Raw genomic sequence first — 144,179 nt, forward strand, 5'->3', positions numbered from 1 at the left:
GTGGAGGAACTCTGTTCCCCTTTAAATCTGATTATCTTATTCACAAGGGCCCAGAGACTGGGCTGGAATAGCCTGGAGAACAAGGAAGATTGCTCCCTACGAGAGTCCTGGGATAGAACATTTCACCCAATCTTCTACTCATCATCTCAGCCACCAGCATCAGCAGGCAGCTTTCAGCCAGAGTCACAGCTTAAGGGGCCACACTCCTGAGTGAAGCTGGCAGGATCTGAGCTTTTAGCCTGTCAAGATCCATATTGGCTGGCACAAGAACAGAGATCCCTTATAAAATTGAACATGTCAGCCAATTTAATCCTATTAAACTCTAAATGACCCTCCACTGAGGGATGCACATTAAGAAGATTGTTGCCATATTACAATCCCTTCTCTATCATAGAAATCTTCTTAGGAAAACAGAATTTTCAAAAATGTCATAGAATGTCAGAGGTAGAGGTCATATTAAAAGACTATAGACTGTCTTAGTAATTATCCCATCCTACCATTTTATTTCACAAATGCTTGGCACAAGGAGAAAGAAAATTCATCAAAATACGTGAATCACCTTTTTTCCCTTAATTGAAACATAAAATTCATATAATATATAATATCTATAATTGGGTTTATGAAATAGAATAAATTCTGAGTATTTTTAGTTCCTTAAAATAAATCTCAATATAGTCTAATCTAAAGCCTCTTTAAGCATAAACTTGAAATAGATCTTTAGGCAATGTGCTCATCTATATCACTCCTGCTGCTGCTGCTGCTAAGTCGCTTCAGTCGTGTCCAACTCTGTGCGACCCCATAGATGGCAGCCCACTAGTCTCCTCTGTCCCTGGGATTCTCCGGATACCACTCCTATGTTGATGCAAATGTCTTCTCTGACCGGATTGATCTTTTCCCTACCATTAGAATAAGCCTTATCTCTCTGAGTGCTAACCCATTCTAGATATTTTTTCACTGCTTGAGTCTACTGCCTTCTTTTCTATGCCACTATACATATCTTGACTTCTTTCTTCCTGTTGACTTTATTCTAGGTTGAGCTTTTAACATGGTAGAAAGTTCTTCTATGGCAGCTTTCAGGCTTCAATCAGACTTTAGGAAAAACAAGCAAAGTCCAGCATGAAATATGTGCGTGCACAGTCATTCAGTCAGGTCCAGCTCTTGCAATCCATGGGTTGTAGCCTGCCGGGATCCTCTATCCATGGGATGTTCCAGGCAAGAAGACCAGAGTGAGTTGCCATTTCTTCCTCCAGGGGATCTTCCCGACCCATGATTGAACCAGAGTCTCTTGCCTATCTTGGATTGGCAGGTAGATTCTTTCCTACTGAGCCACCAGGGAAGCCTCTAGCATGGTAATAACATTACACCTAATACGTACAGCATGCCTAATTGGTGTGAGACAACTTACTAAGCAAATTACTTCATTATCATGATACCTGATTTTATCTAGAGTTGAGTGATATTAAAATCTCCATGTTGCTTACAAAGGAAGAGACTCAGAGTTAGGAAATTGCCCAAGGTTGCATAATTACAAATAGTAGAACCAGAATTTTAATGCTAACAATTTATATCAGAGCCCTCTCTCTTATTCACTGTGCAAACCTACCTATAAATGTAGGACGGACCATAGTGAGAGACAAAGCTGGAAAGTAATTTGTGATTTAGATTAATTATGCATGTGCTCTGTTGCTTCAGTCATGTTCGGCCCTTGTGTCCCCATGGACTGTAGCCTGCCAGGCTCCTCTATCCATGGGATTCTCCAGGCAACAATCCTGGAGCGGGTTGTCATACCCTCCTCCAGGGGATCTTCCCAACCTAGGGATTGAACTCGAGTCTCCTGTGTCTCCTGCATTGGCAGGCATATTCTTTACCCACTGAGCCACCTGAAAGGCTTCAAATGTGCTACAGGACTGAGTATAACAGGGGCATGCAACCCAGTCTGGGGAGCTCCAGGAAAAATTCATAAATGAGTTGCCTTCAGAGCTGAATTTTGATTCATATACTATGGCCGATGTATTCTCCAACCAGTGGGAAGATCATAGAGGGAAAAACAGAGGTATAAAAGGGCGTGGGGCAATTTTCTAATTTAACAATTACGATTTGTGTCATCTTAAAAAAATCAGTCCACTGAATTACATAGAAATAAATATGCAACAAGTTGGAAAAACAAAGTATACTTTAAATATGTTTCAGTAGATAGCTCATCTGAAGTTCTGGATTTTTCAGTCACTTTATTCTGATGCTATGGCAGCCAACTAATTCTTAACTTTAGGGGGTGTAAGACTCGGAAGCCTGGCTTCACTGCAGATTCCTGCTGCTACATAATCTTCTCTCCTCTGCCCTTCCAAGCTTTCCTTTAGGGTTAATTTGGCTGTATGGGTGGCTTCTTCAAGTTCCAGATCCTGGTTACATCTTTTCTTAAGGAGAAGTTTTCCCAGTCACATAGTTCTTTCCCATTGATGTGACTTTCCAGGCAAAGTAAGGCCTAGATGGATGTGACTGAAATAAATATGATTGTCCCTCATCATTCCAACCAAAAAAAAAAAGAAAACCCTCCGAGTGAAGGAACGCCACCTGACTAAGTGTATCCTTGAATCACAGAAGTTATGCTCTGTACCAGCACAGTTGTGACAGTGGGTTCTCGGGAAACAAGATAGTGCTGCTGAGCTGGTTTCCCAGCTCTGCACCAGCACTCTGAGATGTGAGCTCATGTCACCGCACGTCAAACCTCAGTGTTTGGTCATTGTTTCCACACTGTGCTCTCGTCACTCATCCTACAGAATGGATTTCTGTTTCTTCTCAGTTGCTGATACTACACCATTTGCAGCTATAGTTTTCACTGAAGGGATTTCTCCAGCTACAGCAGCCAAAGCATATTCAGTCTGGACAAGTTTAGCAGAAAGGCTGGATGTGGTCAGTGAAAAGTGATAACTGCTCTGCCATCTTTACTTGGACAGCACTTTTTTGTTGTTTATAGTAGCTTTAGTCATAACTGCCAAGAAACTGAAATAACTCACATGACCACTAATCAGTAAGGAAGGCAGAGTGAGTTCAGTGGTGAAAATGGGCATCAAATCAATGCATGTCAAAGTGAAAACAAAAGTGTTATTCACTCAGTCATGTCCAACTCTTTGCAGCCCATGGACTGTAGCCTGCAAGCCTCCTCCATCCATGGAATTCTCCATGCAAGGATACTGGAGTGGGTTGCCATTCCCTTTTCCAGGGGATCTTCCTGACCCAGGGATCAAACCGGAGTCTCCTAAACTGCAAGCAGATTCTTTATCATCTAAACCACCAGGGAAACTCCTGGATGTCAAAGTGAAAGTCATTCAGTCATGCCCAACTTTTTGCTACCCCGTGAACTAACTATACAGTACAGGGAATTCTCCAGGCTAGAATACTGGAGTGGGTAGCCTTTCCCTTCTCCAGGGGATCTTGTCAACTCAGAGGTCAAACCCAGGTCTCCAGCATTACAAGGAGATTCTTTACCAGCTGAGCCACAAGGGAAGCCTGGATGTCAAAGGATACCATTAAAAACTCCCAAACCAGGGGACTTCCATAGTGGTTGAGTAGTTAAGACCTCTCCTTTCAATGCAGGGGTTGTGGGGTCAGTCCCTGGTTGGAGAACTAAGATCCTACAGGCCTCAAATGCCCCTCCCCAAAGAATAACATAAAACAGAAACAATATTGTAACAAATTCAAGAAAGGCTTTTTTAAAAATGGCACATATCAAAATAAAATCTTAAAAAAATAAAACCTCCCAAACCAGAGAGTGAAGATTAAATAATAAAACATAAAAATCTAGGTCTTTCCAAAAGATAACTACAAAAGTATTAGAAAAATCAAATGATAAATTTTAAAAAACACATCACATAAATAAACACAGAAAACAATATAAAATAATTGGAAAAGTTAAAACAAAACACAAAAACTCTATCAATAAATGTGAATGATCTTAACACCTATTAAAAGAAATAAATCTCTACTATACTCACAGAGCAAGACCTAACTTCACGATGCATTCAAGAGACACACCTAAAATAAAGTAACTCAGAGGTTTAAAATGAAATGGGCAAAAACATCCTAGGAATATGGAAATAGTAAGAAAGCAAGTCTTCAGATTTTGATGTTTCAAACAGAATTCAAGCCAAAATTCATTAAAGACAAAAGGTCCGTATGAATACCAAGTTTTAAAATCCACAAAAAATATCAGACTGCTGAGTATCAATACGTTGAGGTACGAACTACATTTATTAATCTTTATTAAGCAGAACCATAGGGAATGCAAAGAGAAATAGAAACATACTAATAATAGGAGACTTCCACTCTCAGTAGAAGATAAATCATGATGACAATAAATATATAGAAGACCTAAATAACATATTTAATAAGATAGCTTTTATGGACCCATACTGAACATTAACCCTGACAATAGAAAACACGTTTTCTTCCCAGGGACACATAGTGTATTTACAAAAGTGATCAAGTATTAGGTCACAAGGAAAATAATAATAAATTGCTTAAGACAAAAAAATAACTCAGATGACAATGCAATAAAACAAAAGATATTAATAATGTATTTCTTAAAAAGCTAAAAGGCCCTTCCTCCTGGAAATTTGAAAGCTACAATTTAACTGTTGCAGATCTGAGGAGACTAAGCAGATATGACCTCTAAATGCAGTGTGATACCCTGGATTGGATCTTGGAACAGAAAGAGAACATTAATGGGAAAACTGAAAAATCCAGATAAAGTCTGGAGTATAGTTCACAGCATAATATACCAATATTGTTTCTCAGTCTTCAGTCAAGTTCAAATTTTCGTGACGCCAAAGACTGTAGCCCAACAGGTTCCTCTGTCCATGGAATTCTGTAGGCAAGAATACTAGAGTGGGTAGCCATTCACTTCTCCAAGGATCTTCCCAACCCAGGGATTAAACCCAGGTCTCCTGAATTGCAGGCAGATTCTTTACTATCTGAGTCATAAGGAAGCCCCTCAGAGTTCACAGCATAGTGTACCAATGTTGGTTCTTAGTTTTGACAGATGTACCACAATAATATAAGATATTAACAACAGGCAAACTGGTTGAAGACTATATGGGAACTCTGTATTATATTTGCAATGGTTCTATAAATGTAAAATCATTTCAAAATAAAAATGTAGTTTTAAAAGCTTTCAACTGAAAAATACTCTTCTATCAAATAGCTATTAAATACAAGGAGCCACACAATCAAAATAACAGAACTTCTAAAAGTTATTGCATTATTTTTGACTCAGGTATTTATTACTCTCTAAGAGATAATCAAATAGGCCTACTTATCATTCATAAAATCTCTAAAAATCTATTAAGCTCTTTATATCTGTATAATGAAATCAATACTATAACCCATATAATTAAAGAATTACAATAGTAAAATTGAGTGCTTAAGAGATTTTGATATAGAGCCAAAAATATAGGCAAGCAAAGCCAAAAGAAGACTCATTGTCTAAATCAATCTTTATAATTGGTTGAAACAATACAATTCAGAATCTGTGGTATATATTTAAAGCTGTTAATTGAGGAAAATTTGAAACCTTAAATATTTTATCAATACAAAAAAAAATTTAAGCTAAATTCCCAACTCATAAAAGTAAAAAAAAAAAAAAAAAAACCACCATCACAGCAACAAAATAAACCAAAATATAACACAAAGAAAGAAATAATAAATATAAAAATAGAAATTAATGAAGGAGGTAACAGAAAAACAGCATATGTAATTAGTAAAACAAGATATCAGTTTCTTTAAACATTAACAAATTAAGTAAAGCACTAACTTAATTGGGAGGAAAATACAAATATACAAAATTAATGCATTGGGGGAAATAATCATTGAAATATAAGAACTTTTAAAATAAGATTAATTTGCAGACCTCTATACAAATACATTTGGAAAACTAGGTGAAATGGATAATTATGCAGGAAAATAGCTTTCCAAAACTGACTCATTAATACAGAGTTCAGAAGGATACATTTCTAAATTGCTTGCATAAATTAAAATAAATAAAAAGAACAAAAAAACTTTTGAATAACTAAAGGGTGAATTCTAATTGTTATTGCTGTTCAGTCGCTGTGTCTGACTGCGGGCAACCCCACAGACTGCAGCACTCCAGGCTCCTCTGTCCTCCACTAGCTCCTGGAGTTTGCTCAAATTCATGATGTTCATTGAGTTGGTGATGCTATCTAACCATCTCATCCTCTGCCACCATCTTCTCCTTTTGCCTTCAATCTTTCCCAGCATTGCGGTCTTTTCCAATGACTTAGCTCTTTGTCAGGTAGCCAAAGTATTGGAGCTTCAGCTTCATTATCAGTCCTTCCAATGAATATTCAGGGTTGATTTCCTTTAGTTTGATCTCCTTGCAGTACAAGGGGTTCGCAAGATTCTTCTCCAGCAGCATAATTTAAAAACATCAATTTTTTGGAACTCAACCTTTTTCATGGCCCAACCCTCACATCAATAATGTAATTTCAGTTTATTGTTCTTACATATAATCCCAATGACAAATATAATTTTCATATGCCCTTCTGAAAGTCTTACTGCTGCTTAAAATATTAATTTGTTAAAGGTGAGTAAAAATTCAAATTCCAAACAAGAGATTTGGCTTTATGTTTGAAATATATCTGTTCATGATCAGACTTGATCCATGTCTTACTACGAACTGTATTTGAATCCAAACATGTCATGTTTTCTTTTGAACTTCTGCTAGAGGTACCACATGATCTCTTCAATCAGAAGTATTTCTCCTTATAAACCGTCACTTACTTAGGTGAGTAAACAAGCTTCTTTCGCTCATTTCCCTATTTTTGCCATATTTGACAATACTATCATCCAGTGATACTGGGTTTTTTCTCTGAATTTCATCAACCCTAGTGAAAATCACTGGCATGAATGATTAAAATCATTTTTATGATTCTTAATGAATTAGAGTTATCCTTATTTTAATGGAAATAAGAGAATACTAAGTGACCTTTGTCATCAAGTGATAATAAAAAAAAACATTGCTATTTGATGATTCTTTTCTTTTGAATTTCCTTTTGTTGTGGTTGTTGGTGTTGAGCCAAACTCTTCAGAAATACTGTTAATGGGACTGGTGATCTTTTTTTCATTCATACATGTCATGCTGTCCCCACGATCTCTCATTGTATCTGTGTGCTCTGTCACTCAGCCATGTCTGACTCTTTGACCTCTCTTACTGCCATTTAAAATTTTAAAGAAAATCAAGTATTTCTTCTAGAGAAAATATAATGAATGTACAGATAACTGTATGAGTCAGATTGTGACTTTTTAGTTGCAAAGAGGAAGATATAATTATTTCTCTTTTTTTTCTTAAATATTCTCAATAGAATAAAAGCTTAAAGATGCTACAAAGTGCCCTGGTTTGATCTTTCACTTCCCACTGCTATCTCTCTTAAATTTCTTTCTTTCTGTGACTTCTCTTTTCCCTTAGAGCTGAAGACAAATTTTGTTTTTCATCATTATCTCAGCTTAAATTCAGTTGGGAAGGAAATGAGAAGCGTGGGAGCTGATAAGCACAAAAATGCAATTTAAATAAAACTGGCTTTTGCATTTTTCAGTCTTCAAAGAAGAATCACAGTCAGTTTTAAGGATGAGGTTCATTCTGCTGTGGTATGGATACCCTCTCACTTATTCAGTATTTCCTGCACGCCAAGCATGGGGAGGAGGTGAGGATACACCTCTGGGTATCACACTCTGGAGATAAAGTGGTGAGAAAAACAAGACAGAGACCTCACCCCACAAAGCAGAGAATAGAGTCAGGAAGATTAATTAAACAATCATGTAAATTAATGTTAGCTATACAAGATGGTTGGATGGCATCATTCAATGGACATGAGTTTGAGCAAGCTCTGGGAGACAGTGAAGGACAGGGAAGCCTGGCGTGCTGCAGTCCGTGGGGTCACAAACAGTAGGACACAAATGAATGACTGAACAGCAGCAAGGAAGAATATAAGAAAGGAAAGGTAGGTGGCATGGTGGGTACATATTACAGGGAGATCGGGGGCATTCCATCTGGGTCCGATGAGGCCCTGGGGTTGAGAGTTCAAGATGGATAAAACCAAGGCATGGGGTAGAGAATAAGAGGAGTATTCAGGCAGAAAAATGGACGGTCCACAGCTTCTGTCATCTGAGGAAGTTTGGTTTGAGCCACTAAAAGTGCCTCTCATGACTTCCCTGGTGGGCCAATGATTAAGAATCCATGCTTCCAATGCAGGGCGTGTGGGTTCAATTCCTGATTGGGTAACTAAGGTCTCACATTGTCTGTGGCATAGCCAAAAAATAGAAATTAAAAAGAAGTGCTTCATAATGTAACTTCACAGTAATTCATCAGTCATTTTTAGGGAAAAAAAATAGAAAATGAGTGACAGTACTTAGCACAGAGTAAGTGCTAAATAAACTTGAGCTTCTATTATCATCCTATTCCATTTCAACACACCACCTCCCACCTCTCTCCACAGCTACAGCTCTCCCAGCCAGCTTCTCAACACCTTCCGAGGATGACATACTGTACTCTCAGTCCCCAGACAGAAACCCCTTTTGAAATGTATTCTCAGTTCTGTTCTAGGAACTTCCCTGGTGGTCCAGTGGCTAAGACTCCACACTCCCAATGCAAGGGGCCTGGATTCTATCCCTGGTTAGGCAGCTAGATCCCACATGCTGCAACTAAGACATGGCACAGCCAAATAAATAAGTAAATATTTTTTTAAATAAATTATGTTCTGTAACATAGCAGAAGTCTTCCCTGAATGCATAAAATTAATGTATTGGTCATTTAGCAAATACATGTTAAGTAAGTATGAGATTGATAATAATGACAGCTAAAACTTGCTGAGGACATACCCTTGGGAAAGGCTGTCTTAAGAACAGTGAGTTCTTCAGAAAAATTTTTGAGGCAAGTATTAGTACTTTTGCAGCCATAATTTTAGTAACAGAGGACAAAGAGTTTAAACATTTTCTCCTAGCAAGTGGCAAAGCTAGACTTAGGAATGCAAGAAATCTATCTCTAAGATGTGAGGGCTCCATTTGTCTCCTTGAAGACAGACAAGGCACTTGCTTACCTAGAGTTTACAACTTACTTAGAAAGAAGCAGGGAGACCATGGAAATTCAATAAACAAGTAAATAAATAAGCTTGATAATTGCCATTTGTGGTTAGTCTTGCAAAGGGATTAAACCAAATAATGTGGTGAATAAGGATTAAGGGTGGACAGGGGAACCCTGCTTTAGAAAGAGTATTCAGAGATAACTTCCCGAGGGAGGGGCCTTAGAACTGATACTTAAAAGATGGAAAAGAGATAGCTCTGTGAAAAAGTAGAGAAAAGAATTCCAGTGCAGAAAATAGCAAACACAACTGTCTTAAGGTAGGGCAAGACTGGTATATGGGAGGAGCTAAAGGAGGCCAGAATCTACTTCTGCTTCATTGACTATGCTAAATAAACCCTTTAACTGTGCGGTCCACAGCAAACTGTGGAAAATTCTTAAAGAGATGGGAATACCAGACCACTCTACCTGCCCCCTGAGAAATCTGTAGGCAGGTCAAGAAGCAACAGTTAGAACTGGACATGGATCAGTGGACTGATTCCAAATTGGGAAAGGAGTATGCCAAGGCTATATATTGTCACCCTGCTTATTTAACTTACATGCAGAGAACCTCATATGAAATGCCAGCCTGGATGACTCACAAGGTGGAATCAAGATTGCCAGGAGAATTACCAATAACCTCAGATATGCAGATGACATCACCCTAATGGCAGAAAGTGAAGAGGAACTAAAGAGACTCTTAATGAAGGTGAAAAAGGAGAGTGAAAAAGCTGGTTTAAAGCTCAACATTCAAAAAACTCAGATTATGCATCTGATGCCATCACTTCATAGCAAACATGGGGAAAAAGTGGAAACAGTGACAGATTTTATTTTCTTGGGCTCCCAAATCACTGCAGATGGTGACTGCAGCCATGAAATTAAAAGTCACTTGCTCCTTGGAAGAAAAGCTATGACAATCCTAGACAGGATATTAAAAAGGACAGATATCACTTTGCTGAGAAAGGTCTATCTAGTCAAAGCTATGATTTTTCCAGTAGTCATATACATATGTGAGAGTTGGACAATAAAGAAGGCTGAACACCTAAGAATTGATGCTTTCAAACTGTGGTGCTACAGAATCCCCTCGACAGCAAGGAGATCAAGCCAATCAATCCTAAAGGAAATCCACCCTAAATATTCTTTGAAAGGACTGATACTGAAGCCAAAGCTCCAGTTCTTGGCCACCTGATGTAAAGAAGTGACTCATTGGAAAAAACCCTGATGCTAGGAAAGATTGGAAGCAGGAGGAGAAAGGGGTGATAGAGGATGAGATGGTTGGATGGTATCAGGTATCATGGACTCAAAGGACATGAATTTGAGCAAATTCCAGGAGAAAGTCTGACACTGTATAAACAGTGTCAGACTTTATTTTTGGGGGGGCTCCAAAATCACTGCACATGGTGACTGCAGCCATGAAATTAAAAGATGCTTACTCCTTGGAAGAAAAGTTATGACCAACCTAGATAGCATATTCAAAAGCAGAGACATTACTTTGCCAACAAAGGTCCATCTAGTCAAGGCTATGGTTTTTCCAGTGGTCATGTATGGATGTGAGAGTTGGACTGTGAAGAAAGCTGAGCACCAAAGAATTGATGCTTTTGAACTGTGGTGTTGGAGAAGACTCTTGAGAGTCCCTTGGACTGCAAGGAGATCCAACCAGTCCATTCTGAAGGAGATCAGTCCTGGGTGTTCATTGAAAGGACTGATGCTGAAACTCCAATACTTTGGCCACCTCATGCAAAGAGTTGACTCATTGGAAAAGACTCTGATGCTGGGAAGGATTGGGGGCAGGAGGAGAAGGGGACAACATAGGATGAGATGGCTGAATGGCATCACGGACTCGATGGAAGTGAGTCTGAGTGAACTCTGGGAGCTGGTGATGGACAGGGAGGCCTGGCATGGTAATCACATAATGGTAATGGACATAAATTTGAGCAAACTTCAGAAGATAGTGGGGGACAAAGAAGCCTGGCATGCTGTAGTCCATTAATTCACAGAGTTGGACATGACTTAGCTACTCAATGCCACAACAAAGGAGGCCAGAGCAAGAGGAGAAAGAGAAGTGAGATAAACCAGATTATGTAAGACCCTCCCACCATGATGGGAGGGTGTCACCTGAAATACGTCACCTGAAAATTAATGCAGAACCAGTAGACATTTTAAAATGAGAATCAGAATGAGCTCTCATTAATACTTTCAGAGTTTCACAATAGCTTTCATACTGGAGAACAGATTATAGAAGTCAAGAGACAAAGAAGAGAAACCAGTTCAGAGCTAATGCTGCCAACCCAGTAAGGAGAGATCAGAATTTAAACTAGAATGCTGACACTGGACATGGAGGGATAGGGACAGAGGTAGAAATTTAAAGTCTTACTTATGATGAGGTGGTTGGATGGCATCACCGACTCGATGGACGTGAGTTTGAGTAAACTCCTGGAGTTGGTGATGGACAGGGAGGCCTGGCATGCTGCAGTCCATGGAGTCGCAAAGAGTCAGACACGACTGAGAGACTGAACTGAACTGAACCTATGAATTGGATGTAGAGAATGAGGACTGGGGAATCAAAGGTGATTCCTAGAATTTTGGGCTTAAATAACTACAAATGGTGGTTCCTCAAAGGGAGACAAGAAAAGATCAAGTCTCAGGGGAAAGCCATGAGTTTAATTTTGAATATGAAGTCTGAAATACCTATGAGGTCTTTGTGGAAAGATGTAAAGCACAAAGTTGTATATGCAGTTTGACCCTAGGGCTAGAGAAAGAAATGTGATCATCATTGACATGTAAGGTATTTAAAGCCATGGAGGGACTTCCCTGGTGGTCTGATGGTTAAGAATTCACCTTGCAATGCAGAGAATGTGTGCTCAATCCCTGGTCAGGGTTCTAAGATCCCCTTGTGCCAAAACTACTGAGCCCAAGCCACAACAAAAGATCCCTCATGCTATAACTAAGACCCATGCATCCCAATAAATAAATACATATTTTTTAAAAAAGTAAAAGCATGGAGATCTCCCAAGAGAATAAAGAAGAGAAGAAGTCTTAGACCGCAGTTCCTAGGCATCATTGGCTAATTCATCATCCCTTTCTGGGTCTCAGATTACCTACCAGTTAAATGGGAGCAAAGTAATATGATACATCCTATCTCAGGCTGGAGGAATCTAGGAATAACACTCTTTCCTTTTGTTCATTCTTTTTTTTTTTTAATTTTTATTTTTACTTTATTTTGCTTTACAATACTGTATTGGTTTTGCCATACATTGACATGAATCAACCATGGGTGTACATGAGTTCCCAATCCTGAACCCCCCTCCCACCTCCCACCCTATATCATCTCTCTGGATCATCCCTGTGCACCAGCCCCAAGCCTCCTGTATCCTGTATCGAACATCGCCCTCTACAGTGCTGGCAAGTAAGAAGATATTTTTATTCTATGCCCTAACATGTTCTCAAATAGGTTGAAAGACTGATGACGGCTTTGGAGCAAAACAAAGAATAATTCTTAGAACACAGTTCATTTTTCCTCTCATTGAATGTGGCCTGAAGATAAAGCTCCTGAAAAGTCCTTATTCCTTTTCCTTTCAGAATGCTCATGATAGAAGAGCCAGGGATGTTACTAACTTCCTGATGTAAACCCTCTGAAGCTGAGTGACATTCCATGGCTCTAAGGAGTAAATAAGCACAAAGCTCTGTACTCCAACCACATAATCATATCTGAAAATTCAGTTTCAACACCAGGATTTACAAGAACCCAGCAGATGCTTTTGTCAGTCAATCGACAAGTATTTACTGTGCCCTTAGGGCACGTGGTAGTGGATGAGACTGCTTTCGTGAGCAAGCAAGTGTGCTCTTTGCTTTGAAAATAGAAATTTAATCACTTGTTCGTCCAAGCATTTCCCTTCAGCTTTTCCAGCATGCTTTTTTGTGAATGACTAAGAGAACAGCTCCTGCAAAGGCCGCCTGTGAATCTCAGCCAGAGTCCCTAAGAGGAAGGATGACTCATGCGCCCCTGACGTCAAAGCCTCTGTTCCTTTCAGAGGAGTCGGAAGAAAGTGGTAATGGCCTGGGTGGAATGACCCAGATGCCCCCCTGAGTCTGTGCGGGTCATGACGGCTTCCTCCTTCCCTGCCTGACGGTGATAATTTCAAACCAAAGTGGAAGCTGTGAAAACTCCAATTTCATTGTCAAGGTGACTGGAAAACCAAAAGCAGGAGTTTTTCCTCCTGTCAAGTGATAGCCAAGCTTTGTTGTGAGTTTTGTTTTGTTTTGTTTTCCTCTTTGGGAAATGCTAAAAGAATGCAATCCCTTTTGTACCATGTTTTGTATTGATTTGAGTCTTAGCTCAGGCTGCTATATCAAATACTACCAACCTGGTGGCTTAAACAACAGGCATTTATTTCTCACAGTTCTGGAAGCTGGAAAATCCAAGATCAAAGTGCTGGCAGATTTGGGATCTGACCATGACCCTCTTCCTGGTTTGCAGATGGCTGCCTCTTGCTATACCCTCCCATGATAGAAAGAGAGAGAAAGAGGGAGCTCTGGTCTCTTCCTCTTTTTATAAGGACACCAGTCCCATCACAGGGGGTTCACCATCATGACCTCATCTAAGCCTAATGGACCTTTTAAAGGCCCCTCTCCAAACACCATTACATTAAGGGTTAGGGCATCAACATATAAATGTGGGAGGGACACACACATGCAGTAAATAATCATTTACTTACATGTTAAAGGGCTTCCCTGATAGCTCAGTTGGTAAAGAATCTGCCTGCAATGCAGGAGACACTGGTTCGATTTCTGTGTTGGGAAGATCTGCTGGAGAAGGGGTAGGCTTCTCACTCCAGTATTCTTGGGCTTCCCTTGTGGCTCAGTTAGTAAAGAATCTGCCTGCAATGTGAGAGACCTGGGTTCATTCCCTGGGTTGGGAAGATCCCCTGAAGAAGGGAAAGGCTACTCACTCCAGTATTCTGGCCTGGAGGTTAGCAAAAGAGTCGGACACGACTGAGCAAATTTCTCTTACATGTTAAAAGTGATCAGTTCCAGGGTACCTTTTTCTTTATGATTGCCAAGGACTTTACCAGGTTATGCATAGGGCCATTCCACTACTTACTCATTCAGAGGTTCAAGTGCACTGAGTAACCTCTGGGTCAGAGTTCAACAAAGCTCTGACAAGAGTCAGAAAAGTTAAACAAATGTGACCTTGGAAATTTTGGGCCATGTCACAGTTCAGCCCCCTTTGGCATCAGTCCTGGGGCCTTCCGCCCAGGTTTGCTTTACTGTTTAATCTCCTGGGTCATCTGATCTATTTCATCTAATCTATTCTAAATCTTTTCCTTCTTTCCAGGGAAACTGGATGTCTAATTAAACTGGGTATCAGTTAAACCTAAATTGTTGATGACATCTAGTGGGTAACTTAGCCTTCCTCTGAAGTCTCAATTCAAGTCATATGTCTGTTTGTTCCAGCACCCCCTGATCACTTAATTCTCTGAATTTTTATTTCATAAAGGTCCTTATCACACCTTTAAGCATTTTTTATATAATGTTAACTTTTCATTGTATCTTACAGTTTTCTTTGTGGATCTTGAGAGAGATAAGTTTACTTTATCACCATCTTAGTTTTTCTTTTGTTCTTTTACTCAGAGCATCCATCACCACAATGCTTTGCACTAAAGATTCACCCAATAAGAACTTCTGAGATTGTGCAATATTTACCTGATGGTAACCTCTGAAACGAAAGTGAAATGGCATAAACCTAATAGCATTTCAGGTATTATAGTAGGTGGGTAATAAAGATAATTCAGGGTAAGAAGGACTCTGGGGACCCCTTAACATATCCGCATATATGCTATTGATATGAGAGACTAGTCCTAATTAATTTGATGCTAAATCCTGTCCCAGCTTAGGCCTCAGTGTGACATCATCATCCAAATGTCCACAGGACCGATGAGTAACAGAAAACCAATTGTTGACATCATGAGAGAAGGACCTAGCCTATGAACCATGACACTAGTAGCAGGCACTTCCTAGAGTATAAGTCTGCTAAGGAAAGCCAGTTAGAACAAAAAGTAGATGCCTGATGAATGTTGGATAAGAGTTAAACAGAGAATTCTTAACAGGCTTCAGAAAGCTCATAAATTGCCTTTTCCTTCTAGAAGGATAACATTTTGTCTCTTGAAATTGGAACCCTGATCTTTGGGAAATGCCTAGAGCCACCATTGTTGTTGTTCAGTCACTAAGTCATGCCCACCTCTTGGCAATCCCATGGACTGCATCATGCCAGGCTCCTTTGTCCTTCACTGTCTCCCAGAGTTTGGTCAGATTCATGTCCACTGAGTTGGTAATGCTATCCAAAAATCTCTTCCTCTGCTGTCCCCTTCTCCTTTTACCTTTAACCTTTCCCAGCATCAGAATCTTTTCCAGTGAGTCAGCTGTTCCCATTAGGTGGCCAAACTATTGGAGCTTTAGCTTAAGCATCAGTCTTTCCAATTAATATATTCCACGACCAAGTCTTATCCTCTGACTCCTTTGTCTAAACTTTACATAAGTCTGTATCTTCTGAATTCTACAACTTCATGTTATCTCAAAACTCTCTGCCTTTCCCTTGCCTCTCTTTCAGTTCAGTTCAGTTCAGTCGCTCAGTCATGTCCGACTCTTTACAACCCCATAAATCACAGCACGCCAGGCCTCCCTGTCCATCACCATCTCCCGGAGTTCACTCAGACTCACATCCATCGAGTCAGTGATGCCATCCAGCCATCTCATCCTCTGACCTCCCCTTCTCCTCCTGCCCCCAATCCCTCCCAGCATCAAAGTCTTTTCCAATGAGTCAACTCTTCGCATGAGGTGGCCAAGGTACTGGAGCTTCAGCTTTAGCATCATTCCTTCCAAAGATATCCCAGGGCTGATCTCCTTCAGAATGGACTGGTTGGATTTCCTTGCAGTTCAAGGGACTCTAAAGAGTCTTCTCCAACACCACACTTCAAAAGCATCAATTCTTCGGCACTCAGCCTTCTTCACAGTCCGACTCTCACATCCATACATGACCACAGGGAAAACCATAGCCTTGACTAGACAGACCTTAGTCAGCAAAGTAATGTCTCTGCTTTTGAATATACTATCAAGGTTGGTCATAACTTTTCTTCCAAGGAGTAAGTGTCTTTTAATTTCATGGCTGCAGTCACCATCTGCAGTGATTTTGGAGCCCAAAAATATAAAGTCTGACAATGTTTCTACTGTTTCCCCATCTATTTCCCATGAAGTGATGGGACCAGATGCCATGATCTTCGTTTTCTGAATGTTGAGTTTTCAGCCAACATTTTTGCTCTCCTCTTTCACTTTCATCAGGAGGCGTTTTAGCTCCTCATCACTTTCTGCCATAAGGGTGGTGTCATCTGCATATCTGAGGTGATTGATATTTCTCCTGGCAATCTTGATTCCAGCTTGTGTTTATTCCAGTCCAGCATTTCTCATGATGTACTACGCATATAAGTTAAATAAGCAGGGTGACAATATACAACCTTGATGTACTCCTTCGCCTATTTGGAACCAGTCTGTTGTTCTATGTCCAGTTCTAACTGTTGCTTCCTGACCTGCATACAGATTTCTCAAGAGGCAGGTTAGGTGGTCTGGTATTCCCTTCTCTTTCAGAATTTTACACAGTTTCTTGTGATCCACACAGTCAAAGGCTTTGGCATAGTCAATAAAGCAGAAATAGATGTTTTTCTGGAACTCTCTTGCTTTTTCCATGATCCAGTGGATGTTGGCAATTTGATCTCTGGTTCCTCTGCCTTTCCTAAAACCAGCTTGAACATCAGGAAGTTCACGGTTCACATATTGCTAAGCCTGGCTTGGAGAATTTTGAGCATTACTTTACTAGCATGTGAGATGAGTGCAATTGTGCAGTAGTTTGAGCATTCTTTGGCATTTCCTTTCTTTGGAATTGGAAAGAAAACTGACCTTTTCCAGTCCTGTGGCCACTGCTGAGTTTTCCAAATTTGCTGGCATATTGAGTGCAGCACTTTCACTGCATCATCTTTCAGGATTTGAAACAGCTCAACTGGAATTCCATCACCTCCACTAGCTTTGTTTGCAGTGATGCTTTCCAAGGCCCACTTGACTTCACATTCCAAGATGTCTGGCTCTAGATTAGTGATCACATCATCATGATTATCTGGGTCGTGAAGATCTTTTTTGTACAGTTCTTCCATGTATTCTTGCCACTTCTTCTTAATATCTTCTGCTTCTGTTGGGTCCATACCATTTCTGTCCTTTATCGAGCCCATCTTTGCATGAAATGTTCCCTTGGTATCTCTAATTTTCTTGAAGAGATCTCTAGTCTTTCCCATTCTGTTGTTTTCCTCTATTTCTTTGCATTGAGAGGGGTCATTTCTGTGCTGGGTATTGTTATTTTCTCTCTCATTGATATTCTGCCTTCTGGACTCCTGAGGAACATCCACGTGTTAGCCTCTAACCCTTTGTATTCCATATTCAGTCTGTAATGCCCCAAGTTTGGGTTTGTATCAAGAAACTGAAGCAGCTCCAGAAGCTCACCCTAAAGAGATCCAAACATTTGGCATCTACTAGAGAAGAATTGACCCACTCCAGTATTCTTGCTTGGAGGATCCGAGGGACAGGGGAGCCTATTGGGCTGCCATCTATGGGGTCGCACAGAGTCTGACACGACTGAAGTGACTTAGCAGCAGCAGCAGCAGAAAAGAATTGATGCTTTTGAACTGTGGTGTTGGAGAAGACTCTTGAGAGTCCCTTGGACTGCAAGGAGATCCAACCAGTCCATTCTAAAGGAGATCAGTCCTGGGTGTTCTTTGGAAAGAATGATGCTAAAGCTGAAACTCCAGTACCTTGGCCATCTCATGTGAAGAGTTGACTCATTGGAAAAGACCCTGATGCTGGGAGGGATTGGAGGCAGGAGAAGAAGGGGATGACAGAGGATGAGATGGCTGGATGGCATCACGGACTCGATGGAAGTGGGTTTGAGTGAACTCAGGGAGTTGGTGATAGACAGGGAGGCCTGACGTGCTGCAATTCATGGGGTCACAGAGAGTTGCACATGACTGAGCATCTGAACTGAACTGAACTGAGAGAAAAAAAGAAGCATCATACATGATTATTAGAGATCAGATAAAGGCAGGTGGTTCATGGTTATTATACTGGAGAGTTTTAGGGGAGAAGTGTTAGTTGCTCAGTCCTTGTCTGACTCTGCGAAACCAGGCTCCTCTGTCCATGCAATTCTCCAGGCAACAATACTAGAGTGGGTTGCCATATCCTCCTCCAGGGGATCTCGAGGGGAGAAGCAGGCTCAAAATGAAGTATGGGTAAGTGTAGGCGTCATATGGCACTTTGGTTTTAACTCTGTAGAACTCAGTATGTGATAGTGTAATAAAAATCTCAAGGTTTAGGACTTGCCTTGTAGTTCAGTGGTTAAGAATTTACCTTGCAATGCAGGGGAGTTGGTTTTAATCCCTGGTCAGGGAACTAAGATCCTACATGCCTCAGGGCAACTAAGCCTTCATGCCACATCTACTGAACCCACACTCACACCACAACTTGCGAGAAACCTGAGTGCCACAACAAAGATCCCACATCTGGAACTAAAACCTGATACAGTCAAATATAGATATATCTAAAATCTCAAGATTTAAGCTGAAACTCCAGTACTTTGGCCACCTCATGCAAAGAGTTGACTCATTGGAAAAGACTTTGATGCTGGAAGTGGGGGCAGGAGGAGAAGGGGACGACAGAGGATGAGATGCCTGGATGGCATCACTGACTCAATGGACGTGAGTCTGAGTGAACTCCGGGAGTTGGTAATGGACAGGGAGGCCTGGTGTGCTGCAATTCATGGGGTCGCAAAGAGTCGGACACGACTGAGCGACTGAACTGAACTGAACTGAACTGAATGTCACATTTCTCTTTACTTCTTGAGAACTGCTGCCTCTCAGCTCCAGGAACCAGTGACTGTATTTCTATTGACTTTCTGCTTGTTTTCTGTAGGCATTGCATCTCTGCCGACATTGATTCTAACGTGGAATAAAAGTGAGCTATATCTGCTTGAAATATATCCTACATCTTCTTGAATGTTATCTCATCTCATACATTTACTTCTTCATCCCATTCCTAAAATATAGTAAGCTGAATAAATTTCTCAACATGGTAAGTATGAACTGGTGTTCCAACACCCTTGTATGAAACCTCATTTTCTGTACAACAATGCTTCCTATTGTTATTTCTCTCAGTCTTTCTTTCAGAGGAAGGTCTGAATGTCAGTAACTCTGCAGGGCCCCTGTCCAAGTCCTAAAACTTGTCAGAGACTCAGGCCAGGCTCTGGATTATTCATTTCTCCTTCAAGATTTTAGGTTCCAATAACTCCAGCATCTTTCCTCTGTTTGCTAAGAGTGCCAACTTCCTCTGGAACACTTCAGGATTCAGTTTTAGCCTTTTCAACCTTCCGTCCTGTTTGAACAATTCTTCATATTGCATTTTCTCTGCTAAAATGACTGATATCTGTTTTAATGGCTGAATCCCAACTGTTATTATTATTATTGATACCAGAAATTAGAGTTCTTTCCCACTCACTGGCTCACATGTATCTTAGTAAGGTGGCTGATAACAGACCACCTGACCTGCCTTCTGAGAAATCTGTATGCAGGTCAAGAAGCAACAGTTAGATCCGGACATGGAACAAGGGACTGTTTCTAAATTGGAAAAGGAGTACGTCAAGGCTGTATATCGTCACCTTGCTTATTTAACTTATATGCAGAGAATATCATGAGAAACGCTGGGCTGGAGGAAGCACAAGCTGGAATCAAGATTTCTGGGAGAAATATCAGTGACCTCAGATATGCAGATGACACCACCCTTGTGGCAGAAAGTGAAGAAGAGCTAAAGAGCCTCTTGATGAAAGTGAAAGAGGAGCACAAAAAACCTGGCTTAAAACTCAACATTCAGAAAACTAAGATTATGGCATCCAGTCCCATCATTTCATGGCAAATAGATGGGGAAACAGTGGAAACAGTGACTGACTTTATTTTCTTGGGTTCCAAAGCCACTGCAAGTGGTGACTGCAGCCATGAAATTAAAAGATGCTTGGTCCTTGGAAGAAAAGCTATGACCAACCTAGACAGCATATAAAAAGCAGAGACATTACTTTGCCAACAAAGTTCTGTCTAGTCAAAGCTATGGTTTTTCCAGTAGTCATATGTGGGTGTGAGAGTTGGACTATAAAGAAAGCTGAGTGCCAAAGAATTGATGCTTTTGAACTGTGGTGTTGGAGAAGACTCTTGAGAGTCCCTTGGACTGCAAGGAGATCCAACCAGTCCATCCTAAAGGAGGTCAGTTCTGGGTGTTCTTTGGAAGGACTGATGCTGAAGCTAAAGCTCCAATACTTTGGCCACTTGATGCAAAGAACTGACTCACTGGAAAAGACCCTGTTGCTGGGAAAGATTGAAGGCAGGAGGAGAAGGGGATGACAGAGGATGAGATGGTTGGAAGACATCACCAACTGGGTGGACATGAGTTTAAGAAAGCTCCAGGAGTTGGTAATGGACAGGGAAGCCTGGTGTGCTGGAGTCCATGAGATCACAAACAGTTAGACACAACTGAGCAACTGAACTGAACTGAAGGTGGCTAAGCTAGTTGGTAATTCCAGCTTATCTAGGTCCAGTGGGCGCAGTGTCATCAATGTTGTAGACTAGTGTGTTCTTCTTTGGAATAGCAGGATGATCAACATCTCTGCATTTTATAAGTCTTTGAGGTTTTTTTGTGAAAGGCTTAAAGGACAAATTAGAGTATATCCTTGTGATTCTGTGTGTGTGTGTGTGTGTTTAAATCACTCAGTAATAATATTTGCTGAGTACCTACTATGTATCAGACACTGAACAAAGGATGAAAAGATGATGAGACAAGAGGGCTGCCCTCAAGGAATGTTGTTTTGTTTTTTTTCTGGAAGAGGCAGTCTAGTAGAAATAAATGTACACAGATAAACTGTAACGCAATCATTAAGTGGTATGATGTTGTAAAATAATAAGTGATGTGGGAGTACTTTATATAAGAAGAAAGCTACCATTTATAGAAAAGATCCTTGAGAATGGTATAAATAAGTTATTTTGGAATTGGCTTGAAGCCAGAAATAGGAGTATAATCCAGGTCTTCTTGTTAGAATAGGATAACAAGCAGGATTCATTTTCTTTTTTTAAAATTATTTTTTTCTTTTCCAAGGTCTCTGTAATAAATTTATACTTGCTTTATAGTTTGAATAAATCTTGTGTTAAAATCCTCTCAAATAAAAGGCCTATCTTGTGTAATAGCTATGCAAGAATCCTCTTTCATATATAGTACCCAAAGCCAGGTATAAGTAACAAAGGTTGTGATGATATTTGTGATGATGATAGTCTGGCTTCACCACTTACCTACCAGTGTGATCTTTTGCGCTCTCTCCATTTCCTTAAATGGAAAATGGAAATGATAAGAATATATACTTAGTAAGATTGTTGTAAGAATTAAGTGCATGAATACAAAGCTTCTAGAATAGTATCTAGCGTATCCCAAGAACTCAGTAAATAGTAGCAATAACAACAACAACAAAATAATTGCAGCTAGCATCCACTGAGCACTCCCTGGGTAGTAGGCACTATGCTAACCATCTCGATGGATTCTGTCATCTGCTCTCCCAGCCAGATGTAACTAAGAAGGATGAGAGTTTCATTTCAACTCCTTTAGTTACCCATATTCTCAGTCTGGCCTAAAAAATCCTGTGGACAGAGGATCCTGGTGGGGGCCACAGTCTGAAGTATTCCAAACAGTCGGACACAACTGAGCAACTAAGCACACACATTCTCAGTCTTGCGTTAAAAAAGTGGTAATTGTGCACAAGTATGAATAATTCATGACTCTATTAGCTACTCATGTCTATAATTCATTGTGGTCTTTCTCCTTAGAAAACAACAGGATAGATCACATTTTCACACCATGACCTTGGACGTTTTCCCCAAACTAAATAAAAGCTTTGGACTCTTCCAAGGCAGCACGGACTTGCTTTTACAAGTTGTCCTTTGGAATAGGGACTGACTTCAGCATGGACCTCAGTGAGTTAGCAATCTCCCTGTCAAGTGATCTAATTACCATTGTGGATATATTTCTACTCTTTTAGTGAGGCTTCAGTATTCCATGAAGGAGGAAGAGGAAGGGAGGTAAGAAAAAGAGAAGGAGGAAAAGGAAGAAAGAGAGAAAAAGAGAGAGGAAGGGAGGGAAGAGAAAGAAGGTGGGAAGAAGAGAGGGAGGGAGGGAAGGATGGAGGGAAAGGACAGAGGGAGGGAGGAAGAAAAGAGAGGGGAAGAGGAAGAATGAAAGAAGAGAGAGAAAGAGAGGGAGAGAAAGAACGGGAAAAGGAAGAAAGGGCAGGAGAAGGGTGACAAAAACAAACAAAACCAGCTTTGAGTATGTTCTGCACTGTGAGTCACAGGCAGAGGTACTTTTTAACCTTAAATAAGTTTATCTGTAACAAAACATTTCTTGTTCCTGGTTTATCCAGTTAAACCAGATTAAAAGGGACAGGCTCAAATGGGAGCTAGATGGAAAGAAACCATGAGATAAACTCTTGGCAATGTCTCCTATGAAGTGCCCGGGGCTCCTGAAGCTATATTTAGTCTTCTGAATCCAAGTTCACGTCATAAATACAATAAGGAAGAGGAGCCTGGTGTAACTGATAACGCAGGCTGCTAAGTGTCTTTGAAGGGTATAATTCACACATCAACACCAGTTATTCTTGTTTTTCTGCGTCATTCCCTCTTCAGGGACAATTTTAAATCATCTGTGGGTAGACAGTTCAGTCAACTAAAAGTAAATTTTTCAATTTTCATAAAATAAATCCTATACAAAGAAAACAGTGAGCATAAGAAAATGTTATTCTCCTCTTTGGGGTATTTTTCTTTCTATTTGCTTCTTCCCTTAGCACAATAGATAAATTTATTCATCCCAGCACAGGCTGTGTGCTGAGACTCATAACTTCAGAAAATATTTAGCACCCAGTACAATATTCAAAGACTTTGTGCTAAAGCCTAGGGATGAAAGGACAAGCAGCACTGAGCCCCTGGTCTCCAGAAACTTATTTTCTAGAGATGAATATGGATAAAGAGACAAGCAGCATGAAGTGCTAAGCCAGGGAAATTCTGGAGACAGAAGAAATACCAGGTCTGAGTACATATCACCATTGAGTAGGCGGAATCAGAGAAGGCCCCCTGAAAGTTGAGAGGGAAACAATTTAATATCAGTCCTTTATTCAACAAATATTTACCAAGCGCTTCCGTGGTGATCCAGTGGTTAAGAATCCACCTTGCAATGCAGGGGACACCTGTTTGATCCCTAGTCCACAAAGATCCCATATTCCATAGAGCAACTAAGCCCGTGAACCATAACTATTGAGCCCACACTCTAGAGCTGATGCTCTGCAACAGAAGAAGCCGCTGCAATGAGAAGCCAATGCACCTCAACTAGAAAAGTAGCCCCTGCCTGCCACAAGAGAGAGCCTGCACACCACAACAAAGATTGTCAAAAGTGAAATAAATAAACCTTTAAAAATTAAAAGCTAAGTTTATTGAGCCTCTTATCTATACAAGCACTATTATAGACCTTGGGGATACAGTAATGAATAAGACAAAAGCCCTGCTCTCAGGTAGTTTATTGAGAGAGACTGACAGTAAATAAGTAGATAATGAATATATGCTATCACTTTAGATACCGATAACTACTAGAAGAAACCAAAGCAAAGGAAGGAAATAGAATTTCTGAAGAAATAGAAAATAACAAGACAAATAAAACAAAATCTATTTTGTTTAAAAACTGCGGTAAAAAAGAAAGAAATGGAAAGTCAGGAACAGCCACTATAGGAAACATTCAAGTACAAATCAGTAAAGTGAGGAAGTCAGACAATGGACTCATTTTTTTTACATTCTCTTTTTTAAATTGAAGTATAATTGATTACAATATTATGTAAGTTACAGGTACATAGTACAGTGATTCACACTATTTAAAGGTTATACTCTATTTATAGTTTTTATAAAATATTGGCTCTAATCCCTGTGTTGTAATACAGTAACAGATAATTGGCTCTTTATAGCCAAATGGTGCCTATAAAAAGCAAGTGTGAAACCTCTGTGGAGTGCAGCACTCAACTTGTGCTTCCCACATGTCCAGGGGCTTAGCTGGATGACTCTGCTGATCTTGGCTGGGCTCCATCACAAATCGGGAGTGGAACCTGCATGGCCCCCAGAAACCGAAGGGGAGCGTGGCCGGAAAGCAGAGGTGCAGGCAGGAGCCAGGTTCCTGCAGACGAAGAAAAGTATCTGAACTTGACTTAACATGTGACGGGAAGCTCTTGGGGGCTTTTGAGAACAGAAATGCCATGATGTGTCTATTATTTCTGAAACATCACTCTTATTGTTACAGGATGAACTGTAGTAAAGAAAGAATGTAAGTGACCAGCTAAAGGACCTTTATGATAACCTGGCAATAAATTTTGGTGGCTGGACAGACTCACAGCTACAGAGAATAAACTAGTGGTTATCAGGGGGGCAGGGAAGGAAGGTGTTGGGGAGGCGGGGGTACAGACTGTTGGGTGTAAGATAGGCCCAAGGATGTGTTGTACAACATGGGGACTACAGTCAACATTTTGTATTAACTGTACATGGAAAGTAACCTTTAAAAATTATATAATTTGTTTTTTAAATCTCTGGTGGCTTGAACTATGGTAATAAGGGCAGAGGTGACAAAAATAGTCTGAATTTTTTTAAATCTTTGGAAGAGACACCTGACAGATCTTAGAGGTGGGCTGGAATTGAGGGAGAGGGACGAGCAAAGTAGAGGGGTAGATTATGAAGGCTAGACTCCCCAGTCAGCCCCACAGCAACAGAGAGGGGGTTTCTTTCTTAGCCCTTCTGGACAGTCGTCCTGAGAGGTGACATTGCTCTTCACAAGGGGTGTGCTCCTCACCCCAGACTGCCAGTAGGCACACTTGAGTCCACACCGAGCAGACTCTGGGTCAGGGATTAAACCCTGTCTCTATAGTCTCTGTGGAACTACTTCGCCTGAGTCTCAACTTCCTCTTTACAATGGAGTCAATCACTGACAGTCCAAACTGCTGGCAAAGGTGTGGAGCAACAGAAACTCTCATTCACTGCTGGTAGGAATGCAGTGAAGTCTAGAAGACAATCTTGCGGTTTCTTTAGAAGCTAAGCATGCTCTTGGACTTCCCTTGTGGTCCAGTGGTTAAGAATCTGCCTGCCTTCCCTCTGGGGCTTCCCTGGTGGCTCCAACGGTAAAGAATCCACCTGCAATGAGGGAGATCTGGGTTTGATCCCTGGGTTGGGAAGATTCCCCCGGAGAAGGGAATGGCTATCCACTCCAGTAGAGCATTCTCTTGAACTTCGCTGGTGGTCCAGTGGTTAAGAATCTGCCTGCCTTCCCTGGAAAACTGTAAAAATCACCTAGAAGACTTCTTTGTTTGAGAAGATAGAAAGTTTTGGGAAGACAGAATTATGAAGTTGCCTGGAAAAATGGCAGAAGGTAGTGGAACAAAACTTCAATGAAGTTCTCAGTGAAAATGAAAAAAAAAAAAAAAAAAACCAACAATAACGAATCCCCCTGCCTTGCAGGCCAGTGCATCCCTGGTCCAGGAAAATCCCACATGTGGCAGAAGAATTAAGCCCAGGAAGTGGCTGTGGCGAAGTCCAATCTGAGCCTCAGGCTGTCAGAGGAATTATTCAGAGGACTCTGAGGTCAAGTCCAGGAGGTCAACTACCAGGATGGCTCTGGAGCCACACATGACTGAGAGGAGAATGCAAACACAAAGCCCGAGATCAGAGGTGGACATCCCACCTCCAAGAGCCCCAAAGCTAGGGGACAGCAAGGACTTCCCTGGTGGTTCATAGGTTAAGAATCTGCCTGCCAGTGCAAGGGATAGATTTAATCCCTGCTTTGGGAAGATTCCACATATCATGGGGCAACTAAAACCATATACCACAACTCCTGAGCCTGCGTGCTGCAGCTACTGAAGCCCATACATCTAGAGCCTGTGCTTTGCAACAGACAAGCCCCCACAATGAGAAGCCTGCACACTGCAACTAAACAGCAGCCCCTGATCATTGCAACTAGAGAAAACCTGTGCACAGCAACGAAGACCCAGGGCAGTCAAAAATAAATATATATATATATATATATATATATATATTTAAAGCTAGGGCACAATGGAGAAGAGAGAATATAGAGTAAAGGTTGAGCACAGGTCAACAGAGAGGGAGAAAAGCTCAGGCTTGGCTCAAGGCAAACTTCTTGACTGTGGGGTTGTGGCTCTGTGTCCCTCACCAGATCTTCAGCTGGGCACATCCTATCTGGGCTGAGGCAGATGACTGGGATGTTTGCATGGATTTGCCAACGGAACAGAAATGGGTCACTCAACACCATGGCGGGGTACCTCTGCTAGAGCAGGGAATGTGGAGAGGCCCCTTGGAGAAAGCAGGAGCCAAGGAGCCCCAAGCAGGACTGTGTAGAGAGGAGCTGGAGATGAGCCCCTCGGTGAATGGTATGTTTCTCAGGGCTGCCAGGTTTCGCTTGAACCCACCATGATTCTCTCCCCTCGGTCACAGGTCCACAGAGGGCCCTGTGCAGGCTTGGAAGCACGTGAGAGACAAAAGCACAGCCTTCCCTTGGCTCCTCTTCATGGTCAAACTTCCTTTCCGTTCTGAGTGCATTCTTGTCCAAACCAGGAATAGACAGGAATCCATTTTTAAATATACCGAGCCAGGAATTTGGCCTTTTACTCAGCTGTTTCTTTGGCAGAGTTCTTCGAATCATTTAGCATCTACCCACTCACTAGCATCCTGGATCAATTTACTTTCTGACTGTGGTGTGGATGTCTCAGAAGAGGGTCTGTCACAATAGCTCAATTCCACTCATTCAAGTACCTGTAACTGAGTTTACGCTAAGTCACTTCCGACATGTCCCACTCTTTGTGACCCTATGGACTGTACCCTGCCAGACTCCTCTCTCCGTGGAATTCTCCAGGCAAGAACACTGAAGTGGGTTGTCATGCCCTCCTCCAGGGGATCTTCTGGACCCAGGAATCAAACCTGCATCTCTTGCACCTCCTGCATTAGCAGGTGGGTTCTTTACCACTAGTGCCACCGGGGAAGTAACTGGGTTTAAGTGAAGTGAAAGTCACTCAGTCATGTCTGACTGTTTGCAACCCCATGGTCTATAGAGTCCATGGAATTCTCCAGGCCAGAATACTGGAGTGGGTAGCCTTTCCCTTCTCCAGGGGATCTTCCCCACCCAGGGATCAAACCCAGGTCTCCTGCACTGCAGGCAGATTCTTTACCAGCTGAGCCACAAGGGAAGCCCAAGACCAAGAATACTGGAGTGGGTAGCCTATCCCTTCTCCAGTGGATCTTCCTGATCCAGGAATCGAACCAGGGTCTCCTGCATTGCAGGCAGATTCTTTACCAACTGAGCTATCAGGGTTAGCTGACAGTTACTGAGGTCTTTCTAAATCTCCTAGAAGCTTTACTTCATTCAATTCCCACAACAATCTTAAATGAAAAGAGGGATTTTTCTCCTCCTCTGTTCTACTGATGAAAAAAATTGAGAACCAAGGTCCCACTGAGAATAAGAGGCAGAGCTGAGATCCAAATTCATATTAAATATTTAATTATGACCTTGAATAAGGAACTCTAGTCTAAGCATGACACTGAATAAAGAATTCTGGTGTAACTTCAGCACTGAACTAGGAATCTGTTCCAAGATGTGGGTTCCATCTTCAACTCTGAAATTCACTATCTACTGGGAAAGTCACTTGCTGAAAATAAGTCTATCTTAAACTTATTTAAAACCTTTTCAATTATAATAAAGACAGGGATATAAGAAAGAAAGTGTTAAGGGGGAGAGAGAGAGATTGGGGCTTAACTGGAGTGGTCAACAAAGGAGATGACATATAGGTATTTACATATACCATACTTGCAAAATTGCAGAAGAAAACCAGAGGCTGTCACACATGTTGGATTTCTCTGGTGGCTCAGCAGTAAAAAAAAAAATCCTCCTGCCTGTACCTGCCAGTGAAGGAGATGCAGGTTCAGCCCCTGGCTTGGGAAGATCCCCTGGAGAAGGAAATGGCAACCCACTCCAGGATTGTTGCCTAGGAAATCCCATGGACAGAGGAGCCTGGCAGGCTACAGTCCAGGGGATGGCAAAGAGTCACATGACTTAGCAACAGCATCACGTGTTAGGTTACATGAAAGTGGTTACTGCAATCACTGAAGTGGAGAGACTGGGACAAGACCTCAGCCATGACAGAGGATTTGGACATTATTTTACAGGCACCAGGGAACATGGCAGGGTTTAGGATAACATAGGGGTGGTAACTTATCTGTGCTTTGCTCAGTCCCAAAGATATCACTGGCACAGAAGCTGGGTTAAAAATTCACTCTCCAATTCTTCCTTGGAGAAACTGAAACAGTCAACATTGTCTCCTTCCCTGAAAAAGGGCAAACAATGTAAACTATATCTGACGTTTTTCAACAAAACAGAAATATAACCATGATTATATTCCCAGGCGAGGCTCTGAAGCTAGACTTTTACAGAAATAACCACAAAAGTCACAAGAAATGAGGTATGTGTGACATGCCTTACAGCATCAGTTTTCAAAATGACATAAATCAATTAAGGAGCATAAGAATCCCACCCACCCACAGCATACTCTGCAGAGTGTGGAGAAAGGGGTCCTGCAGGCAGCCAGGAAAAGGAGAAGCTTCCTTAAAAGACAAAGAAGCACAGAGTGTCCTGAACTGCCAGGGTCCCTTCCTTAATTTCATCATCAGTTTTTTAAATACGCAGTTTATCCAACATCTGCTCTCAGCACTGAAGAGTGGAAAGAGGTCTGTGAGCCACGCAATTTTGTTGAAAAGATGGACAAAATTCACAATCACAGACCCGTAACCCTCACTAGCCATCACTTTAGTGGTCATAAAATATACCCACGTGAATTATTGTGTTAGTCAAAAAGTTCGTTTGGATTTTTCCATAAGATGGGATAGAAACCCCAAACGAATTTTTTGGCCAACCCCAATGCTTGACAGCCCAATGTTTAATCTTTAATATTAATATTTAATAACTCAATACTTTGCCCACCTGATGCAAACAGCCAACTCATTGGAAAAGACCTTGATGCTGGGAAAGATTTGAGGGCATGAGAAGGGGGTGAGATGGTTAGATGGCATCACCGACTCAATGGACATGAGTTTGAGCAAGCTCCAGGAGATGGTGATGGACAGGGACACCTGGTGTGCTGCAGTCCATGGAGTCGAAAAAAGTCAACATGACTCATCAACTAAACGACAACTACAACAAGTACTTAATCGCTATTAAAGCATAACCATTCCCCTATCCTGAGCATTTAGATTGGTCCTAATCTTTTGAACTACTGCAAAACTACTGCCAAGATTATCTTTGCTCATTTTGATATTTCATATTTTTAGGAGTAGCCAAATTTGCTGTGGAAGGTTCAGATAGCAAAAATTTTAGGCTTGGTGGGGCATGCAGTCTTCCTCCTCCTTTTTCTCCTCTTTCCTCTTTTAATAGTTTTTTAAACGTGTACATCCATCCTCAACTGGGTGGTTATACAAAAATGGTCCTCAGATTGAATTTAGTCCCTGGTCAACCCTGCATTACATTCTCAGAATTCCTCGGCCAAAGGATAGGGTCATTATAATGCCATTTACATGCACTAACAAATGCTTCTCCAGCAGCATGTACTATTTGCCCATGCTATCCAACATTGGGCATTATTCTCAGTTTGGGGTTTTTTGCTAAATATCACTTATATTTTCATTAAAGAAATTTTGCCAGAAATTCTTATCATTTCCATTTTACTACAACTTTTAAGAGTTTGGAAGTGGAGCCCATGGCCCCAGAGAAATAAAAGTCCTCCTTCTGCCATCATTTTAACTGTATTGTGGAGAGGCAACCTAGCCAAATCACAGAAGGTGCCATGTCATATCAGACTCTCAGTGCACTGAGGATGTTACATTCCATGACTAGCCCGTGGCCTTTTGAAGCTGTGTAAAAATTAGCTTTTCGTTTGAGAATTATCCATAATATGTCAAAGGAAGAGACCGTTTTAAACCTAGAGTTTGCCTAGGATTAAAGTTCATCTTGAGTCAAATTTATCCTCTTGGCCTCAGGGGTGATATTAATCTCACGCTTGCTTTATCCAGTGAAGCAAGAAATTCATCCTGGCCAGCGGCAGGCCTGCAGCCTCCATCACAACAGCAGTCAGGAGTTCAGAAAGGACCCTGTGGGGGAAAGGGGAGCAGAAAGACCACCACGTCTGCCTTAAAGGAACCCTTTTCTTGAATTCAATGTGTAAGAACTGGTGTGTGTGTTCGTGTGTGCTCAGTCACTCAACTGTACCTGACTCTTTGCAACCCCAAGGACTGCAGCCCACCAGGCTCCTCTGTCCATGGGATTCTCCAGGCAAGATTACTGGAGTGGGTTGCATGCCCTCCTCCAGGGGATCTTCCTGACTTACCTGTGTATCTTGCATCTCCTGCATTGGCAGCTGGGTTCATTGCCACTGAGCCAGGAAGCCCTGTATTCAAGTGTAATTTCTGAAATCAACTTACAGGATGCTCTAGTTTCCTTCTTGAAGCTATTTAGGCAAAATAAACCTTCTCCCCCAACATCACAGTTGGGACAGCCTGTCTGCTGTTTATCAGATTAATCTCAGTTCAGTTCCATCTCTCAGTCGTGTCTGACTCTTTGCAACCCCATGGACTGCAGCACACCAGGCTTCCCTGTCCATCTCCAACTCCTGGAGCTTACTCAAACTCATGTCCATCGAGTCAGTAATGCCATCCAACTATCTCATCCTCTGTCATCCCCTTCTCTTCCTGCCTTCAGTCTTTCCCAACATCAGGTTCTATTCCAATGAGTCAGTTTGCATCAGCACTGGAGCTTCAGCTTCAGCATCAGTCCTTCCAGTGAATATTCAGGACTAATTTCCTTTAAAATTGACTGGTTGGATCTCCTTCCAGTCTAAGGAACTCTCAAGAGTCTTCTCCAACACCACAATTCAAAAGCATCCATTCTTCGGCATTCAGCTTTCTTTATAGTCCAACTCTCACATACATGACTAATGGAAAAACCATAGCTTTGATGGACCTTTGTTGGCAAAGCAATGCCTCTGCTTTTTAATATGCTGTCTAGATTGGTCATAGCTTTTCTTCCAAGGAGCAAGTGTCTTTTAATTTCATGGCTGCAGTCACCATCTGCAGTGATTTTGGAGCCCCCAAAAATAAAGTCTCTCACTGTTTCCACTGATCTTGGGGCCCTCAACTGTCAGAAGCTTGAAGCAGGATCTCAGCTCCCTGACCAGAGATTGAAGCCAGGCTGTGGCACTGGACTTAACCACTAGACCACAAGCTCAAGCCAATGGCTGGTGACAAGGCCCTGGCTTGTCTGCTATGTATAAATGAATTTCAACAGAGACAGAAGGTAGTGAAACAAGTAAGGTGTTTATCAGGAGGGAAAACAGCTCAGGTGGATAGATTCATATGGATGGGTTCAGACAGAGTCCTGCCCTTGTGGTAATTTAAATCACTTATATGGGACATGTCTTCTGGTTTCCCTCTGGCCAACCATCTTGCTTTGCCTGGTTCTGAATCCATACTTGGTATAATTCAGGGTCCTTCCCTGCGTATGTGTGCAAGATGGATTGGATTCCAGCATAGAGGACTATGGATAGGTTGATACCACATATTATGGGTGGCACTCCTTCCCTTCTTGGCCTGCAGGGACATTTTCTGAACACATGTACGTAGGAAGGTCTCCTTGACTTTGAAAATGAGAAATATGTGATCTCTTTATCTCTTACCTGGGCAGAACTCAGTTCCTCTTTGTTCTTGCCATTATCTTCATCTTAGAGTCTCTCTCCACAGGGGACATATTTCAGCTGCTCAGCCTGGGGCCCATCTATTTCCTCCCTAAAGATAATCCAGAAGAAAAAGCAAGACCAGCATTGATGGAGCACTTTTGGGGTTCCACACCCTGTCCTGAGCACAGATGTATGCTGATGCTGGTGTAACATACCTATCAAAGTCACACAGCTGGCAGGTAACAGCATCAGGATCTGAATCCCAAAGTTCCACATCCAAATAAGACCTTGGGTACCTTATTGATCAACTCAGAGATTCTAGGTGCTAATGTCAAGAGTTTAGAAAGTGGACTATGTAAAGAGATTAATCTGGCCTTAAAGCTGAGAAAGGGACCCTCCCCTTGCTCCCATGCAGGTCTGCCTTTCCTGATTCCCCCGAGGCACCAGTCCCAGCAAGGCTGATAGACAAGCTTCCGCAGGCAGAGTTAGAACTCCAAGTCAGCCAAATTGTCTGTTTAATAGGTACTTACCTTTTGCTTATCTCATCCCTTGGGAACATGGAGATACTTTTAATGTCAGAAGAAACAGAACTGGACTTCCCTGGTGGTACAGTGGTTAAGAATCTGCCTGCCAATGCAGGGGTCACAGGTTCGAGCCCTGCTCCAGGAAGATTCCACACACCTCAGGGCAGCTAAGCCTGCGAGCCCCAGCTATTGAAGCCCACGCTATCTAGAGCCTGTGCTCCACTATGAAGCCACCACAACAAGAAGTCCATGCACCACAACTAGAGAGTAGCCCCCGCTTGCTACAAACGGAGAAAGTCCTCGCACAACAAAGACCCAGTGCAGCCAAATATAACAAACAAATAAATAACAATTTTAAAAAGAAGGAAAAACAGAGCTGAGAGTTTTTCCCCAGCCATGTCAACTCTGGCTCTGATCATGTAATCCCAGCAAAGAGGAACGACCCCACCTCCTTACCATCCCCAAAACACCTTCCTAGACTCTCCCCTTCCTGATTTCCATAATGATTTGTTTTCAATCAGTTCAGTTCAGTCACTCAATCTAGTACACCTCTTTGTGACCGCAGGGATTGCCGCAGGCCAGGCTTCCCTGTCCTTCACTACCTCCCGGAGTTTGCTCAGACTCATATCCATTGAGTCAGTGATGCCATCCAACCACCTCATCCTCTGTTGCCCCTTCTCCTTGGGTCTTTTCCAGTGAGTCAGTTCTTCGCATCGGGTGGCCAAAGTATTGGAGCTTTAGCAATGGCGACCCACTCCCGTGTTCTTGCCTGGAAAATCCCATGGGTAGAGGAGCCTGGTGGGCTGCAGACCATGGGGTCACTGGGAGTCGGACATGACTGAGCGACTTCACTTTCACTCTTCACTTGCATGCACTGGAGAAGGACATGGCAACCCACTCCAGTGTTCTTGCCTGGAGAATCCCAGGGACGGAGGAGCCTGGTGGGCTGCTGTCTATGGGGCCGCACAGAGTCGGACATGACTGAAGTGACTTAGCAGCAGCAGCAGCAGCTTCAGCATCAGTCCTTCCAATGAATATTCAGGACTGATTTCCTTTAGGATTAAATGGTTGGATCTCCTTGCAGTCCAAGGGATTCTCAAGAGTCTTCTCCAACACCACAGTTTAAAAGCATCAATTCTTTGGCACTCAGCTTTCATTATGGTTCAACTCTCACATCCATACGTGATTACTGGAAAAACTATAGCTTTGACTATACTCCTAAGTCATAGCATCTGAATAGGCTTGTTCTCTGAGGTCCCCAAGACCAGCCTCAGGGTGGATGCTTCACTAGGACTCCCAAGGATCAGAAGCTGTGAGAGTGACAGTTAGAGTTTATGGCTCTAAAAGGATAGAAAACAAAATCAGCAAAGGGAAGAGGCATGTGGGGCAAAGTCCAGGAGAAACCAGGTGAGGCCTGTGTGTCCCACTTGATGATGTCACATGGGAACACCCTTAATTCTCCCAGCAAAGATGGGCACAACACATGCTAAGTGCTGTCAATCAGGGATGTTCCCCAACCTAAAGTAAAAAGACAGGCTTGTAGGACTTCCTGGTGGCACACTGGATAAGAATCCACCTACCAATGCAGGGGACACGGGTTCGATGCCTGGTCCAGGAAGATTCCATGTACCACGGAACAACTAAGCCCATGCACCGCAGCTACTGAGCCTGTGCGCTGAAGCTACTGAAACCTGTACGCCTAGAGCCGGCGCTCTGCAACAAGCGAGGCCACTGAAACGAAGAGTAGCCCCCGCTCCCTGCAACTAGAGAAAGCCCATACACAGCAATGAAGACTCAGTGCGACCAAAACTAAATAAATAAAAATTAAAAAATAAATAGAAAGGGTATGTGAACCCCAGTGTTCAAAAAAGACAGGTGTTTACCATCACTCCCATAATCTGGATAAACTGTCATGCTGTAGTTGCATAGCCCAGCCCTTAGGCATGAAAAACACTCTTATCAGGCAGAACATTCCAAAGGCTCAGAGGTTTTCTCCCTAGAGCCAGCCAGCTCTGGAGGTGAGCTTTTTTTAAGAAGGTGCAGGGTTTGAGCAATGCAGACCTGCTGAGTTAACCCTTTCTGTACAAGTCGTGAGAAAAAGAGAGAAAGATCTTCTCAAAAGAATTTATCTCCAACATTAAGGAATAAAATGGGAAAATAGGGGGACTTTGCTGGTGGTCCAGCAGTTAAGACTGTGCTCGCAGTGCGGGGGGCCTAGTTTCCCTGGTCAGGGAGCTAGATTCCACACACCACAATGAAGATTCTGCATGCCACAGTTAACACTGTTGCAGTCAAATAAATACATTTTTAGAAATCTTTTAATAAAAAAATTATTTTTAAAAAAGGGGAACAGTAGGAGCCTAAATCCTCATGGATTCAGTGGGAACCCCCTGAACAGAGTTTTAACCTTAACCTTAACTTCCACCTGCAGGTAAGGTAAGGTAAGGTGAAGTCGCTCAGTCATGTCCGACTGTTTGCGACCCCGTGGACTGTAACCTACTAGGCTTCTCTGTCCATGGGATTCTCCAGGCAAGAATACTGGAGTGGATTGCCATTTCCTTCTCCAGGGGATCTTCCCGACCCAGGGATCAAACCTGGGTCTCCCGCACTGGAGGAAGTTCAAATGCATTTACTTATGGAATAAAGAGTAAGTAGCTGTATCTGCCCTGAAGACACTCACAATCTTGAAGTAGATGTACCCTTTTGTCGATGTGTGGTCACGTATCTCTGAGCCACAGTGTCCTCTGTCCCTGTATCACCTGATGTCATCCATTAATGCTGGGGAGGGACAATGCAGGCAGTTTCACAGGAGCTGACACCTGAACTGGGGCCCAGATGGTGACCGAGAATTGCCAGGTCAACAGTGAGCAGGATGCTCTCAAGGCAGGAAAGAGCTTCCTAGGGTATTCAGGTTAAGGGTCAGGCACATATATTAGAGACTGAAGAGCTTCAAGCATTGGGGGTTTCCAGACTGTCATATCAATAAGGTTACTTTTCTAAGTCCTCTCTGTAAGGTCAAGTTTGTAAGGCTTATTTTTACTGGGTAGTTTATGGCAGTTTCCCAACCTTTTTACGTCATGGCACTCATAAAAGATGATCCTGTTTGGCTCTCAGACTTTCTTTACAATTTATGCTCATTCTAATTCTTATTTTACTACTTTTCAATTTATTAACAGGAGCATAAGATGAAAAAATCAATAAATGGACAACCTTTACAGTTACCATCATGAAATATCCTATTCTCTTTTATGCTGTCTTTACTTCCTTCCCTACTCATCTGTCCTAAATTTTTAAAATAAATTGCCTTTCTGGTCCCTTGTGAGTTATGTCTTAGCTAAGTCTACTGTGAAATATAATTTACTGGTAGCTATCATTCCCAAAGCAAATACCACCTTCTGCCTCAGCAAGCTTCTTTGGAAGGTGTTTTTCCATTTCCGTTATGTGTCCTCATAACTTTGTTTTCACATCAGTACAGATCTCACATGGCATCTAAAAATCTAGTCAACTCATTTTTTGTAGCAGAGGGCAAAGGAAAGCCAAAGGATGGAAGGGCACCAGCATATCACTATTTTCTATTCCAGGAGTTAGAAAAAAATATCAGAAAGGGAAGTTCTATTCTAACAAAAAAAGCCAACCTCTGTAATAACTACATAGCAGAGTCATACATAGTCTATGTGACACAATTAAAAACACAAAAAGTGCATATCTTTGACAGAAGTTAAATATATACATTTTAGGAGGCTGTTCTTTGTACAACCACATCTATAAACCATTAGATTCTCTCACGTTGCTGGTAAGAGCTGACAATGGGTTTACAACTCAGATGAATGACGTCAATATAAAGAAGTTCAGTCACTCACACAAAAGGTATTGAATTAAGACTGACTTGGAAGTGTAATAGGTTAACTTCTGGTCCCAAATCACTTGTGTTCTTTCCTTGTTTCCTCTTTCCCAAGAAATTAAACATACCATTATGGTACCACCACCAAGTACTCAGTTTTAACCCTGGTCACTTTACTATTATCACAGGGACAATGGCAGCCAATTAGTTGCCATATTGAATTTAGCTTATTGTCATCCAATTTCATTTAACAAACATTTATTGATATTTTACTGTGTGTCAGGGCCGTAAAGAAGGCTGAACACCAAAGAATTGATACTCTCAAACACTTGAGAAGACTCTTGAGATTCCCCTGGAGAGCAAGGAGGTCAAACCAGTCAATCCTAAAGGAAATCAACCCTGAATAGTCATTGGAAGGACTGATGCTGAAGCTGAAGTTTCAATAATTTGGTCACCTGATGAAAAGAGATGACTCATTGGAAAAGACCCTGATGCTGGGAAAGACTGGAGGCAAAAGAAGGGGGTAGCAGAGGATGAGATGGTTAGACAGCATCACCAACTCAATGGACATGAATTTGACCAAACTCCTAGAGATAGTGAAGGATAAGGAAGTCTGGCATGCTGTAGTCCATGGGATCGCAAAGAGTCAGACACGACTTAGCAGCTGAACAACAATAACAACAAGCACTGATAAGCATTCTGGGTACCTATCTGCAGACAAAGTGGAAACAGAAGTGTCACCTGAAGTTTTGGGACCCTACTGTGCTTGAGAAATAAAGTAATTTAATGCTATTTCTGAATAGTATCAAGAATTGTAATGAACTGTACCAAGACAACACAAGAGACAGTATAAACTCTCTTGATGAAAAATGAACTACTCTGGTGACATACTCTAGAAACGAGCAGACTGCTTGCTGGCCTAATGATTCTCTTAAGATGCTTCAAAAACATTTCCATCTGGAAGTGTTAAAAAAAACTCTTTTTATTTTATTTTTTGGCCATACTGTGTAGCTTGTGGAACCTTATTTCCCCAACCAGGATCAAACTGGGGCTCATGATAGTGAAAACGCTGAGTCCTAACCACTGGACCACCAGGGAACTGCTGAAAAATATACTTTCTTAAAGGGGGAGGTTTCAGGTTCTAGTGTGATAACTATAGGTTTCCTCCATTATGCAAAAAGCAGGGTGTCTTGTGAAAGTTTTTGTAAGCCATAATGGCATAAATGCAGAGAAGCAGTTACCTCGGGACACATGTTGCTCACAGATGCACAAATAAATGGAGATAAAGCACAGATACTTATACACACACTTCAAAACTTGGCGGCTTGATGCTGAGATGCTGGGTGTAGCTCCGCAGAAGGAGCTCTGTGGCACTACTCTCCTGCTCAGCGTGCCTGCTGCCTCTGTAGCAGCGTCCCAGGAAACACACATGCATGCCTGTGTGCTAAGTCGCTTCAGTTGTGTCTGACTCTGCAACCCTATGGACTGTAGCTTGCCAGGCTCTTCCGTCCAAGGGATTCTCCAGACAAGCATACTGGAGTGGGTTGCTGTGCCCTCCTCCGGGGAGCTTCCCAAACCAGGGATCGAATCAGAGTCTTTTTTAAGTCTCCTGCATTGGCAGGCAGGTTTTTTTTTTTTTTTTTACCACTAGTGCCACCTGGGAAGCAGCTCCCCACAAAACACACACAGTATCCTATTTTTGTTTTTCGCCTTTTTTTTTTGTAAAATTGAAAATCCTCTTCAGATTCATTTTGGATATCAACAACAGGAACTCATAAAGGTCTTTTGTAAAAGCTAAGTGGTATAAAGCAAACTTTTGAAAAGTGAGGGATAGCTGTATGAGGAATTGTGTCAGTGACTGTAAGTCTTTAATAGGCCCTTTAGGAGATTCAGAAAAGCAATCTTCTCTGTCTCTCTTTCGCACACACATAAACACACACACACACACACACACACACACACACACACACACACCCAGATCTCAAGGACTGTTCATAGCTGCAAGTGATAGATCTGGTCTACAAATATTTATACTATTACACTAAAAATGATAAGTACCCTGGGAGGCACAATTATAAAACAAAGGGGTTTTAGAGGAGGAAGTTCAGTTGCTCAGTCATGTCCGGTTATTTGAGATCCCATGGACTGCAGCACACCAGGCCTTCCTGTCCATCACCAACTCCCAGAGTTTACTTAAACTCATGTCCATCGAGTTGATGATGCCATCCATCTATCTCATCCTCTGTCATCCTCTTCTCCTCCTGCCTTCAATCTTTTCAGTCTTTTCCAATGACTCAGTTTTTTGCATCAGGTGGCCAAAGTATTGAAGCTTCAGCTTCAGCATCAGTCCTTCCAATGAATATTCAGGACTAGTTTCCTTTAGGATTGACTGGTTGGATCTCCTTGCTGTCGAAGGGACTCTCAAGAGTCTTGTCCAAAACCACAGTTCAATAGAATCAATTCTTCGGCACTCAGCTTTCTTTATGGTTCAACTCTCACATCCATACATGACTACTGGAAAGACCATAGCTTTGACTACATGCACCTTTGTCAGTAAACTGATATCTCTGCTTTTTAATATGCTGTGTAGGTTTGTCATGGCTTTTCTTCCAAAGAGCAAGCATCTTTTAATTTCATCTTTTAATTTTCAGAGGAGGAAGGTAGGCTGGAATAAGAGAGGAGTCATGAAAGTGACACTTGAGCTGGGTACTAAAGAATAGTGCTCCAACATAGGGAGATGGAGTAAATCACATTTCCAGTAAAAGGAAAAAGCAGAACAAGCAACAGCCAAGAAGAGTAACACATCAACCTGTGGAAGGGTGGGATGCGTGACTTGGAAGTCAGATCATGGAAGGTCTTAAAAGTCAGAGTGAGAAGTTGCATCAGTAACCACTGAAGCAGGGTAAACGTTTAGTACAGGGCGGCAAGCCCATGTGCCATCAGTGAGGTTAGGCGGGTATAACAGTGGGAGCTGCCAAAGTCTGCAGTGCACTGCCCCCACCTTCTGCTGATTCCTGAATGCAGACATGCAGGCCCTCCCTGCATGGCCAGTTCTTTCAACTTTCTAAGCAAAGCAAAGCAAAAAAAAAGGGAAATCTAATTTTTGTACGAAATCACACAATTGATTCCACTATACAGTGAGGGCCAAACAAAATTTGTATGCAGGCTCAGGGTAGCCTGTGGCCCCCAACTTGCAAAGCTGACATGTTGAGTGGAAGGTAATGCTATGTTTCTACTTCTTGACAGACTACTCTCCCGATCAGATTTATTATCTCATTACTTCTTCTACATAATTAATTGTGTGTGTAACTCTAAAAGGTGCTATGCTTTTCCACTCTCTGAAGATAACCTTGATTATACAAATCCTGACCCTGCTGATGGTAGCCCACAATTGTTTCATGTATCAGGGTAGGTAGGCTCACTGCTATAATAAACAAGCCTAAGAGTTCAGGGACTTAACATCAGAGACGTTTATTTCCATCACACGTAACAGTCCAGTGTGACTGTTCCTGCTTGGTTGGCTTTCCCAACAAAACTTTCTTAGGTTCCTTCCACCTCATGGCTTTGCCTTCTCTGGATTCTGGCGTATTTTCCTTCAGCTATAAACCGGGAAGGATGAGAGAATGGAGTTACACGTGGGAGTGTTTCAATAGCCAGACCTGCACTTGGGCATATGTTACTTGGACCCACATGCCACTGGTTATGATTCCATTATGGATAAATCAAACTTCAAGAAGGGTGGGAAGTGAAGTCTAGCAGTAAGCCCAGGAGGAAACACGAAATGACTTGGTAAATGAACATCTCGTCTCTACCATATTTTCCAAGCAGTGTTTTGATTTCATCCAGCACTGGTCCTTGACTCAGAACCAAATGGAAGGTTTTATTTCATGCTGCTGCTGCTAAGTCGCTTCAGTCGTGTCCGACTCTATGCGACCCCATAGATGGCAGCCCACCAGGCTCCCCCATCCCTGGGATTCTCCAGGCAAGAACACTGGAGTGGGTTGCCATTTCCTTCTCCAGTGCATGGAAGTGAAAAGTGAAGGTGAAGTCGTTCAGTCGTGTCTGACTCTTAGCGACCCCATGGACTGCAGCCTACCAGGCTCCTCTGCCCATGGGATTTTCCAGGCAAGAGTACTGGAATGGGGGCCCATTGCCTTCTCCTTTTATTTCATAGTTAGCTATAAAAAAGATTGAAATGACAAACTTTAACTGAAAGCAGGAAATGTCACATAATTCAGTGATTTTTCTAGATTATTAATCTCTTTTATTCACATTAGCCACAAAATGCATTGCACTTCTGTTCTCCTCTTTCCCCTAAAACACATAAGATATTCCAACTCCAAAATTCAACAACACAACCTTGGTGATTCACTCTTTATCTGTATTCCAAGAGTTGCCTTCCTTCCATAATGGCACCCTTTATCTAAAGTGCACTCAATATACTTCACTTGTATCATTTAAAAGGGTGAAAAACATGCTTGAATGTCATTAGGCTTTTATTTCATATCAGGAAACAAACTCATCAAATACTTTCATGAAATTTAAGATCTTTGATCAAGACAAGGTTTAATTAAGCAAATGACTAGCACTGGGACCTGATCAAAGCATAAATGTCAATGTAATGATAATTCTTTCCTCTTCTGCATAGTGAATGGTTTAGACTACTAGCTCAGTTAAACGATCCCATCTAATTCTGAGATTCCATCCATTTCAAAGAGCAAGTTCATGAACCTTGTCAGTGTTACATTCAAAATGGGTATGAAAGCTCCCAATTCCTAGTCCATTTTGATGCTCTAAACATAATCAAGACACTTATTCTTATGGCTCAGAACATCCTTAGCAGTGAGCGATGGCCCACTTGTTTGCCCGGAGAGACTGATAGATGAAAATCATGTACAGAAGTTTTAGAATGAGCAATTATTTCCATCAGTTCAAAAGTTCACAAGAGTTTAACTTATATTTGAATAGGATTTGGATGGCTGCCTCAAAAATTCAGTAATTATGCTTGTAAGACTTTGAATACAGAAAGCACAGAGAGCAGAGAGGGTATAAATAAAATATAAGCACAGGTAACTCTCCCTAAATGAGTCTGATCTTTAGTTTATGATTTGTCATTCTTGAGCTTCTTTGCGTGTAGGTAAAAATTTAAATTTTCTTGCAACTTAATTTGCTGTCTGCTCTTACATTTTTAATGAAGTATTCAACTAATAGAGGAAGCATGTACACATTGTCTTTACCATTACCATCATGTAAGATTAGATATTTTAAGTAGAACATAACCGATTTTATTTTTCTTATATGCCTTTGTTTATTCACTTGCACATCCACTGTTTCACTTTTAGCTTTTAATATTATAATTAGCTAAACTGACTCAGTAAAAGATCATTAAAAATACAATTCAAGAAATAAAACTGCTTATTTTTAAAAACATGAAAATATAATCATCATGTACAGATTCTCCAAAATTATTTTATCCTACATAAGGCTTCCTTGGTGGTTCAGATGATAAAGAATTTGCCCACAATGTGGGAGACCTGGGTTCAATCCCTGGGTCACGAAGACCCCCTGGAGAAGGGAATGGCAACCCACTCCACTATTTTTGCCTGGAGAATTCCATGGACAGAGAAGCCTGGAGAGCTACAGTCCATAGGGTCACAAAGAGTTGGACAAACTGAGCAACCAACACACATACACACATAAGTGAAAGTAATATTTATACTTCAAGACATTTTTAGTTTATTAAATGGAAATTAATATTTTACTGCTTCCAATATTGACTGCAATCATTTTCAAAATTACATTTTTATAATTTTTTAATTTAAATTTATTTAATTGGAGGCTAATTACTTTACAATATTGTATTGGTTTTGCCATACATCAACATGAATCTGCCACAGGTGTACACGTGTTCCCCATCCTGAACCCCCTCCCACCTCCCTCCCCAAAATTTATTTTTGTGTCATTCTTAAAAGTATAATAGCCAAAATTATTTTTTAAACTTAATTTTTGATCATAAACCTCTTGCTGGATCATGGAAAAAGCACGAGAGTTCCAGAAAAACGTCTATTTCTGCTTTATTGACTATGCCAAAGCCTTTGACTGTGTGGATCACAAGAAACTGTGGAAAATTCTTCAAAAGATGGGAATACCAGACCACCTGACCTGCCTCTTGAGAAATCTGTATGCAGGCCAGGAAGCAACAGTTAGAACTGGACATGGAACAACAGACTGGTTCCAAATAGGAAAATAAGTACGTCAAGGCTGTATATTGTCACCCTGCTTATTTAACTTATATGCAGAATACATCATGAGAAACGCTGGACTGGAAGAAACACAAGCTGGAATCAAGATTGCCGGGAGAAATATCAATCACCTCAGATATGCAGATGACACCACCCTTATGGCAGAAAGTGAAGAGGAGCTAAAAAGCCTCTTGATGAAAGTGAAAGAGGAGAGTGAAAAAGTTGGCTTAAAGCTCAACATTCAGAAAACGAAGATCATGGCATCTGGTCCCACCACTTCATGGGAAATAGATGGGGAAACAGTAGAAACAGTGTCAGACTTTATATTTTTGGGCTCCAAAATCACTGCAGATGGTGATAGCAGCCATGAAATTAAAAGACGCTTACTCCTTGGAAGAAGTTATGACCAACCTAGATAGCATATTCAAAAGCAGAGACATTACTTTGCCGACTAAGATCTGTCTAGTCAAGGCTATGGTTTTTCCAGTAGTCATGTATGGATGTGAGAGTTGGACTGTGAAGAAGGCTGAGCCCCGAAGAATTGATGCTTTTGAACTGTGGTGTTGGAGAAGACTCTTGAGAGTCCCTTGGACTGCAAGGAGATCCAACCAGTCCATTCTGAAGGAGATCAGCCCTGGGATTTCTTTGGAAGGAATGATACTAAAGCTGAAACTCCAGTACTTTGGCCACCTCATGCAAAGAGTTGACTCATTGGAAAAGACTTTGATGCTGGAAGTGGGGGCAGGAGGAGAAGGGGACGACAGAGGATGAGATGGCTGGATGGCATCACTGACTCGATGGACGTGAGTCTGAGTGAACTCCGGGAGTTGGTGATGGACAGGGAGGCCTGGCGTGCTGCGATTCATGGGGTCGCAAAGAGTCGCACACTACTGAGCGACTGAACTGAACTGAACTGAACTGAAACCTCTTATAAGTCCATTATTTTCCTTCACATTTATATAGTCTCAAATTTCACAGATATTTTTCCACAAGAGAGTAAAAATGCTTTTTAAAACTGGAGGCTCCATAAATTCAACAGATTTCTCTCCCTCCATAAACTGCATAAAAGAGGTTAAATCACTAATAAACCAATATGAGAATTATCTTACACTTGCAACTGAGAGCTCCCATAGTTCTTCTTCTTCAGCTTAAATGTCTTCTTTACTGCAAATTATTATCAAGTAAACATGCTGGCATCTTTCTACTAAACATCCACTCTATACAAGATTCACATTTTAAATATGCTCAAGAATAAAATAAGAAGCACAGTTCTTTCCAAAATTAACGATCTCATAATTAAAACCTCATAAAGCTAGGTTTAAGGTCATGCTAACAACTGCAAAAGCCCACATTAACTCACAGAATTGCAGACAACCTCCATGGAAACACTCAATATTCTCCAAAGGAATGAGGAAAAATGACCACTTTTGAATAATACTGTTGGTTACAGAGGACATGCCAAAGACATGAAAACAACTTTTAATCTAGAAGATAGTTACATCATAAACATATCACCTCATATTAATCTACTGTTATTAGGAACTGTGCTATTAAGCTCTAAGAGATATGCTTACATTATTTATTCTGTAAAGTAGCAAATCAAAGTGGAAGTGAAAAAGTAATAGTAAATTAACACTTTGAAACAAGTAAATTATGATGGAAACTCAATGTAAGTTATGCACTGACTACACAGATGCAAAGAGATTTACTCAGTTGGATTCAGTCAATATGTGAGTTTATTCACAAAGGACTGATCAAAAGTAAAAGTACATCTGAATTCCATATTAAATAGCTGGCTTGAATTCCATTATCAAGTAGTACTATCAAAAAGTGAATCTAATTCGGCCCTGGTTATTACAGTTCTCTCTAGTTTTAGCTTTATGTGACAAAATAGATTATCACCGTTGAATACCACAGAACATTGTTGAAGGTCAGGATTTCTCAAGAGTTAAAATAAGGATTGAAAAAAATTTATTGACCCTCCCTTTGCAAATAATTGGCTTGCTTACTTACATTCCAGAGGATCTAATGAACTTAATGTAAAATTGCAGGGACCATGTGGAAAAGAAATTAAAACTTTTACCAATAAAGTTTATTGATTAATTAAAACAAAGAAGTAAAGCTAAACAGAGTTCATGAGTGATGTTTCATGGATATTGTAATACAAATCCTAAAGATGAATTATTAGATGTAGAAGAACAACATGTATGTATGTTTGAGGGAAAAGCTTTTTATTATTTTAGGAGACTTGATATGGGAAAAAGTTTGAATTAAAAATTCACTTGACTGGTCATAAGAAATGTCAACTTTACATTTGTTAATAAAAGAAAAGGAGTTAGTAGTTTAAAGAATGATTTACCACACATAAAAAGATCAAATTATCAAAATGTAGGTGAATCGTGAGGAAAAAGCCAATGGGTGCAAAACAATGAATTCTCTTCTCTCATTTGCTGTCACCTGCTTATGAAGTTTCTCCTTGGTGGTGATTACATAGAAAATGAAGAGGTTATAAGGACTTCACTAGAAATTATGAATAGCAATTTCAGACATAAAATCTGATTTTTAAAAATATATATTCATAAAACCACACTCAAATTCCTCATTAAAAAACTTAAAAAAAATTTATTTGGAAGTTTTATACAAGTTTAATATTTATTATCTTTCCTTTCCCTTAGCAGTTTTATTACATTAAATGATATAAAGAAAACATGATTATTTTCACCAAGGTCCATGTAAGACGTACCCAGGATCCCTCGGATTTATCCCAGAGTGCCATATCGTTATGTTCATTTTCTGTGTGTGCTGCAGACATGGAGTTTGAGGAGTCCCATCTACAGTCAGACAGTGTCTAATATAGAATTCTCCAGTATATGTGTTACATTTGAGTGAGGTTCAATCAATACCTTCATCCAAAAGTCATGAACTTCAAAAGAACCAGAAACACTTAGATAATTACATAAAGTTTACCTTAATAAAATAATTCTTAAAGAGCTCTGCCGTATTAAAAAAAAAAAAAAGCTAAAGCAAAAAATTAAAGATCTACAGTAAACAAAGTGATAAAAATGACAACCTTCAATCTGATGCCCTACTTGTAAATACACGATTAAGCTGAGGAAATATTAGATATTAAAGGTCTCATAATTACTTCATAGACTAATCTGAGTTATTTCTTTTTTATGATGGTTCTATTTTGGAGTTGCTCAATTTTTACTCATGTTCTTCCACACTTCTCCAGCCATTTTTCCCTAAGTGTGTCTGGCAAGATCAGTTAAAGAGGACATTTTTCTCTCATGTTGGATTCTCCAACAGCAAGCACACTATTCTCTTAGGAAGAAAACTAAAGGATCCCTAACCACTGCAACATGATATTTGACCTCAAATACATGCTGAAAATGCACAGGTAAGACATCAAAACAGGGCACCAAGACAGAACAGTAGAAGTTAGTTCTCCCTGGAGGGTCTGATCACTTTTACTACCTGGTTATATAGAGCTTTCATTTCAGGAAGCATGAGTGCGACATAGTCACAATAATAATAGGCAGCAGCAAATATTTCCTTCGGGAGATGAGGAAAGAAAAAGGAGAAAGGCACATACTATTCAGGCAACAATAATATTCAATGTTCCAAGCAACCCTAATAAACAGTAAGTCTTCAAATATATTAGATATACATGAAAACATATTGGAAACAAAAATATCTCAAGCAACTAAGGGTACTTGTAACATAAAAGATAATTAAAATAGCAGTATTAATAACTATTATTGCTGCTGTTATTAATCTTTATTATACTATTTATGATAAGGGACATTATAGACACTATTTTCAGATGTATCAAAATCTTAATAAATACACAGAGCTTGTAGAAAACACAACCTTATTGGAATGCCCCTCATATTCAATTAAAAGGTAAAATTAAAACCTTGCCTAGATAGCAGCTTCTAAGGCATCAAAACATATAAGTCCAGTCATTATCTCCCAATTAAAAATAAAATAAAATTTAAAATAACAATAACAAAAGCACTTAAGTCCTATACTATCTTTGGTTGTTTTCCTTAATTCCAGCCCTGAAAAATTAATGACTTCAGGACATCAAAATCAGATACTCTGTATCTGGATTGAAATGACAGCATTACGTGTATTAAAAATGTCTAACATCATGTATGAACTCTGAACTATTAACATGTGAATCACTACACAATTTAAAAAGCTAAACATTTAGAAAAAGTATTACAAGATATACTTTACACTCAAAATCATGGATTATAACACAGTTTCCATCCTGTCAGAAGAGGATCAAAGGCAACAAAACACACTGCAACAAATTTATTTAAATTCGCTCAAAAATATGACATGGAGTTAAAACACTGCAAACATTCGGTCTATTGAACTATGAAGCAGTTTTTTTAACATCCAAGCAGTCATATACAGTATAATACAGATATGAATAATGATAAATATATCAAACAACTTTAATTTTTGCTAGTGAAAAAAAATCCCTTTTAAGCTATTTTTGGCATGGTGCCAGAAGCCCTGTCATCTAACTAAATTCAAGGCACTGCTTATTTACAGGTTCATAACACGTAGCACTTGTAGTTTTCAAGTAGATGTATGGTTAAAAGGTAGGCTTGTTCATGTATTCCTCCATTGTCTGAAAGAGAACAATAGATTAAAATGATTTCCCCTTAAACCACATCCTTCAGGAGACTGAAAATTTTGAAAATTTCTTCATTCTTCTACTCATTTATTATGCCACTGGTGAAAAGAAGCTTTTGTTTGTTTGTTTGTTTGTGGGGGTTTGGGGGTGTGGTTTTTTTTTTTTTTTTTTTTGGCCATGCCTCACATTTTGTAGGATCTTACTTCCATTACCAGGAACTGAACCCAAGTCCACAGCAGTGAAAGCACAGAGTCTTACCACTGGATGGCCAGGTAATTTCCAAAAAGTTTTGGGAAGTCTATGTGGTCATAAATATTTGCATTCTAATCAAGAAAGGTGGTTCAAAGTTTGAGTATAATTTATATACACATCCTTATGGCTGGAATTAAATAACTTTCAACAGATGAAAAGCTAAGTTTGACTGTAAAATCAATGCCTGATAAGAGAAATGCTTAAGCAACAGCTACCAAGCTATCACTGTTGACTTCAGAAAAATGTACCTGCTAAAATGACCATGAGGACCACTTCCAGGAACAGGTATTAGAGAAATCTGAATGGTATTTGTATGACATACATATCATTGTTGTTTAGTCGCTAAGTCATATCTGAGTCTTTGCAAACTCATGGACTGTAGCCAGCCAGGCTCCTCTGTCCATGAGATTTCCCAGGCAAGAATACTGGAGTGGGTTGCCATTTCTTTCTCCAGGGGATCTTTCTGACCAAGGGATTGAACCCACGGCTCCTGCTGCGTCTCCTGTATTGCAGGAAGATTCTTTACTGCTGAGCCACTAGGGAACCCATATGTATCATTACAGTTGCAGAATATTTTATTGCCAAGACATAAAGGATAAACAGACCATAATACTTTAAATTTCTTCCATGTATTTTGAAAAGGCTTTCCTCCAAAGTATACAAATTATGTTTCTTCATCCTCCTCATCACTTACCAAGACCATAATTCTTTCCCAGTACTTAAAAAAAAAATGTTTAAATGGATTGACAGTTACAGGCAGAGTTAAAAAGTACATTGATGTTGCAAACCCTTTATTATGCATGATGGATGGGCTTCCTCTTCCATTCTGTCCCTGTTATAAACATATACTTATGCAACACAGTGGCCTTTGAGTTGAATCAGTCAGAGAACTCAAGCGGCCAGCTTTAGGTAATACACCTTCTGCTTCTGTGTAAAAAATGTACAATCAGTAATGTTCAACCTGTTCTTCAGCTTGAACTCCAGGGGACGTGATTCACATGCACCTGCCAGTGAAGACATCCACCAGCAAGGGCCGAACAGACCAGACCATGGCTAAGCAAGATTGTTCAGAGGATACTAGGGTTAGAAATCAGGTTTCTTGTTTCCACCAGCTCTATTTAGAATTTCAGTCCTCCTCTGCTGAAAATACTCATGCGTCATCATCGACACTTTCTAACAAAGCTCTTACACCTCATGGATGAGCAAACCCACACCTTAAGACCTCTGCCCTGTATCTCCTCTTATAGCTATTGCCCATATCTTTTTTTGGGTGGAGGAGGGCTATGCCTTGTGTGACTTGGGGGGTCTTAGATCCCCAACCAGGGATCGAACTCATGCCCCATGCATTGGGAGCATGTAGTCTTAACCACTAGACCAAAAGGAAGTCCAAGATATTGTCCATGTCTTTAAACGGGCTATCACATTGGCCAGGAGCCCATGACTGTCTCTCGGTACCTTGAGTTTATACCACTTAACTAGGTATACAGGCACTTTGGTGGTCCAGTGGCTAAGAGTCTGTACTCCCAATGTAGGGGGCCCGAACTCAATCCCTGGTCAAGTAACTAAATCCCACATGCCGCAACTAACACTCCCGCACAGGAAGATAAACAAACAAATAAAAATAAATATTAGGAGAGACACAGATGTAAAAAACAGACTTTCAGGCTCTGTGGGAGAAGGTAAGGGTGAGATGATTTGAGAGATTAGCATTAAAACATGTATATTACCATATGTAAAACAGATAACCAGTGCAAGTTTGATGCATGAAGTAGGGCACTCAAAGCCTCTGGGACAACCCAGAGGGATGGGGTGGGGAGGGACGTGGGAGGGGGGTTCAGGATGGGGCACACATGTGCACCTGTGGCTGATTTACGTCAATGTATTGCGAAAACCACCACAATATGCAAAGTAATTGTCCTCCAATTAAAATAAATTAATTAGTTAAATACATAAATATTAAAAATAAATAAAAATAAAAAAGTATACAAAATTATGAATACAGAGTTGGGTATAAAGTTTAATTAGAATGAGAAAAAGTGAGAGTAGATTATAAATTTTCTAAAAAATTTTTAAAAGTCACAAAATCCAGAACAATAGCATATGGGTTTCATCAATTAAATGCCTGACACACTTCTATAATAGCTTACATATTCATTAGATGGCCACAAAGTCACTGCAGCTGAGATACCTTACCTTTGCAAATTTGACCACAGGAGCTTGCAGCCTTGGAAACAGCCTGGCCCAGGAAAGGCCTTGGAGTTGTCACTTCACTGGCCTCACAATTCATTGCTCTCTTGTTACTGGCACTGATTCACACCACTGAGGGAATCAATCTGCTAAAGACGGGCTGCCCTTTCAGAACTCAGGCTTGGCTGCTGCTCAGGTTACACGAGCCAGTGACATATGTGGTTGGTATTTTCTGGAGCTTGTCCCTTTAAAAGTTGGAAGAGACTTTTAGGCCCTACAAGCTTAAAGAGCTCTGCCCTGGCCTTTCACAAGGACTAGGGCATCATGGGACTCCTGCTATCTACCCAGCACAGCAGTGCATCTTGGGCATTCAGCACCAGGAATGCTACATTTTATTGTATTATGGTTTGGTTTAGCTGCCTAATGTGTTTGTGCTTTTCAGGGAGACAGTGTTGGGTTACACCTAGTCAGTTCTCATGAATCCCAACCTACACATACATGGTATCTCATTGCTTGACCTAATGAGGTACCATTTGACACTCCCTTCTTTATTTGTTTTCTAATTCTGTGCTCAGAACATGTTTGTCACTCCCACTGGTAATCCCAAGAGCACCAACCTCTGTATTTGAGGATCAGTGTATTAAAAAGCAGAGGCATCACTTTGCTAACAAAGGTCCGTATAGTTAAATCTGTGGTTTTTCCATTAGTCATGTACAGAGGTGAGAGATGAACCATAAAGAAGGCTGAGCACCAAATAATCGATGCTTTCGAATTGTGGTGCTGGAGAAGACTTTTGAGAGCACCTTGAATAGCAAGGAGATCACACCAGTCAATCCTAAAGGAAATGAACCCTGAATACTCACTGAAGGACTGATGCTGAAACTGAAGCTCCAACAGTTTGGCCACCCGATACAAAGAGCCAACTCATTGGAAAAGACCCTGATGCTGGGAGAGACTGAAGGCAAAAGAAGAAGCGAGTGGCAGAGGATGAAATGGTCTGATAGCATCACTGACTCAATCGATATGAATTTGAACAAACTCTGGCAGAGAGTGGAAGACAGAGGCGCCTGGCATGCTACAGTCCATAAGGTTGCAGAGTCAGATACAACTTAGTGACTGAACAACAATATCATCTTCTTCCTTTCAGAGTATCCTTTTTCTTCTAATCATTTTGTACCAGTGTCCACAGGTACCTTCAAAATAAGGTACCTCTTAAAGTCATCCCAACCAGTTAAACTCTTCTTTCATTCCATATTTTCAATGTCTAGGAGAAGGAAATGGCAATCCACTCCAGTACCATTGCCTGGAAAATCCCATGGACAGAGGAGCCTGGCAGGCTACAGTCCATGGGGTCGCAGAGACACGACTAAGTGACTTCACTTAGCCCCAGTACACTCAGAATAAGCTTCGAGAATTTAGAGCTTTAAGACTGCGCATTTTTTCACTAAAAACATAGAGACAGTCTTTTTATTCTAAAAAACTTTTATTGGGTAGGGGTCAGGGAAAAGTCCAGGGCCTACTTTGAGATGTTCGGTTGTACTAAAAGTAAAAGGAATATTACAAAGGCCTCCGTTAAAGATCAGCAAGTACAAATCATGCTTAGGTCCAAAAGACAGGGAAAAAATAAAGCAATAATTTTTTCTCTTTACCCAATTATATTACGTGTGTCTATTCATGCTCAGCAGCTCTGACCAGATACACAAAACAAACCATACATACAAAGTCAATTTTTCAAGCAGCTGCTCAAATGTTCATGGACTTAGCTGAAGTACCAGATCTCAAGAGAACACTGGTGACTCTGTTTCTATTTGGCAGGTGTTGCTAATTCATTGAGAGTTTTAGAGGACAGTCGTGATACTGCCTGCTCACTGTGGGGACATTTAAGAGGACAGTTGTGATACTGCCTGCTCACCATGGGGACAAGCTGGCTAAACGGGGGGACCCCTGAGACCCACGTATCAAGACCTTCCACTCAATAACCAGGGATATGAAAAACCAATCAATGTTTCATTGTGAAGGGTTTCTCTCTTGAAATAGCAGACATTCCCTGCTTCCCAGATTTAACTGGAACAAGAAGCACCATGCAACCTGCAAGCTCTTTAAAACTCTATTTCCTAAGGAGGGAAAACAAAATAACCTAGAGGTGTCTTGGCCCTAATTCAAGCGGCTTTAATTACTGAAGTTCAAAGACCCTGTTAAATGCCTGTTTCTCCTATAAGGTGATTCCACAGTAAGGGCCTTGAGGATAGAATTATAAATAACTCCCTGGCATATTTTAAGAAAGGTTGTTCTGTGGAATTTCCAAACCAGTGATTTCTCAAGTACCTTGCAAAATTCCCTTCCTGTGGCATTTGGGGAAAGCCAGATGAACATCAGAAAGTTTAAATGCATTTTTGAGGTGATAACACATCTAGAGATAAATGCAGCAGCTTCCTAATAGGCAAGCACAGAGGCTCAGGGGTACCCTGTATCTTTCTCAGTATCCATTCACCTGAGGACTGGTTCCCTGGATGGGCAGGAGCAAGTCATCAGCTCAAAGATGTGCCAAAACCGTTACTTGGAAGTCATTCCTAATGTTGTTTTACTAACTCAAGCAAGCTCTTATTTCCAAACAGCAGCAAGAATGGCTTTACTGCCAATTTTTAAAAGATACTTCGTAATGCTCTGAGATGTTGTGACCTGCTGTCATGGAAACAGAAAGACAGAAAGACTCAACGACGCTGTGAGAAGAAGAACCTAGAGGTGGCAGAGCAGGCACGGAACCCAGGCCCTCAAAGGTGTGCTGGGTCAGGGGTTAGGCAGATCATCTCATTTGAGAGGGCAAAGGTCAGTGGGTGAAGCGCTCTTTCTCATAGTGACTGTGGGCTAATGTAGGTAAGTTCCCTTATTAGGGATGATGTGAATCTGGACTGGATCTATAAGAAAAGCCCCATAGTATTTTATATAACTATCACAGAGTCAGGAGCATGACCAAATGGATGCTTCAGGGCCCATTTATTCCTTGACAGCAAGCTATAGAATTCCCAATTTATTTATGCAAATAGGAACACACACACAGCCTCTCCAGGAAGGTAGGAAATTTTAATTAAAATGATAAATGCCACTTGCAGTAATAAAGCTCTAGTAACCTTGGCAAATAGAATAACGATGTTATTCTATTCATAAGGCGGGTATTTTAATGCAAATCTTTTTATACCCCCCATAAAATTATTCTTGAAAAGAACAGCACCAAGTATTTTATACCTTTTTGAGAGGGAGGGATCGTCACTGATAAGGTCAAACATGAAAAGCAAAGACTCTGGAGCCCAAGTGCCTGGGTTCAAATCTCTATTCCATGATTACTAGCTCTGTGAAACTGAGCAGTCATTAAACTTCTCTGTGTCTCAGTTTATTCATCTTTAAAATGAGGCTAGAGAATTTACTGGTGGTCCAACGGTTAGAACTCTGTGCTCTCACTGCTGAGTACATACATTTTGATGCCTGGTCAGGGAACTAAGATCCCACAAGCTGTGGTAGAGCAAAAAAAAAAAAAAAAAGTGGGTAACAATATACCTCTTAGAGTTGCAGTGATAATGAAATAAGTTAATACATGTAACTTACTTAGAAACTATACCCAGCACAAAGTAAACAGTAAGTGTCAACTAATACATCACCACCACCACCATCTTTTCCCAGGGCATGAGAAAATGTATACTGACCTCCTGTAACATATCGGAATCCTCAATGGCTTTGACAGCAGATTTCTTGGATGTTTCCTGAATCTCTCCACCGATGATAAACTCATCCAGGATAAAATAAGCCTTTTCAAAATTAAAGATAATATCTAGCTCACAGACCTGGTAAGACAAAAGCAAATGCGTTGATAAACTTGCCACAGTATCAGGGGAAACACGTGCCAGGGATTCAAGCTTTGCAACAGTGACACCCATGTGGCACACCAAAGATAAAAACATCAGATGCTATTTTTAAGGCCAGAAAAGCAGAACTAGGGGAATCTGAGCCCTGAAAAAAAAGTAAAACCACATTCTATTAAAGCAGAGCATGTCCACAGATAATACTGTTTAATGTCACAACAAGAAATTTGAGGCTCAGTAGAGGTGGGGAGCTGCCCAGTTCATCCTTCCATCAGCACAGATAAAAGCTGAGTCCTCGCTGACTTCAGGCACAAGGGCAGCTTCGTTGCTCCTGATCACTGGTCTGTAAATTTGGCTCCTGGCTTTAGAACTCTCAGAAGCTCATTCTTCAGAGGCAAATTAGCTCAATTGTGCTAATTTTTCTCAAAACTATGTCTCAAAAAAGTCGTTCTCAAACTTCAGAGTGTGACCCAATCACCCAGAACGCTCACTGCAACACACACTACTGGGCCTCATCTCTGGAGTTTCCTATTCAGTAGGTTAAAGCCTGAGAGGCTGAACGTCTAATGGGTTCCCAAGTGAGGCTAATGACCCTGGTGTGGGGACCACACGTGGAGAACCACTGCCACTGTCACAGACCAATGCAGAGGCTTATAGATTTGGTTACATGTAGCAAGTAGCAGGAGAAGGCAATGGCACCCCACTCCAGTACTCTTGCCTGGAAAATCCCATGGACAGAGGAGCCTGGTGGGCTGCAGTCCATGGGGTCATAAAGAGTTGGACATGACTGAGCAACTTCACTTTCACTTTTCACTTTCATGCATTGGAGAAGGACATGGCAACCCACTCCAGTGTTCTTGCCTGGAGAATCCCAGGGACGGGGGATTGCAATCCAGGGTTGCTGTCTATGGGGTCGCACAGAGTCGGATACGACTGAAGCGACTTAGCAGCAGCAGCAGCAAGTAGCAAGACCCATAATCCAAATAAGGCTCATTTCTATTGCTTCCACCAGCCAGCCAGCGAGGTCCCATCCCTACCATTTCCCTTCCCACATAGTCCTCAACTCATCCTTTCCATACCCTCCAGAATGTCTGCTCACTGAAAGCTTTCAGGCCTCTCTCACCTTCACTGCTCAACAGCACTTGATACACTTCGCCAATCCCCTGCTTGAAAATCTCCTCTTGATGGCTGCCTGATGCTGGCAATATGACTCAACGCCTGCTTTCCTCCTCCATCTCTGAGGATTTTTTCCAGGCTCCTTGGATGGTTTATCTCTCCCTGAACCTTGCATTCATTTAAAAAGTATTTACGAAACGCTTGAGACACACCAACAGACAAAGCAAAAAAATCTCTGCAGCAGGAGGCTCACATCCTAGGGACCCGCTTTCCTCTTAAAGACTGATGCTTCTCAAGAGAGCCTCTTTGCAACACATACATTCTCCTGGATGACCTCATTGACTCTCTGCAGCTGGGTCTTGCATGCAGATGACTTAGCAAACTGAGATGCCTGGGCCTGATCTCTCTCAGCAGTGCTCATCCAGTACCTTCACCCACTAACCAGACATCTCTCCCTCCATATTCCTCCATCCAAGTCTTTGAATCCCTGCCGGGAGCCAGTGTGAGGAATCCCTCCCGTGACAAGGTCATGAGGAAGGAAGCTGACATACGCAAGGCGTGCTCAGACTTCAGGGGCCCCTCTGGAAATTCCTAAGCATGTACCCCAACAAAAATCTGCCGGCTTTTGTGCTCTGCTTTTCCACTCTTCTGACATTCTCTGGAAAAAGTCAATTCAGGGCTTTAGTCTTCTGCATTTGAAAGAGTGTTTCAATCCAAAAACCCCTCTGATCGCTTTCTAGCCTGCCTGCAGGACTCGTACAGCTGCGCGTGTGATTGTTTGAGGCCTCCTGACCACAATAGGCACAGGAAGCTTAAAACATCCTAGGAATGTAGGGGCTTCAGAGGAGCCAAAATCTTTAGAATAGGACTGATTAAAGGTTTCATTTGTTGAGCCAATGCTTGCTGCTAAATTTTCATATCCTTTATTTTTAGATATAGTTGGTATATAGAAAAACAAGTAGTAGACCTGGTATTAGCAACATTAGATCTTTGAGTTAAATACCTTCTTTGTTATAACCTACTGCACCTTTGTTCTATAGAGATGTAACTTTAATGCTTTAAGGAGATGCAGATTAAAGAAAAACACTTCAGGGGAAACGAAATTAACATTCATTAAGGAAGAGAGCCAAAAAGTGTTAACAAGCCTCTTGGCCAGAAGATGATGTAAATCACCTGAGACCTTTTGTATACAAAATGATATACAGAAAGAGTCTGGGCTGCTAACGCTACAAAATTTTGTATTACCCATTGATCTCTATGTATAATCAAAAGTATAAAAGGCCTTGAACGACAATAGAAGGAGAGCCAGTCGCTGGACTGGTTTCCCCCAGTGTCTCCTCTTTACTCTAATTTCAAGCTGATCCCTTGGAAGGTGGAGGCTCACTACGTCTACTTACTTGTCCCGGCTTTTAAGATCTGTAAGAGAGACAGCCCAAGGTGGGGCACTCTCTGATATTCAAACGGGCGTCGGCGGCCTAATGTAGATGGTGCAAGCTCCTTGTCTGGAACTTTATTGGTTTTCCACGTAACCCAAGTTAATCAGCCCTCTTCCTCTACTTAATTCTCCTACTACACTATTTCTTCCTAATCTAATCTTATATCAATCAATAAACAAGTTTTTCTCACGCCAACGCCGTCCACCCTTCGAATTCCCTGGATCCACAGGGGCTGGACCCCGGCAAATCCCAAGCTGAAGTCAAGCATATTCCTTTCCCTTTAGTCCCTACTTTGCTTAGTAGCTGCAACCTCTGTCTAGAAGCTCAATCTCATTTATTCTACATTTATTCCATTCCTCTTCTCTCTCCCTTTTCTCCCTCCCTTGGTCTCATCCCTCTCAATTTGATCACCAGCTCCTATGGATTCCATCTTGTACATAAGCCCATAACCCTTCCATTCTTGCCTATTTTCACTACTGTTGCTCACACCTGCAACATCTCATGCTTAGGACACAATAGAGCACGTCCTAGAAGGAGTGACCTTCTCAGTGGTGTCTGTGCCCACAAGAGGCCAACGACCACTAATGTCTCACTAACGTGCTCATCTGGCTCCTTTCCAGATGAGGTCTTCTGTCCAGGACAGTCTGAATTGCTCAGCATGGTGTATAGGAATCTCTCCAGCCCAGCCTGGGGCTTGCTCGCTGGCTTCCTGTGCTGGCACCCGCCCCATGCTACAGCTACGCATTCTACAAACTCACCCCGTTCTTTCCTGCCTTTGCTCTTTGCACATTCCAGGAATTCCTGGAACATTATCTAAATGTCCTTTCCTTTATTCTGCTGACAAAATCAAGCTCATTTTCCAAGGACAAATTCAAAAGTTATGAGCAAAATGATTCCCCCAAATCCTCATTTCTCCCTTTGAGATCTTGCATCACTTCCTATATGTTCTCTCTTACATCTTGTGTGACTGAGTATACGCTTACTTATCAGTCACTTCCCCTTGTCCTGTGAGCTCAGGCATAGATCTTGCCTTAGTCATCCTTGTGTCTCTGGAACCTGGCACATAGTAGGATACAATAAATGTCTGCAGCATGAATGAATGAATCAGCCACATACAGGCCTTGCTTTTATGCTGCTGGAGACTAATGGCTTACCAGATCTACAGTCCTCTGATTTTTATGACTTTACATAAAATGGATGTCAATATTTTAACAAATTGCTCTATATATTTATGCTTTAGGTCAATAAACTTGCAGACTCTCCAACTGAACCTAGAAGCATAAGCACAAAGGAGTACAAAATCACTAATAATATATGGCCAACTCAGATAAACTAACCTAACTAATCTGCAAGCATTACGGTCTCTTCATTTGTTAGAAAACATCAGGAATTCATAAAGTGTGGCACTTCTCTGGTCCAGTGGTTAAGACTCCACGCTCCCAGTGCAGGGGCCAGGTTCCATCTTTGGTCGGGGACAATCCCACATGCCACATGGTGTGGCCCAACAAAAGAAAAAGGAAAAAGAAACCAACAGCTGCGTGTGTGTAACACACACATCTAAGTTCCCTCTCCCTACAGGGTCTGACTCTTCGTCTCTTTCCCTCTGTCTGTCTTTCAACACATATACACAAACATATATATATGCATATATGTATAGTTTAAAATGAGAATCTGTTCACTGAGACATAATGCTATAACCTAGGATTTCCCCAGACCATTATGGTTTCCTCTTGAGAACAACCATCACAAAAAAGATGGCATTACAAAAGTACATGTTTTCAGCTTATAAACCCATTCTTTTATTTCTAGAACACTTTCAATCCAGGAATCTGAATGACAATGGAACCAAGTTTCTCAGGCAAAAATGTGGAAAGATCAGAGTACAGGTTAAAAGTAGAGCACTGGACTGGGGATAATATCTGCAACATATGTAATAGAAAGGGAAGTATACTATCCAAGATACAGAAAGTGAAGTGAAAGTTGCTCAGTCGTGTCCGACTCTTTGTGACCCCATGGACTATACAGTCCACGGAATTCTCCAGACCAGAATACTGGAGTGGGTAGCCTTTCCCTTCTCCAGGGGATCTTCCCAACCCAGGGATCAAACCCAGGTTTCCCGCCTTGTAGGCAGATTCTTTACCAGCTGAGCCACAAGAAAAGCCCAAGATATAGAAAGAATTCTTGAAGATCCCTAAAATAAATACCACAGCATAACAAAATAAAAAAAAGGCTGTCAAGAAGCAATCAATAGACAAGGCAAGAAATGGAAAAGGCCAATACACATCGAATGACATATATAGCCTCACTAGTTACCAGAAAAATGCAAACTGAATTAATGACCATCTGACTATTATGAAGAGAGAATACCCATTGCTGTTAAGTGTATGGATAAATAAACTCAGACTCACTGTTGGTGGAATTTGTAAACTTTACAAGCCATTTTGAAGGCTCAAATTGTAGTATCCATTAATTTAAAATGTACAAATCCTTTGACCCAATAATTCTTTGACCCAATAAAAGAATTTATTCCTGGGCTATACCTAAACTAACACACAATAATATGTATTAACAACAAGGATAACGGCAGCATCATTTGTAATAACAATTGAAAACAACTCAAAGTACAGCCATAATGGAATTGCTTAAATAAAGTATGGTCTACCCCTACTTGGTATTGTATTATATACCAAGGAAATTATATGTTTAAGTTGGAAAGAGTAAAGTAGATTTCCATGGATAGGCATGGAAATAGTTTCTAAGACAGGCTAGTAAGAAGAACAATAGAAAGTTGCAGAATAATATGCATAATGCAATCCCATTTTTTTTACTTAAAAAACTGTATACATCTAGAAGGATACATAAAAAATTGCAATTTTAAACAATATAGATAAACAGGAAGAAAGCATCATAGATTAGACATTCATGCACATCAAAGAAGGTACAAGAAGTAAGCAGTTACCAGAGGTCAGAAGAGGTGGGAGGTCAGAAGTTACAGTAGCAAGAGCTGGGGAACCCCAGAGTTCAAGGCAGGTGTAGACCAGGAGTCGAGGACAGACAGGAACCTCATTAGGAGAAACCAGCAACCAGAATCCTGTGAAATGAACTTGACAGATACGAATGCAAGTCCTCTGGGACCATCTCATACCCCACTCTCCACTCTCCGAGCAGCAACTATCCCCAAGGCCATTGGCCTCACCAGCAGACACAAGGCAATTAATTTAGTGCATCAAGTTGCAAAGGATGGGATAAGGTCAGGTGACAGGCAAAGCCAGATACTCACAACACCCACATACACACACACATGCACACTTTGATTATACAGTTACTAGTTCCAGATCATAAGGGAACTTGCGGTGTGCTGCACAAGTTCTATTGGCCTTAGAAAGAATGCTGCAAATGAGCAAGACTCGTATACAGCAATTCCAAAATACTATTTGAAATTCTTTGAATCTAACCCCAAAGGGTTATTGTACCTGAGAGTAAGACGAGAACTTAAGATCTAATGCATATTTTTTCAGCTACTATCTAATTACTCAAACATTACTTCTAATTCTACCTTCAGGGTGCTGCCCCACTATATCAGATATACACCTTTGATGCTCAAATAAGTGCCTTCCATTTTATGCAAAAGCACATGGGTTCTGTGTTAATAAACACATGAGCCCCTTTCCTTATCTTTTCTCATTTTTTTTCATGTCTCTGTATTCTGGAGGAAAGCTTATAAACAGAAGAAGCAGTGGTCATTTAATGTTATCTTTGATCCCTTAGCCTTGTGCTTGACTACGATTTTCCTGTAATCTGGCTTGAGGGACGTCTATTACGGCAGAACACACACTGTAGGGAGAGTATCTCCGGCATTTCAATAATTAAATCCTTTTAGGACCTTCCCTTACTGAATTCTGTTCTAAAGAAAACACAAAAAGTTCAAGCTACAAACAGCAAGTACATATAAAACAATAATCCAAAGTATAGAGTACGTAGCAACCGACAGTTCACAAAGCATTGTTAATTACACTACATCTCTGATCCTCACAATAGCCCCCGTGAGCTTTAGCAAAGTAAATATTTCTATTAAACTTTGTGCGTGTCATTTTTCTTATCTTTGAATCAATGATGAGCCAAATCATGGGTCTGGCGAGAGAGCCAGCTGACACCAGGGTCCAGGAGGACACACAGCATCCCTCTGCTCACAACAGGAAAACTCCCTAAATCAAGATAAAACCTCTCTGGGACGGCAACATCCACACCATCAATAAAATTTCATGTGGCAGCCTGTGATGGGAAATTGGCAGGTGTCTAAATCCTCAATCTGACCCTTATCTCCTGACCCTAAGAGGCATTGCCTCTTAGCTTCTATAAATTGGGCTTCGTGCTACTTAAGGAAGACCAAAAGATTAACTAGTTAATCCCTATAAATCTCTTGGGAATTGAAAAGTGCTAAAAGAAAAAAAAGTACATAACTTAAATAAGTAGCCTGAGATTTTGATTCATCTATCACAGGAAGGTAATATTTTCTAGGGTTATGAAAAGCTCAGTACAGGTATTTTTCTGAGAGTGTAAGGGTAAAACTCAAGGAAACCTTCAGTACTAACACAGAGGAAAGAAGGAAAAAGAGAAATATATTATACCTGAGATGATGTCATGAGACTCAGTATTGCTGGGTTTACTCATCACAGTTAATTAATAAAAACCAAACACCTACTGGGCACAGAGCCTTAAGCTGCTCTTAGCTGCTCTTAGCTTAATGAAAGATTCATTGAATTTTTTTTAGTACATTAAATTTTGGTCCATGACAGAGACAGGGCTTCTAAAGGTATGCCAAAATAGGATGAAAAATTAATGTCAGAGAAATTGGAATGCATTCTGAGTCTGCTTATCCTTTAACTGGGTTTAGAATAAGTGAAGGTTATTCAAATTCCCTTGAGAAAGCAACGTGTTCTGAAACATCTGATATTTGGTCAAATAAGATTGAGATCAAAATTCAATCCCAATTCACATTATCATTTTTGGAGACATCTAAGAAAACACAACAGGTCATACCACAGTGCAGAAATGAGGGGGAGAAGGCAGGTTATGGGAAAGTCTGAGCCTCAGGAGAATTCTTCTGCAAAAGGCCAAATCAGCAGTTTATTTCAAAAGAAAGTACTGCAATGTCAGAATTCATTTGAATAACTGAAAGCATAATATTAAATAAACTCAAGTTTGAAAACATGCCATTACATACTTGGAAATATCTCTTTAAAAAATGAAAATAAACTTGGTGAACCAGGAGAGAGCAAAAGAAAAATGGTCTGTCTTATCACTTCTAAACACTGACCAACAAACTGAAATTTCTGAAGCAATATTTGGGTCTTATAACATCATTTACAAAGGAAAAAATAAAAAAAAGGAAGAATCAAAGACAGAAAGGAAGGGAGGGCGGGCAAATTAATCCGGAAACCTTCCAAGTACTCATCTTTGTGAAAACTGTTGCAGCAAATCTTATAAAACCTTAACCAGTACCTCTAATGCTGCTCATTCTGTTATATAGAATACACTACAGAAAACTCTTATGGAAGCAAATTCTCCCAACAGTACTTAAAAATCTTCAGTGAACAAGGGAGTAGGGAAGAGAGTATTACTGAGAAGGACACATTTTCCTAGTCTACTAATTCATTTCTTTGGACTGTGAACTAAATAAAAAGTTTCCGGAACATTTGCTGTAACTTGGCCCAGAGCTGGTTCCAAGTGTCGGAAAAAAGAAACACGTAAGTCCCTGGTCATGATCTCTAGACACTTGCAATCTGGTGTCAGGCAAATGCTGTACAAGTTGAGGATAATATAAGGCTGTTCCATGTTGCTGGAGCACTGGATATGCACGGATAAAAAGACAGAAAAGTAAGAAGGTTAGAGAAGTGGGGTCTGGGACCGATGTGTAGAACAAGAAAATGCAGGGCTAAGAAATTTGAATTTTATCCATTAAAGCTGGAGGAGAGTGACTGAGCAGGCATGTCATCTGAGATCTGTGCCTTGGAAGGATGGTGATAATGAACAGGCCAGAAAAGGGAAGCAGAGATGAGCCCAGAAACAGGAAGGGGCAGAGAGGAGGTTTTAAGAAAAAAAAAAAAAAAAGCAAAACTGTAATACCAGTGAGAGTGAAACAAGGAGATGAGTTTCAGTCCGATTTGAATAGACGGAGGGAGACTTAAGTAAAGGGTGGAGAAAGATGTAAGAAACACTGTCCTTTTGCACTGAAAGATCCTGGGACATAATAATTCTAATCACAAGACTGAAGAGGTTTTCAGAAGATGATTTTAGTCCTTGTCACATTAAGGCTGAGATGACCACGAAGAAGCCCAGTGAAGACCGTCAGCAGCAAAGTGAGGAAGAGTCATCTGGTGATAGGTTTCCAGAAGAGAAAGCCTAGTAAACAGACAGGAGAGGAAAAACAGCCGAGAGGGCATTTCAAAGGCAGGAGGAGGGAGGGAGCTAGGGAAGATATCGAGTTGGGGTCGAGAGTCAGCAGAACTCAGGGTCAGGGTGAGATAGAGAGGAGCTGATTTAAAGACAGGGCTGTGATGAGCAAGCGTGCAGGGCTGCAGAGACGTGAAGGCAGGTGAAGAGTAAGGAACCATCACTGGTGTTGACCATTAAGATTTCCTTGGAGGAGTAAAAGTGAAGTCAAGCCATAAGCTGCCACAAAGCAAACAAGTTCTGGCATTAGGGCAGCTCTGAGAGTATGTTAAAGTGAAGTCGCTCAGTTGCGTCCAAATCTTTGCGACCCCATGGAATGTAGCCTACCAAGCTCCTTTGTCCATGGGATTTTCCAGGCAATAGTACTGGAGTGGATGGCCATTTCCTTCTCCAGGGGATCTTCCCAAACCAGGGATTGAACCCTGGTCTCCCTCATTGTAGACAGACACTTTACCGTCTGAGCCACTAGGGAAGTGGCTCAGAGTATGTTACTAGGAGGTAAATGCATGGAGGCTGGATAGCAATGTGAAGGGAAAGGATTTTGGTCTTCTTTCTTTATTTGTCTTACATACAAATAAAATAAAAATCACTTGGGTGTTTAGTAAAAGAAACCAGAGTGTGTATCGTGTCCAACTCTTTGTGACCCCATGAACTGTAGCACACCAGGCCCCAGGCTCCTCTGTCCATGGCATTCTCTAAGCAAGAATACTGGAGTGGGTTGTCACTCCCTTCTCCAGAGGATCTTCCCGACTCGGGGATTGAATCCAGGTCTCCCACAACGCAGGCAGATTCTTTACCGTCTGAGCCACCAGGGAAGCACCCTCAAAAAAGAAACCAGCAAGGGGATTAAAAAGTCATAATAGAAAAGAGAAGACAGTCCATGGAGACGAAGGGACAAAATATTAAGGAATCCTTCACAAGTAAATTCTAGTTCATGGAAGCAAGGTGTCTAGTTGTGGCTTGGGCCTAGAGATACACAAGCCACCTGCTTCTGATAAGCTTTGGATCTTCCATTTACTAAGAGTTACGGGAAGCTGGGAAAGCCTTCTGTTCTGGTCCTCAGCACAAGCACAGTTCATACCTTAGACTTGACAGAGAGAGAGAAGAAATGTGATGACAGACTTAGAACTGAAGTCAAATTTGGGGTGGAGACCAACTCATTCTAAACACCAGGACACCACTTACATTTCCAAAGTATTTGTCCAGCAACTCCACATACCGATGCACAATCTCTAGGGTCAAGAGCTCATTGTCCTGATTTTCTACTGCACAGCAAAAATATAAACTAGCATACCTTAAAAAGGAAAAAAAAAAAAGATAACGTAAAATAGGATGACACATTACACAACCTGATGATGGTTTTTTTCTATGAATATACAGTTACCTCCTCCTCTCCAGGCAGTCTCCCTGTTCACATTCAAGAGGGAAACATCATTCACCACATTCAATGTCCTCCCAAAATGTAAAGCAGCATACAGAAAAAAACATAGTGGTGACTGGATCATTTCTGTTCATTATGTGAAAGATCCTCAACAAAACTGTACCTTGAGGTGCTGTGATCAGGGGACAGAGTCCTTTAATCGGGGGCTGTTCATGCTTCTTTGGATGGTGATTTGTCCTGTCTAAAGTCCAAACCCCTGACCACAGGGCCCAGGGGCCCACATTGCCCATCCTCTCACTTCACACTGTACCACAGTATATCCCATCCTCAGCTTGTCAGGTCCCCCCTCCCATGCGTGTTTCTTCTGCCTAGAATACTCCTCCCCTCCCCATTCATGGGGCTCTCTTCTACTTCTCCTGGAGCTCTGAGCATGGATGTCCTTGCCTTCAGGAAATCTCTGTCCTCTTTGACTGCCCTGGATGCCTCTGCCATGCATTGCTGTGCCTCCCCTTCCCCCAAAGAGTGTCTTGAACCATTCACTCTGTATTTCATGGCCTATCTCTCCCCAACTAGATCAGTGGCTTCCCAAAGGCAAGTACTGAGTCTGCCGTGTTCACTGTTGTTAATCCAGGAGCTGTAAACAGTAGCTGTTGAGAGAACTACTGAAGTCTATTCTTCATGTAATAGTTTAAATCCCAACTGAACCCAAAGTTGTAGAAACCAGCAGGCAGAGAGAAGCAAGTATTCCCTTTTGCCTTTCCATCCCTGGGTTGCTTATTACTGTAAGGTGCCTTCGCTTACATCTCTCATGATGCTCGTATGAAAAGCTTTGACACAGGGCCCAGCAGAAAAAGCTTTGCCCAGGCACTTCCTGGTAATTTATTCCATCAAATATAGCCTTCAATGTTACCCTTGTCTTTCCCCTTCTGATTTTATAAACATCCCTTGTGAGAGCTCTTCTAATGTGCATTTTGCTTCTGAAAGTTGCAGTATGATGTTAGATGCAGGGTCAGATCAGTTATGTTCTGATCCTGGCTTAGGCATCAGTTATCTGGGTCTTTATAGGCAAATAACTTTACCTCTCGGGGCCTCAGTTTCCTCATCCAGAAATTGAGGTCCCTTTCTAGTATGGTCATGCCATGGCAACCAGGTGCAGCAATGAGAAGATATAAAGGCTTTAAAGTTGGAAAAAAAAATCTGTATTTTTCCACCAGTTACCAGTCAATTATTGCAACTGGGGATTAACTAGATTAATTACTTAAATTCTCTGTAACTTCAGTTTCCTCATCTGCAAATGTGAATAACAAAGAGCTTCTCATCTTTCTACCACATTAACCTTTTTTTCTACAGCATGTTACTAACTGAAACTGTTTTGTTTACTTAATAGGTGAATAAGTTCCAAGAGACCAGGAATGCTCTGTCTTGTTCACTACTGCATCTACAGTCATTGGAACAGGGTTGGAAATGTAATAGATGCCCATAAGATATTTCTTGAATGTATGCATACATTATCAACATGTAAATTATCTTAAATAAGTATCTAGAATCCATCCTGGTACATGGAAAACCGTTCAATAAATGAGAGTTCTCTTCTGTTTAGTCTACTGGTACAAACATTTGGGCTTAAGCCTTCAAAGGTTACAGTAAATGATGGAATTGGTGCTGCAATCTAAAATGCTTAGGATTAAACAAACCAAACAGTAGTGAGAAATTCAGTTCTCAAAAAGTTACTCACACCTTTTATAAACAAGTTTTAGCTCCTTCCAGTCAACAAAACTGCTTGTTCTCTGACCTCGGGAGAGAATAATCTGAACAATTTCGCGCGTGATCTTTTTCCTTTCCTTGTCAGGGAGAGTAGTGTACCATTTCTGCAGCCGTAATTTCCCTTGTCGACTGAAGAGCAATATGAAATGTATCTAGAACAAATAAAGGACAGAAAGTAAACAGAATTTGGTCAGATAAATCATTCTACCATAGGTATTAAAATTAAGCAGCAGGGTTTTCAAAGGATTATAAGTTGGAAAAGAGGAAAAATATTTACCAGCATGAAAACTATCCCATCTGGAAATGACTTTTAACTCAAAAAGAACAAAGAAATGTATACAGTGCAAACAGCTTATTTATACTACAGGAGAGAGTTTCTCTTAATTCATTTTATGAGTCACAAACTCATTATAGGGATATATCATCTCTCCATTTCTCCCACCTCCCCAGTCCTGGCAACTACTGTTCTACTCTCTGCTTCTACGAGTTTGATGTTTCTAGATTCCACATATAAGTAATCCCACACAGTATCTGTCTTTCTGTGCCTGGCTTATTTCACTTAACATGATGTCTTCTAGGTTCATCCATGTTGTTACAAATTACAGGATTTTCTTCTTTTGCAAGGCAGAATAATATTCCATTGTATGTATATGTATGTATGTATGCATACACACACACCATACTTTCTTTACCCATTCATCTGACAATGGACACAGGTTGATTCCATATTTGGGCTACTGTCAATAATGCTGCAATGAACATGGGGGTGCAGTTACCTCTTTGAGACACTGATTGCCCTTCTATTGGCAAGCATACCCAGATGTGGCATTTCCCTTGGAACTATACCTGGAAGTATTATCATATGGTAGTGTTACTTTTAGATTTTTGAGGGACCTCCATACTATTTTTCATGATGGCTGTACCAACAGACATTCCCACCAGTTGTGTGCAAGGGCTCCCTTTTCTTCACACCCTCACCAACACTTCTCATCTCTTGTCATTTTGATAAAAGCCATTCTAACAGGTATAAGGTGATATCTCATTGTTCTTTTGACTGACATTTCCCTACTGATTTGTGATATTGAGCATCTTCTCATATACCTGTTGGACATCTATATGTCTTCTTTGGAAGTATGTCTCTTCAGGTTCTTTGCCCATTTTTTAATCAGGTTATTTGTTCCTTGCTATTGACTTGTTTGAATTCCTTACAGATTTGGGGTATTAACCTCTTAACAGATGTATGATTTGTAAAGATTTTCTCCCATTCCATAAGTTGTCTTTCTACTCTGTTGTCTCATTTGCTGTGCAGAGGCTTTGCACAGAGTTTGATGCAATCCCATTTGTCTATTTTTGCTTCTATTGCCTATGCCTTTAGAGTCATATCCAAAATACCATTGGCCAAACCAATGTCAATGCCAAGAACTATTTTCTGTATGTTTTCTTCTAATAGTTTTACAGTTTAACAGTTTCAGGCCTTACATTTAAGACTTTAATCCATTCTAAGTTGGTTGTTGTATGTGAAGTGAGATAAGGGTCCAATTTCATTCTTCTGTATGTGGATGTTAGTTTTCCTAACCATTTATTAAAGAAACTGTCCTTTCTCCATTGGGTGGTCTTGGCACCTTTCTCAAAGATCAAACTAAGTCTCAATGTAAGTTCTTTGAGGATTACTTGACTGAGACATGTAGAATCGAATTACCTTTGGCATCACAATAAATATTTAACGATTTAGATAGTGTTAACCACACTAGGGAGAAGCCTGATTTTATTTTCAATTAAGTTTCAAAATGTGTATTTGAAATGCATGTTCCCATTTCAGTGAATTTTAAAAGTTTTAAATGAATAGAAGACACTGTGATATGTAGAAACTTACTGTGGAACCTGGGGGGTATCAAAGATTAGTTTTTCAGAAATTTTCAGATGATCTGATCTTTGTTTTATAAGAGATTAAGTTTTCTCAGTCTACAGTAGGAAAAGATCAATTCCAGAATCATAATTTATTTTGTAGTTTTGTTTTTTACAAAATAAAATTCATTACTGAGGCTAATTGCCTCATGGAGAGAATGATATATACTAGGAACAAAAATAATTAAAATTCTCAAACTTTAAAAGTATTCAACCCTTTTTATTAAAGAGATTTAGCTCTGAATGGCATGGCATATGTCATATATCGTACAAACTCAGCAGGTGGAGATTCTGAAGATCAAAAGAAACCAGGCTCTTTCCTCAGGGTATCCCCCACCCTCAACTTATAGAATTTGAGGTCTTCTTAATTAGTTATATTCTTTCTTATAAAAAAAAAAAGACCTTATAACAAGGTCTTGAAAAACCAAGACATAAAAAATGAATAGAAAGCAAATTATAAAGTCCTGCTCATCTAGCCATTTTAAGAAAAATCACTCTCAGTCTGGAATTTTAAGCATCTAGTTAGAACATAGCATTTTCTTAAACACCCATTTCACTATCAGTGCAGGTACAGATAATTCAATAATGAAACTACTACCACTTTCTAAGAATCATATTTAAAGAAAGATATTTTTAACTTCTAAGAAGAGATCATCATAAAAGTGACATTCTAAAAGTACAAAATTGGATGGGAATAGAATAATAAAACCTCAGGATCTTGAGAACAAGGTTCAGCTTTGGATTATCACCAGTAGATAAGACTATTCAGTCCTATTTCAAGTGAATGGTCAGATCTTTGCTAGAGAAATGAAATTCACATATTTTCTGGGTGTTGACTTTGCATTTTCTGTCAGAACATTTTCTTCTTCCCATGCAACCTAAATCTCTTCTGTTACAATTTAAACCGATTTTCCCTGATTTTATCCACAGAGCATATTAAAAGACAATATATCACTATCCTTGAAATAATAAGTAATTCTCCACATATTTGAAGACAGGCTTTAAAGTGTATCTGGAGTCTTTTCCTTCCAGAAGAAATTACCTGGTTTCATGTCTTCTTATTGGTTCTATTACCAGATTTCAAAACTGTCAGTTACAATTCCTCCAGGACTATTTCACAGATAAATGTCACTTTTAATTTAAAGAGCTCAAATCAATGCCCAAAGTTCCAGTGAGAAGCTGGAATTTTTGCTGAGTTTAATTGTGGATTACTTTCCAGTTCTCTTACAACCTTCTCTCAAGATCAAGTGCTTGCCTTCTTAAATGGATCAACAAGGTAGAAAATAAACAAAGAACTCTTTTTCATTCTAACAATCAATTCAAAGAGAAACGATGATCAAGAACATAATACCCACGGTCATGAAGTCATTTTAAATATAAAAATGTGTTTCAGATTCAAAAGAAGCAACAAATAGATTCAAGTTTAGCCAGTCATTGCATTGACTGAGACAGTGTTGAAAGATTTCATTCTCTCAGGTTCTGCTCTGAGGAAGAAGTAGCTTGTGTTGTGGTGTCTGGTGTCTGTTACATCTCAAACTGAACAATGTAGCATGAGAAAACTGGTGGCATGAATTGCAGTGACTCTCAGGAGTTCACTGCCTCTAGCAATTAATGTTATCCAATTTATCTGCTTAGTCATTCAAAGCATATTTGGATAATATGTTTCAAGAGATTAATCAAATACCATTTTTGATTAGCATTAGCTTAAAGAGTTTGAAAGAAAAAAATGCAATTGGAAAGTGTTTTCTTCCTAATATACACAGAGTCGACTTAAATGCCAACTCCAGAAATAACCCTAAATCCAATGCAGTGTGATGAGCAAGGCTGACTTCTTAACTGCTCTGGCCTCTGGTAGGCATCTGGCTTCATCAAGATCTCCCTCCCTCATTCAAGGTTAACCTGAGATGATCCGAGGGGAAATAATCACATTGGCAGCAAAATTAACTGTATTTCAGAAACCTTAATGTACAGATTATTTATTTACTCAATGCATATTTACTGAGTACCTACTATGTGCACCATGAACCTACAACATAAAACTTCTTTATCTTCTTTACCTTGAACAGCTTTTAATCAAGACAAAGAGTCAAAAAAAAAAAAAAAGGTAAACATATTTAATTAAACCACAGGCCTTTACGTTCTCTGGTGGTGGTTGGTGGTTTAATCACTAAGTCATGTCTAACTCTTGTGACCCCATGGACCATATCCCAGCAGCCTCCTCTATCCATGGGATTCTCCAGGCAAGAATACTGGAGTGGGTAGCCATTTCCTTCTCCAGAGGATCTTCCCAACAAAGGGATCAAACCTGGGTCTCTTGCACTGCAGGTGGATTTTTTACAGACTGAGCTACCAGGGAAGCCTTACCTCTTCTCTCCCGAAACACCACTAAAATGACAACAGTAACATTTCTTTAATGCATTAACCCTCAAGGGCCAGGAGAATGGCAGGGGATGTGATAGCAGCCAAGAGATTTCAACAATTCTTTGGAAGATGGAAGGAGACAGAAGACTGATAACTAATTTGGCAAAATAAGGAAAATTGTAGCTTAAGAGGTAGATTCCAAAGAGGAAACCAGAGAAAGCCTGAGAGCAGCACTCGGGGGTACCACGGCCCCCCAAAGTTCTAAAAACAGGGACACTGGCTAAAGGTCTGCCTACAGAGTGGTTGGCATGGACCACCTATGGCACTCCTCGGGGATTACAGTTAAGTGAGAACACTCATGCATGTGTACACACACAGCATGCACACACACTCCACAGTAAGTTGCCAGCTGCTTTACTCAAGAGTACAGAAATTAAGTGGAGTCCAGGCAGCTGGGGCATCTCTTGGCTCAGCTTCCTCTGGCCCCGAGTCAGTAACAGGAAGCAAGCAGCTGGCAATGCCAACACAGCTTGGCTTACCCAACCTGAGAAGCTCAAATTTGTGCAAAGCCATATTTCTTCCCAGGTGGCCGAGTGGTCAAGAATCTGCCTGCCAATGGAGAAAATGCAGGTTCAATTCCTGGGTCAGGAAGATCCTCCGCTCCAGAATTCTTGCCTGGAAAACTCCACAGACAGAAGAGTCTGGCAGGCTCCATGGGGTCACAAAGAGTTGGATACAACTGAGCACACGCATGCATGCATACACACACACACACATACTTCTTCTTTACTTAAGGTTTACGTTACCTCTCAAGGGATTACACAAGTAATCTACATCCTCAAAAAGAAATATTTACAGACATCTGCAACCCTCCTGGATCTTAAACATAATTCAGAGCTGCAAAGCTACATATGCATCTTCACAAGTGAGAAACATGTTCCTCACCTCTACCACCAAACTCTGTGATATAAAAAAGCTCATCTATTAATTAGGAAATTGAATGATCCCTCCCTGAAGACACTAAATGGCAGAGAAAAGATCTCTAGGTACTAACAACAGAGCCTCCCAGGCCACCTGACTATGCTGCCAGAACTGTCTATTAGCATCTCAGCACCCACTTTTAAATATGAGTAGAGGCCAAGGATTACCTGACATCTGAGAATAGTCTCTAATGTCAAAGAAAGAGACTGAAAAGAACAAATAGGAAAAAAAAAAGTAAGTAGTGGCTACAGTAAGAAAGCATGGAGCAGGACAAACTGTTACACACACACACACACACAAACATGAGTATGCTCAGAGAGTTCAAAGAAGATGGAGTTCCTACATCAATAAAACAAAAGCAGGGTTCTATGGAGGAAAAAGGAGACAAGAAAAAAACTCTCGTGAATGAAAAAGTACAATAACCAAAATAAAGCCAAAGGACTCTCCGAGAAATGAGAACAAACAGAAAAACAAAAGGAAAATTAGAGGAAAAGATAAAACTATTGAGGAGTCAACCCAGAAGGTGCAAAATTCAGAGAGCTAAGACAGAGATAATGGGAGAAAATCTCAAAGAAAGAATTCAAAAAATGTCCTAGGTCTAACAAGATGAGATGTCATATTAGATAGGCTCATCATGTGCCCAGCACAAAGAATTTTAAAAGGACATTGCATGAAAGAACTCTTATGATAAGGAGAACAGCTTAAGAGATTCCAGGAGGACAAAAAGTTCACACTCAACAGATCAGCAATCAAAAGAGTATAGGACTCCTCACCTGCAGCTTTTAGAAGACTAGATGTCTACACCCAAGCAAATTATCAACTCAGTGAAAGAGAAGAAGAGACCTTTCAATTTTCACCCTTGCATAGACTAAAAATGAAGAGAAAAATAAAGAAGAAATTTGCATCCAGCTTCCCTGGTGGCTCAGTGGTAAAGAAATCTGCCTACCAATGCAGGAGACACAGTTTCCATCCTTGGGTAGGGACGATCCCCTGGAGAAGGAAATGGCGACTCACTAACAGTATCTTTTCCTGGGAAACCCCATGGACAGAGGAACCTGGCAGGCTACAGTCCATGGAGTTGCGAAAGAGTCAAACACAACTGAGCAACTCAACAACAACAAATATCTTCCTTAGGAAGCCACTGGAAGATGTCTCTCAGCAAAGTGTAGGAGAGAGTTAGACATGGTTACCTAGAATATGGGCTTCCCAGGTGGCACAGTGGTAAAGAGCCTGCCTGCCAATGCAGGACCCAAAAGAGACACAGGTTTGATCCCTGAGTCGGGAAGATCCCCTGGAATAGGGCATGGCAACCCACTCCAGTATTCTTGCAGGCATCAGAGGATGAGATGGCTGAATGGCATCACTGATGCAATGGACATGAACTTGGGCAAACTCCAGGAGATGGTGAGGGACAGGGAAGCCTGGAGTGCTGCAGTCCATGAGGTCAGAAAGAGTCAGACATGATTGGGCAACTGAATAACGAGAACCTAGAGTACAGGGAACCCAAACCAAAATGGTGGTGAAAGGAAAGACCAAACCAACAGCCACATACCAGATCAAGAAAGCAACCATTTCGGATGGAAGTGGTGGAGGCTGGAGGAAGAGGTGGGGAAGGGAGTGATAGAATTTATAGATCATTTCATTCCTTTTTATAGTTGGAAAAAAATATTGATAGTCATCTGAAAGATCTGTCAGATGACTGGGGGGAAAAATAATGATAGCTATATAGAAAACCTGACAGTGGAAAAAATACTTACCAACTTCAGAAAAAGAAATGATACAAGCAAGAAATCATAATCTTAGTTCTTAAAACTACTTTGGGAAAAAGAGAAATGAGGAAGCATGTGTGTGAGTAGAAGAGAAGTACATGCTCAGTTACCATTAGTCAGGAGATAATGTAAAGAATTATGAGTAGGAAACTGCCAGCATAAGCATATTATTTAGAACTATAGATGGAAATACCCAAAGTGCTTGGTTGCTCAGTCGTGTCTCTTTGTGACCCCATGGACTATACCAGGCTCCTCTGTCCATGGAGTTTTCCAGGCAAGAATACTGGAGTGGACTGTCACCAAAGGAAAGGCTGCAATTATTGAAACCAATTGCCTCTAGGAGGAGAACATTGTAAAGAAGAAGAGTTGCTGTGTTTCATTATAAAGTAGATGTACCCAAGGAGATGTTTTAAAGTATGAACATGTACTATTTATATTCAAAATTTTTAATGGAATTAAAAACCAATAAATAAGGGATGGTAGATTACCTATATTTGACAGTGACATTAAAAACATATTCTGAGATATCTTCCCCTCTCCCAATATTAAACTCTAAGCTTGAAGGGAAAAATCCATAAATACATTAACTGTTCTAAACTATCATTTATGAGCTCTCACTTGATTTTATCTGATGCAGTTTTATTTTTCAACCTCATGAGTAAGAGTGCCATTAGTTTACTAGCTTCCAGGTGGAATAATATATTTTATGTCCTGATTTTACTTCAAGCACATAACATTTGACCAGAATTCTACTCTTCCTAATATAACTCTTCAATATATTTCTATATTTATTTATTTGGGGCTTGCCTTGGGTCTTAGCTGCAGTGGCTCACAGGCTCTCTAGCTGTGGTACATGGACTTAGTTGCTCCACAGCACGCACAGTCTTCCAGGACCAGGCATTGAACCCACATCCCCTGCATTTGAAGGTGGATTCTTAACCACTGAACCACCAAGGAAGTCCTTCTAATATAATTTTTTAAAAGAGAGGACAGATGAAAATTTTTGGAGATTCTGTGCTATTCTTCATGTACTAACAATTCCCTACACACACACACCCCACCCCAAGGTTTTCCCTGCGGAGCAAAGATGTTCTCCTCTGAAGCTTCTTTTCATACTACCGGTTTCTCAGTTCTCTTACCATTTTTCATTTTGCTTCCTGAATGATGTTTAACTCCACATTTTGCTCATAACCAGGACTCAGTAAATACAGGTGGAACTGCTGAATTTTGCGAAATGGCAACTAGCTCTGTCTTAATATTCTGAGTAGGGAACTGAGTTTTCTATGAGGGTTGGAGAAAACTGTGGTTTGGGGTTTTGTTGAGCATCATGAGCTTGAAACTAGGATTATATTTCTCCAGATTCAGTAAAGTCAACTATTGATTGTTTTTTGCCCAATCTTCTGGCTGCTTATCCTGACTGATTTAATAGTTCTCTGGCCAGAAGAGTTTAATAGCATTTATACACTGCAAGGAGATCCAACCAGTCCATTCTGAAGGAGATCAGCCCTGGGATTTCTTTGGAAGGAATGATGCTAAAGCTGAAACTCCAGTACTTTGGCCACCTCATGCAAAGAGTTGACTCATTGGAAAAGACTTTGATGCTGGGAGGGATTGGGGGCAGGAGGAGAAGGGGACGACAGAGGATGAGATGGCTGGATGGCATCACTGGCTCGATGGACGTGAGTCTGAGTGAACTCCGGGAGTTGGTGATGGACAGGAAGACCTGGCGTGCTGCAATTCACGGGGTCACAAAGAGTCGGACACGACTGAGCGACTGAACTGATACACCGAGAGCTCCACTTGCTCTGTTCTGTCTGCTAGGTCAATTACACAAATGTTACACATGACATGACTGGTCTGGGCACTCTTTTCTTCAGGGCCCCACTTTATATCTGCAAGTAAGAATGAGCCCTTTAACGATATGCCTGGGGAATTTCCTGGTGGCCAGTGGTTGAGAATCTCCTTCTGCCGCAATAGACATGGGTTCAATCTCTAGTCAGGGAACTAAGATCCCACCTGCCATGGAGTAACTAAACCCAACTGCAACTACTGAGCCATGCTCTGGAGCCTGCAAGCCACAACTAGAGAGTCCATGAGCCACAACGTAAGATCCCACGTGAGACAAAGAAGATTCTGCATGCCGCAACTAAGACCTGACGAGGCCAAATAAATTAAAACAAAACTAGCCCAATTTCCTTCCTCTAAGCCTTCTCTAAATACAAGACCAACCCCCTAGGACTTCTGCCTCTCAGGCATCTCCCTTTGGTCTATCAAAGGAGTTTCCAGAAAATAGAAAGACAGACTATCCACTGCTTCTTCATCAGCCTCATTTACTCACTTTCTCATTGAGCTCCAGTTCTCTCTTCCACAAACCAGGCTGACTTCTTGGTAAAAAGGTAAAGCAAATTACCAGTGATCTACCTTGGTTGGATGAAGCACAAGCTGGAATCAAGATTGCCGGGAGAAATATCAATAACCTTAGATAAGCAGATGACACACTCTTAGGCAGAAAGTGAAGAACTAAAGAGCCTTTTGATGAAAGTGAAAGAGGAAAGTGAAAAAGTTGGCTTAAAACTCAACATTCAGAAAACTAAGATCATGGCATCTGGTCCCATCACTTCATGGCAAATAGATGGGGAAACAGTGGAAACAGTGTCAGACTTTATTTTGGGGGGGCTCCAAAATCACTGCAGATGGTGACTGCAGCCATGAAATTAAAAGACGCTTACTCCTTGAAAGGAAAGTTATGACCAACCTAGACAGCATATTAAAAAGCAGAGGTATTACTTTGTCAACAAAGGTCCGTCTAGTCAAGGCTATGGTTTTTCCAGTAGTCATGTATGGATGTGAGAGCTGGACTATAAAGAAAGCTGAATGTTGAAGAACTGATGCCTTTGAACTGTGGTGTTGGAGAAGACTCTTGAGAGTTCTTTGACTGCAAGGAGATCCAACCAGTCCATCCTAAAGGAAATCAGTCCTAAATATTCATTGGAAGGATTGATGTTGAAGCTGAAACTCCAATACTTTGGCCATCTGATGGGAAGAGCTGACTCACTTGAAAAGACCCTGATGCTGGGAAAGATTGAAGGTGGGAGGAGGAGGGAATGACAGAGGATGAGATGGCTGGATGGCATCACCAACTCAATGGACATGAGTTTGAGTAAACTCTGGGAGTTGGTGATGGACAGGGAAGCCTGGTCGCAAAGAGTCGGACACGACTGAGCAACTGAACTGATCTACCTTTATTTTACCAGCACACTCCAAGTAGAAATAAGAAGACGTGTCAGACCAAAGTTTCCCAGAAGTCAGTTACCCATGTTTTTAGGACAAAGGTTCATTGACAACTGGCCAGTTTTCTAACTTAGTGACCCTTTGAAACTAACTAGTTGCATGCTGGAAGTGGTTTGTTTCTTTGTCTGGGCCATGTCACAGAACTTGCAAGATCTTAGTTACCTGACCAGGAATCAAAGCCCCCCTATCCATGAAAGTACCAAATCATAACCACTGGACCACCAGGGAATTCCCTGGAAATTTACATTTTATAGTTTTATGAAACTCGTTATATGCCATCTAGTCAAAATTGTGTTACCTCGACAGTTGTTTCAGACTTGATCCAGGACGTGCTGTGTTTACCACGGTGTGTACGTGCTTAGTCACTCAGTCACGTCTGACTCTTTGTGACCCCATGGTACACTGCAGCTCCTCCGTCCTCTGGGATTTTCCAGGCAAGAATACTGGAGTGGGTTTTTCATTTTCTTTTAGGGGATCTTCCTGACCCAGGGGTCAAAGTCATGTCTTCTGCATTGCATTGCCAGGTGGATTCTTGGGCGCTGAGCCACCAGAGAAGCCCACATTTACCTCTAGGCCAACTCTCACATCCAGTAGTAATGTACAGATGTGAGAGCTGGACCACAAAGAAGGCTGAGCACCAACACATTGGTGCTTTTGAACTGTGGTGCCAGAGGAGACTCTTGAGAGTCCCTTGAACAGCAAGATATCAAACCGGTCAATCCTAAAGGAGATCAACCCTGAATATTCATGGGAAGGACTGATACTGAAGCTGAAGCTCCAATACTTTGGCCACCTGATGTGGAAGCTGACTCACTGGAAAAGACCCTGATGCTGGGAAAGACTGAGGGCAAGGGGAGAAGGGGGTGACAGAGGATGGGATGGTGGGATGGCATCACTGAGTCAGTGGACATGAGTTTGAGCAAACTCTGGGAGATAGAGAGGGACAGGGAAGCTTGGTGTGCCTCAGTCCACGGGATCACAAAGAGTCAGACACGACTTAGCAACTCAACAACACAACTCAAGTTAGACTCAGGACATGAGGGGTATTTATCACTAGGCCAGGTCACAACCTTGGCCAGGGCCAGGGGCAGTAGAGCAGGTGGGTTGTTAAGTGGGAAGATTCTGGTGATAGGCAGCTTGAGAGTTTGTATTTGCATCCTGGTTCCATCATTTGTAAAAGTTACCTGATCTCTCTGTTTCTCAGTGTCTTCATCTATGAACCAGGGATGACAACAGTAAATGACGTCAGTAATGTTAGAGGATACTATCTTTTAGTGAGGAGGTTAGCACAGAGGAAGCTCTCAGTAGACACTTGCTATGGCTAAGGAATCATGGGGAGTCAGCCCCACCCACTTACAGTCCCATTTATCTTCACTGAGGCAAGCAAAAAAGTCCCCACTTCTGCCTTTGGAATCATTCCACATCTCCTCCATCACTTTTCCCATGTTCTGATGGAAAGTGTCTGTGACAGTCATTCCATAGGTACCCAGAAAGGCAGTCTGCTGTTTCTTTGGATAATATTAATTAATGGATAACTTGCTATCTTGCCTTCTCAATCACCCAGTCTCATCAATCGCCTTCCTAATGCTTAAACAATGAATTTCTTCCATAGACAGCCCAAATGTGTAAGTAAGTTCTTTAGAGTTCCTTTCTTCCTTTTGATACCTGACCAGTGGTGTTCTGATCATGTATTTATGAATTCTCTCCAAGTTCCCTGTAAGGTGTTTACTTTGGGGTTCCTCATTTTTTTACTTGCGTGTGCCTGTGGCTACAGTTTCTTTTTCTATAGTTGAGTAAGAGCAAGTCACGCTTTCACCTTCCCTCCTGACTCTTTGCTTGAACCACATCACTTGTCTCTGGTGGGTCACACTCATTCTTTAACCACCAGTTTCTCTTTCATGGGAGAAATCGAGGACAGGTATGGCACTGAATCAGCTGCCAGCTCCCGTCTCTGGGTCTCATCTCTTCATCTAAGAAACAGGAGAGCTGGGTCAGGTATCCAAATACCTTTCATGGGCTGGGCAGAGACAGGCAACATTTTCAACAAGGGTAAAGGTTCAGTGTAATTCAACAGGAGAATGAAGACACAAAGTCAAACTGGAAATCACAAGTTCCAACTGAAGGGACAGCTTCAACTCAGCCATAGTAAGATTTTGCCAAGAAAAACATTCAGCCAGTATTGCCAGGTCTTCAATTTTTTTTCCCCCCCAAAAGAAGCCTGAAACCTGGATGATTATGTGAAATACTGGGATTATTTTAATATTGGCAATTAATAGGGATAATGACAACAAAACGCTGTGTAAGTCAAACAAAGCACATTGTGAGTGGCTGTGGTCATGAGCTGCATTTGGGCTGCAGGCCTCATTTGAAACTGCTGAATTAGGTGACAGTTGAAACCCCTCATTTCATGAACACCATTTATAGCTTTATTGCACTCAACGTGCATGCTCAGTCGCTCAGTCATATCCTAGTCTTTGTAACCCCATGGACTGTAGCCCACCTCGCTCCTCTGTCCATAGCATTTCCCAGGCAAGAACACTGGAATGGGTTGCCATTTCCTTCTCCAGGGGATCTTCCCAATCCAGGGATCAAACTTGAGTCTCCTGTGGCTCCTGCATTGGCAGGCAGGTTTGTTACCACTGAGCCATCTGGGAAGCCCATGGCACTCAACTGATTTCCCCCTTTTTTGTGGTTTTGGAATCTGTTTGAGGAAGTAGACCTCGGACCTCAGAGCCGGGCTTTCACCTTTCAGCCTAATATTATTGTTGAAACTATTCTCAGATCAGTGACCTATGAATTCTTACTCACCAAATTTTTAAACATTTTTGCCCTTAAGATTTCTAACTCAGGTTTCTGTTTCTACAAATACAGGAAGAGAAAAAGTGTATATAGAGAAGCAAAGTCTGCACAACCTCATTTTTGGCTTATTATGTCAACCTTCTTCCTGAGATAAAATGTTGAAAAGCTGCAACACTGGCCAGTGTGTTTCAAATCCTTTCTCAATTCTTGCACACCATCTGGTGGTGGAACTATCTATTTATAACAAGTGAAATGTTCAGTGAAAGAAGAAAATTAGGTTAATTGGGTGAGGAGGAAAGAGGAAGAGGAGAGTAAGAGGAATGGTAAGAGAAAAAAAAAAAGAAGGAAATAAGATGAAAAAAAAAAGCCATGAGTAATCAACATAGTAAAAGTTCAACTGCTAAGAATTAGCTAGCAGCCATTTATGTAAAGCTTTAAAGATGCTCCTAAAATTGTTATGACTTAGAAAAGGAACTTATAGTTGCCGGGGGGAAAGGATAGTTAAGGACTTTGGGAAGGTCATGTACACACTGCTATATTTAAAACAGATAACCAACAAGGACCTATTGTATAGTACATGGAACTCTGCTCAATGTTTTGTGGCAGCCTGGATGGGAGGGGAGCTTGAGGGAGAACGGATACATGTATATGTGTGGCTGAGTCCCTTTGCTGTTCACCTGAAACTATGACAACATTGTTAATCAGCTATACCCCAAAACAAAATAGTTTTGGTGTTAGAAATAAATAAATAAAATTGTTATCCATCCACCTGCATCGCACAATACTGTTTAAAAGGAAAGGAGGATGGAGAGATGGATAGTCATATGAAAAGGATAGGACAAGCAGCCTGTGAGGGGCTGGATTTGCCTCACCCTAAGATTCATATGCTGAAGTCCTAACTCCAGTACCACAGAATGGGACCTTGGTCACTGAAGATGTAATAGTAAGGTAAGATCATACGAGAGCAGGGTGGGCCCCTAACCTACCAATATGATAGGTTTCATTACAAAAAAAGGGAAATTTGGGGACTTCCACGACAGTAAAGTGGCTCTGCGCTTCCACCGCAATGGGCATGGGTTTGATCCCTGGTCAGGAAGCTAAGATCCCACATGCCACACCACACGGCCAAAATATAAAAATAATAAAGGGAAATTCAGACAAGACGTGCATGTGGAAAGAACACTGTGTGAAGACAAAGGCAGAGAGTGAGGCGATGCAGCAGAGGCCAAGAACACAGAGGCTCGGCAGCAAAGCAGCGGGAGCTGGGAGAGAAGCCCCAGTGTCTCAGAATCCCCAGGAACAACCAGCCCTACTGAAACCTTGACTTTGTACTTTCAGCCTCCAAAACTGAAACTATCCATTTCTATCATTTAAGACACTCAGTGTGTGGTACTTTCTACCAATAGCCGTAGTACAAAACTTGTCTCTGGCTTTTAATTTTACGTATTTAAAAAAAAAAAGAATCTCAAAATCACCATCATTGTTTTCCATGTCGGTTACAATTCAAAATCATAAAACCAAGTTGTCTATATTCCAGAGATAAAGTCAGCAGATTCCACTCAGCTTAGCAAATATTTATTCAGTGTCTATTCCAGTGAGGTATTTAAAATGAAACCACCACTCATTCCTAGACTCACAAAATGGCATTAGGAAGTAATGTAGTAACATTAGGAAGGATAACAGAGGTGATTTGGTACAAATCTCATTTTAACACAGATTGCCAGTGACTGGACCCTCAGTCGCATAGGTAAGAAAGAGCAGAGTTAAAAACCACCTCCTCAGCCCAAGGTTCTTTGCACTTGGCACCTTAAAACCACTTTTATCCAGCAAAGCTAAAACTACCACTTTTTTTTTTCACTTATGTAAAAATGACAGTCAAATCTTATGCTAATGCCAGAGACCCACTTATAATGACCAACGTGTTGAAAAACGTGCCAACACCACACTAAGCACATCACATCCCCTCATTTAGCCTTCATTAAAACTGTAAGATGTAGATACTATTATTACCCTCACTCGATTGATAAGGAAACTAAGGTCCAACAGAGTTATGTACCTCGCTCTGGGTTAAGCAGCAGGAAGGTTCCAAAGTTGGGTTTTCATTCTAGAGCCCACTTTTTTTTAAGTAAAAAAATTTATTGGTATAAAGATTTTTACAGTAGTTTTATTATTTTTTAAGATGGTATCTATATAATACAGACATATTTCTTTCTTGAGTCTCTCTCTGTATCCCTCTTTGCCTCTATTATGTGGATACATATTATATCTCTGATATCCACTTTTTAAATTTGTCTGCAACATCAGCCCGTGAGAAGACAGCAAAGATACAGACACTGGCACCAGTGAGGCTGGCTCTGCCCACTTTTGAAGTCAATATGATATCGACCATCTTTGTAACTAGAAGGTAGACCCTGAAGCTCTCCCCGCCCTATCTGACACCAAAAGCTTCTGTAACAAATTTTTTTTCTTTGTGTCTGTGTGTTTGTGCCCAGTCCTGTCTGACTCTCTGCAGTCCTATGGACTGCAGCTCACCAGGTTCCTCTGTCTGTGGAATTTTCCTGGCAAGAATACTGGAGTGGTTGCACTTCCTACTCCAGGGGATCTTCCCAACCCAGGGATCGAACTCCTGCCTCTTTCATCTCACACTGGCAGGCAAATGCTTTACCATTAGAGCCACCTAGGAAGCTACTTTTTTTTCTGGAACAATTTTTTAAATCAGCAGGTAAGGTCAAAAGGCCTGTGCTTATCGACATTAAAATAAGAGAAACATTCAACTGAAGATAATAATGCCTTTAGCACTGAATCACTCTGAGTCACTCACTACTACTAAACATATCACAGCAGTGACATCAGAGTAGATGAAGAAAGCATTAAGAGAAGTTTATTACACTGGAGGCTTCTCGCTAGCAGAAAAAGATCATCTGAACCCATCTATGCAGTTAGGCTAGATCAAACATGGGCCCTTATCACTTCTCATATAAATGGGGAGCAGTGAGGAACTTGAACTTGGAAAAAACTCCCTTAGAGCTCTATCAAGGGTCTACAACATTACTGAGAGAAAAGGCCATTATTTCCTTTGAGGTGATAACTAAAACAGTGCCTGTATTGGCAAGGAAGTTCCTGTTTCTAACAGAAATAGGGTAAGAGGTAGAGAGAAGAATGTCAAAAAAGGAGAGGAAGAAGGTACAGCTGTGCCTGCTGGGCTTGTTTTCTTACTGAAAATACATAGAATTTTACTTTTCTTCCTTTTTCTCCTTTTTTCATGTATTCATTCAGCAAGTATTTCCTGAATATCTAGAAAAGCTATGACAAACCTAGACAGTATATTAAAAAGCAGATATCACTTTGCCAACAAAGGTCCGTATAGTCAAAGCTATGGTTTTTCCAGTAGTGAGAGCTGGACCATAAAGGCTGAGCACTAAAAAATTTATGCTTTTCAACAGTGATGTTGGAGAAGACTCTTGAGAGCCCCCTAGACTATGAGGAGACCAAACCAGTCAATCCTAAAGGAAATCAACCCCAAATATTCATTGGAAGGACTGATGCTGAAGCTAAAGCTCTAATACTTTTGGCCACCTGATGTGAAGGGCTGACTCATTGGAAAAGACCCTGAGGCTGGGAAAGATTCAGGGCAGGAGGATAAAAGGGTGACAGAGGATGAAATGGTTGGATGGCATCAACAACTCAGTGGACATGAGTTTGAGGAAACTCCAGGAGTAGGTGAAGGACAGGGAAGCCTAGCATGCTGTCCAAGTTGGACAGCAAGATAGCATTAGTTACATCCCTTGTGCTGCTTATCTATTTCTTTTAAAATTTTGGATTCACTTTAGAAGAGCATTCCAAAATAACTCAGGAAAAAAAAATAGTACTATGTGGATTGGGAGTATCTCGGAATTTTACAATAATGAACCACATCCCAATAATAAACCATGTAATCAGTGATGCTTATATACGAGTGGGTGAAAGTCACTCAGTTGTGTCTGACTCTTTGTGATCCCATGGACTGTATAGTCCATGGAATTCCCCAGGCCAGAATACTGGCCTTTCCCTTCTCCAGGGGATCTTCTCAGCCCAGGGATCAAACCCAGGTCTCCCGCATGGCAGGCAGACTGTTTACCAGCTGAGTCAGAAGGGAAGCCCAAGACTACCAGGGTGAGTAGCCTATCCCTCTCTAGAGGATCTTCCTGACCCAGGAATTGAACTGGGGTCTCCTGCATTCCAAGAGGACTCTTTACCAACTGAGCTATCAGGGAAGCCCAGATGCTTATACAGAGGGTCCCAATTAATTTTTTTTTTGGAAATTTTTATTTTGTATTGGGTATAGCTGATTAACAATGCTGTGATAATTTCAAGTGAATAGTGAAGGGACTCACCCATATATATACATGTATCCACCCTCCTCTCCCATCCAGGCTGTAACCCAATTAACATTAACATGTAAAAAAAAATAGTGATTTATTTTCTAGGTTGTTTTAACCATTTCAAAGTTTTTAATATAAATAAAAGTATTTTCTCATAAAACACAATGTAAAAATTACTAATGGTCTTTTGCATTTTTGATTCCCGTTAATGAATCCTATTTTTTAAGAGCAATTTCTAAAATTACAAATTACATTCTTAGGCAAATGCAAACTAGTTAAAAAACAGTACCACTTACACAGTTTTAGCCCCAAACCACACTAATCTCAAATGCAACGAAGGCAAACTATTTTATTCTTTGAACCTCAGTGTCAGGTAAACTATTGAGTACCATCAATAGTTTAGGTAAGAAGCATTTTTTCTGAAGTTTTGAGTCCTCTCTGCCATCACAGTTCTCAAAAACAACAAAACAAAAAATCTTTCTGCACACTACATAATCCAGAAATATATTTGAACAACTAAGCATTTTTACAGATGAAATTGCAATAAATAGGCATCTATATCCTTGGCTATATAAACCAGTATAAGCTTGAATCGAAGTAACATAGTTTTCCAATTATTGCGATCTACTTTATTTTGTTAAAGTCTAAACATTTCCATCAGTTAAAATTTCTGTATCAGTTGATAGTTCAGACCAATCATTTTCTACGACTGCTTGAATCCCATTTAGAGTAACTTTAAACTGCAATGATATTGTCAAATGCAAACAAACACATCCATCAGTGGTCAAGTTTTTTCTCTTTGTAAACCACTAGTTCTCAGTGAAGACAATCCACCCAAACTCCAAGATTTTCTATCATTGAACAGGTCATAAATTCATTTATCAGTCTTCCTCTTTCAGAAGGTTAAACCTTTATTCATAGCTAAATGCAACCAATTATGCTTTTTAATTTACATCCAAGAAGATCAAGAGAAGGCAAAATGGCATGCAAAAATTACAGACTGTGGTGCAAGTTTATAGTGTCACTAAATGTTACTGTGCAGAATTCCATATGTAAATGCTTTTACTTCATACAATAATTAATGAGTTCTATCCTAAAAGCATGGCACCTAAGCATGAGGGTAAAGGTAATAGAATAGACTCAAGGAAAATTGTTCTTAAAAGCCCAGGACGGCAGGTCACTGATTATCTTTGGTGTGAAAATTAATATCCAAAAAATAACTTAAGAATGAGCAAAATTTTCCTGACCTTTGAAAGGTGGAATGGACTGCACAAATGTGTAGTGTAAGGACGTCTCTTCAAACTCAAGCAGAATGTTGAACTTTTTTCCCAACCTACCCTGCATCTTCCCTTTTCCATAGGCTGATAATGGCCCTTTAACAAAAGAACAATGTGTGATGCAAGCCAGGTAAAGATAGACGCAGAGAATCTCCCAATTGATGCCTAGATCATGCTCCTAATTTAGGTCCCACCCATGACTCTGGCATGACAGAGTAGCCAGTGCCTAGGCACACATCCCAAATCCAAATTAGTGGGTGCACACATCCAAATTAGTGGCTGCAGATCTATGCTGTCAACACAGAGATGGAACCACTAATTATCTCCACAATGTACTTTCAAGTGAGCGTGCCTGCTTGCCAGTACCATAATCATTTTTCCTCCAGTTTTCCAGGTCACTAATTCCAAACTAGGGGAAGCTGGAAAAGACTAGAATCTTCTGAAGGAAATGACAAGAAGGCGAGTTTCGAAAGGAAGGATATTAATGGTAAAACCTGAAAATTGTGCTTGTATGTCCATCTTGAATACTGAATCAGAAGACTTAATTCTGCAGCAGTGCTGTAGGGAATGAGTACTCCGTTTCTAGTTAGTTGAAAACCACCTTAAACTGAGAGCTGAAATTATTCAGGATTTAAGGTCATACATGTACAACAATAAGCCAAGGAAAACAAACCTGTAAGAAAACATTCCTGGAGAAACAAGTGCAGAAAGACCTCTGATGGCCAGCAAAGAAAAAGCCAATGTTGAACAGAAGACTTCAAACTCATCAGTGGGGCATAGGAAGTAGGAAATAGTGACCATTACAGTTTTACCATTATGTTGGTAGACAGTCTTCCAAAACAATTCTGAATATTGTACCTTTACATTAACAATATATAGTGCTAGATTTCTGGTGTCAAGACAAAATTAGTCTCAGAATTCACTCTGCTTGGTAAGTGATTCACTAGATACTTTTAGATGTATATCCAATACCATTCCAAATTACTTTAACAAGTATAGGCTAATACCTCACTGTCATTCAGAACCACATCTAACCTCTTATATTTCTACAAAAATGTATTTTGGTTTCTCACAGGCTATACCTCAACCTATTTAGTTTTGACACCTCACAGAATTTTTGCGTCCTTTTCTGCTTTGTTTTCCCCAAGTAGTACACATAATTTAGTATATTTTTACAAACTATGATGAATCTGAGATTAAATTTGAATACTTTCTGTGCCTTCACTACTCCGAATAGACCAGAAATCTCCATTTCTAACACTGACTGATCAAGTATAAAATCCAGTGTTCCAGGCGAGTTGGTTCTGTACTAAGTAGAGATTTTACCAAATGAGAGACAGAGAAAGAATGTCAAACTTTTAAGTTCTAAAGAAACAAAAATAAAGACAGACTTGAGTATAAACACTAAAAAAACTGCATAGCACTCTAGTAGGTATGCCTGCCAAGTTAAAAAGAAACCAGACAGGTTCCAACTGAGCGAATGCTTTCACTACTGACAGTGCCAAACCCAAATAACCCAAAGAATCCCCTGGTAACCACACCAGTAAAGGCAAAATGCATATCTTGTGAAATTCATAGTCATATTTCAGTTTTTCATATAAATGAAGAATTCTTTTTCCATATGTTTATTTTCATATTAACTGATTATTCTTATACCATTTTATATCACTCAGCTGTTTTTATATCATGTTACTATATATCATTTTATATCATTTAGATTCTCCCTTTTACTTTTCTTGCTTTTGAAAATTAACTTTATACTTTCAGTACTCAAAATAAATGCAAATATTTATATATATATATATGCTGAAATATTGCTCATGTTTACTTTTTATAATATTTGAAGAAAAAAGGAATAGTATAAAAACATTGCAATGATTCTCCAAATGCATAATTTCCAGTAGTTTTTATTTCCTTCTTTACATTTCTACATTTTCTATAATAATTTATATATAATTTTTCTATAATAATTATGTATTAGTCAATATTTTAAAAAATTTAAGTTATTCCTAGGAAAATATAGAATATAGTAGCTCTCTCAACATCAGAAGGTTCTGGAATAGTACATAATAGGTTCTGGAATAGCACATAGTAGGTCCTCAAGATTGCTGGGAGAAATATCAATAATCTCAGATATGCACATACGACCCTTAAGGCAGAAAGTGAAGAACAACTAAAGAGCCTCTTGATGAAAGTAAAAGAGGAGAGTGAAAAAGCTGCCTTAAAACTCAACATTCAGAAAACTAAGATCATGGCATCTGGTCCCATCACTTCATGACAAATAGATGGGGAAACAATGGAAACAGTGGCAGACTTTATTTTGGGGGGGCTCCAAAATCACTGCAGATGGTGACTGCAGTCATGAAATTAGAAGACACTTGCTCCCTAGAAGAAAAACTATGACCAACCTAGACATCATATTAAAAAGCAGAGACATTACTTTGCTCACAAAGGTCCATCTAGTCAAGGCTATGGTTTTTCCAGTAGCCATGTATGGATGTGAGAGTTGGGCGATAAAGGAAGATGAGCTCCAAAGAACTGATGCTTTTGAACTGTGGTGCTGGAGAAGACTCATGAGAGTCCCTTGGACTGCAAGGAGATCCAACCAGTCCATCCTAAAGGAGATCAGTCCTGAATATTCATTGGCAGGACTGATGCTGAAGCTGAAACTCCAATACTTTGTGCACCTGATGGGAAGAACTGACTCATTGGAAAAGACCCTGATGCTGGGAAAGATTGAAGGCAAGAGGAAAAGGGGATGACAGAGGATATAATGGTTGGATGGCATCACCTACTCAATGGACATGAGTTTGAGTAAACTCCGGGAGTTGGTGATAGACAGGGAAACCTGGCATGCTGCAGTCCATTGGGTTGCAAAGAATCGGACATGACTGAGTGACTGAACTGAACTGAGGTCCTCAAGAAATACCATCTGAATGAATGGATGAAGTTCTTGGCAAATCAATTCTTGTGTGAAGCCAAAGCACGGATTTACTTAATAGTAGTTCCATAATACAAAAAAAGAAAACATAACATGTAAAATGTAATTACCTAATTAACTTACAATGAAACTGTAAGAATTTAGAAGATTAACGTTTAGAATACTGATGGGTTTTGAATTATGTCTAAATCCATTTCTGTGCCACATTTTAATAGCAGATTTTGCCTGTGGGATTAACTTTTTCTGGAAATAAAGCACACAAGTACATTTGGTGTCAATCTATGATACATAATTCTAGGACAATACACTAAAAGCAACATGAAAACACTATGAATTTTCCTTCCTGTAAATGTCATTATAAAAAGAAAAGAAAAAAAAAAAGATGTAATTATCCATCACAGCAAAGTCAAGAAAATATCTCCCTTGGCCCATTTATTGGTAAGGCTAACAATCATAAAGTAACTGCCATGGGGACTTAACATTTGGTTGAATTTCAAATAAAGAAATGAACATTTAACTTTCTGATTGGCTACCTAATATCTGTTCTTCCAACACATTCAACATTACCCCTGCTCCCAGAAAATAAGAAAGAGATAATGAACAATCAGAAAACAAAATAATGGCCAAAAGAAATGTCTTGACAACACAAAAGTAGACTGGGCTGAGCACTTAAGATTGTGAGAATTACCAAGGTATAAAAGCAGAGAACAAGCCTCTACCTAAGGACCCTTGAAGCTGTAGGTGAGGATGAAATTAAGGGTTTTCTTAAAGCCATTACTAGAGGTAGCCATCTTACTTTTTTGTTTCCCTGGAAGAACTTAAGTTTTAATTTACAAGCCACTAAATTCAGTATGAGGATCCAAGCCTTTGTCATCATCCGTCCCTTTCTGTGCTCCTTAGGATTTCTTCCATGTGTCCTTCAAGTCACAGAACAGCAGCAATGTCCACTAGGTACAGAACTCTAGAATGAGTGAATAACTGACTTCATCAACTCTAGCAACAAGGGCTTCATAACAGCTTTCCCAATAATGCTTCTATCAATAATACTGAGAATGATGTGACAGAACACCTTCTAAAATCAAGAGACCTTTTCTTCTTCAACCATGGCCCTTCTCAAGTCAGGGCTAATAACTGAGTCCACAGGGTTTCCTATCAGTTCTGTTCAGTTCAGTCACTCAGTCGTGTCCGACTCTTTGAGACCCCATGAATTGCAGCATGCCAGGCCTGCCTGTCCATCACCAACTCCCAGAGTTCACTCAGACTCATGTCCATCGAGTCGGTAATGCCATCCAGCCATCTCATCTTCTGTCGTCCCCTTCTCCTCCTGCCCCCAATCCCTCCCAGCATCAGGGTCTTTTCCAATGAGTCAGTTCTTCCCATCAGGTGGCCAAAGTATTGGAGTTTCAGCTTTAGCATCAGTCCTTCCAATGAACACCCAGGACTGATCTCCTTTAGGATGGACTGGTTGGATCTCCTTGCAGTTCAAGGGACTCTCAAGAGTCTTCTTCAACACCACAGTTCAAAAGCATCAATTCTTCGGGGCTCAGCTTTCTTCACAGTCCAATTCTCACATCCATACATGATCACTGGAAAAACCATAGCCTTGACTAGATGGACCTTTGTTGGCAAAGTAATGTCTCTGCTTTTTAATATGCTGTCTAGGTTGGTCATAACTTTCCTTCTAAGGAATAGCATCTTTTAATTTCATGGCTGCAATCACCATCCGCAGTGATTTTGTAGCCCCCAAAAATAAAGTCTGCCACTGTTTCCACTGTTTCCCCATCTATTTCCCATGAAGTGATGGGACCAGATGCCATGATCTTAGTTTTCTGAATGTTGAGCTTTAAGCCAACTTTTTCACTCCTCTTTCACTTTCATCAAGAGGCTCTTTAGTTCTTCGCTTTCTGCCATAAGGGTGTCATCTGCATATCTGAGGTTATTGATATTTCTCCTGGCCATCTTGATTCCAGCTTGTGCTTCTAGCCCAGTGTTTCTCATGATGTACTCTGCATATAAGTTAAATAAGCAGGGTGACAATATACAGCCTTGACATACTGCATTTCCTATAGTTCATTCAAAATGAACCGTGGAGGAATTTTATTTTTTAGAAATTAGAAAAGATCTATATGGATCATGAGCAGAGAGAAATATTTTTTTAAATCTGTGTATGCATTAAAAATCCCAAAGCAATAGACAGGAGAGTTCACAAAAGGCTAAAGCAGGATAGAATTTTGGACAGAATCTAATAGATAGTCAGTTTTACAGAAAATGCCTCAGCCCAAAGTCACAAAGCTGTTAAGTGGTTTACAGCCTGGGGATCTTGACCCCAAACACAGATGTCTTTTGACCAAAGCAAAATGCAGCTGGGGTAGTGAAAATTTAGATTAAATAGCTTAATTTATTACAGAGGGAAAAATAAATGATACCTGACCTCACCCCAATCCCTTCTCTCTTCTTTAATTTTTTAAATGCTCTACTCTTAAGTTTGCACCTGACCCAAAGAAGTAGTTTTTTTTTTCCTTTCTTGAAACAGCATATCATATAATGTAATGTCTACTTGCCTAAATGCAAAGATGTGGTCCTGAATTAAAATATATATATATACATACTTTACAGAAACATGCAACAAATCCTTAGTGATGGGTACAAACTCCTGATAATTAAATCCTAAAACCTTTAAGATTCCTCCCTTACAGATCCATTAACTGCAATATTCTTTCCAGAAGTACATTATCTTTTTACTGTGGTTTAAATTTTGGCTCCATTGCTAAGGTTTTTTAAAACTTTTATGTAAAAAAACTACATGTAAAATTGTCATTGTAACCATTTTTCAGTGAACAATTTAGTATTATTAAAGGCACCCATAATGTTGTGGGACCATCACCACCATGCAGCTCTAGAATTTTTTTTCTCTTCCGCAAAGGAAACTCTGTACTCATTAAACAATAACTCCTCACTCTTTCTTTCCCTAACCCCTGGCAAACACCATTCTACTTTATGTCTCTATGGATTTGACTACTCTAGATATTTCTTAAAAATGAAATTACACAGTATTATAATTTTTGTGACTGGCTTATTTTACTTCAAGGTCCACCCATGTTGAAACATGTCAGAATTTCCTTCCTTTTTAAGTCTGAATAATATTCCACTGCATATAAATAGTCCATCTTATCCATTCATCCACAGATGGACACCTGGGTTGCTTTTCCCTTTGGACTATTTGTGAATAATGTTGTTATGAAGAGAGTATACAAATATCTCTTCAAGTTTCTGCTTTCGATTCTTTGGGGTACACACTCAGAAACAGAATTGGTTAATAACATGGTAATTCTGTGTTTGATATTTTGAGGAACTGTCATACTATTTTCATAGCAGCCACACTCTTTTACATTTCTCCAAGCAGTACACAAGAGTTCCAATTTATCCACATCTTCACCAATACTTATTTTCTGATTTAAAAAAAAAAAAAGTAGCCATTCTAACTTTTATCTTTTTCGAGACTCCACCTCTTCTGCTAACTCTCCCTTTAGCAAACTTTAGAAACTTCTGTGTAACTTTGTTGGTCTTTGAAGTTCCTTTAAAACAAAGGAGCAAGTTCAGAAATTTTCATTGCCCATCTGATGTGGATGAATGCTCTCGTAGCCTCCTGATTGGTAAATCCTTGGGGATTACATTGTCTGCAATTTCACTTGTTCATTGATTCTACCTATTTAATAAGAAAAAATCTGTCATTGGATTAAACAAAAACAGCCATTTTAATGGGTATTGAATACTATCTCACTGGGCTTTGGATTTGCATTTCCCTAATGAATTGTTTGGAAGGAAAGTTATGACCAACCTAGATAGCATATTCAAAAGCAGACATTACTTTGCCAACAAAGGTCCACCTAGTCAAGGCTATGGTTTTTCCTGTGGTCATGTATGGATGTGAGAGTTGGACTGTGAAGAAAGCTGAGCACTGAAGAATTGATGCTTTTGAACTGTGGTGTTGAAGAAGACTCTTGAGAGTCCCTTGGAATGCAAGGAGATCCAACCAGTCCGTTCTAAAGGAGATCAGCCCTGCGTGTTCTTTGAAAAGAATGATGCTAAAGCTGAAACTCCAGTACTTTGTCCACCTCATGTGAAGAGTTGACTCATTGGAAAAGACTCTGATGCTGGGAGGGATTGGGGGCAGGAGGAGAAAGGGACGACAGAGGATGAGATGGCTGGATGGCATCATTGACTCGATGGACGTGAGTTTGAGTGAACTCTGGGAGTTGGTGATGGACAGGGAGGCCTGGTGTGCTGCGATTCATGGGGTCGCAGAGAGTAGGACACGACTGAGCAACTAAACTGAACTGAATGAACTGTGATTGTCAGCACTGTGATAGTGTGCTTATTGGTCATTTGTATATCTTCTTTGGAGAAATGTCTATTCAAGCTCTTTGTCCACCTTCCTCTAGAGCTGTTTTTGGCTTCATCCAAAAACACTTCCATCTATATACAATTATAAATGCTGGGGCTTTTCAGTTTAATGGTTATTTGGAACGTGAGACTCATGTTTATGTCTTGGGGTCCCTTGAACATAAGCTGTAGAAATTAAGAATATATGATCTAGTAGTTTTAAGGTGTCATAAAGCTGTATGTGTGTGTGCTCAGACACTAAATCATGTCCAACTCTTAGCACCCCATGGACTGTAGCCCACCAGGCTCCTCTGTCTATGGAATTTTTCAGACAAGACTACTAGAGTGGGTTGCCATTTTCTCCTCCAAGAGATCTTCCCAACCCAGGCATCAAACCCATGTCTCCTGTGTATAAGTAGCCTAAGACCTCTTTATTCGCTGCCTATTTACTACTGACGTAGTAAAATAAGTGAGTTAGCAGCAGCAGCAGCAGTAAAATAACAACCTTAGGAAAAGAAATACGGCATTGTGGCCTACCATGTGGTTACGAGTCCAGATTTTGGCCAAAAACTAGTTCTATATGACTTGCAAGTTGACCAGCATCTCTGGGGTGCTGGACCTGCAATAACTTCTAAGGCGTTTTTCACCTCTAAACATCTGACACTAGACATTTATCACACAAGACAAAGATAACCACACATTCTCTAAAATAATGGGATACAGAGAATGATTCTCAAATCAGCAGTCAAAAGCATTTTTTACGTGTTTCTCAGAAACCAAATATTAGAGTAACACAGATACCACATTCATTGGCCAAAGTCCTCCCCATCTATGCATGTCGATGTGTGAGCCATTGCTTATCGCTGTGAGGGAGGTGTAGCAAATTTTGGTTCCCTTGCCCTGAGAGATTTTTCTTAAACATGGAAACCCTAAATCTAAATAAAAGTTAATTACAGAGTAAAAAAGCAAAATCTGAACAACTCTGGTCAAAGAGAGTCTGAAGGCTTTACTTGAGTGACTTTTCTATGACTTCCAAAACCTGTGTTTTTTAATTGATGCCTAGAGATGGAGCACAGCATCTCCACACAGTATATTCATGGGCCTTCATCACCTGCCTGAGCCCAACAGCAAGAGAACAAATAAACTAAAGTCTTGGGAAGAAAAATGAGTAATACAACAAATAGGAATTTATTACCATTTTGCATAATTTGGAATATCATTGCTGCCAGTCATGCCCTGTGCTAAGTATTTTACATCATTTAATTCCCACAATGAACACAGAAGATAGGTATTTTCTACTTCTTAAGTTGGGGTAACTGAGAGACAGAGAGGTTAAGAAACTTGTCCAAGGTCACACAGATACAGGTGATAGTCTTGGGCTTGGAAGCCAGCAGACTGGCAGCAAATCCCTGACTCTGAATATTTTTACCTTCTATAGCCTTGTTTGGAGGACACAGCCTGGCTAAGCCCACTCTGACAAAGCCCCTGCATCATTCCTACAAGCCATTTTCCAAAATATGGATACTTCGAGTGCTGATTTGTTGGATGCAAAGATGGACAAATCAGCCTCAGACTCAGAGGAAGCTCCAGTGAGTGAAAGGGATAAGAAGGAAGGGGCAGACCTCACATCCACAAAGCATCTCAAATTTAGAATCGTGCATCACGCAGGCTGTCACAGAAAAACCCCAGTGAGGCTGAAAGACAGAGACATTCTTTGTATGGCTATAAGCCTGTGTCCTACTACCAGTTCAAGATCCTGGCATACATAGTGAATCAATATATTTTTACAAATTCTTAAAATACTTTGCAAATGGCACAATGAAAGTGCACAGCATTTAATGAAAACTGCATGTATTATCTTGTTAAACATAAGGCTTGAAAGAGTGCCACAATATTTACAGCCTTGTTTGGACACGTCTTCATTTTGTCACATGCCAGTGGCGTTATAATATGGAAGTGGCCTGGGCTTCATGCCCTCTCCGCCCCCCAGGTTCTGACCCTTTGTGACTCTCATCATGAGCAAGAGTGTGCTGAGCAAGTCAGAGAAAAATCAGAAACGAGACCACAGTGCATACGGTTGGCGTCACTCAGCGTCTCACACTCTGTCCCTTGTTTCGTCCATTAGCAATGGGAAGCAGCTGCTCCCTGTGACTCGTTTTCTGTCCTGCACCATTTAGTTCGCAGCCTAGGAGCAGAGAGCACACCCATCAGAACTGAGTCTGCTAACAAAGAGGCAAAAATAACAAAAGGCTGGACTTTCTGCTTCTCAGACGTCGCCTAATTCTGAAACTGAATCTACTTGTAAGGGAACATTTAAACCATCCCTGGCCTCTCTCTAGGCCACAATAATCGGGGGCATGTGGCCAGGGCTGATTTTCCAATGACACTTCGAAATACTGGGGGAAGCCCAGGTGGCTTAGTGGTAAAGAATCCACTTGCAATGCAGGAGATGCAGGTTCAATCCCTGGGTCAGGAAAATCCCCTGGAGGAGGGCATGGCAACCCTCTGGTTTTCCAATGACCCTACCAAATATTACAAACAAAATTCTCACTGATCATGGAAACAGCCACCATTTGCAAAATATATAGTTTCGTATTTCAAATGTAGTTATACTTCAATCAAAACGAGGCTCGGAAAAATTATAAGGGTCCTAAGGCGGTAGAGGAGATATCAGGCTGACAGTAATAACAAAGACCTGATCTTTATTTTGAAAGAATGAGATTTTGTTTTTGACTCGGAATTTTGTACTTTTAATTCATTCTACCAATAGGATAGACAGAGTTAGAACAATACCATGGATTCTGAAAGTCAGTGTCAATGTTCTATAAACCAGAACCTATGGTTTTCTAGAATCATGATTTCTGCAAAACTTATGAGACTCTTGCATGGCAACAGTCATTGGTTCTCCTTGGTTGGTAAATTCCAGCCATGGCCTCCAGGGTAGGACACATTCTTTGACAGGAAGAGTCTGAAGGAACTAATTCTTGGAGAAACCATCCCAGGTTGATTTTGGGTATAATCCAAAGGAAACAGAGAGACTGGGTTAAATTTTAGACAGCTTCAAGTAATGAGTCTTTAGGGTCTGACTCACAGATAACAATCAGTTTCCCTCCTGGTTTATGAACTAACTTCAGATTCCTAAGGACTGAGGTAGAAATGAACCTAAGATGAATATCGCCTATATTGTAGAACTAACCTAGCATTTGAACCTTGTAAGAAAAACTAAGGCAATGGGTCCTTGTCAACTAAACTCTAAAATGCTCAAAATTCCACAGCAAATAACCCAAGTACATAAACCATTCTTATCTATACATTACTCCACGTTCCACAGAACATAATACCACCACAATGAACTTTGTCATGAGCTAGGTTAATTGGTTAAATTAGGAATATAAGTAATATGTGTACATGCGTGCTAAGTCGCCTCAGTAGTGTCAGATTCTTTGCGACCCTATGGACTGCAGCTCGCCAGACTCCTCTGTCCATGGGATTCTGCAGGTAAGAATACCAGAGAAGGTTGCTGTGCCCTCCTCCAGGGGATCTTCCCAACCCAGGGATCAAACCTGCGTCTTTCGTGTCCCTGCATTGGTAGGCAGTTCTTTAACACTAGTGCTACCTGGGAAGCCCTGTAAGTAATATATTCTATGATAAATCTCCATGACAGAGAGTGGATGCTTTTTTTTTCCATTCTCACACATTTGAAAAAACTACTTCAGCTGGTCATTTGTCAGAAGCAAATCAACAGATCCAATGGCCCTTTTTTGGGCAAAGCCAGGCATGAACACGTAGCGTTGCTAAGAGAAGCAGGAAATGTGAGCGGCCACAAGCCATCACAATCAAGATAATCACCAGCAGTGAAAAGACAGTGAGTGTTCATCTAAGGCCATGGATAGACGTGCCGTAATACCTACGTTAACGACTGAGCTGTAAGGATAGTAAACAACAGGGGTTCCAACACAGACCTGACTGTAGAGCCTCAGGTCTTCCCATCATCCACACAATTGAAGGCAACCTACATATATGCACAGTGGAGACAGGACCGCTGTTACACTGCACAAGTCTTTGGAGTCTGCTAAATAGATGCATGACACTAGAATCAACAGTACTGCAGACTGCTCACAAATGCCTACATGCAATCCCCCAACTTGGCAACTGAAATAGCCCATAGGCAGCGTGATTACTCCTCTGCAGAAGACACGTTCCAGTCAACACAACTGTGGCACGGTCAGAGGATGAGATGGTTGGAATGACAACTAGAACGTGGCTCCAGGATCTACTCTACAGTAGCCTGCCTGAAGAAGGTCTTCACAGCCGCACCTGTTTCCAGGCCTCAAAAAAAGAAGACAACTTGGAAGAATTTATAAACACATTTCCATCTGGCCTCTTTGAGTGTCTGCTGCTGACTTCTGTACCTAAAGGGGAGACAGATGCAAGAGCTATGAGTCAGATGACACTGGAGACACTGGCCCTGGTGCTCCAACTCCTGCTACTCTGGTCCTAAGATCCCCACAGAATCTTCTGATCATCTTCTGACCTACCTGGGAGTCTTTCCTCCAAGGAGACACGAACCTCCTGACCAACTAATATGAATGCAGTATTCTACATGACAATTTTATTTATCGGTAAAAATGGCGCACTGCATGGCAGGCAAAATGCTGGGCATGTTTATATGCACTAATTCACATACCAAGGTGATGTACCAACATTGAAGACAATAATAATAATCATAATAATAAATTACATTGCTGACACTTAGAAGACTTTCCTGGAGTGATCAAGCTATAGATGGCAGGGCTAGGTATTGAATTCACATAGAACTCTATAGCTTGACAAGAAATGCCCAATGTCTAGGAATAATCTGGAAAAGAAAGGGGGTATTGGTAGACTTCCTAAAAATATATTTTGAATTTATGAGCATTGCTCTAAGGAAAGAGTCCAGAAATTTTAGCAGATTTTTGAAAGGATTCTTCTGGAGAAGGAAATGTCAACCCACTCCAGTATTCTTGCTTGGAGAATCCCAGGGACAGGGGAGCCTGGTGGGCTGCCGTCTATGGGGTCGCACAGAGTCGGACATGACTGAAGCGACTTAGCAGCAGCAGAAAGGATTCTTATCCCATAAAACTCTAAAAACCATTAGCTGCTTTGAAAACATTATTTAATGGTCACAGAGTCAGTCACAGGGAAATAGTTTACATCTATTTTAATTGCCAACAGAGTAATTTCAGGGCTAATTACAATGATAATGAATCTGGCCTTCTGCTCAAATCTCATTATATTTAAGGCCTTTTTCTATTCTTATAATGTGATATGAGTAAGGGTGGGCAGTATTAATAAATAAATATGCACTGCTAGAGTACACCTGTTCTTTACCTGGTGGCTTCCAGCTCCCTACACAGCTCAGGGAACACCACACCACACCCAGGGCTGGCCTGGTCCATCTTAGGGTCAGAGCAATTAGTCACGTGCAGAGAGGGCTGAAGATGGACTTAACATCTTCAATTTTGAACACTTGTTTCTTTTTTCATTAGATCTACCAAACAGCATGAAATTTTTTTAGGGGAGGATGCAAAAGATATTTGGGGATCACTTGTGCAAAAAATAACCATTCTTTACATCACCGGGTAGAGAAATAGGCAATGAAAGAAAAGTAGACTCTATTTTCTCATTTCTTTCCCTTGCCCAAAATTTTAAGTAGTTATTTCAAATTCAGAAATCTAACCTAATTTTAGCAATTTATAACTACAAAATAAACTATAAAGTCTCTGGCACCCATAAATAAATATGGCGGTTGGTGATAAAACTGATGTTTAATTATAGATCTTTCAAGGATGCTACAAAAAAAAAAAATACCACCCCAAGGTGTTTTGGTCTATTATATCTCAAAAAAGTTGGAAAGAAAAAAGATGCTTTGTAAAGAAAAGTTCTTTTCCATTTGTGATTATATTATTTCACAGTTAATTAAAAAGAATTTGTGTCTTTTTTTTTTTTTGGTCACTCTTTCAAGGCCCAATTTTTAGCTTCCATACCCAAGACTCTAGCACAGAATATAATTCTAAGTTGGAAGTATATTATGGAAGCATTTGTTATAAATATTTGCCAAAAATATAATGATTATAGTTTTTCCTTAAGCAATGACCACAGATGTTAACTAGACTTATTGCAGTGATCATTTCACAATTTATACATATACTGAATCATTATGCTATAGACCTAAAACTAATATTATATGTCAGTTATATTTCAAAAACATTTTTTACAGCATTTTGGCATTGCTCCAACAACCAAGCTCATGATCAGGAGGTTCATCTCAATAAAGAGGAAGTGAAAAAAATTACAAAAGATAAATTCAAGTTTTTCTGAGATATGGGCATGGTTGTTCAACTTACCTCAGATGAAAGAAAATGAACATAAAACTTTAAACTTCACTTTAAACTCTTTCTGAACAACAACAACAAAGGATCCAGACCTTTCTGGATTGTCCTCCTGACAAACGACAGGAAGCAAATCTTCTCCGTCATAAAACGTCCTCCACCAAATGCCTCCACTTTTTCTAAGGGACTAGGTTTCTAGGAGGTTTCAGTGCGTGTGCATGTGTGTGCCCCAAACCCAGTCCCACAGGCAGCCACACCAATCATCTGCTTGCAGGACCTGAAACACATCTTATTAGGATCCATCTCACACCCCAGCTCCTCCTTCCTCCCCTATGCCTGAAATAAACTCTTCACCAAACCAAGCCTATAACACCTTTTCAGAATCTCCCATAAAATTTACACTTCCCCATGTACTTTGTCCTTTCCCGACTACATCTCTATTTCCAAAAGAAATCCATACTTCAGGGTAGCATGCAACTTGCTTTAGTTATACATTTTCCCTCCCTGTGGAATCAGAAGCATAATCATCTCTGTCTCTTCTCTCTTAATCATCTCCAATTCCGAGTATAGCACACAGTTGGTATTCAGGAAATATGTACCTATAGCAAAATAATAATGCTGTGTTTCTTTCACACTTGACTTGACTGAAGCCCAAACTGTACTTACTCCTGTACCTAAAACACACACATAAACTGATGGGCCAGCAGTGCAATGACTCCATATACAGTGACATGAACTCGGTTGGTACAGCTGCTGCACCGTCATGGTGCATGACAACCCCACCTGCAGGCTGCACTTAAGACAAGCCGAGATCCTGATCATCAGCAACACAAGAACATATGGATCAATGATTTAGAATAAGGCCAGCCTTGCTTCTGAATCTGACACATGCAGAAAATAATGTATACTAGGTTTGGGGAGACAAACAATTTTCTTGTAGCTGATACAAACTGTGAGAGCCAGAAAGGATTTTTAAGATTCTTTCTCAGGCCCACGCTCACCTCATGTAACAGCTGAGAACTGGCTCCAGAGAGTTAGGTAATCTGGTAAATAAAGGTCATGGTTACCGGCAAGGCTGGGTACAGGACCCAAATTCCCTTATCTTCCAGTCCAATGGTCCTTCGAAATACCATGCTCTCCTGTCTTCCTAGTGATGTTTGCCTAATGCTTCCATGAAAAGAAAATGTGATACCTATATACAATGGAATATTACTCAGCCATTAGAAAAGCATGAAATAATACCATTCGCACCAATATGGATGGCCCTAGAGATTGCCATACTGAGTGAAGTAAGTCAGAGAAGGAGAAATATTGTATGATAACCCTTTCTAACAATAAATGATACAAATGAACTTACAAAACAGAAAGAGACTCACAGACTTAGAGAACAAACTTATGGTTGTGGGGTGGAGTGGGGAGGGATAGTTAGGGAGTTTAGGATTGACAAATACATATTGCTATATTTAAAATGGATAACTAACAAGGACCTACCATATAGTACATGGAACTCTAATCAAAGTTATGGGGCAGCTTGGATGGAAGGGGAGTTTGGGGGAGAATGGATACATGTATATGTATGGCTGAGTCCCTTCTCTGTTCATCTGAAACTATTACAACATAGTTCATAGGCTATACTCCAATACAAAATAAAAAGTTTAAAAAAATAAGCTTTCATTTTCAAAACATTCATTAAAGTGATGGAGAAAGGTAACAGCAGATGGTTTCTTAGAGATACACAAGGAAACTAGCTCATTCAGTGACAAAATATTAATACATACACACACACACACACACACATCCCTTGCAACACATTTGCAACTTCAGTAACATTGCTTCTTTCTTGGCTGCTAAGAAGGCAGTTCAGTTCAGTTCAGTTCAGTCGCTCAGTCGTGTCCGACTCTTTGAGACCCCATGAACTGCAGCACGCCAGGCCTCCCTGTCCATCACCATCTCCCAGAGTTCACTCAGACTCTCGTCCATCGAGTCCGTGATGCCATCCAGCCATCTCATCCTCGGTCATCCCCTTCTCCTCCTGCCCTCAATCCCTCCCAGCATCAGAGTCCTTTCCAATGAGTCAACTCTTCGCATGAGGTGGCCAAAGTACTGGAGTTTCAGCTTTAGCATCATTCCCTCCAAAGAAATCCCAGGGCTGATCTCCTTCAGAATGGACTGGTTGGATCTCCTTGCAGTCCAAGGGACTCTCAAGAGTCTTCTCCAACACCACAGTTCAAAAGCATCAATTCTTCGGCGTTCAGCCTTCTTCACAGTCCAACTCTCACATCCATACATGACTACTGAAAAAACCATAGCCTTGACTAGATGGACCTTGGTCGGCAAAGTAATGTCTCTGCTTTTGAATATGCTATCTAGGTTGGTCATAACTTTTCTACCTACAAAACCATGTAGTTAAGTGAGGTGAGGCTCCTCCTGACTCTGGACAAGCCTCAAGCTACTTTTAACCAATTTCCCTAAATATTTAAGGAAGATATTACTATTTTTTAACTCTAAAATAAAAAGTTCATCCATTTTCGTTTTCCGGAAAGTGCCTACGTGAGAAATGTCATTCTGATAATACTGGATAAAGAATTTCTTAGCAGGGGTGACTAGAGGGCAGAGTTAGAGATGGGACAATCAGTGAGAAACCAGTTTGTTGTGGCAGACCTTCAGCAAGCCCTCCTCCAGGACTTCAATTTCCTAATACTACCTTTCTGTGTTGTCTCCTTATTAACCCTTTCCCACTCACATATGTACCAGATATGCACAGTCTTCCTGAAAAGCTAATGGCAGGGTCACCTCCTTTTCCAGCCTCAGCCCAACATCTGTCTCTCCCAAGAGCCCCTCCCTTGTCCTCCTCCGCAGAATTCCTACAGCAATTATGTAATCTGAATGACATACTTCAGAGCTTAATTATATACTCCCATACTCACCTAGGTTTGCTATGCATGCGAGAAATTTCTTCCCAACACCACAAGTTCCTTGGAATCAAGAAAGAGATACTGGAGGAGTTTTCTTTTCTAATAACCTCCCCAGTTAAGAACACAAGGATTAACAGACGAAGAAAAAAAAAAAAATACTCTGAAAAGTGATTCATGTTTTCTTTGCCCATTTATCATTTCCTCTGGACAGAGTAATCAACTTAGGGTCTATCAACAATACCTGCCAGTAGTTAAATTTTGTCTTACAGTCAGTATGTTCCTAATTAGGTTCTCTCCTGGAGTCTCTTGGAGAGGCAGACTGGCCTTTGGTTCTGTTTCAAATCATTCAAGGAGAAAAAAGATCCTAGAAACAGGGAGGAGAACATCCAAGCAATTTTCAGTATGACTTTGAAGTTCAATGAAACATTAACAACTTGGGACCCTATTCATATTTCACAGTGATGCTTATTTGATCTTTCTTAATGTGAATTTTTTTGTGGTCAGCAACAAGTTTGTTCGGAAGGCTATCATGCTGAACTCAGCACCCTGCGTGGTAATGACCACTTAAACGTTTATTAAGGATCTTCTTTTTTCTCCCTACTGCAGCCTACTGAACACTCATTAAAAGTCTGTCCCCAGGGCCTTTCTACCTTGACAACCATGTGGACAGTTGTGAACAAAATTTAAGAGATGGTACACCCATCACATTTTTTGAAAGTTCGGGTTCAATGTGAGAGACAGACCTGCCTTGTTATGCAGTCAAGCCTCCCTCTTTCCCTTTAGTTTTGGCAAAGATTGTCAACACAGGCTAGATTTTGTGAATTCTTAAAGTATCAAAATCTTGAGGCCAAACAGACTTATAGGACTCATACTCAGGGCACTTAGAATTGAGAACTTGTCTTCTTATAAAGAAACTGAGGGCAAGTACTTATTTCAGACACATACACTGAGTTTAGAATCACATTTTTTAATACGATATCACTGTACAATAACTCTTACCTTCAAGGGCTCCCAGATGGCGCTAGTGGTAAAGAACCTGCCTGACAATGCAGGAGACATAACAGACGCAAGTCCAATCCCTGGTCAGGAAGATCCCCTGCAGGAGGGTATGGCAACCCACTCCAGTAGCCAGCATTCTTGCCTGGAGAATCCCACGGACAGAAGAGCCTGGGCAGGCTACTGTCCACAGGGGTGCAAAGAGTCGGACATGACTGAAGTGACTGAGCACGCACACACGCACAGCCCTCACCTTCTCTCACCTCCCCAGTCTCTGCAACCTAGTTTTAAGTGTTTCCTTAGCTTTTTCCTATTTCTCTTAAAAATATCCTGCTTACCACTGATGGAATGTGTGCCAGGATTGGACTGGCTCATTAAATCTTCAGGGAAATTCAGGAAATGGGCCTAGTTATGACAGCAAAGAGCACAGCAACCCAGATTATGAAGCCTGCACACAGGGGCCCAGGGCCAAGTGCCTCAGCACATTCTCCTCCAACCACATCACACCTGTGTCCCATACCTGCCTTCAGACTTGAATGCAGACAGCCTTCCTGAAACGCTGTATGCAGGTCACCCCCACGGGAATGTGTAGCTCAACATTTATATAAGCCCAAGGAAGTTCTGACACTTAAACACTTATCTATTTCAGGCCTCTAGTAGCATCACCTGCATAAAGAAAAGTTGCTGCCCTGATATTTTTTAAGGAAGCCAAGGGAAGCTGTGAGTGGGCAGCAGACACTAAAACTGGGGGCTGAACTATCCCGTGATCATCTGAATCTGGTTCCAGCCTTGACTAATCCTTCCTGACTCTTTCAGAGACAGGACTTCTCAATCTTGCTAGAACATTCCACCAAGGCCAAGCCGAGACCATCAGACAAACATCTCTGTGCTTTAATGCTTCCGTCTGCTGAAGTGACTGGAAATATTATTTTATCTTATTACCAGAAGCTTTCAGAGTCATTTCAGTGAGAAAGCTGGATCACATTTTTTTCCCCTCAGCTATTCTTAATTATCCTTCAAAAGCAAGGTAAAAAGAGTGGTCCTGGAAGCCTGGCCAAGAGCCCAACTTAAAGAGAAAAGAACAAAGTGTCTGTGGGTGTGCACGCATGTGTGTGTACATGTATGTGTGTGTATATGCATGTATGTCCATGTGTGTGTATTTTAAGGAAATTTATTCTGCTTCCATCCCAATTCCAGACACACTCAAGCTTAAGAAGTTATAAAACACAGAGAAAAATAGAGTTTTGCTGAAGAAGTAATATAAATGGAAATATATTTGAAGTCATATTTCATATAATTTAAAAGGTATTACATTCAAATATAAAAAATCTGAAGGATCTAAAGAACACAATAAAAAGTGAATCTTTTTAAACACGAGATGCTGAAAGTTCTTCCCCAAAACAATCAGTATCTCTAGCATGCTCTTCTGTAAGTTTTCTGTTTTATGGAGGATTGTGTGTGTCCTGATTTTACACAAACAGGGAAATAATGTATAGGATCTAAGCTGACAGGCGACACTACACGTGACCATCAGGCAGAACTGGGAGGGCTAGAGAAGACATGGCCTCCTGCGCCCAGGGCTCCACGCACACGCAAGCGTGATGTCAGCAGCAGAAGCACCAACCTAAGGATTTAACCTACGGCAGATGCGGGGGCACAGATACGGCTCTGAACTCTCCATCCAGTCGGAATGTGTACAGGAAGTGACCAAGCGCAGTGTGAGGCAGCTGGGCGAACGGCCCCACCACCTCAGGACAAGAAGGGACAGGGTGGCAGGATGTGACAGAGCCACCAAAACCAACACTGCTAGGGGCCCTGCACCACCTGCCTGGGAAACACCTACAACTTTCACGAAGTAAAAGTGAGATAATGACTAACAAATGCTTTGGGAGTATAATTCTCTTCTGTGTGCTTGATACAAAATACATATTAAAAAAGCTTACAGAACTCCCCTCACCACCACCCCACCCAGAAAGTGGCCTCCAGGAGAGTTTCCGGGTTATTTAATACAATTTCTGTGGCCCAGATCCAGGGCTGGTTTCTATGGACACTGGGGCCATAGGTTCACAAAGGCATAATCCTTGATTTAACACTCTGCAGACATCATCTTGAAATTCCCAATAAATTCTGAACAAGGGCTCCCCCATTTTCAATTTGCACTGAGTGCCACAAATTATGGGCTTCCAAAGTGGCGCCAATGGTAAAGAAACTGCCTGCCAATGCAGGAGACATGAGATGCAGGTTCGATCCCTGGGTCAGGAAGATCCCTTGGTGGAGAGCATGGCAACCCACTCCAGTATTCTAGCATGGAGAATCCCCAAGGACAGAGGAATCTGGTGGGCTACAATCCAAAGGGCCACAAAGAGTCAGACAAGACTGAGTGACTTGGCATGCACACACGCACCACAAATTACATAGCTAGTCCTGCCTGAAACATTGCTTGTCCTAGGGCAGGTGTTCAATATATTTGTCAAATATACACATGAATGAACTTCCCTGGTGGTCCAGTAGTTAAGACTCTGTGCTTCCAAGGCAGAGTACACGAGTTCAATCCCTGGTTGGGGAAGTTCTTCACCTCTTGCAGTGCGGCCCCAGAAAGGGAAAAAACTACACACATGAGTGAATTAATGGAACCTGAAGTAGGACATGAGTCTACAGATCAAACCACAGCGTGCAGGCCAATTCTGGCTTTCCCACCTGCTTTGGTAAGTAAAGCTTTATTAAAACACAACCACAGCCATTTGCCTCTTGTCCGTGGCTGCCTTCACTCTGCAACAGAAGGGGTGGGTAATGGGGACAGAGACTGTAGGGCCCAGAAAGCCTGAAATATTTACAATCTGGCCCTTTACAGAAAAGATGTTTCAGGCATCTGCCTTAGAACACTGTCTCAAATTTCTCTTCCCAACTAACTGTAATAGCAGAAAAAGGCAGGTAGGTGTGTGAGACCTGGAGGGTTAGCCTTAAGCAACTGAAGTGTCAATACTCTGGCCACCTGATGCAAAGAGCTGACTCATCATTGGAAAAGATCCTGATTGTGGGAAAGACTGAGGGGAGGAGGAGAAGGGGGAAGCAGAGAATGAAATCCTTAGATAACACCATCTACTCAGCAGACATGAGTCTGAGCAAACTCCGGGAGATAGTGAAGGACAGGGTAGCCTAGCAAGCTGCAGTTCATAAAGTTGTAAGGAGTCCTACATGACTTAGTGACTGAACACAACAAACTAGTCAGAAACAAGCTATTTCTTAGGGTTTTATTTTTAAAGTTTATGTGAATTTTGTATTTTGGACCCAAATACATTGATGTTTTAATGCAAAAAAAAAAAAAAAATCTTTTAATCTACAATGAGCTGGATGGGTTGTTTTTATCTCCAGAAGTCTCCCCTTGACAAGGGTGGTTATACAAAGGGCAGATGAACCACAGTTTGCAGACCACATGTGACCTTAGTTCCTCCTCCTTAATAGGCCCAACATGGAAGGAAGACTCCTGGAGCATCTCACTGGCCACTGAACCTTGCCACACACCCACATTTCTTAGCAGCCCAGAAGCCCTGCTAGAGAAGATACAACAAGGACATAAAACACAGAATCCCACACACCTGTGTTCTCGACTGAACATAATATAGGTCTATGCTCCATCACACTGAAGGACTAATGAGTGGTCATATTCTTTTCCCCCAGGCAGTTTCCAGAAACCATTTAGAGAGAGCTATTTCAGAACCCAGTTCTTCCTGTTGGGAAGTTTTCAGACTTTGGACTTTGTGGGAGATTTTTTGAAGGCCAGCTTCCTCATAATGGTCAGCCGCATTTCATTTCTAATCGAAACAATTTTCAGTACCCCCTTTCCACTGTTAAAATTCTTAAGTTATCCCATGTTAGCAATAAGTTCATTTTCTCTAGCTACTCAGAATGCTGGCAAGACAGCTCAGTACACTTCAGAGAGGATTTTAGGGGTGTCTGCCTCTGATCTCTGTGTGCATTCTGTAACATCACAGGATTTGGGGGCTTCCCACCGTGGAAAGGGAATTTCTCCTGGGCAAAGAATTCCATCAGAGTAAAACTAGATACACCAGAAAGGGAGACTATAAGAGACGCAAAGATAGACTCCAGGAAAGAAGGATCCTCAGTGAAGCCTTAGCTCACTGGGAAAATCTCTGTATAGTAACAAGAAAATAAAATTGAAGGAATGATTTATAGAGATGTCAAGGAATGCTAATCTTTGAGGACTCAAGAGGTTTCTTTTTTTTTATTTCCATGTAGGATCTTAGTTACCCAACCAGATATTGAACCTATTTCCCCAGCACTGGAAGCACAGGGTTATAACCACTGGACCGCCAGGGTCGTTTCCACAGGAGGTTTCTTTACTTGTATTAGGGGTTCTTTTATCCATTATGTCTTCATCTGTAACAAAATAATTCATGGAACCTGAAAGGACAGATGTTAAAAACAGCTGTGTATTTGCAGCAGATACACAATCAGCTGACCATTTCCTTCCCACTGTTTTAAATAAAATACCACACAAAAATTGTAAGCTGTTGACAGTATTTGTCACAAAACCAGTCATGGGAATTCAGAAGGAACAATCCCAGTGAGGGGTAAATACAAGTCTCATTGGTGTTGCTGGGAGACACATGAGAAGGGCCTATTGTAGATGAACCCTCTTGGGAGAACAGAACATCACAGAGTGTCTATTCCCAAGCCCTCTACCCACAGTAGGTACTTGCCAGCAGTCAGATCACACCTCAGATGAGCGGGGTCATTACTGTTAAGAGGCTTTCTCACCCTCAAACTGGAATTTTCTTTAGATGTAAAAAGCTTTTTTTTTTTCTTTTTCGTTTTTTTTTGTATGGATCTAGCAGAAGCAGAAGATATTAAGAAGAGGTGGCAAGAATACACAGAAAAACTACACAAAAAAGATTTTCATACCCAGATAACCACAATGGTGTGATCATTCACCTAGAGCCAGACATCCTAGAATGTGAAGTCAAGTGGGCCTTAGGAAGCATCACTACAGACAAAGCTACTGAAGGTGATGGAATTCCAGTTAAGCTATTACAAATCCTAAAAGATGATGCTGTGAAAGTGCTGCACTCAATATGCCAACAAATTTGGAAAACTCAGCAGTGGCCACAGGACTGGAAAAGGACAGTTTTCACTCCAATCCCAAAGAAAGGGAATGCCAAAGAATGCTCAAACTACCACATAATTGCACTCATCTAACATGCTGGCAAAGTAATGCTCAAAATTCTCCAAGCCAGGCTTCAAAAGTATATGAACCCTGAACTTCCAGGTATTCAAGCTGGATTTAGAAAAGGCAGAGGAACCAGAGACCAAATTGCCAACATCCACTGGATCATAGAAAAAGCAAGAGAATATCAGAAAAACATCTACTTTTGCTTTATTGACTGCGCCAAAACCTTTGACTGTGTGGATCACAACATACTGCAGAAAATTCTTTAAGAGATGGGAAAACGAAACCACCTGATCTGCCTCCTGAGAAATCTGTATGCAGGTCAAGAAGCAACAGTTAGAACCGGACATGGAACAACAGATTGGTTCCAAATCAAGAAAGGAGTACATCAAGGTGGTATATTGTCACCCTGCTTATTTAACTTCTATGCAGAGTACATCTTGAGAAATGCCAGGCTGGAGGAAGCACTAGCTGGAATCAAGATTGCCGGTTTTCTTGGACTCCAAAATCACTGCAGATGGTGACTGCAGCCATGATATTAGAAGACGCTTGCTCCTTGGAAGAAAAGCTATGATAAATCTACCGAGTATATTAAAAAGCAGACGTTACTTTGCTGACAAAGGTCTGTCTAGTCAAAGCTATAGTTTTTCCAGTAGTCATGTATAGATGTGAGAGTTGGACCATAAAGAAAGCTGAGCACTGAAGAATTTATGCTTTTGAACTGTGGTGTTGGAGAAGACTCTTGAGAGTCCCTTGGACTGCAAGGAGATCCAACCAGTCCCTCCTAAAGGAAATTAGTCCTGAATATTCACTGGAAGGACTGATGGCCTGATACTTTGGCTACCTGATGCAAAGAACTGACTCCTTAGAAAAGACCCTGATCCTGGGAAAGACTGAAGGCAGGAGGAGAAGGGGATGCCAGAGGATGAGATGATTGGATGGCATCGCCAACTCAATGGAAATGAGTTTGAGTAAGCTTTGGGAGTTGGTGATGGACAGGCTGAAGCCTGGCGTGCTGCAGTCCACAGGGTCACAAAGAGTAGGATATGACTGAGCAACTGAACCAAACTGATAGTTGCTTTACAGTGTCGTAAAGCTATGGCTTCCCTCATCGGTCAGTTGAGGGAATCCGCCTGCAATGCAGGAGACCTTGGTTCAATTCCTGGGTTGGGAAGATCCCCTGGAGAAGGGACAGGCTACCCACTCCAGTATTTCTGGGCTTCCCTTATGGCTCAGCTAGTAAAGAATCTGCCTGCAATGCAGGAGACCTGGGATCAATCCTTGGGTTGGGAAGATCTCCTGGAGAAGGGAAAGGCTAGCCACTCCAGTATTCTGGCCTGGAGAATTCCATGGAATGTATATGCCATGGGTCCATTCACATACAAATGATGTAATTTCATTCCTTTTAGTGGCTGAGAAATATTCCATTGTATATATGTACCACCAACCAAAACAACAATACATGCTAGTTACAATTTATTTAATCCTGAGACAATCAAAATGACACATCGGGTGGGGAGGAGGACTCACAGCAGGGTTTCCAGGTTCAGAGTTAGATACCTCCACCCTTATTCTTGGCAACTCCTTTTCACTGTCCCCATTTCTCTGTAATACAATGAGATTATGATGCACATAGAAGTTTGGAATTACCCTATTTAAGAAAAGGAAGAACTTATGCTGATTCAAGCATGAATTCTGATAAAGGAATAACTTTACAGTTCAGTTTGGGAAGGTCTCTCTCTCAAGTCAAATGTAAAATCACATAAAAAAATCTTTGACTTTTTTTTAACATAAGTCTATTTTACTTTAGATAAATAACGTATGAGAACTGGACTTGCAACACCAGAAGGTGTTTACTGATGTTTCAAAAAGGGTCACCACTTGAGATTCTTTCAATGGGTAATTTCCCAATTTTGCTCACAATGTGATGTTAAAAGTCACCTCAACTTTTCAGAAGCATGATTACTACATAAAACAAAGTCCACATGCATTTTTATTAAGGGTGTTCCCAAAGCCTCTTGAGAAATCTGTATGCAGGCCAGGAAGCAACAGTTAGAACTGGACATGGAACAACAGACTGGTTCCAAATAGGAAAAGGAGTACATCAAGCCTGTATATTGTCACCCTGCTTATTTAACTTATATGCAGAGTACATCATGAGAAACGCTAAGCTGGAAGAAACACAAGCTGGAATCAAGATTGCCGGGAGAAATATCAATAACCTCAGATATGTAGATGACACCACCCTTATGGCAGAAAGTGAAGAGGAACTAAAAAGCCTCTTGATGAAAGTAAAAGAGGAGAGTGAAAAAGTTGGCTTACAGCTCAACATTCAGAAAACTAAGATCATGGCATCCAGTCCCATCACTCCATGGGAAATAGATGGGGAAACAGTGGAAACAGTGTCAGACTTTATTTTTTTGGGCGCCAAAATCACTGCAGATGGTGACTGCAGCCATGAAATTAAAAGACGCTTACTCCTTGGAAGAAAAGTTATGACCAACTTAGATGGCATATTCAAAAGCAGAGACATTACTTTGCCGACTAAGGTCTGTCTAGTCAAGGCTATGGTTTTTCCAGTAGTCATGTATGGATGTGAGAGTTGGACTGTGAAGAAGGCTGAGCGCTGAAGAATTGATGCTTTTGAACTGTGGTGTTGGAGAAGACTCTTGAGAGTCCCTTGGACTGCAAGAAGATCCAACCAGTCCATTCTGAAGGAGATCAACCCTGGGATTTCTTTGGAAGGAATGATGCTAAAACTGAAACTCCAGTATTTTGGCCACCTCATGTGAAGAGTTGACTCATTGGAGAAGACTTTGATGCTGGAGGGATTGGGGGAAGGAGGAGAAGGGGATGACCGAGGATGAGATGGCTGGATGGCGTCACTGACTCGATGGACACAACTCTGAGTGAACTCTGGGAGTTGATGATGGACAGGGAGGCCTGGCGTGCTGCGATTCATGGGGTCACAAAGAGTCAGACACGACTGAGCGACTGAACTGAACTGAACTGAAAGCCTTTCAAACTTTACCCTGTAAATCATCACTGATATCTGCTTGGTGACAGTGGTGGTCTAAGTCATGTCCAACTCTTTCTGACCCCATGGACTGTAGCCCACCAGGCTCCTCTGTCCAAGGGAAAACAAATACATAAAGGAGCAAAGTTTTAAAATTCTCCTTCTTCCATCAACACTGGCAACCATGCAATAGTAAATTCTCCCCAGTTAAGTGTTTCAGTGCAGTGGTCTCACAGCCAGTGGGGATCTCTGAAAACACAACAACCCTAGCTTTATTTCCCAAGGTAGAGATTTCTAAAACAAAGGCAGGGTGCAAAAGTACAAAGTTGATGCAAACAGAACTACCCAGCTATAAGCACTGCCCCTAGATGCAAAGTGTATGAAATTTCTGCACTTGAAATCTAGATCACTGGCCCAGTGGAACCAAGGACCATTTTCTGTGTGTAGGTACCAGTGGGATGCTGTGGGCATCTTCTAGTTTCCTAGCAGCAAGAGTCAGGAACGAAGCAGAAGAAAAACAAGGAGTCACAAAGCGATCCTCACTAAAAAGCCTAGAGATGCTGGGCAATGGGGAGGGCCACTTATGCTTCTCTGCCACGTGACAGTAATAAAAGATAGGAAGTGACAGTCACTGAGCACTTACAATGGGCAAAGCTGGTCTACCAGCTTTCACTTGCATTCATGCACAGAACTTGCCTGGGACTCTCTTCACTCTTAAAAACTCAGCCCCAAATAATAAAAATAAGGTATTAATTAAATGAAACAACAAAGCAAAACATGTATATATATTTTTAAAACTTCAGCCCCAAAGACTTTTTGTTTATGTAAGTTGTATTGATGTTTACTGTATTGTGAATTTAAGTACAGAAAAAATTTAGATACTTATTACACTTCACTTCAGTCGCTCAGTTGTGTCCGACTGTTTGCAACCCCATGAATTTATTAATTCACTTAAAAACTATAATAAACCTATTACACATTAACAGAAGCTCTTTAATGAACAGTAACAATATTTTCCAAAGGAAAAAAATGAGAAGAATGGCATTGTTTTACATTTTGGCAAATTTCCTTAAAGTCTGGCTCAATAGAGGACAGCTGGACTGGCCTTGTGCTTTTGCCTTCACTCTGCTGCACTCTCCCAGGTCAGGTTAACCTTGAGAAAACATCATGTATACTCATGTAGGAATGAACGTGTAAAGGGTAAATACCTTTGTGTTCTTATGAAAAGAGTTTTGGCCTTCTGGACTTCTAAAAAACCTTGGGGACTCCTAAGTGTACCCAGACCAAACTTTGAGAACCACTGCCTTATGAGTTAGGATCAATTATTATCCCTACTTTATAAATGAGCAAACTGGCATAGAGAGGTCAAGGCACGATCCAAGGACATGTTGCTGGGACAGGTCAGAGCAGGTAAAAAGCAAAGAGCATAATACTTTCATTTGGTTGCTTGTTGCACGAACTAACTGAGATCATGAAGGTAGAAGATAGAGTTGGTTATCACAAGCACTCAAAAACATCAATATCTCCCATTGGGCAAGGTCTGATGAGAAACAAGGGAAACTGCACATTTTTGATCAACTCATCATTGACACCAGCAAGAAAAAATAAAACTCCACTGCAAGTGTTGTCCAGAACTTGTACCAGCTTTCTGGATGGAAGATTTTTGCAACTCACAAACTCCAGGGCCTCATTCCATTCTTCATGAGGCAAACGGTGCAGTGTGCTGCACATATGTCACTGTGTTCCTTGAGAAACCTGAGCAAGCCAGGAGAGTTGCTCCATTATTTACAGGTTCCTTTTTGCACCATGCGGTATTTACAAGGAACCCTCAACAAACAACAATGGTGCCTCCAGTCTATGCAGCCAAACCTAGGCACCACCATCTGTGATCTTCTGGATCAGGAGCTCAGCACTCCGCTGCCCTCCTTGTCCATCAACTTTTGTAACCCTCGGGGCCTTCCTGCTCCACCTGCAGCGAGTACTCAAGTGCAGAGTGCGGGTCACTTTTGTTCCTCCTTTGATTTGGGAAGTGAGCTCACCTGGGGAAGTGGAACTCGGTGCTGTTCAGGCCACTGCATACTCAAAAAAAAAAAAAAAAAAAAAACAACTGCCCTGAACAGAAGGCAAGAACGAGAGAGGCGCTTGAAGCTATTGCTTCCATCAACTGCAACCAGGATCTCTCAACTGGATCACTGCAGACTGGTCCCCCTCCACTCGGATGGAATAAAATCCAAACCCCTTAACTGGGCTTATGAGGATGTCTTATCTGGCACCTGACAACCTGTCCCACTAGAAGCAACGGTTCCTCCTCTCTAGCCTTTGCTCTCTCTGCTCCCACTACCTGCAATGCCCCCTAGGACTTCCAACAGCTCGGATGTCACCTCCTCTGGGAGGCCTTCGCTTCTTGCCCCTCTCTTATAGCTGCCTCTCCATCCCTGCATCCGGTTGTACTTGAGACTTCAGAGCACTTACTCTCGGAAGTTATTTCTATTTTACTGGTCTATTACTCATCTCCCTCCTTCCACATCCTCCTCCTAGAAGATAAGCCGCCAACAGCCAGGGCTCCACCGGGTCCCCACGACGTCTCCCGCCTGGCACCGCGCCTGGCACAGACTAAGCGCTCAGCAAAAACGGTCGAATGAATGGAGCCGCGGCGCCCCGTGGCCGCGAGGGACCCGAGGTGGGGTCCCTGGTGTCCCGGGCCGGGGTCGGGATGGCGGGGTGGGGGACCGCGGGGCGCGACCGGGCTGCTCCCCTACCGGCCGCGCGCCCGGCCCAGCGCGGCAGGTGCTTGGGGAGGGCGCCCGCGCTCACCCGCTGGGGTCCGCGCTCACCCGCCGGGGTCCGCACTCACCATGGTGGCCGGGCCGCCGCCGTCCCCGGCCGGCGAGGGACGAGCGCGGGGGACGCGAGGGCGAGACGCGAGCGCTGGAGCCGGCGCGGCTGACAGGTGAGGCGCCGGCATCAGACCATGGCTGCTTCCCACAATGCTCCCGAAGCGAAAGTTCGCAGACTCCGCCCCGCGCCGCTGCCCTGCCTCCCCTCCCGCCCCTCCCGCTCCTCCCGCCCCTCCCGCTCCTCCCGCTCCTCCCTACCGCACTTCCTCCCCCAGCCCCCGCACCTCCCTCCTTCCCCCTCCTGCTCGCCCTCCTCCCGCTCTTCCCCTTTCCTCATCTCTTCTCACCCTCCTTTCTCCTCCCCTCTCCTCCGTTGCCCGACTCCCTTCTTTCTGCTCCCTCCTCCTGCCCCGCCCCGCCCCCGATGGCCCCGCCCCGCCTCAGCTGGCTCCGCCCCGCCCCGCGCCGCGCGGGCGGCCCTAGGTGCGAATACACCTGCGCGCAGACCTCGGCCTCCGGCCTGATCTGCGGTGCGCGGAGCACCGAGAGCTCCGCGGCTTCCGCACTGAGGAGCCCTGCGCGGAGAGCGCGAAAGGAGCTGCTTTCCTGATTCACCCGCGCCGTGAATGTGATTTCATTCATTCCGCAAACGTTGATTAGACCTGGCTAAGAGATTTCCCCAGACACTTGCGGCAGGAAGTGTCGCTGGTTGTCTTCTCCTGAACCAAGTAAGGGAGCGAGCATTTGGTAGAGCCGGAACCAGAAGCGATCTCTTGCCGCCGAGTTGTTTTTTATTTCTTCATATGTGTGTGTGTGTATACAATCCAAGAACATAGGTCATTTTAAGCAGACCCGATTTTAAGAACTCTCTCCTAAGACTCTGGCGTGGACTTCCTAATCTTTCTTCTTCTCCCCTTGGTTTTTCTTAAGCCTTGAGTTTCCACCTGGGACGTTAGAAGTCTCCAAACCCTAAGTTGTACGTAGTGTTTTTGAGTGCATTTTCATGTTCTTTTGGTTGAGTCGATTGGTTTTAGCAAATACCTAAAGAGATCTGTGACCCTGAAAAGGTTAAGAACCTTTGCCTGAGTGGTTTCTGGAAATCAAAACTGGTGAATATCCTCAGATCTGCCTTGTACGGTGTGATCCAGCCCAGGTGACCTGGAGATATAAACTCCATATACCCCATGCGCTTGCTCCTTGGAAGAAAAGCTATGACAAACCTAGACATCATATTAAAAAGCAAAGACATTGTTTTGCCAACAAAAGTCCCACGATCAAACCTATGATTTTTCCTGCAGTCCAATAGGGATATGAGAGTTGGACCTTAAAGAAGGCTGAGCACTGAAGAATTGATGCTTTCAAACTGCGGTGCTGGAGAAGACTCTTGAGAATCTCTTGGACAGCAAGGAGATCAAACAGTCTACCCTAAAGGAAATCAACTCTGAATATGCATGAAGAACTCATGCCGAAGCTGAAGCTCCAATACTTTAGCCATCTGATGTGAAGAGCCAAGTCATTGGAAAAGACCCTGATGCTGGGAAAGATTCAGGGCAGGAAGAGGAGGGGCAACAGAGGATGAGATGGTTGGATGGCGTCACCATCTTAGTGAACATGAGTTTGAGCAAACTCCAGGAGGTAGTAAGGACAGGGAAGCTGGGTGTGCTGCAGTCCATGGGGTTGCAAAGAGTCGGACGTGGCTTAGCAACTGAAAAACAGCAAGCCACATTAATCAGAGCCCTACACAAGGAGCCTGGGGGATCCAGCTGGGAACCAGCAAGATACCTTCTTCGGAAGCTTGTAATCTCTTTTTGCCTCAACAAATAATAAACAAGTAAATAAATCATTACAAAGTAATGAATACTAAGTAGGTGAGAACAAGACCAAGAAGATGAGTAAAGGTTGCTGGACAGGAACAGGGGAAGCTACAGTTATTTAGCTGGGGCACCTGGGAAGGCTTCCCCCAGGGAGGTGACATGAGATGTGGAGGTGAGATGTCAGTGCCCTGAAGAAAAGAAAGAAAAGTTTTCAAAGAAAACCTCTGTGGCCGGAGTTAAGTGAGAGGAGGTCAAAAGGTGAGCAAGAGGGAATGGGTCTTTCCTACCTTAAGGCAACTCGTTTACGAAATCTTCCAAGATAATTGCAGTTTCAAACCTAGAAATTCTCAACAAGCTCACTGCCTCCTTGTCTTGACGGCTTCCACCCCTGGTGTGGTGGCATCTGCCCAGAGTACTCTAGAAGAGGATTATTTAGGAAATAATTAAACCCCAGGCTATGGGATGAGTTTGCCTCCTGACAGAGGATCTGCAATTTACTGTAAATTTAGAAGAGCTGTTTTCTAAGCAAATTCTACCCCCAAGGTTCATTTTCTTCCTATCTTGGGCATTTTGGGCTTCAGTCTAAACTTTGTGCCTCCTGCTTGCTATCTGACTTCAGGGCCCCATTCACCTTGCCCATTCTGCAAAGCTTCTGCTTTAAGGATATTGTTGCCATTGGAGAGAGATGGGAATGCTAAAGGTGAGGCCTAAAGAAATCTTGATGCTCTTGTCATGACAGTTAAGTAAAAGAGAAAAGCAGAAGAAAATTCCCTCACTATGTGGCCCAGACTAGAAAAGTTTGGTTTGAGAATAAGGGCATCCTTTGTCTTCCCACATGACCTTGCTGAGAAGGGCAGAGGATGCTCTCCTGGGCTTTTGCTCACTAATGTTCTTCCCTCCAGATTCCCACATCACACCCTAAATCACTCTTGGTGCTGGATACTTTACTTAAGTGGTCTTATCTGGCCCTCAAACAGCCTGCAAAAGAAGGAGTTCTTTGCCCACTGTACAGATGAGAGCCTGAATCTCAGAGGCATTGAGACGAAAGCAAGCACAGACAACTAATCAGAGGCAGAAATGAGCCTGGAATCAAGACACTGAGGTTCCAGTTGATTCCCGCTGAAGCCTCACACCTGGTAGAACCACACAGGACACACACTGGGGAATAAAGAATGTTTATTCAGAACACCCATGGGTCATAGTGGAATAGCATGCATTTTTGAGTCTTGACTTCCCTAGTCCATCTTTGCTCCCTTTTGACCTTCACAGCAGGTCTACTATTAAGAAGGCCAACCCCAGGGAGTACCCAGAGCCCCTGTAAATCAAGATGCTCTACTGGGGAGATGTTCCTGAAAGTGCCTTTGATTCTAAATCTGCTATCATAAGCAGAAGCCAGAAAGCATGGTACGTGACACATGATTCAGATCAGGTCGTCTGTGAGCTGATTCGTGTAATTCTGTGCACAAAGCCCTGGTATTAGGTCAACTTGATTTGTGAGTTTCACTTCTCAGATGACTCTATAACTGCACATTAACAGAAAGAACAGAGAATACAAAAGCCACCACAGAAGGGGAAGGGGGTGGCGTTACAAATCAGGGACATGATAATAAAGTAAAACACTGATAGTCCATAAACCAGAATACTGACTGTCTGGAAATTGAGAAAAGTCAAGCTACAAGTTTCACAATATAGAAGGAACAAAGAAGAAGCCAGCTTCAAAGCCAGCCTATGCAATTCCTCCATGGCAGCATGCATTTGACTAAAGCCCCGCTGTTCTTCAGTGTGTTCCTGTTAGTGTCTTAAGCAATCGACATCCCCAGTAATCCCCTCTGAATTGTCTAGGAATTCACCTTGTCATGGGGAAACTGGTGGTCTGAGGCCTTATGTTTTCAGAAAACTTCTTTTCTTTTCAAAACTGGACAGTTTTATTCCAAATAAAAGAACCTTATCCAATGTATCTCTAAAGAATATTTTCAAAACGTTTTCAGTTAAAAAATAGTATAAGTTCCCTGTAGGTTTGGCAAATATAGGAGAGTGTTATTTTAAAGCCTCATTCCTAATCTTACCATCAAGAAATAAACACTGTTGAAACTTCCCTGGTGATTCAGTGATTAAGGATGCGCCTGCTAACGCAGGAGACACGGGTTCGATCCCTGGTCCAGGAAGATCCCACCTGCAGCAGGGCAACTAAGCCTGCATGCCACAACTACTGAAGTCTACACACCCTAGAGCTTGTGCTCTCCAACAAGAAAAGCCACTGCAATGAGAAATTTGCAACTAGAGAATAGCCACTGCTCACTGCAACTAGAGAAAGCCCTTGAGCAACAACGACCCAGCACAGCCCAATGTAAAATGCATTAATTAATTAATTTTTTTAAAAAAAGAAATAACCACGGTTATAGTTGGTGTATTTTCTTTCAGATTTGTATTTTACAGGCATAGAGGACAAGAGCAAAATTTAGTTTTTAAAACAAAAACGGGAATCCTACCATATGTACTGTTTTATATTCTACTGATTGTTTTCTTGTTTGGGGCTTTTTTGGGGGGGTCAGGGTAACAGTTACTGAACAAATATTAATTGAGCATCTGCTTTGTGCCAAGAACTGTGTTGGCCCTTGGGCATAGAACAGTGAGGCAGGGGGAAGGATATGAATGGTCCCTCTCAAGATAAGTATGCAGTGCTACAGGGAAGACAATTTTTTAAAATAACATGCATTAGTACATAATTATCAAAAAGAAAGAGTGCTGTGAAACATGTCAGAAATCCTGACAGACATTTACTTTCTTCTCCAGGATCCATTCTGCCTGCTGCCTGAAATCCCAGTTTGGGTTTGGAGACCCAACATACACATAACTCTTCACTTCAGGAGTAGCACATGGCCTGACAGCATCCTGGAAGATCAAAGTGTTGTTCCCCAGCAGAGACAGTAGTTGGTCCTGAAACAGGTATATGCTTGGAGTTAAGTAACCCAAGCCATCAAGACTGAATTCTGGGGTATTAACTGGAATCCTCTTGGAGAAGTATATCCACTCTTCCTACTAGGTTTGAAGTTAAAGGAGGAAGCTGAAGCCGTTGCAGCCATCTTAGCACCATGAAGAGTGCACATCTCTTTGAAGCCATCACCAAAGAAATGGGGGCCAGGAGACAAGAAGATAATCAGGTCTTCATGACACTTTTTGAGTCCTAGATCAAGCCTGAATTTTGCAGTTACCTGAACCAGTTTGGTTGTCATGGTTTGGCTGGGTAAGATGGTTCAGGGCATAAATGGGTCAGGTAAGGTTTCTCTGAGGAAGGGAGGCATAAGATGAGGCCTGAGGCCTGGAGCAGGAGCCAGCGTGAGGAAAGAGCTGAAGGGGAGAAACAGTGGGCACAGAGGCCTGGGGCCGATGGAGCTTCAGAGCACTGGACAGGAAGCTTGAGTACACTCAGGGCCTTGGAGGAGGGCTCAAAGATGCAACATATGAGATCCAGAAGTGAGAAGCCGTTGACAGCTTGCAAGTAGAGAAGGGCCAAAACTGTGGTTTAAAGATGTTCACTAACAACCGATTTGCTGTGGTTTGGACAGCTGAATGCACGGCAGACGAGAGGATTCAGAGACTAAAGTGGTTTTTACAATGTTTCAAGTGAGAGATGATACACGCTTCAACCAGGAAGCTTGGTAATACATTTTTATGTAATATTATTTTGTGAGAATCTCTCAATATCAATTTCTAGTTAGACACATACATGCACAGGGAATTCTCTGCTGGTCTAGCGATTAGGACTCTGCCTTTCTGCTGCAGGGAGCGTGGGTTGGATCCCTGGTGTGGGAACTTAGATCCTACATGCCACAAGACAGGGCCAAAAATAATAATAATAATAATAATGAAAAATACATAATACTTAATAGGCCATTCTTGAGCTATTCATGTTCTAGTCCTTTATAAGAAACCCATCATGAAATTCTAGAAATCTAAGTCCTTATAACTAAATACTGAGATTGTTTCCACTTCTTATGTTATGAATATTACAATGGAAACCTTGTACATAAAATTTTTCTTCAAGTTTCTGGTTACATCAGGATAAACTCATAAAATTCAAACTACTGTTCGAAAGAATAAACCTTTTGAAGCCTCTGCCTATATATCCATCAAGAAAGAGTGTCCCAGTTTATACTGATCTACATTCCTACCAGTAAAAAACAACCCAGGTAACTCTTGAATTAAGAATAAATTTCAGAACTTTCCTGGTGGTCCAGTGGTTAAGAATCCACCTGTCAATGTGGCGAACACAGTCCTGGTCCAAGAAGATCCCGTGTGCTGAAGGGCCACTAACCCATTGCACTACAACCATTGAAGCTCTCACTCTGGAGCTCCTGCTCTGCAATAAGAGAAGCCCCTGCAATGAAAAGCTCTCGCACATCACAACTACAGAGTAGCCCCCATTCCCCACAACTAGAGAAGGCCTACTTGCAGCAACCAAGATCCCAAGCAGTCTAAAATAAATAAATAGATAAATAAAATAAAAGTTCAGTTTAAACAAGGTTGGGGCTTCCCAGGTGATGCTAGTGGTAAAGAACTCACCTGCCAGTACAGAAGAGTTAAGAGACACAGTTTCAATCCCTGAGTCAGGAAGATTCCCTGAAGGGAATGGCAACCACTCCAATATTCTTGCCTGGAGAATCCCATGGCTGGAGGAGCTTGGCAGGCTACAGTCCATGGGATCACAAACAGTCAGACACTACTGAGCAAACAGCATTAACTTACCCAAGTCAGTGTCTGGACCTCTCTCATCTTCACGCTCACTTCCAAGTTTAGCTGAGATGTCGCGTGAGTTAAGATAGTGTTTCAAAGCCACTAGTGTGGTTTTGCACCAACTTTTGAAGGGCACTAACATCAGTCAAGGGCTTCCCTGGTAGCTCAGCTGGTAAAGAATCTGTCTGCAATGCAGGAGACCTGGATTCGATCCTTTGGTTGGCAAGATCTCCTGGAGGAGGGCATGGCAACCCACTCCAGCATTCTTGCTTGGAGAATACCCACGACAGAGGATCCTGGTGGGCTACAGTCCATGGGGTTGCAAAGAGTCAGACACGACTAAGCACAGCACAGCACAATGTCAGTCAAATAATTCCTGTTTCAGTTTTAGACAACAAGAATCTATTGATGTTTTTATAGCAGAGGCAAGGAGGGGGTGCAGTGGAAAAGGCTAGCAGCATGTGGCTGAAACAAAGCTGTCCTTGAAAGACATAAACTTAAAAAGGTATTTGGCTGCAAGGCATAAGGACATGCTGCCAGAAGGAGTTGTTCAAACTAGATGCCAAATCAAGTAGGACCATAAGTGTGCTTTTTGAGATCTGAAGAGAAACTAGTAACTTGGCCAAGAAATTCAGTGTGTGAATGTGATTTAATTTACTGACATGCATGTGAATTAACACACATGTGCATACACACACACACATACACGCACGCACACACACACATATTCCAATGAAAACAAAATTTCCACAAGCAGTTCCTTCAGGTAATGTCTTTTATTATTTAGTTAGAAAGCAGTACACAAACTTTCAAGTTGTTTCCATCTCTGTATAAGTGTGTTTCCAACATGTTTTTCATGCAGTAAGGATTTATGAAAGAGGGTGTAAACTCCAGAGCCAGCGCTGTGGTGAGGTTGGGACAGATCCTTGAGGAAGATGGGAAAACCAGCAAGTCAGACGCTGTAGGTTCACTACAAGTTCTTGGTGGGGATACTTTGAGTAGGCTGCTCCCTCTTCAAGGAATGTCCTGGACTGCCAAGCCCTATTGGTCCCTCCATAAATTAATTACATCTATTTTCTCTAGAGACCACAAATGGGCTTTAAAAGCATAGCTACGTGCATATCACTAAGAGTGGGCTGCTCTAACATCCCATCTTGACATACTGAAGGATTCGTGCAGACATTGCAAATCCCTGAGAATGTGAAATCATTAAAGAATGAGGCAAATATCCCTGTGGTTACCTGCATCTCTGCCTTAGAGGTTTAATGGTACTTAACCAAATGATATATTAATATATATTGATTGATATGATTTAAATGTTTCTTTATCACACTGTAACTTCCAGATTATCTTTAGAAAAGAAAAAAGGTACAAAGTATGCATTTGTGTGTGTGTGTGTGTGTGATTAAGCAAAACGCTTCCTGATGGCTATTGAATTCTTAAAAGTAATCTTTGGAGTCTGTGAATAATGACTTACTAATGTCATCAAAGAAGATTTGTCAGGATATGAATAAGGTTATTCTTTTTTTCTGATCATAATGGTAATTTGGTTAAAGGCTAACTCAAGTAAAAATAAATGGAATGGGAGGAGTAGTTCCTGGGTTTCTCATCTTGTTAATCTGGTCAAATACAAGATACTTCAACTAAAGTAGGCTGATGGTTATCACTGCTTCACTGAAGGAGAAAAGAAAATAGAATGTGGATACAACTTGACGTTGGCTAGCAGTTACGATTACCATTAAAAGTGCAGAATGTATCAGGGTAATGGATGCCAACTAAGCTCAAGAGCCTTTGAAACAGTTCCTTGAGAGCTGGCCTTTGATCCTCCGGTCATGTCCAGAGACTTGCCTTGGTTTCAAAGCACTGGCATTATTCCTGACAACAGCACTGCACTTCTGTCTGAGTCATGCCACCATTTTCTCCTTACTTATTCCCACCCTGCTTTGGAATTCTGAATACTCAAACAATTGTCATGCTCCAGGAAGCTCTTGTGGCCACTCACGATATCCAGTGGTGATGCTGATGAGTTGCCTAAGGCATAGATATGATGTTTGAGGCCAGACTTGTAACTGGGGAGGAGGGGCCTTCCCTGAAGCTTACTGCCACAGTGGTGTCATCACTGCCAAGTGAAAGTGTTAGTCACTCAGTCATGTCCGAATCTTTGCAACCCCATGGATTGTAGATCACCAGGCTCCTCTGTCCATGGAATTCTCCAGGCAAGAATATTGGATTTGGTTGCCGTTCCCTTCAGAGGATCTTCCAGACCCAGGGATTGAAACCAGGTCTCCTGCATTGCAGGTGGATTCTATACCATCTGACCTAACAGGAAAGCTCATCATCATTGCCAGTCTCCTGTGAAATATACTGGACTCCATGGTTGATATTTAAATTTCATATCAACCGGAGAATCCTTAGTCGTGATGTTCCTGATAAGCAACAACCTTTGGTTTTGTAGGATTTAGTCTAACTCCCCAGGTAATCCTGTGATCATGTGTAGGATGAGTATGCCTACAGAGTCATTAGATCCATGTATATGTTGGGCAAGGGATTGAACCTCAAAGCCAATGATTTCAAAATCCAAGGCAGGGAGTGGGAAGAGTGATGAAGAGTCAGAATCACATAGTCCTCAAGTGAGTAGGGACAAGGAAAGAGTGGAGAGTTAACATCGCCCAGGGAAATGTGCTAGGATTGTCTTACAGAGGAGGAGTTTCTGCAATCAGACGCCCTAAGTGCAGGTCTGGTCTCTCTTCTGACCCACCAGGTGAATTTGGGCAAGATGCTAAACCTCATTGCAACTCTATTTCCTCATCTCCAAAATGGAGCTAATCATTGTCGTGCCTCCTAAAGGGATTCATAGGGAATTAGGATTCCCTGGTGGCTCAGATGGTAAAGAATCGATCGGCAACGCAGGAGACCTGGGTTCAGTCCCTGGGTTGGGAATATCCCCTGGAGCAAAGGGAATGCATACCCACTCCAGTATTCTTGCCTGGAGAATTCCATGAACAGAGGAGCCTGACAGGCTATGGTCCATTGAGTCACAAAAAATCGGACACGAATGAGTGATTTTCACTTTCACTAAAGACACTGGCTAGACCATGGGGTGGCAAAGAGCTGGACACAACTGAGTGACTGAGCATAGGATTAAAAAGTCCACACTCAATAATTACAGTTGCTGCTACTAGTAGTAGTAAATTTAATTAGTGTTAACTTTATCTTTTTTAAAATTTTATTTATATATTTTTCGTTTCTGGCTGGGCTGAGTCTTTGTTGCTGCCTGGGTTTCTCATTGCAGTGTCTTCTCTTGTTCTGGAGCACGGGTTCTAGAATGCAGGCTGCAGTAGTTGTTGCTCATGGGCTTAATTGTCCCAGGGCATGTAGAATCTTCCTAGACCAGGGAATCAAACTCATGTCCCCTGCACTTGCAGGCAGACTCTCAACCACTGTGCGTGCATGCTCAATCACTTTAGTTGTGTTCAACTCTTTGTGACCCCATGGACCATAGCCCACCAGGCTCCTCTGTCCGTGAGATTTTCCTGGCAAGAATACTGGAGCAGGTTGCCACGCCCTCCTCCAGGGGATCTTCCCAACCTAGGGAGCAAATCCAAGTCTCCTTCCCTGCATCTCCTGCATTGCAGGCGATTCTTTATTGCTGAGCAATGGGGAAGCCCCTCAACCAGTGTACCACCAGGGAAGTCCAGCATTAACTTTATTTAAAAGCTGTCTTATTTCCTCATTGATCAAAACACCTTTTCCAAAGTCTGATGTGCCTTCTTAAAAGCATGTTTCACAGGAAAAAAAAAAAGTTTTTTTTTAAGCATATTTCAAAGCTATGGGGAGAGCTGAGTGGGGTGGCATGGTAGCTCCGTGTCTCCAGCCAGCTTGTCCCCAGCACTGCAAGCCACACTTGACTTTCACACAAAACTCAAGCAATAAGCAGAGTAACAATCTGCACACTCAAGCAGGACTTGGGTGATCACATGGTCTCCAGAGTGCTCAGGATCAGTGATGTTAATGTGTAGAGGAGATGGTCACTTAAGGAAATGTCAGCTCACTGTCTTGCATTCAGGAACTTGTGAGAGAATGCTTTCACTCCTTTGTTGAAAGAGATCAGGTTCTCTGCCTTCTAATTTCTGTCCTTATAATGTTATGCCATCAAAATACTTAATTACATGCTGGCTTTTTTTAATAATAATAATTAACATTTACTAACTGCTTACTGTGATTTCAGTGGAAGGCTTTAAATGTATTGCCTTATCTAATACAGTTATCCATTGATATGGGTTATATGTTTATAATTGCATTTTTATTGAAGTATAATTGATTTACAATGTTGTGTTAGTTTCTGGTGTACAGCAAAGTGATTCATTGTGTGTGTGTGTGTGTGTGTGTGTGTGTGTATTCTTTTTCATTTTTGGCAGTGCCTCACAGCTTGTGGGATATTGTTCCCTGACCGGGGATTGAACCCAGGCTTTCAGCAGTAAAAGCACAGAGTCCTAACCACTGGACCACCAGGGAATTTACGTTTCTCATATTCTTTTCCATTATGGCTTGTTACAGGATATTGAACGTAGTTCTCTGTGCTATATAGTAGGACCTTGTTGTTCAACTATTTTATATATACTGGTGTGTATCTGTTTGTTACAAATTCCTAGTTTATCCCTTCACTGCTTTCTCATAGTGTGTTTTCTATGTTCGTGAGTCTATTTCCATTTTGCAAATAAGTTCATTTGTATCACATTTTAGATTCCACGTAAAAGTGATATCATGTGATATTTGTCTTTGTCTGACTTACTTCACTTAGTATGATAATCTCTAAGTCCATCCATGTTGCTGCAAATGGCATTATTTCGTTCTTTTTTATGGCTGTGTAGTATTCCATTGTTTATGTATACCACATCTTCTTTATCCATTCATCTGTTGATTAACATTTAGGTTGCTTCCACGTCTTGGCTATTGTAAATAGTGCTTCAATAAACACTGGGGTACATGTATCTTTTTGAATAAGAGTTTCCTCTAGATATATGCCCAGAAATGGGATTTCAGGATTGTACATTTAGATTTTGTTTTACATAGTGGCTGCACCAATTTACACCCTCACCAACAATATAGGAAGGTTCCTTTTTCTCCATACCTTCTCCAGCATTTATTATTTGTAGGTTCTTAGTGATAACCATTCTGAATGATGTGAGGTGATACCTCATTGTAGTTTTTATTTATATTTCTCTAATAGTTAGCAAAGTTGAGCGTCTTTTCACCTGCCTATTGGCCAACTGTATGTCTTCTTTGGAGAAATGTCTATTCAAGTCTTTTGCTCATTTCTTAATTGGGATGTTTTTGTTGTTGTTGCTGCTCTTGTTGATTTGTGTGAACTGTTTGTACATTATGGAAATTAGGCCCTTGTCCGTCCCTTGGCTTTTTTCTATTATGGGTCAGTACTCTAAAAATAGTGTTAGTAGGTGCTAGATAATGGCTGTTAATTTTGTCCTTAATACAAACATACTGCCCTTTTGATCTAGGATTTTAAGACTTGGGTGAAGCAAACAACTAGCTGGAATTCATTCAGTGGTGAGGTTTTCTACACAGGCTCAGTCCCTTCTTTATCTATTTTCTTAAACCACATGCTTTTCCGCTTTGGCTACTCATTTCCCCTCTGGTCACACTTGTTTCATTTTGTTTCCACCCTGGTCACACAATTTGAAAAGTACTGAGATTGCTCCAGATATTGTATATGTTGTTATCTCTCCTTTGTACATGAGGAAACTGAGGCTCAGAATGATGAAAAATTGTTAACATCACCTCAGTGGTAAAGTGCAGACAGATCCACGCTTCAGATTTGGGTAACTGTAGCTTCTAAGTCCATCATCTTTCCACTAAGGTGATCTTTCAGCCCCCAGCACGTGTTTTATCCAGACTTGAGCCTTCCTTTAGTCTTGTCCCCTTCATTCCCAACTCCAAACCTTCCACTGTGTTAGAGGACAATTCTGTGTTTTGTTTTGCCACGCCACATGGCACGTGGGATCTTAGTTCCCCAACCAGGGGTCGAACCTGCACCCCTTGTGTTGAAAACTCAGAGTCTTAACCGCTGGACCATTGGGGAAGCCGTCAACCACAATTCTGAAGAGGCCTCCCAGTCCTGCACACATTGTTCATACCCTTCTTCAGCCTGAGGTATGCAGCCGCCACCTTAGACATGGGTCAGAGTCCCAAGGATGGTCAGGGTGAACTCAAACCCACGAGAAAGGTCCTACAGTGGGAAGCTGTGAGAACTCTGGCCCCACTCACCAGAGCCACTGAACTCCAAATTTTGGTGGCACAGAAGAAGTGAGGAGAGCCATGCTAATTCCCCCCTGCCTAGAGAAATGCAGACTCAGGATCTCTGTTCCAGGGCTTAGAGTGAGGGTTCAGATTCTAGAACAGGCTTTGATTTCAGTCCTGGTCTCACCACTCGCTAGCTCTGCCACCTTGGACTGATTGCCTAGCTTCTCTGTGCCTCGGTTTCCTCATCTGTAAATGGAGATATAACATCAACATACAGTTCAGTTTTGCTGTGACCATGAGGCACAATAATCATATCTGAAAAAATATCTAGTGTGGTGCCTGGTACATAGTTGGTGCTGTTTCAATCACTAAGTCATGTCCGACTCTCAGGGACCCCATGAACTTTGGCACACCAGGTTCACCTATCCATGGAATTTTCCAGGCAAGAATACCAGTTGTTGTTCAGTCACTAAATTGTGACTCTTTGCGACCCCACGAACTACAGCACACCAGGCTTCCCTGTCCTTCACTCTCTCCTGGAAATTGCTCAAATTCATGTCCATTCAGTCAGTGATGTTATCTAACCATCTCATCCTCTGTTGCCCTCTTCTCCTCCTGCCCTCTTTCCCAGAATCAGGGTCTTTTCCAGAGAGTTGGCTCATCACATCAGGTGGCCAAAATATTGGTGCTTCAGCTTTAGCAGCAGTCTTTCCAATGAATATTCAGGGTTGATTTCCTTTAGGATTGACTGCTTCCCTGGTGGTTCAGACAGTAGAGAATAGTGGAGTGGGATTGCCATTTCCTCCTCTAGGGGATCTTCCTGTCCCAGGGACTGAACCCAAGTCTCCTGTGTCTTCTGCATTGGCAGGTAATTCTTTACCACTGAGCCACCTGGGAAGCCCCTGGTACATAATTCAGTTCAGTTCAGTTCAGTCACTCAGTCGTGTCTGACTCTTTGCAACCCCAGGGACCGCAGCATGCCAGGCCTCCCTGTCCATCACCAACTGCTGGAGTCTACCCAAACCCATGTTCATTGAGTCGGTGATGCCATCCAACCATCTCATCCTCTGTCGTCCCCTTCTCCTCCTGCCCTCAATCTTTCCCAGCATCAGGGTGCTTCAAAAAATTTAACTGTTTTGGGGACTTCCCTGGGCTTCCCTGGTGGCTCAGATGGTAAAAAATCCTCCTGCAATGCATGAGACCTGAGTTCCATCCTTAGGTTGGGAAAATCTCCTAGAGGTGGGCATGGCAATCCACTCCAGTATTCCTGCCTGGAGAATCCTCATGGACAGAGGAGCCCAGCAGGCTACAATTCCATGGGGTCACAAAGAATCAGACATGACTGAGCATCCAATGGCTAATACTTCATGCTGCCAATGCAGGCAGAGCAAGTTTGATCCTTGTTCAAGAAGTTAAGATCCCACAGGCTGTACAGTGCAGCCAATAAATTAAAAAATAATAATAATAACAGTTCTTGTTGATAGTAAAAGTTTGTGATTTTTTTCTTAGGCAAAAACAAAGATCTCACTCAAACTTTCTGTCCCCCAAGACCAGTAGAGAATTTGGAGTTCTGAGTTTGCCCTCTGTCCTGGCATCCACACACAAAGGCAATTATTTTTCAGTTCACTTCTGTCTGGAACGCTCCCTAATAGGAAGCTCTCCCCAAGAGCACTCCAAAGGCAAGGCAGAAGCTACCCCTCACTTTCTAACATAAATGATTAGAGACCTCACAGCTTGTGAAGACCCCAGAGTCACTTCCTTATTCACAAGCACCACATCAACACGCCACCATTCCTTTCTTTGCTAAGCCCAATTTCACTATTCTGTATTTTGTCCCTACTATGTGCCAGGCACTGAGTTTGGTGCATAAGCCCCATTGGATGATACAGCATCCCAGTGTATCATAATCTAGTGGAGAATGGAAAGTAACCAGTATACCAGCAAAAACACTGTCACTGGAAATTGTGATAAGTTCTATGATGGATAAAATCAGAGACAACAGTGTAATGGGGAATCTACTTCGAAGGGGAATAAAGGGAGAGACTCTCTGATGAAGAGACATTTAACCTGAGGGCTGAAAGGGGACCTGCCAGGTAAAGGAGAAGGGAGAGAACAGGTGCGTGCTTGGAGGGACTGAAGGAAGGCAGGTGGAGCTGGAGCACACCACGGAGCAGAGCGTTTGTGAGGCAGGAGATCCGCCAGGTTCCACTTTTGCAACTGGCCTCCTGTTTGCATCTCATGGGACACTGAGACCTGAGCTTCAGGCTGAATATTTACAACTAGTCTCCTGTTTGCTTTTCCTGAGAGGGGAGATAGGAGGGCTCCAGGTAAGGTATTTATCATCAGCCTCCTGTTTGCATCTCAAAATGGAAATGACAACAGAAACAGGGTAGACAGTCTTTGTCTCTTGTAAACACCTTAAGATAACAGTCAAGGCAAGAACAAAGAGGGGTAAAACCCTGTTTGAGTAAAGGATTAAGGGATTGCCACTCTCCCTTCCCCCACTTCTTGGGGCAAGGGAGACACTACACATGCTAGAAAGGCTCTTTGGGGTCAAAAGTCAGAATAATGCCAGGCTTGCTCCTCCCAGAAGCCTTCCTGTCAAGATCCATCTTGGCTGAGGAGTGAGTGCTCTGCTCAGGGGAAGATCTTAAGACAAATTAGACAGAGGGGGACAAAACAAGATGATTGGCCTAAAGGAAGACAAAGACCCAAGAAATTGTCCCCATATACTGCAGCCATGAAATTAAAAGATGCTTGCTTCTTGGAAGGAAAGTTATGACAAATCTAGGCAGCATATTAAAAAGCAGAAACTTTGCCAACAAAGGTCCATGTAGCTATGGTTTTCCAGTAATCATGTACGGGTGTGAGAGTTGGAAAATAAAGAAGGCTGAGTGCCAAAGGATTGATGCTTTTAAACTGTGGTGTTGGAGAAAACTCTTGAGAGTCCCTTGGACTGCAAGGAGATCAAAACATTCCATCCTAAAAGAAATCAACTCTGAGTATTCATTGGAGGGACTGTTGCTGAAATTGAAGCTCTAATACTTTGACCACCTGATGCAAAGAGCTGACTCATTGGAAAATAACCTGATACTGAGAAAGACTGAAGGCAAAAAGAGAAGGGGTTGCAAAGGATGAGATGGTTAGATAGCCTCACCAGCTCAATGGACATGCATTTGAGCGAACTCTGGGAGATAATGGAGGACAGAGGAGCCTGGCGAGTTTCAATCCTTGGGGTTGCACAGAGTCGGACATGATTTAGCAACAGAACAATATAAAAGGTTTAAACTTCCCAAAGGCGTGACTCTCTCTCTGAGTTCGCCTGTGGGTCTTTCTGCATGTACTTTACCAATATACTTCTTCCTTTTCTCCTTACCTTCTGCCTGCTCGCCTGAATTCTTTCTTGACAAGGCAGGCATGGACTAGGGATCCAGGCCCTAGCTGCTGGCCTCTGAGCTCTAATGGTTTAGGATTCCTGGTCTGGAAACTAAGATCATGCTTCCTGCTACTGCTCACTGACATTTGCTGCTGCGTGTGTCCAGAATCAGTTGGAGAATATCTTGGTCCCAAGTGAGGCAGGCGTTAAGGACTCTAGTAGAGCTAGAATTTTATTTTTAAAAAACCTTACTTCTTTTACCTTTCTAAACAAAATGGGCCTCAGGAAGCACTGCTATCAATAAAGCTAGTGGAGACAATGGAATTCCAGCAGAGCTATATAAAATCCTAAAAGATGACCCTATCAAAGTGCTACACTCAATAGGTGAGCAAATTTGGAAAACCCAGCAGTGGCCACAGGACTGGAAAAAGTCAGTCCTCACCTCAATTCGCAAGAAGGGCAGTATTTAAAGAATGTTCAAACCACCGGACAATCGCATTCATCTCCCATGCTCCTAAGGTCATGCTCAAAACTCTGCATTCTAGGCTACAGCACTATGTGAACCAAGAACTTCCAGAAATCCAATCTAGGTTTGGAAAACACAGAGGAACCAGAGATCAAATTGCCAACACGCTGGATCATAGAGAAAACAAGGGAATTCCAGCAAAGCATCTACCTCTATTTCATTCACTATGCTAAAGCCTTTGACTGTGTGTTGTGCTGTGCTTAGTCACTCAGTCGTGTCCAACTCTTTGTGACCCCATGGACTGTAGCCCGCCAGGCTTCTCTGTCCATGGGGATTCTCCAGGCAAGAATACTAGAGTGGGTTGTCTTGCCTTACTCCAGGGGATCTTCCCAACCCAGGGATTGAACCCAGGTCTTCCACATTGCAGGCAGATTCTTTATCATCTGAGCCACCAGGGAAGTCCAAGAATACTGGAGAGGGTAGCCTATCCCTTCTCCAGGGGAGCTTCCCAACCCAGGAATAAACTGGTGTCTCCTGCATTGCAGGCAGATTCTTTACCAGCTGAGTTACCAGAGAAGCCCTAAACATATCTAGAAACACTCATTTGGAGAAACACTCATTTGGAGAAAGATTTGGAGAAAGATGTTTTCATACAGTTTGGGTGAAAATGAAGCCATCCGACAGAACCGTGCCATAAACAACACCGATGAGTACAGACTTCCAGGCTCGAATCCTTCCCAGCCCCATAGTTCCCGATTGCCTCTTTCTGGTCCAGGACCCTGGTCACACTCTGTGTTAAACGGGCACCACTGGGTACATCTTCTGTTTGCTGTTAGTGTGAGGGAAAGGAGCCCGGATCTGCTGGTGGCCCATCTGCACCCCATCCAGGAACGGGGCACCGGGGTGATGGGCATAGAGTCTGGCTGTATGGTGCACCCCACGAAGCGGGGAGGCAGGTACTGCCCCTGATGGGGCACAATCTGGCTTGCTGACAGTTGAGCATGACGTTCATGAGCATGTTCGTGGTGCCCTTGGGCAAGCAACAGTTGGTCTGGGACCTAGTCAGGGGTACCCAGGCCAAGAGCTGGACTGTGTGGATCATAACAAACTGTGGAAAACTCTTAAAGAGATGGGGATAACAGACTATGTTACCTGTCTCCTGAGCAACCTGTATGCGGGTCAAGAAACAATAGTTAGAACCTTGTATGGAACAACTGACTGGTTCAGAACTGAGAAAGGAGTACAACAAGGCTGTTTACTGACACCCTGTTTATTTAATTTATATGCAGAGCACATCATGAGAAATGCTGGGCTGGATGAGTTACAAGCTGGAATCAAGATTACCAGGAGAAATATCAACAACCTCAGATATGCAGATGATACCACTCTAATGGCAGAAAGCAAACAGGAATTAAAGAACCTATCGATAAAGGTGAAGGAGGAGAGTGAAAAATGCCAGCTTAAAACTAAATGTTAAAAAAGCTAAGATCATGGCCATTCAATCCCATCACTTCATGGCTTTCTATTGAAAGGGAAAATGTGGAAACAGTGACAGTTTCCCTCTTTTGGGGCTCTAAAATCACTTCAGATGGTGATTGCAGCCAGAAGGAAAGCTATGACAAACCTGGGCAATGTGTTAAAAAGCAAAGAGATCACTTTGCTGACCAAGTGCGTATAGTTTAGGTTTTGGTCTTTCCAGTCACATGTGGTTGAGATAGCTGGACTATAAAGAAGGCAGAATGCCAAAGAATTGATACTTGAGAGCTGTGGTGCTGGAGAAGACTCTTGAGAGTCCCCCAGACAGCAAGGAGATGAAAACAGTCAATCTTACCAGAAATTGACCCTGAATACTCATTGGAAGGACTGATACTGAAGCTGAAACTCCAATACTTTGGCCACCTGATGTAAAGAGTCAGCTCATTGGAAAAGACCCTGATGCTGGGAAAGATTGAAGGCAGAAGGAGAAGAGGGCAACAGAGGATGAGATGGTTGGATGGCATCATCAGTGCAATGGACATGAACTTGAGCAAACTCCGGGAGAAGGTGGGGCACAGGGAGGCCAGGCATGCTGCAGTCCATGGGGTCGCAAAGAATCAGACATGGCTTGGCAACTGAACAACAACAAGAGACAAATGGAGAGACTTCTCCCCGCAGTCCAGTGATTAAGACTCCGTGCTTCCAATGCAGGGGACAGGGTTCGATTTCTGGTCGGTGAACTAAGACCCTACCTGCCGCAGAGGGCAACCAAAAATTTTTAAAAATTTAAAACAAAATGGCACCCAAATCTCATTAGTTCCAATGACTAACAAATTCATGAATAGAATGTTTGTCCCCTACTCCTGTCTCCCCTCTCTGGATTCTTTTATAGATTGTGTCACCTGTCTCAGCCCTTGGCAGTGGAGTTATTTGCTTATCTGAGCCCCCATAAGCAACACAGGAAATCACTTTTCTTGGAATAGGGAGTTTTCCACATTTACCATCACTCCCATATGTAATCACTGAACATTTGCCCACATAGTTCTCTTGCATTAAACTACACTTCTGGGCAAAAAGAGGAGTATGCATATTGGCTCAGAGCTTGTTTACTCCTTGGAAGGAAAGTTATGACCAACTTAGATAGCATATTAAAAAGCAGAGACATTACTTTGCCAACAAAGGTCCGTCTAGTCAAGGCTATGGTTTTTCCAGTGGTCATGTACAGATGTGAGAGTTGGACTGTGAAGAAAGCTGAGCACTGAAGAATTGATGCTTTTGAACTGTGGTGTTGGAGAAGACTCTTGAGAGTCCCTTGAACTGCAAGGAGATCCAACCTAAAGGAGATCAGTCCTGGGTGTTCATTGGAAGGACTGTTGCTGAAGCTGAAACTCCAATACTTTGGCCATCTCGTGTGAAGAGTTGACTCATTGGAAAAGACTCTGATGCTGGGAGGGATTGGGGGCAGGAGAAGAAGGGGACGACAGAGGATGAGATGGCTGGATGGCATCACCAACTCAATGGACGTGAGTTTGGGTGAACTCTGGGAGTTGGTGATGGACAGGGAGGCCTGGCGTGCTGCTATTCATGGGGTCGCAAAGAGTCGGACACGACTGAGCAATTTAACTGAACGGAACTGAACTGATTTTTGGTAAAATGAAGCTCTCAGAGGAATAAATAATCTTTTCTGTCTCTGCTGGATTTAAAGACTAGATTCTAACAGTCTTAGGAGAGTTAGGTGTTAGCATAGCTTTCAAAGAAGACCAAAAGCGTGAGCTGATTTCAGCCAAAATATGGCAGGAGAGACCCCGTGTGTTCAGTTTAAGTAATAGCTACTGGCATGAACCTGGTTTTCCCCTGATTAGAAACAGAAAGAATAAATCGGGAGCTTGGAATGAACACAATTTCACTACTATATATGACAGATGACTGATGGGGGCCTACCGTCTAGTACAGGCAACTCTACCTAATATTCTGTGATAACCTATATGAGAAAAGAGTCCATTTATTTATTAATAAAAATAAGTGACATTTCATATTTTAAAAAAGAAAATCATAGGAGTTAAGTGTAAAAATGTCCTTTATGCACCAGAGCCATTCTTAAGAAGTTTATTTTTTTCCTGTAATTAGTTGCCACATTTCCAAATACAACTTAATAAACAAGAAAGTCAGCTCAGATTCAGTGTCACTAAGAAATAGGAAGTTAGCCTTAAAAATGCATTCCAATTAGGTGCAGACAAGTACTGTTTGAGTCCACTTACATAAGTTACCTGCACACATGCCTGCCAAGTTGCTTCAGTTGTATTTGACACTTTGCAACCCTATGGACTATAGCCCACCAGGCTCCTCTGTCCATGGGATTCTCTAGGCAAGAATACTGGATGGACTGACATGACTTCTTCCAGGGGAACTTCCCAACCCAGGGATCAAACCTGTGTCTCTTACATCTCCTGCATTGGCATACGTTCTAAGTTGTTTCAGTCATGTCCAACTATTTGTGACCCTCTGGACTGTGGCCTGTCAGGCTACTCTACCTATGGGATTCTCCATGCAAGAATACTGGAGTGGATTGCCATATTCTCCTCCAGGGGGTTTTCCCAACCCAGGGATTGAAGCCGCACCTCTTACATCCTGTATTGGCAGGCAGATTCTTTACTATCAGAGCCACCTGGGAAGCCCATAGACGGTACCTAGAATAGTCAAATTCATAGAGTCAGAAAGAACATTAGTAGATGCCGAGGGCTGGGGATGGGGTGGGAAGCGAGGAGTCGGTGTTTAATGAGGACAGAATTTCAGTTCAGAAAGTGAAAAGTTCAGGAGATAGATGATGGTGAGAGTTTCATAACAATGTGAATGTACTTCGTGCCACTGAAATGTATGGTAAATATGGCTAAAATAGTATGCATTATATTATGTGACTTTTACAATAAAAAACATTAATAAAATAAATGGATCTGCAGGGGAGAAAAAAGAAGTCGGGTCAGTAATGAGCTGTCTTTCAGCCTTGATGAGACGTGGTGTTACCATTGGTAAACATAGTACATTTGGTCCATGTACTATCCAGCGGCCATTTCAACTCTAAACTTTCAGGAGCTTCAAGACTTCCACCCAAATTCCCAGGCCTGAAAGAGTCCCCACTGCAACATGTCCAAATATATGGCACTCCCCGAGCCTGGCTGTCAGTGTTTGGGAACACTGTGGTCCCTGTTCCCAAAAAAGAAGACCTGAGTACAGAAGGCCAGTCGGGAGCCAGGGAAGAAAGACTCAGACATGAAACCATGGGAAGCACGTTGGACTCTTCAAACACCGTCTCATCAGGCAGGGCTGGGAACTGGGTGGAGGACCTGCTTGACACTCTCTCTCCCTGGATAAGGACTCCCAGACTCCATCTGCTGGGCACGAGGGGCCTCTGAGTGTTTTGCAGTCCTCATTATTATTCTTCGAATTTCTAATCTTCTGGCCCAGGCTGGTGCATCAGAAAAGTTCAAGTTTATTAGGCATTGAATGTGGCGGGCAATGTTCAGAACATTTTGCATATTTTAACTCATTTCACCTTCACTACAAGAGCCTCTGCAGGCAATTACTGTCCCCACCACATGGGTAAAGAACTTTTAAGCCAGAGGTTAAATAACCAGTTTGAGACCACACAGCTCCTAAGGGAACCTCAAGTCCAGGCAGTCAGCTCCACAACCCATGGTCTTGGTCACCCCCCAATACTCTGAACCCCCACAGCTCTGCAGAGTGGCTGCAGAGCTGCATTAATGAATACATGTTGAGTGAATCAATGTTGAGTGAATGTTTGAATGAATCAAAATGCAACTCGCTTCAAGTCCCACTGAGCAGTGTTCCTAGATTCCAGATTCTCCCAGCCCCTTCCTTTCCTTTCTGGCCTCTATAGGCTTCTTGGCCAGCAGGTCAATTTCCGGCCCATGGAAGGTGTTTTCCCTTCATGACTACAGAAAACTCGTGGCTACCTTTGGAGAGGCGGCCTCACCCATAATTCCCAGTCTTGCTCACTCAGATTTATGTTTATTTTTCTTTAACTGATAACAAGTACCCCTGGGCCTGGGCTAAGGAACACCTGCGTGCCCTGCCCATTATAGGCATTTTGTTAAAGCACCCGGTGTTCTTTTTAGGCTGTGAACCAGGAATTCAGGATGCCATCAGGCCACACACCTTAACTCTCCACCCTAAAGTGAGCCTTGCCTCAGGGAACGTGTCTCACATACCCCTCTATCCCCCATCAGCCTCCCTAAAGCAGGTTCAATCTCCACTTTAACTCCATCACTTCTAGTGAAGGGAAAGAGGAGAGAGAAACTAATATCTAGTACGAATGCTAGGCTAGCTATTTCAAAAACTTTATGCTTTTACAAATACAATATTATTGTACTGATTCTACAGGTAATGAAAGCAATGAATGGCCAGGATGTTTGCATAACTTGCCAGCGTTAACCTAGCCAGTGAACAGCAGTGCTGGAATTCAATCCCAGATAAATCTGGGGCCAAAGTCCATGCTCTTTCTACCCCATGCTCTCTTTGAAGGTGCTTATTAGCACTTCCCCTGGGCTTCCTCTAGGACGCCAGAATCAACGTTTGGGTAGGAAAACAAAACAAAACAGTATTTAAGGACCATTTCTTTATTTGCAAAATAGGAATAAAAATAGTTCCTACCACAAAGGGTTCTTAAAAGGGTTAAATGAAAAAACCCAAATGAAGAATTTAGCACCAAGATTAAAAAAGAATAAGCACCACTCCCCTTCCTCTTCTATTATTTTCCTCCTCTATCTCCTCTGGACAACAGGCGAACAAAAACTGGACCTCACACAAGAGAAGCAGTAATGCCAGGCCATTTGGAAGATAAAGGAGCAGTGTGGCGGTAAAAAAAAAAAGAAAAGAAAAAAAAAGTAGGTGGTGTAAACATATAACTTTATATCCAGACAGGGTTTCAAATGAATACAATTTAAAATCATGTGCTGGGACTTTCCTGGTGGCACAGTGGCTGAGAATCTGCCTTCCAATGCAGGGAACATGGGTTTGATTCCTGGTCTCAGACAGTAAAATGTCTGCCTGTAGTGCAGGAGACCCGGGTTCGATCCCTGGGTTGGGAAGATCCCCTGGAGAAGGAAATGGTGACCCACTCCAGTACTCTTGCCTGGAAAATTCCATGGATTGAGGAGCCTGGTTGGCTACAGTCCATCGGGTCACAAAGAGTCGGGCATGACTGAGTGACTTCACTTTCTTTCACTTTCTTTCTTAGAACTAAGATCCCTCATGCTGCTGGACAACTAAGCCCCTGAACCTCAACAAAGACTCAGCACAACTAAAGAAATAAAATAAATAATCGCAAGCTAGTAAATATGTTTTCAGTAGAGAAATTAGTTAAGTTCAGATTCGAATTTTTTTTTTTTTTGGCCACATCACTCAGATTTTGTGATCTTAGTTCCTTGACCAGGGAGCGAACCCAGGGCCATTGCTAGGAAAATACTGAGTCCTCATCTCTGGACCACCAGGAAAACTCAAATTTTTAAAGAACTGCCAGAAATTCAACAGAGAAAATCACACATGCAATAATAACAACAAAAAAGCAACAAATAACAAATAAAGCAACAAATAACAAAACAGAGTTCTGAAATGTTATGTGTTGTCAGAATTGGGCCAGCCCCACAGCCTGGTGGGCTACAGTCCATGAGGTTGCAAAGAATCAGACACCACTGAGTGACTAATGTTCTCATACTGAAAGGTCTTCCAAGGTGGCACAGTGGTAAAGAATCTCCTTGCCAATGCATGAGTCACAAGAGATGTGGGTTTGATCCCTGGGCTGGGAAGATCCCCTGGAATGGCAACCCACTACAGTAGTCTAGCCTGGAAGATTCCATGGACAGAGGAACTAGCAGGTTACAGTTCATTGGGTTGCAAAGAGTTGGACACGACTGAGCACACACACCCCCACACATCCATGCTAAAACACAAGCACTGGATTCAAAAACAAAATGCAATTCAATCCTATGCCTACTTTACTGGTTTTTTTTTTTTTTAATTTTAGTATAGCTGGTTGCTCAGTCATTAAGTTGTGATGGACTCTTTGAGACCCCATGGACTGCAGTACTACAGGCTTCCCTTTTTTCACTATTTCCTGGAGTTTGCTCAAACTCGTATGCATTGAGCCTGTGATGCCATTTAAACATCTCATCCTCTGTTGTCCCCTTCTCCTCTTGCCCTCAGTCTTTCCCAGCATCAGGGTCTTTTCCAGTGAGTCAGCTTTTCGCATTAGGTGGCCAAAGTCAGCTTTAGCATCAGTCCTTCCAATGAACACCCAGGACTCCTTTAGGATAGACTGGTTGGATCTCCTTGTAGTCCAAGGGACTCTCAAGAGTCTTCTCCAGCACCACAGTTCAAAAGCATCAATTCTTCGGCGCTCAGCTTTCTTTATAGTCCAACTTTCACATCCATACACTACCACTGGAAAAACCATAGCCTTGACTAGATGGACCTTTGTTGACAAAGTAATCTCTCTGCTTTTTAATATGCTGTCTAGATTGGTCATAACTTTCTTTCAAAGGAGTAAGCATCTTTTGATTTCATGGCTGCAATCACCATCTGCTGGTTCCATCACTTCATGGCAAATTGATGGGGAAACAATGGAAATAGTGACAGACTTTATTTTCTTGGGCTTCAAAATCACTGTAGATGGTGACTGCAGCCATGAAATTAAAAGACGCTTGCTTCTTGGAAGAAAACCTATGACCAACCTAGACAGCATATTTAAAAGCAGAGACGATATTTTGCCAACAAAGGTAGTCTAGCCAAAGCTATGGTTTTTCCAGTAGTCATGTATGGATGTGAGAGTTGGACCATAAAGAAAACTGAGCACTGAAGAATGCATGCTTTTGAATTGTGGTGTGGGAGAAGGCTCTTAAGAGTCTCTTGGACAGCAAAGAGATCCAACCAGTCCATCCTAAAGGAAATCAGTCCTGAATATTTACTGGAAGGACTGATGCTTAAGCTGAAACTCCAATCCTTTGGCCACCTGATGTGAAGAGCTGACTCATTGGAAAAGACTCTGATGCTGTGCAAGATTGAAGACAGGAGAAGGGGATGGCAGAGGATGAGATGGTTGGATGGCCTCACCTATTTGATGGACATGAGTTTGAGCAAGCTCCAGGAGTTGGTGATGGACAGGGAAGCCCGACATGCTGCAGTCCATGGAGTCCCAAACTGTTGGACATGACTGAGTGACTGACCTGAACTGATGCATGTTTTAAAAATCCTTAGTATGCAGTAGCTTCTGCACAACTTCCTACTCAGTTTTCTCTTTTTTTTCCAGAGAGTGACTTTATTAAAGTTGTATATCTAGATATAGACCTGTATCTTTATCCTGCAGGGCTCTTTTACTAACCAATCTAAGTAGTCCTTTGCCAGCCATCTTCATATCCTACTCAGTGTTCCTGTATCAATACCAACTAAGGAGTCATCTCCACTTAATGGAAGCTTCCCTGGAAGATGGACTTTTCCTTCTTGTTCAACTCTGTGTATCTCTCAAAGACCCTGTAATTTTAATTAAGATCCAGATAGATTATCAATAGTCCCTGGACAACCAAAACGTCAGCTAATGATTTCTCTCATTCTGTCATCGTGTGATATAAAATCCATTGCTATATTCCTAGTGTTTTCTTAAAACGATGCCAGAAACTAAATATGTGAAGAAGATATTTGAATAAGTGAATAAATAAATAAACACATGAATCAATATTTACCGTCTTTGAAAAACGGGTTCTTCAATGCTCTACTTTTTAATTTGACTTTGTTGAAAGCACCAGTTGGCTCTAAGTAATAACCCAATATTCTTTAATTTCACCAGAGGTATATAGAATAATATATTGGACATTTTTTTCCATTGAATTAACCCTGAACTCTGTGATGCTGGGAAAAATTTAAAAAGGGAACAAAGCTTTAAGACTTACTCAAAATACACACACTTTCTTTTATGTCATTTTGGATACTTGATTTCTAGACACTGAGCACAAACACTGAGATAAATTCTATAATGGTATCTTATTTTCTGAGATGTAAATGCCCTCTGAATCCTGCCAAGACTTAGTTTTGAGGCTTAGGCAATAGGTGGAAATATTCAACACTCTGCATTTCATTAGCAGCTTTCACTGAATTCATTAGGACACAGATAAATAGTTTACATTGGGAGATTAAAGAACAATTAAAATAATTATAGGAGTACAGAAACAACTTTGAAACTAGTGAGAATTCTCCTAAATGTGTAATTGCATTTTCAACACAATTAGGTGCTTAATTGTGTACAATCTTTAATTAATACATTTTAACACATAAACCCTTAGATTGGGGGGGTGGGCGGGGAACTGTCTTTGTCTACTGCCTTTTGGCAATCTGAAAAATATATGGAGTTTTCTCTCTACCCTTTACCCAACAGGTTGCTCAAGTTTTGAATGGTGAACCTAGAGTATGTCATACAGAGTGAAGTAAGTCAGAAAGAGAAAAACAAACATCGTATATTAACACATATATGTGTTAGGGGAAGCATACTGACTGAAACCGCCCACCCTGACCAGGCACCATAGTAACTATTTGCATGAGTTGTTTTACGACAGGAGATCCTGATAAGGAATACGGAACTAATAAGCCACCACCAACTGGTAGAGTTCAAGAAAGGTCAAAAAGTGACACCACGTGTCCAACCGCCTCCCAGAATCCTCCTCTCTGGCAGCCATCTTGGCTGAACAAGGCGTGCACCACCAGGAAGGACTGTGAGTCAGAATGATTGGCTAAAGACAACTGGGAAACTAATCCCATTACCATAAAACCCGAGACTGACAGCCATGTCACAGAGCAGCTCTCCTGGGTTCCCTTACCCTACTGCTCTCCGTCCTGGTACCCTTTCCCAATAAAATCTCTTGCTTTGTCAGCACATGTCTCCTTGGAAAATTCACTTCCGAGTGTTAGACCAGAGCCCACTTTCGCGCCCTGGAAGGGGTCTGCCTTCCTGCAGCATACGTGTCGACTGAAAAGGATGCCCAACATGAGAATTGCACGTTAAGTCTTGTCTGGGGCAAAATGAGAACTGCAGCCTGGGAGATGGCTCTGAGAGACTGCCCTAAAGAGATAGTGGGGGAAGATCAATATACGTGATGTTGGTGAAGGGAGAGTTCATGAAATCAAGCACTTATCTCATTCTACTAGTCACAGGAAGCTGATGTCATCACGAAGGGATTCAGTGGTTTTCTAGATATGAGGAAATGCAAAGATTGGGATCATGAAATTAGTTCCTGAAAATGTCTATCTAAAGACCTGTTTCACCAGTTTTCCTGGAGCACAGAGTGCATCATTCCCCATCCTGAATGCCCTTTGGGTGTGTTGAAGGTCAGCAGCTACAGCAGCACAGGATTCCATCCCTTCAGAGGCAAACGCTCTTCCTTCAGTTCAGTTCAGTTCAGTCGCTCAGTCGTGTCCGACTCTGCAACCCCATGAATCGCAGCACGCCAAGCCTCCCTGTCCATCACCAACTCCCAGAGTTCACTCAGACTCACATCCATCGAGTCCGTGATGCCATCCAGCCATCTCATCCTCGGTCGTCCCCTTCTCCTCCTGCCCCCAATCCCTCCCAGCATCAGAGTCTTTTCCAATGAGTCAACTCTTCTCATGAGGTGGCCAAAGTACTGGAGTTTCAGCTTTAGCACCATTCCTTCCAAAGAAATCCCAGGGTTGATCTCCTTCAGAATGGACTAGTTGGATCTCCCTGCAGTCCAAGGGACTCTCAAGAGTCTTCTCCAACACCACAGTTCAAAAGCATCAATTCTTCAGTGCTCAGCCTTCTTCACAGTCCAACTCTCACATCCGTACATGACCACAGGAAAAACCATAGCCTTGACTAGACGGACCTTAGTCGGCAAAGTAATGTCTCTGCTTTTGCTCTTCCTCGGTAGGTGCCAATTTGTAGTTGACATGGAATCTAGAAAAATGGTACAGATGAACCTATTTTGCAGGGCAGGAATAGAGATGCAGACATAGGGAATGGACTCCACATAGGGTGGGAAGGAGAGGAAGGCACGAACTGAGAGAGTAGTATTTACATATACACACTACCATGTGGAAAATAGATAGCTAGTGGAACCTGCTGTATAGCGCAGGGAGCTCACTTAGATGGGTGGGATGGGGGAGGTGGGAGGGAAGCTCAAGAGAGAGGAGATATATGTATACATAAGGCTGATTAACATTGTTGTACAGTAAAAACTAAAACAACATTGTAATTATACTCCAATTGAACATGTTTGTAAGTTTTGAGTGGTTCAAATTCATGTAAGTATAATCTGTTTAATATTTGTAGACAATGGTTAAAAGTTTGACATTTTTTAACCGTAATTAAATATGAAGATTTGAGAGAACACTATATTGAAACGTATGTTTCTTAATTTTCATTTATCTACCTTTACAAGCTGGGTTGAAATGTAGCAGGAAAAATTCTTCAAGTAAGTTATTTTATATCACTGATGTCCAGGTTTTATGAAGACTAACAAGTTTTTTTGGGAATAGAGGCGGAAACACAAAATTGTTTAAAACAGTCAGCACTCAATTAAAAAAATCAGTCAAGAAGCTAGGTATAATTTCAAAAGGAAAAAATCAATAACCATTACCAATTAGAGGATATAATGAGAAGCTTTCAAATCAACAAAATGAAAAGAAAAAAGAAATTTGGGAATAAATTTAACACAAAGTGTGCAAAACTGTAAAGGAGAACCAAAATCACTGGTTGGGGAACAAAGATGCCCACCAAATAGTGGGTTTTTTGGGCTGTGACCCTATTAAGAGTCTAGGAAGGTATCTGTACATGCTGCACTGTTCTTAGTTGTTCATTCATGCCCAGCTCTTTGCAACCCCATGGACTGCAGCTTGCCAGTCTCCTTTGTCCATGGTGATTCTCCAGGCAAGAATACTGAAGAAGGTTGTCATGCCCACCTCTAGGGGATCTTCCAAACTCAAGGATCGAGCCCAGGTTTCCCGTATTGCAGGAAGATTCTTTACTGTCTGAGCCACCAGGGAAACCCAAGAGTCCAGCAGACATGGGCATTTATGCAGCAGTAACTCCTCAGCCAGCCCTGCCACTGTTCTTCAATATCCTCCTATTGCATATCTCCATAGAATAGAAGTCTATGAGGATGTAAGAAAAAACGTAGTTTATCAGGCACTCCTAATTAACAGATCATCTGGCATCATAGAGAATTCAGATGTCAAAAATAAAATGGTGCCAAAGTCAGCACAGCAAAGATCTAGAAACCATAGGTAACTTATATACCTATGCTTGGAAACCCTCGGTATTTATTACTAGATAACTATAGGTAAGACTCAAAGAAACGTGACTTCAGCAATCATTGGCAGCAATGTGTTGGAGCTATACAAGATAATAAAAGAGTAAGAACAGAAGCCATTCAAGCTGAATGGAGAAAATCAAGTCGACTTGTAAGTATAAGGATACTGGAGAATATATCCGTTTAGAAAAATGATTTAGAAGGCAGTGACACTTTTTGTTGTTGTCACTAATTTGTGTCTGACTCTTTTGTGACTCCGCGGGCTGTAGTCTGCCAGACTACAGGTGCTACAGTTCCTACAGGCTCCTAGGTCCATGAGATTTTCCAGGCAAGAATACTGCTGTGGGTTGCCATTTCCTCCTAGGGGATCTTCCCAACCCAGAGATCCAACCCATATCTCCTGCACTGGCAGGCAGTTTCTTTACCACTGCATCACCTGGGAAGCCCTGTGATACTTTTCAGTCAATAATTTTGTCCTACACAATTGCATAGTTAAGCAACATATTATGATAAAGTAATAGTGAAAATGCCAGCTACTAAGGTCCTAGAAAAAGACCTTGATGCTAGGAAAGACTGAAGACAGGAGAAGGGGACGACGGAGGACGAGGGGTTGGATGGCATCACCAACTCAGTAGACATGAGTTTGAGTAAGCTCCGGGAGATGGTGAAGGACAGGGAAACCTGGTGTGCTGCAGTCCATGGGGTCACAAAGAGTTGGACACGACTGAGCGACTGAACAACAACAACAAGGTCCTAGTGGAGGAAAGCCCCCTGCTCCCCCTCGCCCCAACCAGGGTGCACAGAATCAACAGGCAGTAGAGTCGAAACGGAATTGAATTCTGGCTCCTCCTCTTAGTAGGTTGGGCAAGGTCACTGAACTTTAATGTCTCTGAACCTTTCGGAACCTTTGCTGTAAAATGAGGGTTCATCCTCATTCATGAATGTTGTGTGAAATCAAGCAAAAATGCACAAGGATTATTAGTTCAGCATCTGGTCCAAATCCACTGGGTTCTTTTTTGTGGTATGAGGTTCAGATAAAGGCTCCCAGCATCTACTCTCCAGCTCAAAAACTGATCATAATTCTGAGCTATATGTCAGCTTCGCCCTTCCAATGCTCAGGGCAAACCTTGGAGCCTTTTCTGATTGAGCCACTGTCACTTTTTGCCTAGATTACTCCCCATTCTTGCCACTACAGGCAAAGAACAGCAGAGTAGCTGGTGACCCTAATATAAGTCAGATCACATCGCTCCTATACTCAAAACCTTCAGATGGCTCCTACCTCATTCAGCAAAAGCCAACATCCTTGCAGTGGCCTCCATGACCCAGCCCCCACGAGGCCCTCACCGTCTCTGCTAACTCTCTCCTTCATTCAGACCACTGCAGCCACTCTGCTCTCTTTGCTGTTTCCTGACACACCAACCTCACTCCTGTCTAGGAACCTCTGATCCAGCGGTGTTCCCTGCCTGGGACCCCCATCTTTGATTTCCACTTAGCTATCTCCCACATCTCCTTTGAATGTTTTCAGTACATATCACCCTGATCATTCTGACAAATTGCCCCTTTCCCCTCACCTGCACAC

At 41.7% G+C, this 144,179-nt stretch overlaps 1 protein-coding gene, 1 non-coding gene and 1 pseudogene across 2 annotated transcripts; all 3 read right to left on the reverse strand.

Annotated features, from left to right (window-relative positions):
- Positions 1-2,228: 2,228 nt before the first annotated feature.
- Positions 2,229-8,553, reverse strand: LOC138076338 (proteasome subunit alpha type-2 pseudogene; annotated as a pseudogene).
- Positions 8,554-47,180: 38,627 nt separating this feature from the next.
- AP1S3 (adaptor related protein complex 1 subunit sigma 3) lies at positions 47,181-113,251 on the reverse strand. Its single transcript, XM_068969070.1, has 5 exons — positions 113,164-113,251; positions 65,729-65,907; positions 63,796-63,904; positions 53,450-53,587; positions 47,181-47,306 (listed from the first exon to the last, which is right to left on the reverse strand). The coding sequence occupies exons 1-5, from the start codon at positions 113,164-113,166 to the stop codon at positions 47,271-47,273; spliced, it is 465 nt and encodes a 154-aa protein (XP_068825171.1). The 5' UTR covers positions 113,167-113,251; the 3' UTR covers positions 47,181-47,270.
- Positions 113,252-124,136: 10,885 nt separating this feature from the next.
- Positions 124,137-124,209, reverse strand: TRNAK-UUU (transfer RNA lysine (anticodon UUU)). Its single transcript has one exon. It is a non-coding gene; the product is annotated as a tRNA-Lys (tRNA).
- Positions 124,210-144,179: the final 19,970 nt, after the last annotated feature.

The sequence above is a fragment of the Capricornis sumatraensis genome, chromosome 3 (genome assembly GCF_032405125.1).
Source record: "Capricornis sumatraensis isolate serow.1 chromosome 3, serow.2, whole genome shotgun sequence".
In the NCBI taxonomy this organism is placed as follows: domain Eukaryota; kingdom Metazoa; phylum Chordata; class Mammalia; order Artiodactyla; family Bovidae; genus Capricornis; species Capricornis sumatraensis.

Coding starts and splice junctions, on each gene's coding strand:
- AP1S3 (XM_068969070.1), bottom strand. Junction 63,905..65,728: donor CTAAAACTTGTTTATAAAAG/GTGTGAGTAACT, acceptor TTCCTTTTTAAG/GTATGCTAGTTTATATTTTT. Junction 53,588..63,795: donor TGGACAAATACTTTGGAAAT/GTAAGTGGTGTC, acceptor TTGTCTTACCAG/GTCTGTGAGCTAGATATTAT.